Raw genomic sequence first — 144,179 nt, forward strand, 5'->3', positions numbered from 1 at the left:
GAAAATGCATCATCAGGTAATTGCATCGTCATTGTGAATATCAGAACTACTCACCCGCTCTATATGGAGTACACCACCATATAGACCCACGATTGACCAGTGTCATGATGTGGTGTGTGACTGTATTCTGAAGGTCAAGCCAGCTGGGTTTCCTGACAGGCTGAGACTTATGACCTGAGCACCTGGAATTAGGTATTTGCCATTTACTGAGTTGGAAAAGCCCAGGGGGAGAAGCAAGTCTGGGGAGAAAGATTGGGTGTTTGTTTGGGGGTGTGTTAAACTTGATGTGCAGTATTTGAAAGACCCCTACTGGACATCCAAATGGAAAACATAATAGGCAGCTGGGTTGTTGAGTTTGGAGATCAGAGGAAAAAGGCAAGCTGCAAACAGAATTGCAAAATCACCAGTTTACATGTGGCATTGAAACCCGAAGCTGCCTTGGAACCGCAGTGCATTTCTGGTTTGGGTGGGGATGGTCTGGGCCTGTAGACCTGGGTCCATAGGAGCATGGGAAGCTCTCTCTGCATCAAGCCCTGCACCATCACCTGTGAAACACTGCCTGCACCCCCAGAGTGAGCCAGCACAACTGCTCATAGCAAATAAAGGGACTGCCTGTGATCCTAGCTGCAGATACAGTTCCATTGAGTTTCTAAGACATACAAATAGCAGATCAAAGAGGAAATGGTGATGTGAATTATGCAACAGACCAAGAATTCAGGAGTCAAGGGTATGTCAAAAGATCATTGCAGGAACACAGAAAAGCATCCCAAATGAGCAATACAATTAAAAAGAGAAAATATGGCCACAGGACCTCAATAAACCTGATTATTTGCTTGGAAGACAGAAAAAGAAAAAAGAAAAGCTGCCTCCAATGTATAAAAAAGGACCAGCTGGAAGAGGGCTAGCTCTTCTCCCGATATAATATAAATAAATAAATAACAGGGCAGTGAGCAGATACATGAAGAGCACGCTCAGGGCTCCCGTAGGACTGAGGGTTTTCTTAGCACAGGTCTTTCAGTGCTGACATTGGGCGTCCCAAGCAAACCAGGATGGTTGCCATCCTAGGTTCATGGAAAACTTCCTGGAACTGGGCAATTCAGCAATAGAACAGAAAGCAACCTACTTAGCTATTTAATTTTAGTCTTCAGATGTAATTAAAACCTCTAGGAGAAAATCCAGTTCTCATCTGCTTAATTCTTTAATTTCTGGAGGGGTTTCAGATCTCACTTAACAAACTGTAGTTTCTGACAGGACTGCTCGATGCAGTCTGGTGGTCTGAAGGCAAGATGGAAAGCAGTGAATGGGCCAAAAGGATGTCACCCGTGGTGACTCAGAATAGGTTGCAGTGGCCTTTGAGGCTATAGGACTATCTCTGAAGGCAGACAGAGCCAAGTACTGCCCGTGTGAGCACATTCTCTGTAACCACACGGGGTGAACTGAGATGCCTGGCTCTCCCCACTACACACCGCCATCCTGAGCAGTCTGTGCTTCCCAATGGCTGCTGATCCCACTCTGCTAAGCCACTGTATGAGTTGTTGCCTCTGCCTGGAATTGGCTCTCGCTCTCTCTCTGTCTCTCTCCCACCCTCTCCCCCTCTCTCCCTCATACACAAACACACTCACACTCGACAATGTGGTGCCATTGCCTATCTTTCCCAATCAGCTAAGAGAGCTGTTGTTTTGTTCCCCCTGGAAGTTCCACAATCCAGGTGTAACCACTGTTGGGTATTGAGTAAACATATAATAATTTCAACCTTACTTCTTTAGGTATTCTTTGTTATAATCATCTTTCCAAAATAATACTCATTTTATAGGGAAGAAAACAAATTCCAGGCAGGTTAAGTCCAGACAGGTCTTCCAGCTGGATGTGGCAGAGCCAGGATGAAAATCTGGTTTTTGTTTATTTGCGGTTTGTTCTGGAAACTTCACAATATTCTCCATCAAACTACACTGGTCTGTGGTTGGCAAAAATTGTTAGGCAACAATTTTAATTGTCCTTTTCCTTGACCTTAGACTCTAACATCCTCTAGAGTGTGCCTAACAAAGGAACAGTTGCAAAAATTAGTATCAGGACCTTGTGGGCTGTTCCCCCAAAGTCAGTGAGCTCAGCCTGAAAAGAATACAGTCACCTTTATCATGGATGGCAAACTCAGATAGGAATACAAAGCCAAAGGCAGACAGCATAACACACGTGAACTTTTGCCATTTTGTATTTTATTGTGGAACTGAGTTTTTTTCTCCTTTACATCAAATATCCTCAATGGAAGAGGGGATATTGCACACAAATATCATAAAAGCACTACATATTACTCTCACTGGAAACTAATTTTCTACATTAGATATGACTGGATAGGATAGAAGTGATGCAGGATTATAAGACAATACCATACACAGCTGCAGACTGACACAAACACCATTCAGAACGAGAGAGAGGAGTGTGAAGTGCTTCTCGGCCTGGCTTGGCTCAGGACGGCTTCTTTCCAGGGCTTGAAAGTGTGACTGAGCTGCAGCTGTCCAAAGGGCAGCTTCTTCTCCATGGCCCCTCTTTTGGGGAGCTCCAAACAAGTGCAGAGAAGCTGGGTTTATTTTCCCTTCCTTTTCAGTTTTTGATGCTGCCTTTTAAATTAACTTCATAAAGTCACAGTTTTTTTTGTTTTTTAATATAGTGAACAGTGTTAATACCAGGTGAATAACCTAACTGCTGTCAAAGAAATGCTCATCTCTAGACTGCTGATGATGTGTTGTTCAGTTGGTTAAGGATAAAAGCTTACAGTTCCTTTCAAATGGAAACAGGATCTTTTCTCCTAAATCAGAAGCACAAAAAAAGTCATTATCCTAACTCACAGTATCATTACTGAGCAGGAATCTCCTGTGACAGATGACTAAAGAGAGGCAAGGAAAGCAATTCCAGAAGTGGAGCAGCTCCTGAGAGCTGAAATTTGGTAACAGAGGGAAAATGAAAGGTGGTGACATTTCCATTAGCAAATAATTAAATCTTATTAAATGAGGATTGAAAGCTCCTAAACTTTGTAAGCTATTGCAGACACTTAAAACATTCATATACACTGGGGAAACCATTCACTATGATATGTAACGATAAGAAAAAATTTTGTCTTTTGAATTCCATGGAAAATGGTGTTGGAGGAGGGAGAGGGAAGGGTCGGTCAGTCATTGTATCCAGTCCCACCACAAGACTGAGAAAGCATGCACAGGGGTTGGGGTTTTGAGAAAGGGGAGAGAATTGGTTAAAATTGAAAACGGAGGGTCGTCTCTAACGTTTAGTCTCTGTAGAATTTTAAGAATACTACCAAAAAGGTCATGATCATGAGTGCTATCTCAATAGAATCTCATCATTTAAACTGAGTGGAAATTCCGTCCACTCAAATATTCAAATCTATACAATCGGATTAAGAAATCAGTATGAACAAAGCTTTTAAGAAGCCTGTGTCGATTTTCAGCTCAACCATGAAGGTACATGGTACTTTGTGATGGCTGATACTAAACTAATTGTGTATTTATGGGACTAGCAAAATTAGGTTAGTCACACAGGTAGGAAAGGTGTCTGGAAGGACAGGAGCAACCTGTAATGCAAATATTGGTTTTTCCGGTATACTCAGGCTCTGTAGCCATCATTGAGAACAATGGATGGAGTACGGTACCGATAGATTTTTGTAGGAAAAAGCCAGCTAACCAGTGACAATTTTTAAAATATTTTTTCCATTAAATCTCATAGCAGAAAAAAAAAGTGGGATAGAGTAGTTGTAGCCAAAGACTGGCTATTGATTCTCCTAAAATGCCTGCATTTTTTAAAGCAAAATATACATGTTAAATTAATTTGGGAAATTGGAAAATAACTTCATCTTCTGTCAAAGAAAGATCAACCAGAGGTCTGGATTTGGCAAGAAGGCTAGAAATTTTCTTCCCATGCATTGGCCAACTCAACAGCTAACCATTAAATAACTACCTTGAGTTTCAGTTTGTCTCATAAAGGAAGTTTGAAGTAGATGAGTTTATAGTCAAGGAAATCCATTTTCATCACAATGACTTCTATTATGTATACAATTTTTGTACCTTTAATGTGCTATTTTTAAGGACTTGGAAGAAATAAGGTAATAAATAAAAAAAATGCATTCCAAGAGAAGCCTAACAAAAATAGAATATTGATTTAAAAAAATTAAACATTTGGAAAAGGTAATTCACAGCATTAAGTAGACTGCATAGGACCCCAAAGAAGGGACCCTGAAGAAGCATTGTTTAAACCCTCATAGTAGATAGCAGTGCAAAACATACACTTAACAGACGAAAATAAACTAAAATGTTAATATTGAAATAAATAACACAGGAAATAAAGTGAGGTCATTGTTCACTACTCCGTAGCTCTTAGAGTCTGCAGGAAACGTAACGTGACAGAGCACAGCACAGTTGTCACTGAGCCATATCTGAACACTGGGTACATTGATCTGCCACTTGAGACTGGCCCTCAGTTTTAATTGTGATCTGGCTTCCCAGGTTCATGGTTCAATGATGACACTGATTGACACTATGTTTGAACTCTACAGAATGAATGCAGGAGTTGGGAAGTTGGGAATTCATTTGTTTTCAGTCTATGGTTTTTTTTTTTTTTTTTTTTCCAGAAAAGAAAATCCCAAAGCAAATTTGTACAAGGGTTCTTTTGAACTTGGCTCTTTTACCTCATGGTTGAAGGTACTGAAAGAAGAATGTAGGATACCAGTGGGTGATGTACTTGTAAAGGCCCTGAAAGGTACCCTACCACCATGCCATTCTCAAGTACCACATACATAGATTTTTATGGGATGGGAATCAAAGGGTGGGAGGTTTCATTATTCCTGGTAGTTACAGGTTTTTAATAAATATTATTACTTCAGTATCAACTTCAATCTTGCCAGAACTTCAAAAACTTCAATTTTTGTCTTACGAAACACTTTAAAAAAAAAAAAACAAAAAAAACTTCCACTTGAAATTTTTCTTTGCATTTTCCTGTAAATGAAAACATTTGTTAAAAAGTTCATCTATGAAAAGTTCTCACATATTTAAAAAAAATTCTTCTGTACACTTGTTCCCATAATTATGTTGAAATTAATGGAAAATTTAAAAAGCCAATGTAAGACAAAGGAAGGTAAATACTGTACACTTGCTGAGAACCTCTTCCACCATAAGATTCACTGTTTTCCCAGTTCTGATCACAGAAGCCATTTCACTCTTGAACTTGCAGTTGTAAAGAAGCTATGAAAGGCGCAACTTGTTTGGCTGAGGGGCCACAAGTGCATCCAAGTGGTATTCAACACGCATGACTCAGCATCAAACTGTTGGACCAATCAGATCAGCTTCTGGTTACCCCCTCGCACACACGCCTTTAACCTGAGTGCCTACAATCCTACATGGATGTTTTATAAACTTGCTGTCTCACATTAAAAAATAAGTGCATCAAGTATCTTTGTACATTCAAGTCACTTCCTAAGGCAAAATGTCTACCGTATTGTACTCCCAACTGCTTTGGTATTTGCTTCAGTTAATTGGGTGGACTTGGGTGTTGTTGCATGCAGGTTAATTGACGCAGTATGGACTAAGTGGGTGGACAAATGCTGGGAGCATGCCTTAGATCAGTCTACTCATGTCTTTAAAGAGTCTGAGAGTTCTGAATGGGGCTCAAACCATTTGCATGTCCAGTCTACACTCACTACCGTATGTCAGTGTGCAGCCTTCGAACTGAAAGAGCTTTTAATTAAGGCGTGAACGTCTCACATGCCCTCAGCACAAGTTCTGTTCTTTTTGTTCTAGCCAACTTGCTTTAGAAAATTAAGACCCTTTGGGATGACTCAGACTACAAAAATGGAAAACTTTGCCCATGTAGACTACAGAATATCTACTGACTGAGAAAATACAGACCTAATTGTTAGTTTGTCTTCTCTTTACCCCACCCTGCTCTATCTTTTTCTCTCTGGGATTCTCACCAGAATTCCCTACCATTCCATCTCCTTCTCTTGCATTCTTTTTCTTTCTCATTCTTTCTCTCTCTTTCCTGCATTCTCTTTGTATGCTCAATCCCTCACTCCCTTTCTCCCTCCCCCCTCCTCTCTCTTGCTCTCTTTCTCCCTCTTTCTCTCTCTCTCCCTAACACAAATGCCTCTACCTAGCAGAAATCAGTTGGGTTTGCTAGTGCATGGTTTCCAAATGTTCAGCAGAGATGAATGGGGGTAGTAATTTTGCAGTAACTTGAACCCTACTGTGGGAATACTGTTACTTCCCTTAGCAATCAGCAAAAAACTGAGAAATATTAGTGACTTGCATCACATGACACAGTATAGCATTTGGCAGGTAATTGTTTAGCGACTTAATTAGATGAATTGATGTTTTAGAAAAGGTAGTTTCAAATTCAAGAATTTCTGGAAACAAAGTTCAAATCCTGTAGGGTGGCTGGCCGTGGTTTTTACAGTTCTATCTTGCATGCAGGGAAGGATTCGTCTTGCATAACCACTGTGCTGCTGCTTGCTAAAACCATGATGTTGAGGTCTTGCTGCTTCTCGTGGGTCTCCTGGTACCATTCCCTCATCACTTCTGAGTCATGAGTTGGGATCAAAGTCACCTGCAAGGAGAGAGAAAATAACTGCTTAAGGGCAGACAGAAACCACAAGTAAAAATAGAACAACCAAAACAAAGGTAGTAGTTGGACCACCAAAAGAAGGGGAGCAAAAGAAAAGTTTTCCTATTTTCCCCAGGAAGTGCGAAGGGTTTTTCAACCTACAACAAAAATTCAGGAAGCTGAATAAAGCTGTTAAAGATAACTTTTTTTCTGAGGGAAAGTTGGCAACTTTCCAAAAGCAAATGAGTGACTTGCCAATTAATTCATCCAACGTCACTATCTGCTTTTTCAGTCTTTTGGTGTTACAAGACGAAATGCCTTAGTTAAGGTGAAATTTCTCGAAAAAGCCCACCTACCGTGTGTAGCTTTAAGCTTTGTATCTTTAATTCGCCTGTGTGGTTGGGTTGGGGGAGTGAGGTACTTGGCTAATGGTTTGAAGAGGAGAAATTCCATCGAATATTCATTCAGAGGTCACTGGGTACCTCTCATTCCATATGATTCTATGTAATTCTGTGTAATATTATGCAAACACAGTTTGCTAGGTCATTCCATGCAGAAACCCAAGTTAGATAAGCAAAGCTCATAGATGACTCACTGGGGTGGGGGTGGGGAGGTAGTTAGGCATGGGGTTTGGGGATGGGAGGGATCCTATAGATTCTTCTACTATAGAATTTCACCTAACAGCTAATTTTCTCAATGGCCAAGTTCCTAGCTACAAGATTCAGCAGCTCTGCCATGGAAATAGAACCACTTTGATTCACACACAAAATACTCAGTGTATTGGGAAGAAAGGTAATTCATCTTGGCCCATTTTGCATATTAACGAATTAAGCCTAAAGTGGCTTTCCCATCTGCCATGGTCAGTGGTCCCGTCAATACTACTACTTTGCTATCTCTGTATGTTAAACCAACTTGTCCTTAGGACATTTCATATGTGACAGACTCAGGACGCAGCTCATGTAAGATTCACAATCATAAAAGCGCCTCTTTAAGCATGGTTCCTTCCCTCTGCCTCTGGACCCAGCTCAACTGCAGCACAGACACAGTCCTTGGAGTTCTTACCTGCATATTGCTGCCCCACTGAGCCTTCCCTTCCAACAAGGCGTCCAGGACAGCCCGGCTGGGCTCCTCGGCAGCAGGGTCATTCCCACTCACCACATAGTAGGATGACCGCACTCTCTTGAAAAATTCAACATCAACGTTCTTACTATTGCTGTGATTGGGAATATAGCACAGGTCCAAATATACTGGGAGGCCTGGAGGCACAGCTGAGGACTTGGCTGTCTTGGTAGTTCCTGGTCCTTTGGTTTTAAAAAGAAGATAGAGCAAGGGTCACAGCAATGTGAAGAAACCCATATGTCCAATACACCTTTCCCACTCAGCAGGACCCATGTCCTGCAAAGAGGTGACACCCTTTCCATCTGCCTGATATCTTGTAGTGGGCATCAAACACTAGCAATGTGAGAAAATATACTATGCTATTTATCAACTCAATAGGGGAACTGATGAATGGGATAGCTTCCCTTTATGGATAACCATCAGAAAGTCAGAAGAGTTTAGCAGGACACATTGTCTCAAGCCTGTAATCCTAGCTACTCAGGAGGCAGGGACCAGGAAGATCTTAGTTTAACGCCATTGGGGAAGGAAGTAGGGGGAGAGTTAGGGTGACCCCATCTCAACCAATAAAAGTGGGATGTGGTGGCATACCTATCATCCCAACTACATGGGAGGCTGAAACCTGAAATCAGGAAGACCATGGCCCAGGGTGGCCCAGACATAAAGTGAGACTTTATCTCAAAAATAACTAAAGCAGGCTAGACACCAGTGGCTCATGCCTGTAATCCCCTAGCTACTTGGGAGGCAGAGATTGAGGAGGACCACAGTTGAAGCCAGCCTGGGCAAATAGTTCATGAGATCCTATTTCAAAAAGATCCAACACAAAAAAGGGCTGGTGGAGTGAATCAAGTGTCAGAATGCCTGTCTAGTAAGCATGAGGCCCTGAGTTCAAACCCCAGGACCACCGTTCCCCCCAAAAAAACTAAAACAAAAAGGGATGGGGGCATGGCTCAAATTTTGGAGGGGCTGCCTAGCAAGCACTAGGCCCTGAGTTCAGTATCTCTAGTACCATTAAAAAAGAAAAGAAAAGAAGAGAAAGAAGAGTTTCAAGGCCTTCCTAAAAGAAGGAACTAAATAGAATATACCTCTCCGCCCCTCAAGAGCTGTATCTAACAAACATTTACATTTTAAATATCAAAAGGAAGCATTTTTATTTGGCAATCCAGTTAAGTGGCTTTTACAATCACTCTTTAGGGTCTCATTTGATACCAATTCTGTCCACAGCTGAATAGTACAGCTGAACATATGACCTAGTAAACGGTTCAGATCCTAACCCCAGATATCTCCAGAGCACGCTGCACCTCCACCTCATTCAATAGCCTGATTCCCTCCTTAGCACAGTGCTCTGCAAAGCCAGTCATCTCTCCTTAGAGAGGGTTGAACACCAACCTTTGACAAAGAAAAGCCCAGAAAGACTAGGCTTTTGCTCACCAATCAGGACATACCAGACTGGGGAAAGGGGCATCCTGTAGCCAAAATTCCCAGCCTAAAGCAGAAAGGCCCAGGAAACAAAGACCTATATGAACCCAAAGCTTCCTGGCATTGTTTAGTGAGCTGGCTTGCCGATGTGTTCAGTGTTCAGTGTTCAAGGTAGGAGATTCAGAGTTTTTGAAACAATAGTAGCAGCACTCTAGGGCAATGATCTTTCACCCTATTGCATAATTAACAGTCACCTCAGATGCTTACTGGTGACAAAGCCTCATTCTCCAGGATCTCACTTAACTGGATTAGGGCCGGGATCTGGACCTTACTGTCTTCTAAAAGCATCCTGGTGCTAATGAGCAGCTGGTTTGAGACCACTGCTAAAAAGCCATTTAAAAATGCCAGCTAGATTCTAAATTCTTAGCCCTCTTTCCTTTCTCCATGGAAGTTTAAAACTTCACCCTAGAGTCAAAACCACCAGTAAATTCCATAAATTGTCCAGTTTTACTTTTGGTGGGGTGGCTGGGGAGTGGCAAGAATCAGCCAAACTGATACTTGGATAAACTAACTCATTTTATAAATAGATTGATAGGCCATAGAGTGAAACTGAGCTGAAAGCCCTCAAAATATCTGTTTGGGCACCTCCTAAAGAATTCTCAATTACAGTAGGACTTTGACTTTCAAATTAATTCAATTCAATTATTCAATTCAATAATTATTGAATTATTGAATTCAATTATTTGAATTAATTAATTCAAATAATTAACCATGTCTGCAATTTTCCCTTGAATATTAAATCACTACTATGGACATTATTCACTGGGTTGTTTTTTCTGCCATTGTAGAAATTTTTTTTTTTAATTTTATTATTCACATGTGCATACAAGGTTTGGGTCATTTCTCCCCCAATTAACTTGTAGAAATCTAAAAGCATCTTCAAGGTAAATTTTTTTAAAAAGAATTTTTGGGACAGTTTCACTGTATAACCTAGACTGGCCTGAAACTCATGAGACTCCTGTCTCAGCCTCCCAAGTGCTGGAACTATAGGCACGTACCATTACACCCAGCCAAAATAAATTAAAATGAACTCATCTCGTCTTTATTACTTTGCCTTTAAATGTTCAAAAAAAAAATTTTTTTTAAATCAGGCCAGATGCTGGTGACTCACACCTGTAATCCTAGCTACTCAGGAGGCAAAGACCAGGAGGATCTCGGTTCGATAGTTTGTGAGACTATATCTTGAAAAAACCCACCACAAAAAAGGGTTGGTGGAGTGGCTCAAGGTAGAGGCCCTGAGTTCAAGGCCCAGTACCACATAAATTGATAAATTTGGTAGCACAGTTTTTATCTGTTTGAGTGGATTTGATGAACTTTCAGGCCAAGGGGTTAGCCATCTGGTGCTTTTACATTCGTTCTAAGCATAAACAAATTCAGTTTGCTTTCTGTATGGATGTATATGAACACTAAGTCTGATGAAAACTGAGTCCTAAAATTGATGCTCCATATAAAGTAAACATCTGTAACCAATACATCCTAAAATGTGCTGATTTTGAGAGCCCAAAATGTTCACCTCTCAGATTTTCCTTAATAAGTCAAAGAAGGGCTGGCAGCTTGGCTCAAAGCGCTGAGTTCAAACCCTAGTACTGTAAAATCAATCGATCAAAGACACAGTTAAATTCTTTTTTGCTTTATGTGTTTGGATCAATTCATAGTACTTTGTGAATTGCGATCTAAAACCCCTGGAAAATTGTATAACACAAAGAGAATGTGTTAATGTAAATTCCTGTGAATGACTAATGATTTGAAGCAACAAAATGAAGATGTGCTGCCAGAAACCAATTCCATCCAAAGCCCACCTTGCTGCTAAAAAGCAGGCAAATCTGAGAGCCAGGGGCAAATCAGGAATGATCAGAAGAAGCTGGGGATATCTGTTCCTAAGGAGAATTTCAACCTGAAATAACCTTCAGGGAGTATGGATATGGCAGAACAATCACAAGTTCAAGGCCAGTCTGTGCTACACAGCAATGCCTTGTTTCAAAAGAAAACTAGCAAGAGCAGCCAATGCTTTCCTCTCATTGGTATTGGGTACTCACTGGTCAACTGGAATTATGGTGCTCCTTAGCTTGTAAGAAAACATTACCAGGCTGGGGGTGAGGCTCAAGTGGTAGAGAACCTGCTTAGTGGGCACAAAGCATTAAGTTAAAAACCCAGTATCATACACACACAAAAAAGTTACCTTCAGTGGGGATGTATATACAAACTGGTCACTTACATTTTATATTTTCTGTTTTCAGCTGTGTTTTTTTGCAGCTGAAACACATGGGGGACTGAACCCATGGCCATGTGCACACTAGGCAAACGCGCTATCATTTAGCTACATCTTCAGTCACCTGGTGAGTTTTGTTGTGTGTGTGTGTGTGTGTGTGTGTGTGTGGTACTGGGGCTTGAACTCAGGCCCTACACCTTGAGCCACTCTATAGCTCTTTTGTTTTTTGTAAAGGATGTTTTCAAACTATTTGCCCAGGCTGGCTTCAAACCTCGATCTTACCTCCTGAGTAGCTCGGATTACAGGCATGAACCACTGGGGCCCGGCCACCTGGTGAGTTTTTTAATTGAAAAAAAAAATCTTATAATTTCATTTTGAATTTTCTTATTAAAGAAAAAAAAGGACCGTAAATCTTAGAGTTCTGATCGTGCCAGAAATGGCATGGAACCTCTGGTTCTTCCTCGACCTTTGGGAACTCCTGGACTGGGTCACCCCCAAGCCTGCAGCCAGAGCACCTTGCACACATCCTTAGTTCTGAAGGTTTTCATCAGGACTGTAGTTGCTCTGTTCCTCAGCTGACGAATCCTAGCTGCTCTGAGCCGTATGCCAAGCTAAGCCCAAACCTGAGGGCTCCCTGGGCTAAGATACGAACCTTTAGACAAGAGACAGTAGTGGGAAGGTAAAGCAATAGTCTGTGCTCTCTGATCGTCCCAGTACAAGGCTGAATGAGGAAACAGAAAGGCTGCAGATGAAAGCACTGTCACGGCCTACATCAGGACGCCAGCGTTCTCAACCCACCTGCAGCTGCGGTCTTCACCGATTTGGAGGTGGAGGCATTGGCAGCGTTTTTGGTCTCCTTGTCTTTCTCTTCCCCACGTGTGGCTTTGACCTCAGGAGTAGTGGTGGTTTTCGTCGCTTTTTCCACAGAGTCTTTCTTCTTAGGAGAAGCCACTCTGGACACCTTATCCGAGGATTCCTTCAAGGCTCCTGGTTTGGGGGAAGCTGCCAAGGGCTTGGGCTTCCCATCAGCCTTTTTGACGGGTGAAGAGGATTTGGTCTTTGTTCCTGGCTTCTTGGTCTTGGTCTTCTCTTTTAGGTCTTTCTTCAGAGCTTTGCCCAGGTTCTGCTCAATGGCCAAGGCCTCTGGGTCTACCATGGACACATCAGGGTGGCGGGGAGAAGGGCTTCGGTCCTGCAGGGGGGCTGGAGGAGGATCCATGTGTTTGTACGTGACAGTTTTGTCTGTGGGGATGGTTTCCGACTCATCTTCCGAGTCGATATTGGCATCAGCTGTGATGGAAGGACACTCTTCCGTCTCCGGGGGGACATCAGAATCAGTCTGGGATGGAGCTGACTCGCTAACTGAGGTGGGAGGGGTTTCATCACACTGTCGCCCCTGTTGCTTTTCTCCTGGAGGTGGTGGGGCTCCCCCTGACTGAGTGAGGGGCTTCTCTGACTCCTCAATGGGATCTTCACTGGCAAACCACTCCAGAGGATTGGGATTGATGAAGGAGGGAGACAGCTCTGTCTTGGGATGCTTGTATTCACAGGAGGACACGAGGCACAAATCCACATCTTGGCGGGCCTCCGAGGGGGACTTCTTTTCTGTAGTGTAGCATCGATCTGAGGTCTCGTAGGAGTATGTAGATGCCTGGGGGGTTTTCGTGATTTTCTCCGTGGTCTCGTAACAGTATGCGGCAGACTCAGGGCTTCGTGTCGTTTTTGTAGATGTTTCATAGGAGTAACTTTCAGATTCAGGGAAGCTGCTAAGTTTCTCTGTGGTCTCGTACGAGTAGCTGGAGTCCCCGAATGTGTGGGCTGCATCCTCAGAGTCATCATAGCCATTGCTGATGTCATCCAGGAGCTTTCTGGATCTCTCAGTCTTTTCGTAGCTGTAGCCACCCACTTCTGGGGTCCTAGTTGTCTTCTCAGTTACCTCATAAGAGTACCCACCCTCTTCGGGGGTCCGCGTGGTCTTCTCAGTAATTTCACAGGCATAGCCACCATCTTCAGGGGTCTTGGTGGTTTTCTCAACAGTCTCATACAAGTAGCCACTGTCACATGGGGACTTTATGGTTTGCTCTGTCTTCTCATAGTAATAGCTACCCATATCTGGGGTCCGTGTGGATTTCTCATAAGACTCATAGTCATAATCTTCTTCATCTGGAGACCTAGTGGTCTTCTCAGACTTTTGATAAGCATAGCTAAAGTCACCGGGTGTCTTCCCTCCACTGTCCTCCAAGCCAGAAGCCGTCATATCTCTATTCAAGGCCAGATGATGCTGCATTGTATCAAATAACATGGAGGCACGGAAGCCATAGGGCTCTGCGGATGTCGCATCTCCAGGTGGAGAAGAGGAGGTGTGGCAAGCTGCGGCACTCTCCTTCACTGCAGAGGTAGAATCTGAAAATTCGGGTGAGTATAAAGGAGAGGACTCTCGGGGAGTGAGAGGAGAGATATCAGATTTGGGAGACAGCTTCTCTCCTTCCAGACTCTGTACCTTTTCAGAGGCAAGTGAGGCATACAAGGACATGTCCCTGGGAGGGGCGACATCGGACAGAGTGTCTTCTTGAAGAGGAGAAGCTATCTGAGAAGGAGTATGAGCAGAAGAGGTGGATGGGGAGGCCTCCACCTGAGACACTGAGATGAACTCTGACAGGTCGTTATCCTGGGTGTAGGACGGCTCCTCCGTGGGCGGTATCTTATGTGACAAACTGGAGTCCTGCATGTCAGAAGGACTGTAGTCCACTTCGGTTGGCCCATTTTCTGTGATATGGAGGACACCTGCACCCACGGTGGAGTGATCTGGAGACTGCCGACTAAAGTCCATAGCGAGGGAGTGCTCAGGAGATTCCTGGCCAAATTCAATAGACATGGAGGACTGCTCAGATCGGTGGTCTTGAACGGGCGTCCTGGATTTGGCTGTCTTAGGAGAGAAGTCTGGAGGAGAAATTGACATCGGTCTTGGGCACTCTTCTTTAGATGGAGACATTTCCGTTTCCTGGAAGGTGGTAGGGGTTTGCACAACAGACACGGAAAGGGAGTCATCTACTTCTGTGGAGTGTGGAGAGCCAACCTCAGCATGCAGAGACGGGGACACATCGTCTGTTGTTGGCTCAGGAAACGAGCTGGTAGCCACAGAGGCTGTGGAGACTGAGGCCACCCCTTCCATGTGGGAGTGTGTGTCTTCTGCTATGCCCTCGTCCACGGGTGTGGCTGACTTGTCCGAGACGGTGCCTTCAGAAATGGACATCTTGGTATCTTCCTTGAAAGAGCCAAACTGACTGACATCTATTTGTGTGGGAGAAACATCTCCTCCCAATTTCCTTTCATCCAAGGCCAGTGCTGGTTGGGCACCCATGGCTTCCATGTCATCACTTTTCTTTTCTGGACCAAAGTCCTCCTTTATTGGTATAAAGTCTGTGCTTTTCCCTTCCCGTTCATCTTGGTAAAGGCCAGTGGAAGTCATTTCAGAAATTGGACTTATTTGATCTGGAGAGCTTGGTTTTCCATCCTTTCCTTCAAAGGGGCTTTCTGTACATCTTTCAGGAGCTGTGCCATCGGCACTTAGAAAACTTTCATATGCAGACTCAGATCCAAATAGAGGAGGACTGCGTAAAGGTGACAGGACCTTTTCAATGGGAGACTCTGAGTCAGGTACAGGCTCATCCATGGGGCTGATGGAAGCCCTTTCGCTCTCATCTTTGGCATCACCAAATTCAAAACTCACTGGAACTGCCTGTGGTTTTCCAGTGACTTCTGTAGGGAGGTGACTGGATTTCTCCTCAGTGGGAGATTGGTAGTAAGGTGTGTGGCCAGCACTGCCAGTCACAGACTGAGATGGTGACACGACTTCTAGAGTCTTCTCTTCAGGACTGGCACAGTGTTCTTCAACTACTTCTTGGGTTACCTCAGGAGACACAGAGACTGCTTCTGCTTCTGTGGAAACTTTGATCTCATTGGGTGTCAGAGAGAAGTTCACACTACGTTCACCCAGGGGGGTCTTCTCGATGGGTGATGGTGGAGACGGACTCAGGGAGGGGCTCTTGGCTGGGCTAAGTCTTTCATCTGAAACTGGAGAGACGGTACCTTTGATGTCCAACATAGCACTGGCTTTTTCTGCTTTCTCTTCAGAGCAATAAGCATCCCGGAGAGCAGATTTGCTGAATTTGTCTTCCTCCATGGATGAAGGTGGTGATATTGTAGAGGCTGTGGCACTGTAATCCTTGCCTTCAGTGGCGTCTGTTTTTGACCCGTCGGATAATCCGTTGAATGAGGCGACAACAGGTTTGGAGAATTCCTGAGAATACAGGGAAGACTCATATTTGGTGATGTTCACGAACTCCTGAGATGGGGACTCTGTCTCTTCGTTGTTGGTCTCGTCACTCATCACGTCTCGAGGAGTAGACATCTCATCCATGGGCGTGGGCTCACTGGAAATCTCAATGGTAGACTGAGTGTAGCCCGAGGTGGCAGTGAATTCCTCTGGCTGGTCTTCTCGGTTTTCCTCATCAGAAGCGGTGGCCTCACTCTCAGAGCCTCCAGGTAAAGTCTCGTCATGAATTGAAGACGCAGGTTCACGGCCAGGAGACTGGGCTCCGGGTTGCTTGGGTGGCATGGTAGGAAACCCGTACTGATCCTCAGTGCCACCAGCCTCTGCGGCTTTGTCAACCACAGCCCTCACATAATCTTCAGCTTCGGCCTTTTCAGGCTCGTATTCTTCCTCTCTGGCATCTTCAGCTTTGTCCTCTTCACCCTCCTCCTCAGACTGCTCAGCCTCCCCTTTCTCTACTCCCTCTTCCATGTCTTCTTCTGCTCTGTCGTCAGCACTGGCCACAGACTCTCTCTTCTCCTTGATGTGCACGTCTGCCTCCGCCTTTCCACTCTCTTCATCCTCAGTGGGGCTGAGCTTGGAGGTGCTCTCGCACACATTTTCCTCTCCATCCTCTTCTGGCTCCTCAGCCTCCTCTGTCTCTGCCTTCTCTTCATAGTCCCCAGTCTCTGAGGATTCTTCAAAACCTGCTCCTTCGTCTTCAAATTTTTCAATGTCATCCACCGCCTGCTTCTCCACTGGCTCCAGCTCCTCGGGAGTTTGCTCACATTCGCCCTCCCCTTCGGTGGTTGTGATCCCCTCATCAGGAGACTCAGCAGGACCTTTGATGACTTCTGTCTCCTTCTGGATGACATAGGCTTCCACTGACTCAGTTTCCTTCAGCTTCTCTTCATCGTCAACGAGCTCCAGCTGAGGCTTGATGTCCTTTGCGACATCAATCTCTTCAGCCTTCAGCTCCTCAAAGTCCTTGGTTAGGTCCTCAGGAGATGACATCAGGGACCTCTCGGCTTCGAGTTCTTTGGCAGGGCCAGCAGCCACTATGCCAGCCACTGCTGCTGTGGCTGCCACAGTGCCAATGGCTGCGGCAGCAGCAGCCTCCGTGGGCTTACTTTCCTTCTTAACCACTTTAATTTTCCCCTTTTCCTTGGGCTTCCCGGCAGTAACAGACTCCTTCTTCACGGGCTCTTCCTTCTTAGGAACTTTTGGCTTTAAAGCAGCTGGTTTTTTTGTGTCAGATAGAGGAGTTGATGTTTTCTTGGTGTCCTTGGAGAGTTTTTTGACTTCTTTTTTGGGTTCCTTTTCTTCCTTTTTCACTTCCTTCTTTTCTTCCTTCTTAATTTCCTTCTTGGCTTCTTTCATTGGTGTTTCCTTCTTGACCTCTTTCTTGAATTCTTTTTTCTCTTCTTTCTTGATTTCCTTTTTGACTTCCTTTTTCACTTCTTCCTTTTTTGGTTTTTCCTCCTTCTTGACAGGTGTTTTCTCCTCTTTTTTGGCCACTTCTTTCTTGGGCTTCTCCTTCTCCTCTTTCTTTTCTTCGACTTTTGCCTTTGTTTCTTTCTTCACCACCTTCTCTTTGGTGATTTTGGGTTTGACGTCTGTGGCTGGCTTCTCAGGCACCTCGACTTTGGCTGGAGGCTGCTCTTCTTTGCTGGGCACCTCCTTTTCCGTCACTGGAGGTTTGGTCTCTGTTTTTACTGGCTTGTCTTTTTTCACTATGACTTTTTCTTTGCTTTCAACTTTGGGGGGCTTTTCCACCAGATTAGCTTTGCTGACATCAGGGGCTTCTTCCTTTGAATCCTTTCGCACTGATTTGCTGGGCAGTGGTTTGGCAGCTGGCTTCAGACTTTCTCGGCTGTCAGCCCTCTGCTTCAGTTTCACTTGTTTCACGGTGGGTGTGGGCACCTGGCCAGTGAGATCCTTTTGGGTGGCCAGTGGCTGCTTCAGGAAGTCTAAATGTTTGAGCTTTTCCAGTCCTTCCAGGATGTTGTACTGGGTGCTGTTTCCAGGAAACAGAACTCGAATGATTTTCTCAGCAGGGTTGGCTGGATGCCACACGATCAAGGACGAGACTGAGGTTAAGTAGGGAATTGGGATATCTACTTCTTGACCATTGGGCAAGATTAGTTCAGCTTTGTCTTTGTTGGTGCCAGTCCACTGCTGCATAAAATACTGCATTTCTTTGCTGTTCTTGACCGGGTTAAGCACATACATCTCAAGTTTACCCACTCCCATTTTTTGGAAAAGAATGACAGGATCGATGGTATTGCCTACACTTCTAAACAGAGGCTCTGGTTTCATGGACAATTTGGTGAGATATTGCAGAGTGAAGCAAGCTTCTTCTATGCCTCTCTTCATCTTGATGTTAGGTTCTGGATTTTTCAGATTTTCAGGTACGTTGAGAAAAACAACTCCCAAGTCAGGGGAGATGAGGTTTTTCATCCAGTCACTGTTGGTGGTGGAGCCCTGGGACTGCTCCTCCTCCAGCTCTGCGATCTTCCGCTGAAGCACGCTGTTGATGCCAGGTAAATTGTCGTCCCCAATGTGGGTGAGCAGGATGGAGTCCACTCGGTCCAAGTGCCGGATCAGCTTCCAGAAGCAGGATTTTCTTTCTGATCCTCCATTGATGAGCATGTTGAATCCGTTCACTGCAAACAGGGCAGAATCACCTCTGCCTCCTGGAAAAATGTAACAGCAGGGTTTGGACAGCTTTAGAAATCCACCTGAGGTGGGGGGTTCCAGGATGTCAAAGGGAGACGGGACTTCCACGGATTCTGAGAGATACTCAGTAAACTCAGAGAGTCCTTCCATTTCTGGCAAGATAGAAGCTGAGTTGAGTTTAATATTGATGAAGTCTTGGAGGTTGTGTCGATCAAGATTGGAATTCTTCCAGTCCCCTTCTTCGGGACAGAATAGGGTTAGGCTGGCTTTGTTGGCAGGATGGGTGGTACTCAGTAACTCCCCAATCTAGGTTTAAAAGGAAGAAATAAAGCAAGAGAAGGTTTAAGTGGCCCATCACCTCCATCTCTTACAAGTTGTTACAGGATCAGTGAGTGCATGTGGGCTAGTTTCATAAATGCACTTGTTTATATGAACTGATTAAATCTTGACATATGTACATACAGGAAGGTGAACAGCCTCTGTCCTGAGCCCCCTGTTACTCTCTTCACCCACTACCAGCACCCCTCCTTCTGACCTCTCTTCCATATATCCTTGCCCAGCAAGGGAACTCCAGTAGTCCCAAACTAGTGACCACCTGGGTGACGGGTGCTTGGGCTGCAGCAGTTATGAAATAACTTAAATATTCCCCCTGTGTATTTGCCATGCAAAAGTGCCCTTTAAAAAAACATTAAACTATCACAGGGGAAAGCTATGTGAGTCAATTCACCACTGATATAAAACTTTTGCTTTTAACCCATAGGGCTTGACCAAAAAAAAAAAAAAACCCTGAAGGACACATGAATAGAATTTAGATAATAGTGCTTTTCTTGCTATCTTCTTTTAGAATTCAGTAGACACAAAAGAAATAAGTTTGATAGGCTGCCCCCCCACACACACTCTAGGAGACAGGAAGCTATGAATTACCCGTACAAAAAATTACTGGTTTTTGGCCTCAGTACCATGTTTTAACACTAGTTAAAACATGAGTGGTTTACTCAGCAGGTCCTCCGCAAATACAAATGCTTTTATTAAAGCCACAATGATTAAAATGGATGAATAATTATACAAGTCAGTGGCCAGATCATTCCCCATTTGCTCAAGCTTATATCCAAGGTGAGACACTCTACTTTCTCCCTACTCCCATTGGACAAGGTGGATACAAGTGGCTAAGGCCACATTTGGCCCAAGCATTTTTCATTACACTATTTAGTACTCCCCAAGGAAGGGAATGTGGAATTGAGACCAAAACGGAGACTATGGTGTAATGAAAACACTATTTTCTTTCTTGAGCCACACTGCCAGTCCATTTTGCTCTAGTTATTTTGGAGATGGGGGTCTCATGAACTATTTGTCCTGGCTGGTCTCAAACCTTGATCCTCCCAATTTCAGCCTCCCAAGTAGCTAGGATTGCAGATGTGAGCCACCAGTGCCCACCTTTCTCTGTCCCTTAACCTCTAGACATCAACATTCTGAGGCCACTACTGTGTGTGCATATGTGTGTGTGTGTGCATGCGCATGCACGTATGTGCGTAAGGTTATTGTATAGAATCTGAATTTCTTATATTACATTGAAGTAAAAAAAAAAAAAAAGACATTTTTGCTTGGTTAGCCTATTAGTCCCAAGCATAACATTTTATGTGAAGGGTCACGAAAATAGCAAAAGAACAAAACTTTTCTATTTTCCTCTCATTTAATTTTATAATCTCCTATAAGAATCAATTCCTATTTTGGAAGCTAAGAAAGCTGAAAAAGCAAATGGTAGCCATCTTTGGGAGGAATCTTTGCTCAGATAGTTTGCTGGCCAAAGCACACATGAGCACCAAATGTGGTTCCTTGTCCGTTAATTAACACAGACCCTTACTGCCATCACTCTAACACAATGAGGATTCTCTTGATCCTGATTTCCACACGAAGCACAGGCAAACTATTCATGTTTTACAAGACATTTTAGGGGGCAAACTCAGGACTACTCAAACTGCTGAATCTTTAGTAGTGAACATTTAAAACTAAGTTTAGTTCATTTCAGTGTTAGAGTTGAAATTCCACTATAGCTGAGAAACGGGGCAGGCGGTCAACAGCATAATTTAGATGTGGGTGGGTGGGGTATTTGATTATTAGCTCTATTTGTATGAAAATATATAATCACCAAGTTCAAAGAGAAAGTAAAAACACTTGAGGAATATTACCCTACTTTCCATCTTTTCACCTCTACGCAGGGAGTTTCAATGAAATATAGAAAGTGATTCAAAACCAAAACAAAGTTGCACAGAATTCTGCAGAGGTCAGGGGGCATGAAAAACAGCCAAGAGAGGTCAGTGAATGGACAGCCATGGTGGGCAAGGCAGAGCAGAAAAGAAAGCCATTGCTGTTGAACAAGTTTCTTTTTTCAGAGTGGGAAACTCTGGTCCTTCTGGAAAAATGGCAGCATACTGTATATGATGAAACGAGAGACCAGTGCTGGAGAGAGCCAGGAAAGGAGGCAGGTAGGATGGGGCAAGGAGGAGCAGGAACAAACACAATATCCTTGGAGCCACACAACATAATCAACATAGCCTGACTCTGGCCCTGTAAATCAACAAAGACCCTAGACAGCACCTGCCTCAAGGGCAATGTCTGTGTCTTAGTGCCCAGCCCACCGTCGCACTGAATCGATGCTTGTTAGTGAATAGCTGAGATCAGTAGGGAAGATCCGGCAAGGTCAGCCGTGGCAAAGAAACCCGTGACTAGTTCTTAGAAACTGAGGCTTCTTTAAATGGATTGGGAAACCATCATAAAGGTAAATAGTAAGCATATAGGTAGCAGAAGCACATCTTCTATACAGTCCTATCTCAGTTATCTTGTTTTCCTAACACATAACCAGACTTAGTACATTTGGTGAAACTGTAGTAAATTTGGCCCGTTCAAGACATGCTGTCTTCCTGGAGTGGACACATGCCATGAGCTTGCCTATCAAACACAAGCGCTGTTACCATGGTTCTTACAAAGATGAATGGCAGACAGGAGTAGGAGCAATACTGCTTTGGGGCAAAGATCATCTCTTTTGTTAATTACCTTTCCTGATTAAATGCAGGCATACGGGAAGAGGAAGGAAGATAAAGGAAATAAATGGCTTTTCTGCAGATGACATTAATGAAACAAGATTTGAATTTCTAAGCCATGGCCTTCTAACTCCATTTCCTTTTTTGATTAGGTTACTTGCTTGGCTGATGAGGAAATACCGTAGACAGTGTATCCCTGGGCTTTAGCAGGACATTTAATAGGATCTAGGACCAGTATGATAGCAGAATTAGATGAATTTATAGACAGCCATAGAAATTGTGCTACTTACTGTTATCCTAAAGGGAGGTCTGAAATGGGCTACCTCAGGGTTCACTTCCACCCTGTTGAATGTTCACTTGGATAAAAATGTGCTGGTCAAATGTGTGAATGGCATGAGAATGAGGGATATAACAGCACGTGGGATGGCATAACTAAGGTACTTATGATGGCTACGTCAGTTCTAACAGGATGGCTTTCTAAAGGGATCAATGTAAGGTCTGATAAACCAGCCGAGTAAAGTATGGGATTGAGAGATGTGGCTTAACCACAATATCCACAGGGAAAAAAACTCAAGGATTTTAGTTGACAGTCATGGATTTATTAAGAAGCAAAAGAAGCTTAAACTTCAAGGTCCCTCACTGGCTTGATCCTCTACAAAAGCCCTAAATTTAATAGTATATTAATAATGGTGTTTTCCTTAATGGGAGCCCCCGTGTTGTGTGAATTGCAGAGCTCCTCGAAACCTGCACCCCTCCTCTGACATTTAATCATACACTGTGATGGCCAAAAGTTATTTTTACATTCACTTAATACACGACCGTGCTGAAAACTATTGACTCTCACAATCCTACTCTGGATGACTGGAATACTGTGTCCAGTTTAAGTCATGATGTTCTATAGGTTTTTTTCTTCTTTTCTTTTCTTTCCCTAAGGCCTTGGATACACTAGGCGAGTACTCTAACATTGAGCTATATCCCCAGCCTATGTCAAAACATTTTAGAGAAACTAGACCAAATCCCCGAAGTTTCCCTTGCTGGCTCTTCTTTGGTCTTAATCTCTAGATTCTAGACCTAGGTCCCTTTCTCTTAAAGCATTTGTGTCTCTAGATCACATGTATCTTCTGGGCTGTAAATTCCTCTAAGCTGATCATGGTAGTATGTGAATGTAATCAGGCACTCAGCAGGTGGAGGCAGGGGGAAGCAGGGGGATCTCAGGTTTGAGGCCAGCCTGGGCTACATAGCAAATTCAGTCCAGTCTAGACCACATAATGAGACTCTGTCTCAAAAAAGAAAAAAAAAAGGACTATGGGGTGTGGCTCAAGTGATAAAGCATCTGCCTAGCAGGCAGAAAGCCCTGAATTTAATTCCTAGTACCACCAATAAATAAATAAACAAATAAATACCTTGAATACATAAGTGGATTATAAATTCCTATCTCCAAGCCAAATCTGAGTTCTCCAGGTCTGAACTCAAAATCCAGCAGTCTGAGAACTCAGACTGCTGAACTCTTGCATTTTCCCCATCCCCACCCCACCTGCCCTTCTTGACAAGACAGTGACCAGGGCATATAAGGAACTTTTAGTATGTTATAAAGAACTATGAGTAAAAATAAAGATGGTTAATCTGGGGTGGAGGTGGTTAGGGGTATCTAAGACATGGTAAATGGAAAACAGACTTCATTCCTTTATTTATAGATATAATGAGCTGGGTGTGATGGTGGACACCTGCAATCCTAACCCTTACGAGGCTGAGACAGGAGGTTGAGTTAGAGGCTCTAGCCTGGGCCATATAGTGAGACCCCTGTTTCAAAAAAAAAAAAAAAGTACAATAAACAAACAAATGATACAATGAGACAAATAAGGAAGAACCTTCTGAGATAGGCTTAAAAATGCCCCCAGGAGAGAATGATTTCACTGTCCCAAGATTTCAAGAGGGATAGGTCAGCCAGATGACAGCTGAATTTAAGTGCTGGTTTTATGTTGAACTTCAATGATTATGACTCCAAACACCTGAAGCTCAAAGTGCACTGAGAGTTCTTCTCAGTCCATTTATTTTTTAGCTATTCTTGCCAGGAAAAAACAGTGTATCATTTTTGTTTTTCTAAAATTATGTTTCTGATTTCTCTGAAGTTGACTAATATGTTTCAAGGACTGAATAAAATGTGCATACCTGGATGTCAAATGACCTCCAAGGCCCCTTTGTTATTGTTCCATTCTGTACTCTACTCTTCTCCAAGGCAACAATAGGCAATCATAGCTCCAAAGACACAACCACTGCTCTAGTGTAATCATTTTCTGTGCCATCCTTTCTACAGTGTCCATGGGGTGAAAGAAATTTGCTCTGGTGGAGACAGGAGTGAAAGCGAATTCTACCCCGTGTCCTCTTCCCTTGCCTGCCCCCCTGCCTAGATGCCTCTGATCTGCTCTGTTAAAGAGAAAACTTTAACAGAGCCTTTTCCACATGTGAGCATTACTTTCTCCAGGGTATCAGGATGGGGGTTAGGAGGGCAGCAGAGGAGAATACGACATAGTCTCTGGCCTCAGTAATGCCTGCCTGGGTGAAAGAAGATGGGTGCCCCTCCCTTCAAACCCTGGGGAGTCTGCCCTTTCACAGAACTCAAGTTCAGGTAAAGCTGTTTCTTTTTCTTCTGTAATGATAAAATCTGACACATGCACAGTCCATTGTACAAGAGGTCCACTTACATGGTCTGTAAAAATGGTTTAAGTAGCAATATTCATAATACTGTTCTTATTTTAAAAAGGGGGTTATTACTCGGGGTCCAGATGGATGAAATGTGATACCTCCTTATGTAAAATCTTGGCAATGGTAAATGCTTTTCTTTACATATTTCCTTTGTTTGGTTTTATGGCAAAAAACCAAACCAATGACATGGGTAAAAAGCAACCACTAGAAAGGAACTGCAGAATTGCACAGGAATGCTGGAAGGCGCCCATGTGCATATAAATGAGCCAAGGGCTCGGGGCTGAACTGAGCTTACAAGCAGACCACTTGACTGCTCACTGTGTCATTGGGCCACTTCCAGGCCTCTGTGGCTCTCTTGCTCCCTGGGACAAGATGTGGATAGCCTGTGTGACATCTGAGTTACCAGACAAATGCCAACTGCTCTGGATATGACAGGAACTTGAGGATACAATCTTGCAAAAGATTTTGACATTATGGCGACACTAATTTCAGAGCAGTGGGCGGAGTTGAGATGTCAATGCAATGAGCAGTGGTTACTGAGTCTTTAACAACATCTGGGTTAAACTATGAAAGAGACATGGAGCCTGACTCAGCTTTGGAGAAGACAAGAGCACAAGCACTGGAGAAAGGTTAAAACTTTCACTTTAAAGCAGTAAAGCCAGGCCAGCTGTAAGTGAGCCCTGAGGCCTTGGGTAAGGAGGCACTGGATGGCCTGCGATGGAAGTAAGAGAAATCAGAAAGAATTAGGAAAACCGGGTACAAGTACTGACAGAGACCAAGGCAGCGACCAAAAGCCCAAGAGACCTTTGGAGTATTCTCTCAGCAAACAGGAAGCCTGGATTTTCTCTGGGACACTGTCATTACATTTCTCCATCATTTTTGTCACCTATAAATATTGACTGTTCCACGCCTCCCCTTCCCCTCTTATCTCAAGCACATCAATTGCCAATGAGTGCTACAGGTTGTTTAGCAACAAGCCATAGGCCCTCTGTGTTTGGGGTCACACAGTTTTGCTTATTTCAAAGGGGCTGTAACATTCCCTTCTGTCTTTCCAAGAGCAGCCTGCGGCTAAACAATAATGAAGCTACTGGAACCCACCTCTTGGTCGGTGAAAATCTCTATGAAGTTCTGGAAGGAGAAAGAGCCGGACTGGAGAATGAGCTCTCCGGTGTTTTCAAAGCACTGCCCGGTGAGCACAAGCAGCTTGTGTCGGGCGGCGTCGGTGATCATCAAGCGCACCTGTAACACAGCAGGCGCAGCCGTGAACGTGGGCAGCGCTCCGCCCACCCAGGACCACCAGCAGAGTCCAAGTTCTTCCCCAGGCCTGGAGGCAGGAAGGGTTGGACGGAGCCCTGCCTGTAGGAACCGTCCACAAAATTGATGCATGTGGCCATTCGTTCCCCCAGGGAACACCATTTTCAAAGTTTTGCTTCAACCAACACAGTCATGGTGGTTGACTGCTCTCCCTAGTTTCCTCCTCTTTTCAAAGCAGTCTTCCCAGCTGGCAAGTATTTTGTTTCACAGCTGTTGAGAAGTATCTATGAGCAGCACACAGGCCAGGAAAGTCTGAGTTACCATAGACAGCCCAGGTCCTCCAACTATCTCCTCAGGAAGTACAGATTTCCAAGTGGGGTCCCAAGTTAACCCCTCCTATCCAGGATTCTCTACTTTCCAAGCCACAGAGCAAGCACTGCTGTTCCATGCACGGTCTCCAGAGGGATCAGCAAGGTGCCTGACATTGAACTTAGAGAAAAAACTACCCCTAAATGGCAATCTGTGAACTGAATTGCAAATGGTTTGCACTAAAGAACTCTCTATGAACTCTAAGTGAAGGGAGCCAGCTGGCCTTCCCCAGAAACACCACTCTAAGCACCCAAGGTATTGGGTTCTGGCCCAATTCGTGAATGCTGGGCCCAAGCTATATGCCATACATCATGCTAGACACTGGGGAGTACACAAACAGGCTGCTGGGGCCACAAACATGGCTCAAGTGATTGATAGAGTGCTTGCCTTGCAAGTGCAAGTCCCTGGGTTTGATTCTCAGTACCACTAAGAAAAAGTAAACCACTCACAACCCCTTGCCCAAGAACCCCAGTCTACTCAGAAATACACATACCCAAGCAACTACTTCAGCCCCATCTGATCCACAGGCAAGCCTGATTTCTCTTAAAAAAAAAAACAACTATATTTCTTATTTTCTCTTTTTCGTTTCTCACAGCTGTTTCAGGCAGTCTGCCCAGACACATACTAATCCTCCAGCTTTTTTTAAGCTATAATTACTTCCTGATTTTGTCAGTCACAGAGAGACTGGCATCTAATACTTATGCAACCTCATGACTTAATGGGTTGTCAAAGAGGTTTTGCTAATCTGAAACAGTATTGAATCAAAACAGGCTACCATCACAGTAGCCAAAAAGTACCCAATTATCCATCAACTGAGGGGTGAGTAAACAAATGTGGTATATCCATATGATGGACTATTATACAGTCGTGAAAAGGAATGCTACAATATGGCTGAACCTTGAAACAATTTTGCTAAGTAAAATAAGCCATACAAAAAGGATACATGTTGTTTGATTTCACCTATGTAAAATGTCTGAATAGGCAAATCTAGACAGAAAATAGATTAGGGGTTGCCAACAGCAAAGGGGAATGGGGCATGACTGTTAATAGTTTTGGGGGAGTTGACCAGTGATAGGCATATGCTGGAATTAGACAGTGGCTGCAAAAATTTGTAAGTATACTAATAATCAATGAATTGCACACTTTAAAGATGAATTTTATGATACATAGATTATGTCCCAATTTTAAAAAAGAAACCAGGATATAATCAGAAATGCTCAAAGTGTGGGCAAAAGACACTGCAGATAACATTTGGCTACTTTAATGTTCAAGAAGGCAACTCAGTCTCCCAGGTGCTAAACTATGACCCCAGAAGCAGGAAATGGAGCTATGCCAGCTCCGTCCGTGGCCTGGGTAACCAGGGATTCCTGACTTTAGTCAAATTCTTATGTTGCAGTGGGCGCTGACATTCCCAGTTATTATCTGTAGCAACAATTTCATTAGGTAATAATAATAATAAAGTAGCAGAAACCAACATTGATATTTCATTCCATACTCAGTTGTGAGTCATATCAAACCATGACATTAAGTAGGACATTAAATGTAGGGACAGTTATGAAAGCCATCTCACAGAGGTGTAAACTGAAACAGATAGTAAAGAATTTGCAGAGCTGGAGTTCGGACCAGGTCAGGTGTCCTGGAACCAGACAGAGTCCATGCTGGACCACCGTGTTAGCTAGCCTTCCTTTCACCTGTGGCAAGGGCTGAGCAGGATTTCTCTGCCCCGGGGAATTCCATACAAGATGCTGTTCTTCTCCAAGTTCCATCCCTGGAAGTCCCAGCCTGAGGGTCTGCAGTCTATGACCTCTGCTACTTCCCTGCCACACTCTACCCTGCCAGCACACATCCCATGGGTGCCCAAAATTCTACACTCCCTCTCCTCGGCAAAATATCCGTGTTCCAGCTACATGTTCCATGGTGTCCTTATTGGTAGGGACAATGTAAGGTGGTGTCAATTCAGAGAACCAGCCACTGACTTGGGGTTAAGGAAGATCCCTGGACGCTGGCCTTCTCACTCCTGTGTCACTCTCTGCCCCCCACCTGTCCAACCCATCTGGGTTTCTGTTCAGTGAGTGAGAGCCCCACCCAAGACCCCACAGAACCAAATGCTCACCTCAGTGCTGACCGCTTCATCCGAAGGGTTGATGAGGACCACTGTTTCTAAGACGTCACTTCGGTGATGAAGGATCTTTTGTCCTGCAGGCACAAAAACACACAAAGAGGAGCCCTTTTAGCTTTCAGGGATAAAAGCTGCCCTCCCTTTTTTGGGAGGGCAGAGGAATTGCTGCCTGCAATGTGGCATGGAGCAGCAGGTTTCTCTGCATGGTGTTGGGGGACACAAGGGGTACAACTGAAGAAGGGGATACATACACGGCAGGTTTGTCCCTGAGCTGGGACTGTGTGGCCTGGGACTCTCTCTGCAGGCTCTCACACTCTCTGGTTTTCATGGTTGATCGCCAGGCAGCCTCTAATGGCGGTTTTCATCTGAGACAAGGCATGAGCGCCAGGAAAACTCAACGGGCTCTTGACATTTCCTTTCTCATGGTAATTGGGGATGTTTCTCCCTATCAGCCTTTCTTCTGGTGAGAACTGCACCAAGATTAATTAGGAGCCTTATTGTGAAATGAATGACGTCCAGAAACCCAGGCTTAACAATTAGCCCAACAGCCAGAATGGCTGTCTGGGGCAGGCTGACGGTCTGTTGGGGTATTCATTAATTAATTCACTTGCTCACAGAAAAGTGGAGTAACGATGGACAAATAAAAAGCGGAGGACAAGCCTCCCACTGCACAGGGAGGCTAAACTGCCCCCCAGGACAAGCAAAGATGGGGGCCAACAGCAAAGCAAGATGTCATGGGGACGGAGGGCTGAAGCAGTGCAGGCTCTTGGACTTCCCACACCTCGTAGGTTTACACAGTTCAACCTCCATCCAAGGTGGATGGAGGCCTGTGGATGGCCTTCTACAAATACTCCCCTCCCTCAACCAGGAGATGAAGTCACACAGCGAACATGACCAGAGTTGGTGATACACATGCTACCAGCTGAAAAGGGACAGAGGAGAAGGGTGTTCCCTCAGAAAAGGAGGAGGAGGACAGGTGGTTTGGAGGGACAACAAGAACACATCAGCAGCTTGGAAGCTCAGTAACAGGAAGAGATGGAATAGAGTCTAGGAGACAAGTGCCAACACAGAGGAGACCAATGACCTAAAGTAACCGTTTTCCAGACAAATAGCTCAGTGGTTCTTCAAACAGCTGAAGTAGAAATAGAATTATATATGACCCTGAGGGCTGGAGGCATGACTCAAGCGGTAGGTAGAGCACTTGCCTGGCAAGCATAAGACCCTGAGTTCAAATCCCTGTACCACCACCACCACCCAAAAAAAAGAAAAAAATCATATACAAGCTGACCATTTCATCTTTAGGTGCAATTGGAAGTAAGGACTAGAACAAATATTTGTATGCCAATGTTAAGTACAGCATAATTCACAACTGCCAAAAAGTGAAGCAAGAGAAATGGCCCTCTCTAGATGATTGGCTAAAATGTCATATACCCATACAGTGGAATACTAGTCAGGTGCAATGCTACGACAAGGATGAACAGGCAAATGCACAGAGTCAGATTCACAGAGTAGATCAGTGGTTACTGGGGCTAGGGGAGGGGACATGGGAGTCACTGCTTCCTGGGTACACTTTCTGTTTGGGTGATGAAAACATTTTGAAAATAGAGGTGATGATGGTGCAGTTAATGTAAGAATGTGTCAACTGTAATTAACATCACTGAATACATTTAAAACAGTTAAAATGGCGAACTTTGTTTTATATAAATGTTATCACAATGTTATCATTGTGATATGACAATAATCACCGAATAGTACACTTCACATGGGTACATGGCATGGTATGCAAATTATATCTCAATAATGTGATTAGAAATGAAAGAACACAGTGCAGAATCACAGCTTAGTTAGGGTTTTTTGGTTTTTTTCTTCTATATCATCACGGACCAGAAATACCATAGCAATAGCAACACGTTGACATTCTTACCCCCATAGCCATCCTCCTGCCATTCTCCTCCCCATCACACTTTTCCTAACAGCTAGTATTCACCGGTAAACCCTTGTCAGACATAGAAACATCCAAACTAGCTGGTAACAGTGCCAGGCACTGTTCTAAGACTTCGCCTACAGATTTCATTTAATCTCCAAGGAGCTCTCTGACATAGGCACTGTGATTATCCCGTTACTGGCCAGGACAGTGAGTCAACAGAAGAGAATTATGTAGCCAAGGTCACACAACTACTAAGTCATCAAGCAAGGATGTGGACTCAGGTTGCATGGTCCTTTCAGGTCACTGCCCTATGGTACTCGTTACTGGAACTAGAATCTGGAAAAATAGACAAGGCGCATCTGCCAAAAAAATGCCAAAAAAAGCTAGGGAATAGGAAAAGGAATAAAATCAGAGACGTGCTTAAAGAAACAGGAATCAGAAAGCATCAGAGGAAGAATACTCGTCAAAAAAAACCCCAAAAAAACTAATAAACAACAACAAAAAAGGCAAAGGGGGTGGGGCAGGACACCTACTTAAAAGTAAAATTAAGCGGAAGTATGCAATGCCTTATTCCAAATGCCTAAACATGAAGAAACCACATCAGAACAATGTCACACAGCATGAGCAGGCAAAGAGCTGAGGCATATGAAAAACAAAGTGCTTTCATGATGAATGTTGAATTTTGTAATTTGTTGGAAATTACTTTTCAGCTCTTTCGTTGGTTTGTTTTTGAAAATTATGTGCTTTTAAAACTAAATCAAAAGGAAATCAAATCGAATAATGAATGATAAAATGAAAACCAGCAAAACACTTTAAATCCATCCTCCATCAAGTGGCCTTAAGTCCTTCCATCAGTGGCTTCCTTGGAACAAAGACTTCAGGACCTTTGAAGGCATGAAACTGAGACAAAATTAGACCAAAGCTTCAGACCAAGGAGAAGTGGATGGGGGCATGTCTGTCATCATTGATGGTACTCTGCAGGAAATTGTAAAAGCAAAGTGGAACAAGGCTAGAAGTGGCTCCCTCTCCAAGAGTCAGTAATGGGATCAAAGCCCCTTTCTCTAAGTGTCTCTAGTGTCCTAGACCCCACCCTGCTGACCGCACCCTGCAAAATACCCATCCAAGCAACACCAGCCAGCAGCCAATTCCTGCCCACCCGGCACCCTCTCCCAGGCTACAGGCCACCCCCTGGCAGGGGCTTCTTACCATGCACTGGAAGGTCCCTTCCTTTTGACTTCATCACTTGGAAGCAAAACAAATGCCATGTGACACTACTGGTTACCTCTATTCCTCCCAAGCTGATTTTCAGACAGGTTAGCCCAGGAATTCAACTGATGATGTTCTTTTTGTCCATCTTTGGAAGTACTGAGAGAAATGACACGGACGTGGGTGCCCCAAGATGTCATGGCCACTCCTTCAACAACAGCCTTTTGATATGATTGGTTTGAATGAAGGAGGGAAAAAAACTTTCAGGGGAGAGCGAGAAGCTCTGGGATCTTGTGGAGGCTGGACCTTCCTGGCATCTGGCAAAGCCACAGCCTGGCTGAGGGGCTTGCCGCCCCCTTCATCCCCAGCATCCCGTGGGTGCCAGCTCTCCCAGCAGGCGGCTGTCTGCTCACAGAGTTGCATTTTTGGAGAATGTTTCACACTGGGAAGCAGGCCAGGCATTCTGAAGGAGAAGCCACCACCCTTGCCTGCAAAGGTCTCACTCTGTTGCTTCAGAAAAGAAGTTCCCAGGAAAGAAAGACTCAGGGCTTCAGCCTCTGTCCCCACCATTCTAGCCTGCACTCTTGAGTGACCTCTGGCAGGAGAACCAGGAGGCAGCCCTGTCTTTAGGGTTGGCCTGAGGGGTGCAAAAGCAGAACCTGGAGGAGTGACTGTGTGACCTAAGGCTTCTGTAAGGAAAGGTCTGGGTGTGTGGGGGGGTTTCCCCACAAAGCTCTGTGTGATTACAAGCCTTGACCTGGTGTGGCGGGAGCAGCCAAGAAGGCTGCTGAGTGACAGGAAGGGTCTGCTCCACCTCATAGCACCAGGGTCCTTGCACACAATGGGGCTTTTGTCTGTGCTCTCCCATTGTGGAACTCAAAGAGAAGCCGTATTTTTCAGTTATCTCAAAGATAAACTGAATCTATGTGTCCTTTAAAGTTGGGCTGCTTATGGTAGTTTGTGTTTTACTACATCCAGGAGATTTTGAAATCTTTTAGAGCAAGAACTATTTTCTGTTTATAAATTTTTAAGATGCTTATGGGGTTTCTTCTTCGTAGTTTGAGATTTGTCTAAACATGCATGTGCGTACACACACACACACACACACAGGCTCTCACCTTGGTTTCAGAAGTTGACCTATGGCTGAATTCAGATACACAACCATCGAGGCACAGCTACCACCAAAGCCCCACACAACTCAGAACTGTCTCTTACATACATGGCCGACCCTTCTCTCCCACACACCACCCCCCGGAACACAGTAGCTGGGAGACTGTTAACATCTCAACTGGGGCCAGGGCACCCCCACACCACTCAGCACAGGCAGCAGGAGGGGGGCCAGCTCCAAAGCAGCAAGGGTGCTGGGAGCTGAAGCAAAACCCTTGATAAAAACAGTAACTAGTTACTGCAAAAACCTTTGAAATTGTCCTTAAGAGAACAGCAACCATTTCCCTCATCGCCTTTTATTACCATTGTGACAAGCAACTATGTCCCTCCTCTTCAAAGATGGAACTGGGAATATGTTATCATCCGTGTCAAAAGGGACTGAGTTAGTATGTTTAATGGTATGAACCTTGAGATTGGGCATAATCCTGGCTTATCCTGGTGGGCCCAGTCTAATCACACGAGTCTGTAAAAGTGGTGGACCTTCCCAGGCGGGGTCAGAGGGAAGGACGGGAGAGTCAGGGTGTGAGAGGGACTTCACCCACCATTGCTGGTTTTGAAGGGGAGAAATAGGACACTAATACAAGGATTCAGGTGTCTTATAGAAACTGGGAATGGGCCTCTGCTGACACCAGCACGGAAACAGGGACCTCACTCCTACAGTCACAAGAAACTGAATTCTCCCAACAGCTCAGCTGAGCAAAGAAGCAGCTCTTTCCCTGGAGCCTCTAGAAAGGAGAGCAGTCATTTCTGGGTGAGACTTCAGCTGGACTCAGCTGCACAGAACTGTGATAACAAATCGTGTTGTGTGGGACACTAAGTGTGGTAACTTGGTGTGGCAAAAATAGGAAATCAATACATCATCCAAATAATTTTGGTCTTATCTGATTTGCTTGCTTACTGTCAGGGAGCGGGGCCTTGTGTATTTCCCCGCCATCTCATCTCAACTTTATAGAACCATTCCTGGCATGAAACTTTATTGTTGCTACAGAATACATGTATACAGAATGTGTGCATGTTTCTATATGATATCAGACAGTACACATTATTTGATGACTTGCCTTTTTCACTTAATTATATGTTTTAAACATCTTTCCATGTCCGTTCTTACAGATACAAATCATTCTTTTAAACCTCTGGACCATCTATGATCCAGGATTTGGATGTATAATTTTATTAACTACTCCCTTATTGATGGGCATCTAAACCACCTTCAGTTTGCTTTTTTTTTTTTAAAGGACAGTAACCATATTAATTCCTTTTCCATTAATGATCATTCAGGACTGAATTTTTTATTTTTGCAACTTCCTTTTCCTGAAAAATCAATCGTTTGCAAGCACAATTTAGAAATGGTCATTAAAAAATAAAGTCTTCAATTTCTACTCTGTATGAAGGGAGAAGATGAGGAGGGTCCTGCATCATTGATAACCAGGACTTGGGGGTAGAGGCAGCAAGATGAAATGCTCTCCTGCCCCTTCCTCTGTCCCCATCCCGTCAGTTCCTACCCCTGCCTGTCTTTTCCTATTAACTCCTCCATTCCCTGGCCAATTGAAAACCAGGGTGGATTCTTTTGGGAAAAGGCATTTGACATTGGATTCAATATTAGGAAAATTCCCACTGGGAAGACACAGAAATCTTAGAAAAGGTGAAGAAGATTGTAGGGTTACAAGGGAAATATGAGGGATAACGGAGACCTGCAATGATGTAGCTAAAAGTAAGGTCTGCTAGGTAAGGAAAAGGCGATGAGCACAAAACACCTGATGTTAAAGTCAGGGAGGAAGGAAGGACAGTGGGAGTTCTTCAGCATGGTGGATGTTTGGAGGGAAAACCTCTCACCTCAAACCCATGGGCACAAAAATCTCCCCAGGTAAAACTTAGCTAAATGGGTAAAATGAAGGAATGACAGGTGCACTGTGCAGGGACTGAGATTACAAACAAGTCTTCCGGCAGCTTTGAATAACAGCTTTCTGTCTGAAATAATCATAACCAGGACTCCTTTCTGCAGGAATGCACATAAGATGGAAAACGCACGTGTGGTCAGTTTGAAGAGAAATGGAGCTGTGCGGAGGATTTAATGGCGAGCACAGACCAGGCCCTAGCCTGGCAGGAAGATGTCCCTCAGCTTCCTTGGGGAGGGGGAGGGGGTCAGCCAGAGGCCACACAAGTCTTGTTCAAGAGCCTGAGGTGGTTCTCTTCGTCTCTGTCCCACCTCAGTATTTCTGAGCAAGAAAATCAGAGTGTGGTGAGCACAGGTTATCTGGCAACCCGGCAACAGAGCTTCTGAGAGGCCACAATGAGAGACTCTTTCCCAGGTGTCCGGGGTTAGGGCTCACAGGAGGCATCGAGGAGACGGCTGAGGACCCAGCCTAACACAAGCCTTCCTCTTGCTCTTGGAGCAAGAGGTCACCTCAGCCCCGAGGGACAGACAACATGACCACAAGGCAAGGCAGACAACTAAGTCCATTTACCTCTGCTACTGAGGCACTAGAAAAAAGCAAAAGTGCTGGAGGACTTGGTATCTCCAACTGTTACTAGGAAATCACACAAATCCCTCTTCAGGGAGGCAAAGTTCCTAACCCTGAAGAGAGTCTGATCTCTCAAGGGCTCTCACACATCAAATCAACCTGTCATCATCCTTTCCCAATTACCTGCAGTTCACCTTTCAAACCATGTTTCAAATGCGTTTTCCATTTTATGTGCATTCCTGCAGAAACGAGACCTGGAAAAGAACCTTGTCTAGGCTAGTGTCTCAGAGGTGACAAGACCACAGGTAAAAGTCGGCAGAAGGGTAATCAGATAGGCACACCGACTTTCCAGGCACTTCTGGGCACGCTCATGCAGGAGCACCTTCTATGTGGGAGGTGCCATCCTACCTGAATCAAAAAACAGCTCAGTAGGAGGTTGATACATAGAAGCAGTTAGTGATAACATCCAATCCTTTGATCACCAGAAAGTCTATCCTGAGAATACACAATGAAACCTTACACCCAAAGAGTTCTTTAGGCAAGGTGACTCATACCTGCAAATCCTAGCTACCTGGAAGGCAGAGATAGGAGGACCATGGTTTGAGGCCAGCCCAAGCCCAAGCACAAGCTGGAGACTCTATCTGAAAACAAACTAAAAGTACAAGGAGGGCTGGTGGCTGCTCAGTGGTAGAGCACTTGCCTAGCAAGCATGAGGCCCTGAGGTCAATCCCAGTACTGGGTGGTGGGGTGTTTTAGGGTTTTCTAAGCAATTGCAGGTAGGGCCTATTTTAAGCCTCAGAGTGCTCCTATCAAGCACCGATGCAAAGATTGTTCTCTCCTCTTCATGGGCCACAGATCTGAGTTCTAATGGCTTATCCAAGACCTCAAAGATAGTGCAGACAAGCAGGATTGGGAGTCATATTGTGTTCCTATTATGGCTAAGGTCAAGGCTGTGACACTAACTCTCCTCCTGTTCTTGATCCACTCCCATCCAAAGTAAAGCCTTTCACTTTTTGATGCCAAGACTCCCCCTTGTAAGAGGTAAACAGTGAGCTTGGGTTGGCTGATTGTCAGCTGACGGTCAGCCAACGCTTGCTGAATCCCCAATCCCCGGAGAAGAAAAACTCAGACTCCCTTACAGCAGGGCACCCTGTCCACCCCCGTATGCCCCAAGGCCAATTCCTTCTTTGTTTCTGCTAAACAATCAGCCAAGTTCTCTCCCACCTCTCCCCTGATATTCCTGGAAATGGCATTTCTCTTCTGATAAAAATGAGGTTTTGTTTCTACATGGGTTTCATCTCTGATGCAGGTTCACGAGGGGAGGTGGGGGAGCACACTTAGTGTAGAGCAGTGTTTGACCTGTCAGGGGCGCCAGCCCCAGTCATTAACAACAGAGCAGCATGCATCCCACACTTCAGTGCTTACAGCATCGTCCTTCCCTCTGAGCCCACCCCAAGTCTCTAAACTGGCTTCCTCAGGCTGAGATGAGCTGGGGACACTTAAGTGTCCTGTGCCTAAACAGAAACGCTGCAGACAAAGGAAAATCCTCCGCCTGCTCATGCACAAGAAAGGGGTCCCCCTTCCTCTTCCTCTAAGATGTGAGGTGCAAGGCACTTCCTATGAATAAGGTGGGTACTTCTACCTGGCAGTGGATATCCAAACAAACACCAGCACCACCTTCCACTTGTGATACCCTGGACGGTTTATAAGCCACATGGTTTTTATGGGCATGTTACCTCAGTTGCACATTACAGAGATGAATGATTCAAATTTTTCTAATTTTACAGATGGGAAAACAGGCTGGCAGGGCAGGCTGTTGAAAAGTTGCTGGCTGCCTTGATCACAGAGATACTATGAGCTGTTGAACTAGTCTTCAATCCAGGGCGGTATTGCTTTAAGAGTTTACAAGGCCCAAATCCTTACATTTTAGAAATAAAATTTATTTTGGATGTATTTTCTTTACAATTTTATAACAGCCTTTGAGATATAGATTGGATCTTATTTTTATTTTGAGGAACGCCTGCCATGTGTCAGAGACTTTGCCAAGTATTAAGTTGAACCAGGAGATTACCAATATCAGCTACTTTTACCCCTGCACACAGCAGTCTCATGTGGCTTGACAATCAGATGTAATTTTTTTTCTTTTTCTTTTCTTTTTTTGGTGGTAGCGGGGATTGAACCCAGGGCTTTGTGTGTGGCAGGCAATCACTCTAACACTTGAGTCATATTCAAGCTTTTTTGTTTTGTATTTTGTTGCTGAGATAGGGTCTCAATAACTTGCCCAAACTTCTGATCCTCCTGTCCCCACTTCCACGGTAGCTGAGATTCTAGCCATATGTCACCATGCCGAATTTAGGCCTAATTTCCTTGAAAATAGAGTAGATTTCAGAGAATGTTTTTTAAATCTTAAGTCTTCTGTATTTGAGAGATTCTGTAATCCCTTTTTGTTAAGATAATGGTATTTACTTATAGAAGACATAGTTTATTTCAGGCCAAATGAGTGCTACCGAGGGTAAACATGAATGGAATGCTACCCCTACCCTGAAGAGAGCAGTTTAAAAAGGGAGACGCAGTGTTTTGACTGTTTTTAATTAGGGAAATGTGCATCTGAAATCGTGCCTGGTATACAGCAGGAGTTCAATCAATATTTGATAAAGGAATGAATAATAAAAATGGCTATGCCATATTGGATACCTGCTCTGGGTCCAACACTGACCTAAGCTCTTTCTGTCTGTTACTCATTTAATGTGCACGTTAATGCTATCGGGAAGATTTCCTCCTGGTTTACAGATGAGGAAAATGAAGCCCACAGTCGTGAAGCAACCACAGCCCAGGGGTTTGGCTAGTCACTCGTGGGGATGGATGGGAACCAGTGGTCGGTTTGTAGAGCCCAGAGTCATACCTGAGATTATTTTGTTTTATTATTTCATTTAATTTTACTGAGACAGGGTCTCACTACATAGCTCAGGCTTGCCTCAACCTTACTGTGTAATGGAGGCTGGACTGGAACTCAAAATCCTCCTGCCTCATCCTCCCAAGTGCTGGAATTACAGGCATGCACCACCATGGCTGGCTTTGAGATGACATTTTAAAGGGGAGGAAGATGGACAGATGTCTTTGAGTTTGGTGTGAGGCACTCTAAGTCTAAGGCCCTATCTGCCACCCAGTGAGTCTGTCCAGCAAGCAGGCAGGTATGTGGGTATGACGCTCAGGAGACAGATTGGGCCTCAAGCAAGCCTGTCTTTAGTTGATGTGCCTGGAGCACAAAAACAGCCTCTTGCTGAGGAAACGCCCCTAAGGCCAAGACAGGTAAGAAAAAGCTGCTATCTGGGATGGAGAAAAAAGGAGAGAGATGTAATAACACCCCGCCTTCTCTGCTCACCCCCACCCCCACCCCAAGTGACCTGTAACTACAGTGCTGCTCAAACTGAAACCACCTCTGCACAGAAGCGGTCGAGGCAGAGCACTGAACAGTTTGGTGAGAATGCTACCCAGTCTTCAAGGTCAATTCCAAACACTCTTGGTCTGCCCGTCATAACTGCTAAGATATGTCACCTGGGCCCCCTCCCGGCATGGCCTTACTTCCTGTTGGAGGCTTGGGACACACCCACACAGAGAAGGCAAAAGACTGCTCTTGGAATCAATTTCCCAGACACCTGTGGAACTTAGGAAAAGGCAGCTTCTGGGCCAGTGGAGTGGCTCAAGCAGTGCCGCCAATACACAAACAAACAAATAAATAAAAATAAAGGGCAGATTCCCATAGCCTGCCCTCTCATGTTCTGATTCGGGGGGCTGGGGTGGGGCCTGGGACTTCCCATTTCTGCCATCTCCCCGGTGATTCTAATGAGTCTGTGGTTCCCCTCTGAAAAACAAGAGGCTGGCATGGTGGCTTCACACTATGCAGGGGCCTAGGCAGGAAGATCTCCACCTGAAATGGGTCCAGAGCAAAAACTTGAGATGCTACCCGAAAAATAACTAAAGTAAAAAGGACTGGGGGGCCATAGCTCAAGTGGTAGAGCACCTGCCTCGCAAACACAAGGACCTGAGTTCAAACTCTGACACAACCAAAAGAAGAAGAAGAAGAAGAAAAAAAGACAGCGTGAGGATGAATACTCTCCTGATCAATAACAGCACAAAAAGTAGCCTTGTTTGAAATCATCTTCGCCTTGTTTTTATGTATTGCTACCCAAATGCCTGGACAGACTGCTAGAATTATTGCCCTTAGGAGCAAATGTGATCATTAGTAACTCGATCAAATTTTCCTGGTAAGTATTGATTCTTGGGATCATTTGACAGGTTTATCTGACATTTCATTTGTCACCAAACTCCTGCCATTGAGCAAATCCAGGGAAACAACTGATCTTTTGCCCTCATCTGCTCCTGTCAGAACCAAATCATCACCCCCAAAGCCAGCTGCCTTTAAGACAAAACTGCATTAGTCTTTTTTGGTAGCCCAGGCTAACGTTGGCTAGGCCAGGGAGAAATATTACACTTTTTTTTCCCGGTGAAGGCTGAAGGGGCCAAAACTACTGGCAGTGGTGACATCAGGCTGGACATAGCAACCAGCCTGGTGACCCAATAGTATCAGACTTCTTAAGGTCATGAGTCTGACTTAAAAGGGTAAGACTGAAAAAAACCTGAGATCTGCTCCCAGTTGAGCGGGGCCTCAGGGGCCACCACGGGTAACAGGTAAGGTATAGGTGGAACCTCAGGTCCTGTACTCCAGGTAAAATGAATCCATCTGGTCTTCTCTCCTATGCATTTCACAGGGAGCCTAAGCCCAACCCAAGGGGCCTGTGATTTCTGTTTTCTGTTTGAATTGTGTGGATTTATATACTGCATCATTCAACAGCAGAGGCAGGACGGTTAACTTGTCTATGCGTACTGACTCAGAAACTGGATTCCACCCTACACTCTGCCTGTGCTGTTCAGTCAGGCTAGATGCTTAGCTGCCCAGAAAAGCACACCAGTTCTCACTGGCCTTGGCCTTCCTTCTTCCAAGGATAAAGGGTGACAGTTGCACCTGGGCAGAGCACTGGTTCCTCTCAACTTTCCTGCTCTTTGCCCTCGGTTACACACCCCGTCTGGGGAACCAAACCAAGGCCTTCCGGGAGCCTGGGTCTCACTTTTCTTAAATGGCTTGAGTGAATCTCAAGTATAATCCGTCCATTTTTTAACTCCCTTCTCTTTAAACCCAAGGCCCATGGGCAGTCTCAAGGTCCCTGCTGCACTGCAGCCCCAGAAAAGCCACAGTCTGTGCTCATGTTTTCCTCCTTGGCACTGTCCTTTTTCTTATTCTAAGCGGAGAGGTAAGTCTTTCTCCACCTGCATCTTAGCCCTGTGTACTCTGTATGTTGGTTTAGGCAAGAGCAGACGTGTAGCATTTCTGAAGACTCGATTAGCTCCACGAATAGAAAGCCTTGCATGGGTATTTTAGCCCTCCTTACTAAATATTAAAGAGGGCTATGCAATGAAGTCTTGACAATCAACTGCTCTGACCGTGTCTTCAGAGTCTGTCACAGGGAACACTGAGCAGACCATAAAGTAGTTCCAGCTCCTCTCAGTGGACACAGAGATAGGAAAATCTGAGAGAATAACTTTCTCCAACTAAGCCCTTCAGCTGTCCTCCCTCATCTAAATTCCACCTGGCATCTCAGCAGTAAAATACTTATTAAAAGGTAAAGGGGAGTGATTGCATAGATGCTGTGGAGCATCTCACAAAGAGCTGATCTTCTTGCCTTCCTACCATTGTTTTCAGAGAGGATAAAGAGATAAGTTATCCAGCTTACTGCTGGCTCAGGCCTATGACGAAGCCTGTTTGATGGGCAGGATGTAAGCCCTTGGCTTTTAAGTCAGCTTCTGAGTCTTTTCATAGCATTCAGTTTCAATGAGTCAAATTAAAAGTTTACATGAAATAAACAGGTTTACAATGCTGTTATGTTAATCACACATTCATGCATACATTTTTTTAACCCCAGGGGGATAATCTGCATGAAGGTTGTTTAAAGGGTGTTTTTGATGATATACCATTTATTGTGCCATAAATTAAGACATCACACCTACTTAAATCTGACCCATTACTTACCAGTCCGGCTCACAGGTTATTTCCTCTGGAATATTTACCTCTCTATTTGCTTCAATTCCCAAGCTTTTCTCTTTATCCAAAATTCTGATACTGGTTAACCATCTGCATTTTGTAACTCAACAAGAGGAAGTGCTTACATATTTATACTAGTTAACAAAATACTTTCATGTACATTATCTCATTTGAACTTCCTTAGAAAGAGGTAATTCCTATGTAAGTCTTAGAGTCTAGATCAGAGTCTTCTACATATAGGCCTTTGCAAAACAGGACAACTGAAAATATGGACATCCAGAGTTAAAAACACCCACTCAATTTCTGAGTGACATTCACCCCAATAGTAGATTGCCTTCAGAAGTGAGCTGACCAGGTTTTTCATCCTGGAAAACCCACTGTCCAATATGAAAGGACAACAATGTCTAGCTCTTTTTACCTGATTCTGCCTGACAAAAATGTCCAGACATGTCAGGAGATGTTTGTGTTTGTCTGGTTTTCTCACAAGCACATTGAATTTTACCATCCTTACAGAATTAAAATCAAGTATCATTAAGAAGACTTCATTTTGATTGGATTGTATATTCAACTAAAAGGTCTTCAAAAGGTCACTCTTAGTGGAGTGCCGTAGCATGTCAAGAAACTCCATGCTTGCTAAAATTTACTTCTCCCCGGTTTGTAGCCAAGTCTTTTGTCAACTAAGACATGTCTTGCGCAGAAAAGTAGTAGGAAAGACCAGCTCGCTCTTATTAATAGTTGCTGAAAGCCATAACCACTCTGATTCTCATCTTAATTGCTAACTTTTTAGTCTTTTGGTGGGTGTAGTTTTTGCTTTTAGTTAAAAAAAAAAAAATCCAATTAACAAATTTCCAACAGTGAGACAGATGTGTGCAGAGCAGCCTCCTGCATGGAAAGCCAGGCCCTCTGCTCCCTCATGTCCATAAGGCTTGTGTGCAACAGGAAGGAACTGAGAGCAGAGGATAGGCCATTTTGTAAATCTGGATTCCCTGTTCCCTTTGTTCCTTCTCTGTCTCTCTCTCTCTCTCTTATAATTTCTGCATTGCCTCTTTGGTTTCAAAGCTTTCCAACTGAGCATTTCCTGTGAAAACAACAACAAAAAGGGAACTATAGCAATTAGCATACATTGTGTGGCTACGCCAAGCTCGCATACTCGCAAACATGTCTCACAAACAGGACGAGCCAGCCCTGTTTTGTCTTGTTTCCTGGAGAACCCCGCCCTGCTCACAACCTGCCATTTGCCAACTGGAGATGGCCGCCCCTTCCCTTCCCAGCCACTGCACAGCCCAGCCCCCCTTCATTGTTCAAGTACTTAATGAGTTTTTAATTCAGTTTTGACTCTGGAACCCAGCCAGCTACTGCTGCCTGGGGCTTGCATTTCCCTTTATACATCATCAGAGAATTGTCAGAGACAAGTTGAAAGACTATTGGCTTTCTAGGGGAGGATTTCCTGGGCTCCCATTATCCAATGGCCTTGCTGGAGGGTGGAAGTTGGGGGGCATGAGGGAGACACCTCTACAAGCCCAGAGGCTTTGTAGGGTGTGAACACTGCTTGGATATCTCAGTGGGCCTTTGGCCAGTGGGAAGGGGGAGCACTACACTGCACAGAATATTCTTTGGACCAAAATCATTCTCAATTTTATAAAAATGTAACAGGATCCTGGATACTTTCCACCAGGATTGCTATGGCCAGTCTTCTCAGGTGCTGAAAGGGCTCTGCGTGCTACCCTTATCTCCCTGGATTTGTGTGGATCCTGAAGTCAGTGACCCTTGTAGAGATCCTGTGTAAGCCACAAACCTATTACTCTAGGAGACAATGTTGAGAAAGCTCTCTGAGGCTCAATGTGCTGGGAGAAACCTCATATATGATGCAGTTTTCCCTACATTTGCCAAACCATAGTTAGGAAGTTACAGTCTCAAATGTCAGGGCCTAGGACTGCAGCCAGAAGGCTTGGGTTTAAGTCCTCTTGCCAGCTTTGGGATCTGGGGCAAGTGCCTATGTGCCCTGTCTATGAAATAGTGACGATAACAATATCAACTGCTGACAGCTGTCGGGAAGATAGAACATGATGGGACATCAGAGCTATTGACATGTTGGCTAGTATCAGGATTTCTCCCTCCCAGTCTAGCTGGGTTACTATTAGGCTGCAGCAATGTCTAGCACAGCACTTAGCACCTCTCCCAACGTGTGCATGTTCTGGTGGCAATGTGCAGGATGGTGTAAGATGTCTGATAAGTTTATAATTTAGTAGCAATGCATATTTTGACACATATGTACGTGCTGTGGCTATATGACATAGCTTTTCCATCCAGGGTGGTGGTTGAGTCCTGTTCGATGCATGGTTACATTCAATCCTCTTGAGTGGATGAGAGAATTGAACCCAAAAGGTCAGGTGACTTTCTTAAGGTCCCATCCTCACTTTGGCCAACAGTAGGACTGTGGTTGTTGTTCATACTTCTTCCTCCTGGCCACACACTCCTTCGGCAACATCAAATGCCATAAGCAACATCTCTATGCTATCAGCATTATAACAACTGACACTATATGTATGTTTTATGTAGGTATATGTGTAACAGGATTGTAATCCTGTGTATTTCAGATGCTAGATCTGGGGACTTAACCTAAAGTGTCTGACTTAAATATCCATTCAGCCATTCAACAAATATATACTAAGAACATCCTGTCCTCCAGTCCTGGGAATATAGTGATCACCAAGACTTATGTTATAAATGGGGCAGAAGAGAAAAAAAAATAAGAAAAATGTCAGTTAGTGATTGTCAGAGGATTAAAACACGTTCATGTGAAAGAGGCAGATTAGTGACTATTTTTTGATGACCAAGGGGTCAGGGCAGGTTACACCAAGAAACTCACTAAAAGTTACCTGACAAAATCACATTTTATTTCTAAAGAGGAGGCTTTAGTGGCTTCTGCATTTTGGTTTAAGCCAATCGAGGTTGCCACACTATTCAAAAACCACCAGTAGGGTAGTGTTTGGTCTACAATGTACATCCCAATTGTCAAAAGGTGGAAAGAGAACTTTAAGAAACAAAACAAGGGGCCTGTAATCCCAGCTACATGAGAGGCAGAAATAGGAGGATCATACCTGAAAAATAAACTAAAGAATAAAGGGCTGGGGAGGTGGAGATCTCTCAAGTGGCAGAGTGCCTGCCTAGCAAGCACAAGACCCTGAATTCAACCTCAGTTCCAGGAAAAGAAAAAAAGAAAAGAGGAAGAAAGGAAGAGACAAAGAAAGAAAGAAACTTCCAGTGGGGGGGGGGGGTGGGGGAAAGGGGGGAGAAATGACCCAAACATTGTATGTACATATGAATAAAAGAAAAAAGAAAAAAAAAAAAAGAAACTTCCAGGAAAATTATTAGGTAATAAGGGAAATTAGTTAATAGGCAAAACTCCCTAATAAGTAAATAATAGAATATTTTTGGACAAAATACCCCTTTAAACAAAGCACTCAGGAAAGCAATGGTTGGCCTAACAGGCTAAGAAACTCTGCCATTTAAGAGCACAATACTTACCCTGGATAAAGGAAGACCCTGTGGGTGCAGACAAAGGTAGAAATGAGGTCCCACCCTGCTTGGAATGGAAGTCTTAAATTACAGAAGGCAAGTGAACTGGCGCCCTGGCCACCCCAAGTGTGATTTTCATCGTCCTTCACTTCTCTCTTGTTGGGGCATGAACTTTAGGAGTCAGACAAAAAGCTGGCACGCAGCAGAGATGAGGCAGCAGTGCCTCCAAGGGAATGTTTCTATCCAGCTCATCACCATTGCGTTTCAGACCACAAGACACAAAGAACAGGCAAATCAGTGCATTCAGCAAAAACAAACCAGCACTGTTGTTCAGCTTGAGATGCCGAGAGATCCTAAGCCATCACACACACACACACACACACACACACACACACACACACACACACACACAGTGAATTTCAGACCATCGATAGTGTGGCCTTTGTCACAGCCCTACCCTGGATTAACACTGGCCTTGGCTTCATTGTGAAGCCTCCTGCCTTCTTGTCTACAGGTGCACACCTGTCCAATCCATTCTACAAACTACAGTCAGGGAGATCTTTTCATGTATCAGTTCACTTACAGTTAGGAGCTCAGACTCTGGAAACGGACTTCAAAGGTTCAAATTCCAGCTCTGCCATTTACAGGCATCGTTAACTCGAGGAAAGTTACTTGACTTCTTAATAATGCTATCTCCTCATCTGTAAAATGGGACCAGTATCTGCCTCACAGAGTTGCTGTGAGGAATACATAGTTATCAGGTGGTGTGCAAAGGGAATAGTGGTTTAAAAAAGTATTAGCGCTGGGTAGGTGTTAGGTGCAACCACTGCGCTTCATGATGGTTCTCAACATCGCCCTGCCACCCTTCTCCTTAGATACGTCCCAGGTGTCTCCTGTAAGCTAAGCTCACGAGACCACGCATTCCCTTTTAGAGGAAATCTATTCCCTCTCTCCCCTGTGAGATGGAAAACCACTGACACTTCCCCAGATTTGCTTTCCTACCTGGTCTTTCTGGGTTCTTGCACCTTGTTCTTTCTAGAACATTCATCTCCTATTTACTTGGCTGTTCCTACTTGTCCTTCAGGGTGTGCAGAGATCGCCCCCTTTTGGGAGCACCCGGGGCTCACTCCCATGCACACAATCATCACGCCTTCCTCTGCTCTGTCTCAGGATGGCAAGTCTGGCACTTTCTGACAGGTGGATTTTGGAGATAAATGTGAGAGGAACCCTTCCTAATCAAGATTATGGGTCAAGGTTTTGAAAATATTCATTAAATAAGTGGATATAGACGAGTTTAAAGAGGTTTGCAAATGAGCAGATAGGAAGAGAGACTTAGATTCAATGTTATAGTCGGTATTATATACAGCTACATAAATATATCCCATGCAAGCTATGATTCTACCTACTTGTAAATGCCTGAGAACAAATTGTTAAAAATAGATACCTGATTTAATCTAGATGTCAAACGCATTACTAGATTTTGCCACAAATGGTGGGTTTTTAAATTTGATTGACAATGTGTTTTATAATCCAGTCACACTGCCAGAGACAGGTGAATGGAGTTGGATTGCTTATGTGGGAACAAAGTCCCAGAACTGCTGTCCTACTCATCAGCAGGTCCAGAATGAAGGTCTTAGTCCTACCGACTCTCAGAAGCACAGGGGTACCTGCTGTAATGTCAGATTGCTAGGCCCTGACCTAGAGCTACCCAATCAGAATCTCTCAGGGGTTACAAAGCTGGGGTGAGGATTATGATCACTGGGCAGCCTTTGTTCTAGAAATTGCTCTGTGCTGGGTGGAAGGCCAACCTCCCTAAAAGCTTCCTAAGGACCCTTTCGATTCTAAGCTTTAAATTTGTCCCTAATCAAATTAAGGATGTTACCTAACAGCACAGTGACCAGTAGGATCGACAACATGCAACCATCATTTGGAGCTTTCAAAAATTAGAAAATAAGAAAGAGGTGCCTTCAAGAACGAAAGGAAAGATCAAGAGCAGGAGGAAGCCAGGAGAGGGGCAAGTCAAAGAAGGAGGGAAAGGAGCTGGAGGGTAGTATGAGAACAAGGGCACACAACTGGGCAGGGGGCCTTGTTTCATTTCATATTGTGTAATTCAACCTGGCAAATACTGACAGAGCCACCCTCAGCACTACAGAGTGGAGGTAGCCCCTGCCTCCTGGCACAAACACATTCTAGCAGGGGAGATAAATTGCTGAAGGACAGAAGATGACCATGGAGGTGAGGAAGGCTTAAGAAGCCTCTTCAAATAAGATGGCATCTAGCCAGGACTTAAAGCATCATGGGTAAAGAGAGGCCAGGAGACATCCAGCAAGGAAGTTACAAGCCCAGGAATGCACATCCTCTGGGATGGAGTGAAGCAGTCCCAGTAGAAATCCCATAGCCTATAACTCTGGGCTATAGAAATGTGGCTTTGGATGGATCCATTGCAAACCTCTGTTTTTACAAAGATAGTAAGGTTCAGAGAGGCTAAGTGACTTGTCCAAAGTCACACAAGATAATGGCAGAGCCAAAGTCAAGAGTGGGTACCCAGATGCCCATCCCAATAGCAACTACTGCAGATGCTGAAGTTGCTCCTATAGGACCTGGGGACCTTACAGTACTGTGATCTGGACACACCTGCCCTCTCTCACACAGTACATGAGAGCATCCTATCAAATGATAGCATCTCAAGCAGCACAAAAGGTGTCTTTGGTTCTTACTCTAGATGTTGCTCAGATCCTTACTGGAAGGCACAGGTGGGCCGCAGGAGGACAGGTTAAACTCAACTCTTAGGTTACTGATTTGGATCAGTGATGGTAAAATCATGGACTCTCATCCACTTGGCTAAACTGCTGGCCTAGAGCGAAGCACACATCCTCCCTTCTTTCAGAAAAGAAGACTAGAAAACACAACCACCTTACTTATAAAACTGTTTCAAGTGGAGGCAGGACATCAACACACAATGCCCAGCAGATGTCTTATTTTGCTTTCTATTCCTTGTGGCAAACTCCAGATGGAGGACAAATTGAGAACCCTCACCCGCCACATGGGAAGGCTTCCAGCCAGGTGGCAAAATCACTCATAAGCACCCCTCCTTGTTTCATAATTAATATTCTACCCATGGGCATTCGTAAAACGTAAAGGATTTGAAGTGGAAGAGGAAGGGTTTTTTAATGACAATGGTTCTGTATTCACAAAGACCCTCCTGTGCTGGGTCGCTCATGGTGCGTGTAGACAGCTGTGCCCTGGGACTGCAGCGGTGGTAGAATGTATGCAAGAAGCAAAATGATGTGAAATCTCACATTTCTTTAGGAATATTTCAAAAGCACTACCGTAAAGCGATGCACATAATGCAGGGAGGAGGTGGTGAGCTCCTTGTGTAAGGAGCTACTTCCTCTTGGTTTTGTGTTAACATTTTTAGCAGATCTTTTTCTTAAAACCGTTTTATTTCATCTCTCCTCCAAGAAGTAAGAGAACAAGAAGTTGCCACCCCCCCCCATCCTTTCATGGCCCTTACATCAAAGACTTTTCAAGTAAGTCACATTGAAACAGCTTGGGAAGAGATGAAAAAGTCTTTAAATTGTCATTTAACAATGGCTTTGGCAGGAAAAAAAAATCTGCCACTATTTTGGTTCTTGCCTTTCTCCCTAGCGAGGACACTCATCTTGTCATTCACACGGGCTGTCCTGAGTTGCATGCTGCAGCCCTGATCACAGCATATTAGCTCTTAGGCATCACTGAGTCATCCCCAGCCATGGTGCCTCCTGCAGCGTGATGCCTCACCACGAAGGCCCTTTTCACTCTCTGCTGAGAGTCACTTAGCACTACTTCATCGTAAGACACCAAACTGGCTGTCAATTCTAGCTTTTCCAACATTTATTTTTTTCTGCACGCCATCAACAGAGACTAAGTGTGTGTTGAGGGTGCAAAATCCCCATTCCCCAAGGGGAGAAAAGGGCAGAGAAGTCACAAGAACCACCATGGGGATAAAGGAGGTGGCGGGGGGGAAAGGGGGAGAAATGACACAAACATTGTATGCACATATGAAAATAATAATAAAAAAAGAAAAAAAAAAAAGAACCACCATGGCTCTTCACTAACTTCAATTTTCCCTGCCTGTACAGCTGCAGGAATCCTGGCTGAGAGGAGCAAGACGCCTTCTTAGCTCAAAATAGTCTCACAGAGAGAAGTGTTTTTAGTTTCTACATTCCTTCATGGTAAATGCCAGCACTAGTACTAGTTAGTATTGGTAAGACCCCTACCAGCTATGTTTCCTGGCAGTTTAGTGTGCATCCTGTGTGCATATCGCATTAGTTCTAAGCCTCGACAAGAGCTGTAGGATCAACTTCATTGCACACATAGGAAAACTGGGGTACAGAACAGAGTGGCCTAAATTCCAATAGCTGGTGAGTACCAAAGCTGGGACTGAAACCCAGGTACACCTGGCATTGAAGTTCACCACTCCTTGTCCCCTCGGTGCCATGCCTGGCTGACTCAGGGGTGGCTGGCTCTTTTCTGTTCCCTGGCCTAGTTTTTTTTGTTATGTTTTGGTTTTTGGTGGTATTTGGGGTTTGAATTTAGGGCCTCCTGCTTGCTAGACAAGTGTTCTATCCCTTGAGCCATGTCCTCATCCTAGCCCTTTTTGCTTTATTTCTCAGATAGGTCTTGTGCTTTTGGCCAGGACCAGCCTCAGACTGTAATCCTCCTACTGCTGCCTCCTACATAGCTGAGATTAGATGGCAACCACCACACCTGGCTTGTTCTTTGAGATAGAATCTCGCCAACGATTTTGCCCTGGCTCGCCTCAAACCTTGATCCTCCTATCTTGACCTACCAAGTAGCTGGGATTATAGGCTCTGACCTGGGGTTATCGAAGACGAATATCTCAAAACCTTAGGGGAAACCCAACAGGTTCTCCAAGGGCCACTAGGTCTCAGCACTCACGTGATGTAAATGGTATATTCTGGAGCTAAGCAATGGAATGGGACTATGCTCCAGGGTCTTCCTGGCCTACGAAAAAACTCCAAATTCCTTTGGGCCTAAGGATAGACCCACTCATCAACCCAAGTAATACTGTGAGACTCAGGACCAATGAGCAGTTACTGATTTCCATGGTCAGGCTGGCTTGCTCTGGAAGATCCACAGAGACTAAGATTCTGCAGTTCGCGCAGAGGACTGACCCTGGAGTGGAAAGGGTGGGAGTCCCACTGTTTGCCTCTTCTCTTCTTTCACAGGATTAAGAGATTTCCCACAAGACTTCGATGTGTCTATGTATCTGTGTTAAGGAATAGGTTGCTCTACAACAGGCTTAAAATGATATAGACTAACATGATTACATCTTAAGGCTATCAAATTGATATAAAGAGAAATAGCAATGGAACAATCACAGGGACATTTATGAATACTTCCTACCTAAAAGCAGTGCAAAAAATAAGGTTTATTTCCAACAGTGTAATCAGCCAGGCTATTCCCAGCCTACACTCATTTTCTAGACAATAGTTACAGTTGTTTAAATAACTTCAGCTATTTCTAGCTGGCAAAATAAGCACAGGCTCACAGAAAAATATAACTTGTAGTAAAAGACCAAATACTACTATTGCTCTTGATTAAAGATCTTACTCACTTTCCAAAGCCTTTTCAAAAATAGCTGGGAAGTAGCTACAGGAAGTCTTTTGTTTGTTTATTTGTTTCGGGAGGTTTTTTTTTTTTTAATTTTCCAACATACAACTAAAAACCACCCTTTGTTCCCTGTCCCAATCCACAATAACAAATCCTTTTTTCCTTACTTCTCTATTCTCACTTGTACTTAAAGTGAAAAATAGAAATACAAAGGAGGGAAGAAGATAAAGAGCTGAAATTTTTCCCTTAAAAAGCACATGTTTACCCTTCTTCATAAAAACTAAAACAGTTGTAATATTTTGGTTATAGAAGAGATTGGATAAGGTGATAGACAAGGAGCTAGGTGGGTATAATTCTGATGAAGCCCCTCTACCAGTGAAAAGCACTTTTTTGTATGGATTGAGGCTGCATGGGTGTTGTCCCCTCCCACCACCACCAGCGTCACCACACACCGCCCCTCAAGTTAAATCAACCATGAATAAGGCTGGGTCTCATGCTAGTCATCCTGAAAAATTATCCCCTTAAAATTGGACTCAGATTCAAATGTGACTTTAATATGAAACTCTTTCATTGCTGCAGGGCCCTGAAATCCCTATCAACCTTCACAAACGTTCCTTTCTTAATTTCCATCATTTGATGCCTTGCAGGCTTCCTCTGAAACCCATCAATGCCAACTTTTGAGGAGCATTAAGAGAACTGGAAGGCACTTCCTTCTCCAGGGTGTAAGTTAAATCACTGGCATAGTGGTGTTTACCAACAACACAGCACCAGATGGTCAGCTTAAACACACAATTGGATACCCAGCCAAGCAAAAAGGTGGCACAGTGTTCACCACTTGCCCGTCCACCTACTGGTGCTCTCCGATGTGACAACATATCCTGTCTGCCTCCTCCGTTGCTTCCACACACTGGGCATTTGTTCTCTCTGAAGAAAACCCAAAGAATCTGCAGAGGATTCCTAAGAAATAAGTCCAAAAGAAGGCATAACCCAAAGTAATATATTGTTTTTACCCAATTCCTACACTCTTCTTCACAGAATGATTGCCTCTCTGCATTTTTTTTTTTTTTGAGGTATTAGTGGTTGAACTTAGGGCCTCATGCTTGCTAGTCAGGTGCTTGACCACTTGAGCCACATCTCAGCCCTTTTTGCTTTTTTTTCAGATAATCTAAAGTTTATGTCCAGGCCAGCCTGGATTTCCCTACACATTTCCCACCCAGTTAAGATGACAGGCACATAACACCACATGCCCAGCTTGCTGACTGAGATGGGGTCTCACTAACTCTCTACCCTGACTGGCCTGGCACCACTATCCTATTGTTCTCTACATCTTGAGTAGTGGGGATTATAGATGTGAGCCATCACACTTGGTGCCTCTACAATCTTTTATCAAGGACTGATTTTTTTTTTCAGTCCTGATTGCATAAGGGTCCTTCTCTCCTAATTGCAGTAAGCTTTGGAGACTGACAGATTTCAATTCAAATCCCAGTGCTCCAACTTGCTAGCTATGACTTTGGGCCAGTTATTTGATCTCTCTGGCTCTCAGGTTTCTCACTGGTCAATGGGATTAACAGTACCCATACTTTATAAAGCTGCATGAGAACTGGGTGAGGTCTCTTTCACAAGGAGCCTGGCACATGGTGCTCAAAGTACTGTAGCTACAATGACTGTAGTATTTGGAATTGGATGTATTGTCCCCATCCCTAACTTCCTGCAGAAATCAAAGTACACATTCAAATCAAAGTACATTTCTATAAAACCCTCTTGGAGCCATATCCCTTTCTCCCTCTCAGAGAGGTCCAGGATGTCCCCAGTGGGCTCACTCACATGTGTTCTAACCCTCACCATTTACTCCTGAACTGCTCTGCCAGGCAAGGGTCCTGGAACAAAAACACCAGCTTTTCATTATCTTGGTCTTACCTGTCACGTTCCTTATTCATTTCTATTGGGCAGGAGTTTTGGGTCTTAGTAGGAAATCACCAAAATTCTACTTTACCAGTCAACACATTGGTGTTCCTCTCTGGATTAGTCACCCAAGAATCATGTAACTCCAATACCACTGAGAAACTCCCTCATCCAGCCATGTGAGTTTCCTTGTGTCTCCTGGCTGCTTTTCTCTAACTGTTTTTTTACTACCTAAACAGTTGTGTGAAGTGAGGGCAAGATTTAAGGCTCATTTAGGTTTGCATCATTTAGAGGTTCCCACTACCCCTTACTAATTCATCTGATCATAAGGACTATCAAATACCAGAGGAGAAAGGTTAAGGAGTGCAAGCATTTAGTAACTGCCCAAAAATATCAGCATTCAAACAGCTTTGCATGTCACATTTCCTTCAGTGTCATCATCCCCATCTTCCAGAAGCAACTACTGGAAGGTGTGGAACTGCTTTTAGAGACAAACTCCATCAGGGGAGGGCCATAAGTCTTGTCAGGAAATTATGGGCTGGCTAGTCATTTGTCTACACTTTCAAGAAATGCAATAAATAACTCCTTTTATGTTCTGCTGCCCACCTGCCCCAGAGAGACCTGCATCCACCGCTGTAATCGAAGGTGCCCTCTTCAGTCAGCCCTTGACTGGCTGTCCTCGGAATCCCATCTCCATCTTGTCCTTTGGCTCCCACTGTCTGTGCCCACAGCTGCAGCTGTTGACCTGTATTTTACTGCTATTTGCATTTCAAATAAGTTCATAAAAAGCAACAGGCTAAATAATAAATTGGAGATTTGTGTTTAAAACAGCAATGACAAAGGCTTTTGATTAACCCACAATACGACAGAAAAGCAACTCAATAATACCACTGCTGTACTTCATAAACACACAGCCACTCAGCTGACTGCCTCCGGGTTTTCACAACTGTTACCGTCTGGATCCAAACTGAGTGAAAACAACATCTTTGGGTAGGAAAAGTAGGTCAAGACAGAGATAAATGTGCTGATTTTCATACAGTTACAATTAAAGTGTGTCCATCATTTATCCATCTTTCTAGCACACATTTATAAAGTACTGAGTGATAGTCACGGGGTCCCAGGCCAGGTGGACATAATCTATTTACTGCCATGTACAAAAAGCCTACAACTTGGTAGGGAAAGCCCAAAGTTCTCAGATCTAACTCCTGACTTCCAGGGTCCCCTGGGTCTCAGTTTTCTCATCTGCAAAATGGTTAGGGCACACAGGCAGGAGTTTGGACTGGCTTTTTGAAAGTCCCTTTCTGCTGTGACAGTCAATGGTAACACCAGGGTACCATGGCCTTGCTGGGCGTGCTGGTGATTGTCAGTGAAAGTACGGCATCCATGTAGAACACAGAAATGCATAGTAATTGGAAGCCAGAGCCAGAAGAACCATGTTGGAGTCCCTAGATCTTCCCAGTCCTAGCTTCCTGGCACACAGATGTGAATAATGATACATCTTAGCTACAAGGTTAACCTGAGGTCTAATGAGGTGACCTGTGAGAACCACGCTGTGTAAGTGTGAGTCATCACTTTTAGGATCAGAAACCACCTGTTCATCCTTCTACTGTACCTAGACATCTCTACCCATTTTGTGTGTTTCCTGCTCAGTTAGGCCACGAGAGCCACACCACTGTATTTTCCTTTTCTTTTTTTAAGAGGATGAGATTTTGAAATTTCTTCCCTCCATCTATCATCCTTATTCCATTGGTCCACAATCAAATGCTTCAGTTACTCAGCTGAAATCCTGTTTTCTCTTGGGTGGGGGAACTAAAGAAATCGGTACACAAGGAAGTGAGGCTGAAGAGCAGGGCGTGATTGGAGTTGGAGCAGGAGCGGAAGTCAGGACTGCCCCTGCCAGGCTGGCTGAGGCTCCCTTGGTACCTTAAGAAGCAGAAGGAGCCAAACTGATGGTGGAGGCAACAGCCAAACTGATGGCAGAGGCCTAAAGAAAATCAGTGTTTCAGAAGAGAGGTGGTGGAAGGCAGACAGGGCCAGAGGCATACCCAAATGAAAACCCTTCAACCACCTCAGGAACTTTCCCTCAGAGTTTCTATGAAAGCAACTCAAAAGTATGGTGGGAAGGGGGATGGGGGAAGACCGCACCTGAAAATGAAGTGATTTACGAAATGTTTCCAGAGCAGCCCACTGGTGGCCCTCAGGATGTCACCATTGTCACAACTGCTGATATTGGGGACACAGTGTGGAGAGGCCCCGTGTGGGTTTGTGTGTGCCTGACATATGATTGCATAACTTCTCAGTGAAGGACATCACCTCTGTACAGACAAACATGCTGTCCTATTTACTAAGAGATTTTCATTTAATCCACTACATACTTTTGTTGTTAGTATAACTACCAGAAACTTCCAGGGGCAGGAACACACAACACCACAGCTCCATTTTCATGCCAACACACTCTCCCTAAATCACATTCACAACCACTGCTTTTAAGTCAGTTCAGCACTCAATAGCCACCTATGGCTCCCCAGTTCCCTCAGGATTAAATCCAAACTCCTAAGCCCTTTCACCAGCTAGGAAACTCCAAAGAGGAACAAAATGTGAAAAACATGAAACTGCTCTTGAGGAGTTTACAAATAGTCTGTGAAGTCAGATGCTGCATATAAAATATTTAGAAAACCATATATGCTACTATATAAGCCAGTGCTGAGCCAGATAAAGCACTCACGGCATAAGGACTTAGTAAGAGTCACTTCTAATTCGTGAGAATGTTCACCTTTCCTTTAGCAGGTTATATTTCATTAAAATCTCCAATGCACTGTTCAACTTAGGTCTAGAACAGCCGAGGCCTTGTCACACCGATGAAATTCAAAAACTTGCAGTATACCTATGTGATAGTTAGTGGAAATGTCAACTTGACAGGATTAAGGCCACCCGAAAACTGGTACAGCATTACTGCTTCTGGAAGTGTCTGAAAGGATATTTCCTGGTGTGTGAGTCAGGGGACTGAGTGGGGATGACCCATCCTCGGCATGGGCAGCACCATCCAATCAGCTGGCGACCTCAATACAGTAAAAACAGAGTAGGCAAATTGGTGTCTGTCTATCCTGGAGCTGGGACACCCTTCTGCCTTTGGGCATCAGAACTCCAGGCTCTCTGGCCTTTTGGTTTTCAGGATTTTCATTCAAATTCTCAGGCCTTTGACCTCACACTGAGAGTGACTCTCTATCAACATTCCCAGTTCTAAGGCCTTTGAACTGAGCTTGGACTGAACCACACAACCAATACCCCAGCAGCTCCAGACAACCTGTCATGGGACTTTTCAGTCTCTGTAATAGTATGAGCCCATTTCCCTAACAAATTCCCTCTAACTCACACACACACACACACACACACACACACACACACCCTACATGTCTGTGCACGTCCCCTATTGCTTCTTTCTAGGGAGTCCTGGCTAATACAATATGGATTTCTGGGGGCCATGGATGCCTTCCATGGAGGACAATCTCAAGGAGCACAGTGAGTGGCAGGAATGGTTGGGAGGCGTGTTTGCAGCCTAAAGCAGAACAAGGAAGAAAGTTCCATGCTGCCTGCAATTCCCAGACAGAGTGAGGAACAGAGGCCCTAGTGAACAAGCAACAGCTTCCAAGTCCGGCCTCCAAGAGTGGCACAAGTGCCGGGCTGAGAGGCCTGGTTCCACAAGCACCTCACCATCTGGTTGGGGACCTGTTTGTTTACTGAGGAAATCCTGGCTGGCAAAGTTCATATGAACTCAGTCGGTCAGGGTGCTGGGCAGCACAGAATGATGAACTCCTTGTCTCTCCTTGCCCATGACCATCTGGATTGGCCACATTAACTCCGAGTTGTCAAATCTTCCCTTGCACTATGGAGACAATCGCCTCTGTCTGTTTACAAATAGATGAAGTTGTTAACAGCACACTGGGAAGAGACCAAAACAGAACACGCAATTGGTCCAAAAATATGTCAACCTAACCCTCACTTGGAGGTAAGTCCTTCAGTGTGGGAGGCATTATACATAGGGCACTGAGTGGATTCACTTCAATCCTGTTCCTTCTGGTCAGGAAAACACTCCCTGCCAGTGTTTCTAGAAATGTGACGGTGTCTTCTATATTTCCTTGTGACAGACATGACAGGGACCTGGGCACAGGAGACAAGTAATAACTTGCATGGATCCTGGTGCAAGTATAAGCAGAATATAAAAGTAAGAATAATTACACACTAACATTATTTTGTTTTGTTTTTGCTTTTGTTGAATATATGAAAGATTTGCAGGACACATTAGTGAACTACAAGTTCCAATCTGCAGGTTTTAGTCAGAAATTGTGTTCTGTTTTTTTAAGTTTTGTTTTTAATTGAGAAATTGTACTTTGAAGGTCATCTTGTAACCTAAGGAGAAAAGTTGTGGGGTTTATTTGTTTGGTTTTTGGAGTATTTAGTTTTAACACAGGTCTCATTTTGCAGCCCGGACTGGTCTCAAGCTTGTGATCCTTCTGCCTCAGCTTCCTGAGTGCTGGGATTATCATTGTGCACCACCATGCACAGCAGAAAAGACTTTTTCTTTTTTAATAGCCACCCTTAAAGCACAGGCTTTGAGCAATGTACTGCCCAGAAGGTCCTATAGCTGAGAGTTACAATTGTTCCTGTCATTTTCATTTCATTTGATATTCAAAACCCAGTGGCCTCTAAAGAAAGGGAAATGGATCCTCCCTCTCTCTTGACTAAAGGCCAACAAAAGGAAACCCAGAAATTAAAGAGAAGGACAGAGACTAAATCTGACAAGTGCGGGAGTGCATATCCCTGAGTACCTATCCACCACCACCACCATGGCCACCTATCACTGGGCTGCGTGTGGCCTAACCAGGCAGAACTCACTCCCAAGCCATCACTATAAAACAAACAAACAAAAGCCACCAAAATGACTCTAGGCCTCAATTTGCTTGTCTTTTACTTTTGAGTAAGATCATAAAAGAAGATTGATACCTCCAGGACTAGCAAAATAACATTGCCTCTAACAGTTTCAGAATTTGGCCAGTTAAAAGAACTCATTCATACCTTCACATGGTGGGCTTCAGCGAGTGATTCCTGTCAAGTCAAACGTGGTCCCTGCTAACCTGAGAAACAGAGTTTCTAGTGGGACAATGAGGTGGGCTTGGCACATCTACACTCCCTCCCCAGCTCTCTGTGGGAAATCTGGTCAGGCGAGCAACACAGCCTGTTGCTAGGTAACAGAGCACAGCTAGCATGGTGCCTCACGTTTGAAATGGAAAGGAGAGACAGATGAATCTTTCTATCATAAAGATCCAGCAAACACAGATCTAAGGTAAACACCAGGTAGCTCAGCAAACTCTTGACTCTAGTCTGGTTAGAACTCATAGAAGCAGATGCCAGACATCTCCACAGTGTAATTTTCTGACTCCATTTTGTTTTCTTATATTCACTCCTGGGATGCTAGACAAGCTATCTCCTCAGACTTTAGACAACCTTGGTTTCCTCATGGATCCTGGTGGAACCAAGTTACTGCTTCCTGTTCCAGCAAACTCAGTGAGTGAGTGGTCAGGAGCCACACCACAGCCATATTGCCTCCCAAGTTAAAGCATACAATGCTCTCCTCACACCAAACAGTATTTCTAAAGCAAAGCTGTTTTGTTTTTTGGGTTTTTGAAAACTGGGTTTGGGGTTAATGTATAAGAAATGCTTAAAATAGCATGGAATTTTCCAAATGCTTCTCTTTATTGTTCAGTTTTTCCTTTACAAACCTACTGCTGCCTAATATATGGGCAGGGTGGGGAGGGGTGGGAACAAGGTCAGAACCATGGGCTATGTAGAAGAAGGAACCCTATTTCAAGAGGCGAGGAACCCATTGCTTTACTGTGTTACTAGCTCCAAGCCCAAAGGAAAAACTCCAAGTTTTTATTTACTCAAAACAGATTCACAGATAGGATCAGCACACATACGCTGTCCTGATTCGTACCTTCAGAAGAACTGCTGTAGACTCTGCCTGGGATCCTGCAGCGTTACAAGGAGAAATGCTACCTGGAGAAATCTAGATAATATGTGCACCTGAATTAACAGCACTCCAGTAATGTTAATGTCTTAGTTTTGATCACAAGTAGCAAGGACATGTCAATTGTTAACCATCTCTGCAACTGTTCTGTAAATGTAAAATTAGTCAAAAACAATGTTGTTAAGAGTCACCCTGAAATGTCAGAAGGGATTAAATACACAATCGTGTCATAGTGGGTATTTGCTATCCAAAGAATAAAGTAGAGACTTGAAAATACCAGAGCAAGACCCTGGGTTTCATTCCGGCTCAGCGCTGCTAGCTTGAGAGCACACTCTAGTTCAGCCTTACAGAAATGATTTTTCTTTTAAAACCTTTAAAAATTATGAAAATTGGGCTGGCGGTGTGGCTCCAGGGTAGAATGTCTGCCTAGCAAGCACAAGGCCTTGAATTCAAACACTACCGCCAAAAAAAAATTATGAAAATTAACACGACTCTTTTGTGGATGATGTAAATGCCACAAAGGAAGCAGCAGCTCCCACAGGTCTGTAACCACATGACTCAGAAACAATCTTCATTGTTCATTTTGTATCATGGTTTTTTCTTTCCAGAACATTTCCACACAGGCACTTCTTTTTTTAAAAAAAATGCTAAAATACATTAATAATAGTTAACATCACACAGTTAATTCAGCTAGTTCTCTGTGATACATCTCTAGATTGAGTGCTTAAGGATTTGATCTGATTCAGTCGAAGACTGAGACCTGCTGTACTGACACTGAGCAAAGCCTACAGCTTGCCTAATGTTCTTCATTGCCAACCAATCACCAGTCACCCACACATCTCTACCTTTAAAAAATGTGTCATTTCATACACGCTGCCTAATTTTACAGTTTACAATTTAGTTAAAATTCAAAAATAAATTAATATGCATCTGTATTTCCTGTGTATCCCTTAGTGATTCATAAGTCTACAGGTAGCTTTTGGCTTTTGTTAGAGTTGGAAGTACCCAGCTACAACAATAATTTCACGTGAGGGCAGCAGAGAACATCAGGCAGACAAAGCAACCAAATGAGATATATATATATAGATTGCTTTTTTTTTTTGGCAGTACTGGGGTTTGAACTCAGAGCCTTGCATTTGCTAGGCAAGCACTCTATTGCTTAGCCATGCCCCCAGCCCTCAGAGGCAGATTTTACATAGTGGAGGGCATACTGGAAACACAATTTTTTGGTCCTGTCGTTTTCACTTAATGTTCTATGATAAACAATTCCCCCACAGTAATCCAAAGCTTTATAAACACAGCACTCAACAGCTGCCCACAAGCTCCACCGATCATCTAGGCCACAAGTTACCTACCGTAGGAAATGCTGCACAGTTAGGATGGGTTGAAGTTACAGTGCTAGGTTATTACCAGAGAGCTTAAGGAAGAAAGTCAGTCCTGCATCCAGCTCTCTTTAAAGTTAAGTTACTCCTCACTGATAAACAGGCAGAACAGGCTGTCCTGTGATGTTTGGGCCCATTTTGGCTTATAACCATAAGTGACACCACCCAAGAAAAACTTAAACCAAATGCAAACTAAGAGTTTTTGAGTAATAATGGTTTAATAGTAAATGAATCCTGAATCAGTAATTAGTACATAATAAAAACAAAAATAGCAGACATACAGACCTAGAAAGTAATGGTGGTATCTTAAATGAGCCAGTCTGCCTACACCACACACCAAGACAACAAATTTCATTTTTGTAAAAGCCAAATGGAATAAATATCAGTCCAATTTCAAAAAAGAAAAGAAAGTTGAAAAGTTAGGTATATAAAAAAATGTAGAAATGGCCTAGGCCCAGCACTTATTCTAAAAATGAGATCTTATGTGAGACACACATTTACACACACACACACACACACACACACACACAAGCCAAACTCAAAAATAAATGCAGGGCTGGTGGAGTGGCTCAAGTAGTAGAGCGCCTGCCTAGCAAAAATAAATGCAGTCCTGCTAAGGATTTTTCTCCCATGATGCACTCAAGTGACATTGATATTTAGGAAGAAAACTGAAGCACAAAAAAGTCAGCTTTGAGGGATAAATTTAAGTTCTTGTTTGAATTGCATTGTTCCCATACTTCTCTTCTGGAATAGGATGTATCTGGAACCATAGAACAAAAGAAAGCCTTCCTTTTACTCCTATCTCCTATCCTTCCCTCACTCCAATTTCTGTTCCAACCCATCATCCCGGTGTCTCCATGGTTCTGAATAAAAGTCCAGAGGAGTGACAGAAGAGGTCAGAGGCATACCCTCTGAGCAGACAGACAGTCCAGAGGGCTCCCTGGAGACTTCCAAAAATCTGGTTGGAAAATCAAGCTGTCCAATCTTAGGAGTCTGGACCAGAACCTCACTAACGAACTAACAATCCTTCCAACAGTCAATGAGTCACCCAACACTTGCTGTTAAATCCAGGGCTCATCAGACATATGCTGAAAGCGTGCGGCAAAACAAACGTCTATTTTGAAAAAAGGGCAGTCTGAGATTTTACTTACCACCCCTCCACGGTTTCAACAGGCTCACCTACCATATTCTTCCAAGAGGGAATCAATCATTTTGGTTAGAAACAGAACGTTTATTTTGGAGTCAGTTTGAAGGAACAGTGATACAAAAGACCTCAAAAGTGGCCTACATTTTCTGAAGAGCAAAAATAGTGCTGGAATTCAATCAAAACCAAGAAAAAAAAAGTCTTTACTGAACATCTACTGTGTGCCAGGTAGCAAATAAGACAGTCTCTGCCCTCATGTGGGGTGAGATGGTAAGCAGATCACACACATGGAGACAAGATGTGGGGTGCAGTGAGAATGCTTAAAAAGAGGGGAACCTAAATTAATCAGGTGTTAGAGAAGCCTGGGTCTAGAGAATGAACAGGAATTCCCAGCTAAGTTAAACTGAAAGGGGGGTAGGGGAGTTCAGTAAGTTCAAAGAAAAAGGCCAGGCTACACAGTCCTAAATGCTTCAATTTGGAGACTGAAGGATGGACAAAGAGGCTGCTACCTCCTAACTCCCCTTGGCACATATGTGCTGCTCCTAGGGAAGTTTCTCGTATTTGGAAGAGCCTTATGGATCAAGGAGCGTCTTCCTCCATCACTCTACACGCTCCCCTTCCATCTCCCATTTGCTTTCCTTGCCTGAACGTCTCGTGGTGTGTGCAGCGGACTGGATCAGTGACTCACAGCCTGAGGAGAGTAAGAATCAGCTGGTGAGCTTGTTCCAAACTCAAATCCTGGTTACCATGCTACTTCACCATATAGACTCGGTATCCTTATATTCCTGACAGGCACCTCCTGCCCTGCCAAGTGATTCTGATGAATGAATGTCTGAGCTATTCTGGTCTTTCTGCAATTAATTTGAAAAGAAGAACATTCAAAACTAGTGAGATAACATTGAGGGCAGGTGGCTTCCATGGACACTATTAGCAAATACCTCCCTGTGTGTGCCCTCTGCAGGGTTCAGCTGTTCTCCATGAACAGAGGAGCTGAGGGCCTGTCCCCTAAGTCCCCAGAAGACAGAAAGGAAAGAAAACTTCAAGAAGCCCTGGAAAGCATCAGAGTGAAATGGAAAATTCTGTGAAATAAAGCTGCAAAAGAGGCTAACTAAACTGGATATGTTTTATGAAGTATTTTACGCAATAATACCATTTTTAAGATCCTCATATCCCTCATAACCATCCCAGAACTTAATTTAATTAATATGGATCCTTTGTTATAAACTGAGTAACAACTTTATAATCAATTGGCCTGATATTTAGGGAAACTTACCACTTCTCTAATTTGTGTGATTTTTCCATCCCCTATAAGTAGACGTTTTGGAAAGCACTCCATCCTGACCTCCACTCTGCAGAGACGTCTTTGAATTCTCACATTAACTTTTCTGTGAGTCCAGGAAGAGGCTTTGTTTTTCTGTCTATAAATCTGTCAGGGCAGACAGCAAACTGGATCCCCTCTGGTGCATTTTGTAGTTAGCAGGTTTCCCCAATAATAGCGACCAGTCCATAGAATCATCACCAATTTTCTTCCTTGATATATCTTCCAAGTCCCCCCTCCCAGCTGGCCACCAGACCACACCACTGGTCTTCTGTTCGCAGCAGGAGAGGATGGGCGTCCTCATGAAGACCCTTGACTTCAAGCCAATCAATCATTCAGCGGGGTGTGCACAGCCAGGAGTGTCCTCTGCCAGCCTCGCCCCCAGGGTTCCCAGTGCCCCCTCTCTCTTTGTAATCAATCAGAATGACACACTCAGTAATTCATGTTACACGGCACATAGTGAGCATACAGTAAAAATTAGTGAGGCTTATTAGTAGGTCTTATCAAGAATGAAGAGCAAAGCTGGGCATGGTGGTACATACCTATAATCTCAGCACTTGAGAGGCTGAGGCAGGCTGAGACAGGATTTCAAGTTCAAAGCCAGCCTAGGCTATACAGCAAGACCCTGTCCAAAATAAGGAAGGAAGGAACAGAGGGAGGAAGAGAGGAAGGAGGGAGGGAGGAAGGGAGGGAGGGAGGAAGGAAGGAAGGAAGGGAGCAGGGGAGGGAGGGAGGGCAAGGCAGGCTGGCCTCACAGAGCCAAGAGTAACAAACCCAGACTGAAATGCTACCAGATCTGTCTGAGAAAGAGAGGGCCTTTTCCATGGAATACGATTCACCCACAGAAATCCCTGGAAAGGTGGCCTGCCTAAAATTATTTTTAGACTTAACGACAAAAACAATCTAGTCCAAATTAGATGAGCTGGGTGACTGTGAGATCCAGCCCTGAGGGCATTGTTTGAATTCTCGATTCTGGTTTCACACTGGGCTGAAATAAATTGATTTAAATGAGTTAATGAAAAATTCAATCTCCTTCTTTGCAACTGACATCACACAGATCACATAGCTTCCTCATATAGCTCAGCTGGACAAAAGAGAGTGTAATACGTAGGTAGCTCTTCCCAGTCACTCCCAGTGAGTCCCTTGTTGAGCCTATCTCTACCTGACCTCAGCTGTTCAATGAAGACTCCTCTCAAACTGCCCCACACTCCAGGGTCTGACCTGAGTCCTGAAGGAAGCATAATGGATCTGGGTGTAGTTCGCTACTGGCTGGACTCAGGTGGGATATCATGCATAACAAACGGATGACATTTCTAAAAGAGTAAGGATGACTATCATCCAAGATCTAGGGCAAGCCCCGCCATGGGACCACCGGGCGTCTGGTAATTAGTGAGTGGGTGATTTAGGACGACTCAATTTCCTGCCATCACTGCCTGTGGCCTGCAGGAAATCCACCCAGCACTTCGCTGTTCCTTGGAGGAGATGCTTTGAGTCTGAATGGAATATTGTCAGGTGAAATTAGGCCACTTCTGAGTTGTGCAACATTCCCCTTCAAAATCTTGCTGATTATGGAAACACTCAATAATTATACTGATTTGTGCATTATACTCCATCAGAATGACAAAGCATTCACACTGGCACTTTGCTAATGGAAAACAGCAAGATTTTAAGGCCACCATCCATCAAGACAGAAAAAGAACTCATTCAGAGCCATGACAGGTGCATGACAATGGAGACAGAGGTTTTGTGTGTGTGTGTGTGTGTGTGTGTGTGTGTGTGTGTGTGTATGTGTGTGTGTTGTTTTTTAAAGTATGTGGGCTGCTGGCAAAGATTATAGTCATTTGAGTTTAACATCATCCTCTTTCTTTGTGTTCCTCCAAAGTTCTGTTTTCTTTCAGCAGAGAAATACAAAGGTTGATGCAAGAGATTCCAAATCCCCAAGAGGATTTTTCTATAATTTTATACAGGGTTGGGGACATTTCCCACCAAGTTTCAATCACTTGCTTGAGAGGTCAATGCCCTCCCCATCAACAGATCAGGGGTAAGTCTGCACAAAGATAGTTCTTGAAAAATCCACTAAAAACTGAACTAAGACAGTGCTGGACAGTGCCCCCACAGCTGTACAAGAGCCTGACTTTCACCAAGACAGAGTGTAATTCATGGGCGTGCCAGAGATAGGCAGGGACGGGCCCTCCAGAATTGCACACAAGCGCCAACAGTCTCCTGCAGCTCAGATGGCCAAGAGAAAAGAGGGACGTGTGTATTGATCAGAAGAAGGAATGTATTCTAGCCCCTCTCCAGGCAGCTTCTCCTCCCACTTTCTTTTCTCCCCCTCTCTGGTGGTACTGGGGATTGAACTCAGGGCCTCATACTTGCTAGGCAAGCACACTACCACTTGAGCCATGTCCCCAGTCCTTCTGCTTTTAGTCTATTTTTCAGGTGGGCCTTGGTCTGAGATCTTGGTCCTCAGCAGATCTTCCTACTAAGGTAGGACCTGAGATCATCTGAGTAGCTAGGACCATGGGTGTGCACCAGCAATGCCCAGCTTGCTTTTGAGATGGGGTTCTCACTAATTTTTTTTGCCTATGCTGGCCTTGAACCACAATCCTCCTGTCTTCACCTCCTGAGTAGCTGGGATTACAGACATATGCCACCACACCCAGCCCTCTCCTACAATGTTTCTAGTTAGGGCCCTGACCACCTCTTGGAAGTACTACTTGGCTAATTTACCCCCAGCAACCTGAAGCACAGTCTGAAAGACCCAAGCAGAACACTTCATATGTCAGAAGTTCTTTATCCAGCAGCTTCAACTGAAAGAAATTCAGCCTAGAATCCAGTTAAAAACAAAACAGGGAAGAGGTGTGGAGAAGCCTTGCAGCAGGCAAAATGGATAGCAGTAAGTCAAGCAATTTAAGCTCAAGGACTTCAAGCAAGGGAGACCCCTCAAAAATTACCACCAAGACTCATCTCTCTCTCTCTCTCTCTCTCTCTCTCTCTCTCTCTCTCTCTCTCCTGTTGTTAGGTCTAATGAGCATAGCTCCAGGTTTTGTGATCTACAGAGATTTAAGAGAACAAAAATAGAAGGAAAGTGTACTAAATTGAAGGGATTTCCCCCCAAAATTTGCATCCACCTAGACTGTCAGAATGTAACCTCATTTGGGAACAGGGTCTTTATGGCTGTAACTAGTTAAAGTGAATAAGGTCCTATGGGATCAGGGTAACCCCAAATCCAAAGGGTGACATCCTTCTAAGAAGAGAAAACAGGCAGATGCATAGGGAGAATATGCCATGTGACCCTGAAGGCAGCTGTTGGGGTGACTCTACTGTTTAAGGGACACTGAGGACTGACTGCAACCACCAGACTGTGGGAGAGAGGCATGGAATAGTCTCTCTCAGCCTCCAGAAGGCACCAGCCTCACCAACACTTTTCAGACTTCTGGCCTCCTGAACACGAGAAAAGAAATTTTCATTGGTAGAAGTCACCAGGTTTGTGACAAACTTATTACGGCAGCTTGAGGAAACTTAAGAAATAAGTCCACTGAAAGTTTAGAAAGAAACTTCCACAGCATGGCACCAAGGGAGGAGGCCAAGAGGGACCTATTTTTTTTAAAAGACATCTGAATTCAAGACCAGAGATGGGACCATTTTGTCTGGTGGCAAACTGGTAGATCCTGTTCAAGAAGACATCACAGTGTTAGCACGTCATCATTCATAACTGATGACCTTGAGTTATTTGTCAACGGGCTGGATTCTGCTCAGCATGTTCCAACAAGGCCTTGCACTGCCTCACTCCCCAGCCCTAATAAGGAAATGTACTTGTTTGCCACTTGGATTGCACTGAGCATTCTCTCTTATGTCTGGCACCACAACATAGCAGTATGTTCTTTTGTTACAGGATTCTCAGGACTAAAATTTCCCATTTTCTTTTCTGGGAACCCTGATCAAATCATACAGCTTATCTATGGAACATGTAAAGACTTTTCTATACTCAGTCAATCACTAGTCTTTCTACTGCAACTGCACACAAGCACGTGCACAGACACACACATCTTAAGAACATGAAAGAATCATTAGTGAGAACTCTAACACAGACATCAATGCAAACAAACTTTTCACTATGCACTTCATAACCAGAAAATCCTATTCCTGACAGGTGAAATATGAAGTTGGACTTAATCACTTAACCCTCAAATCACTTAGAAACCTCACCTCTTCCCTGTTACAACATAGAAAATTAAAACTGCACCTGAAAATGTTTAAATATTAACTACGGCCCACATAAAATTACCCATAATGGTTCTGTATTATTCTTTGATTTTTGTTTTTTCTTTTTTGAGACAGAGTCTTACTATGCAGTCCAGGCTGGTCTCTAACTCATGATCCTTCTGCCTTCACTTCCCAAGTGCTGGGATTACAGGTATGCCCCATCACACCTGGCTCTCTCTCCCTTTATTTCTACATCATGTGCCAAAGTCAGCTGACGTTTTCTTTTTTTAAATTGAAACTTATGCTAAGGAATTTCTCTTGTTCCAAAGAAGAACATCCACCACCACTCCCCCCACGCACCTGCCTCTGGGGGAAATCCTCTTTTTCTTTATTTAGTGCTTCCTTATTTAGTCCTAAATCATCTCGAACACCTCTGAAAAAGACAATTACATAATTTTAAAATTATCTTCTTAAGGTTTCACTTCATGTTCATTTCCACCTAAGTATTTCTCAGTGAGTTCCAATATCCTGGTCTAGAAACATCCCATATAGCTTCTTCACCATTTCCTGGTGAGCAAGGCGGTTTCAGGACATCACTGTGCTAGGCCACATGGATGGAGTTTTGCAGCAGCCCTCCCTACTCCTGCCTAATGAAAGGAGGTAGCAACACAGGCCCTCCCCAGTGGAGGAGCAGCCTGGCATCACAGTGTGTCTGCACAGTAGGAACAGAGCTCCACACCGCAGAGGGACCTTAAATCACTCCCCTTCACTGGGCTTTCAAAGCTTCAATTTACCTTCTGCCCAGCCACCTCAACATGGGGGAGGGTGGGGATCACTGAGGTCACAGGGTAGGTACAGGAGGGGCAGCACAGCCCCACTGCTGCCACTCGCCCTTCCAGGCAGTGGAGCTGGGCACCGATCCAAAGCTGGGAGGGCCACCAGACTGTTGCTGGGTAGGGCTCCCCAGGTTGTCTTTGCTTTGCCCTGTCAGCACTTTAGAATTTGGGGCCAGGGGTTGAGTTCCAGAAATAATAAAAGCCACCCATTTGCAGAAACATGCATCAGGACTTTGCAGTTCCACAGCTTCTCTGCACAGCCTTGCGGCACAGGCAGGCAGGCAGTGTCTCTGACTGAGGGTTCCTTCGTCCTAGGGATCAAGACACAGGGAAAGGGCAGCCAGAAGCAGTGGGATGGGTGGATGTGCCATGGCCTCACAGTAATCCAGAATCAGGGTGGAAAGGACTAGAAGGAGTGTTTTCTCTTTCAACCAAGCCTCTTAGTAACAGGATACCACTGCCTTAGGCTTTTCTTTCTTTTCTCTTTTTTTAAACCATGATCGTCTTACAAACCAAACACAAAATAGTCTCAGAACCTTTCCATATAAGGCATTTCCAGACACACTGATTATAGCTGTTTTTTGGGCCCAAAGGAGAGAGTCACTCTAGGGCCCTGTCAGGTTTTCTAAGTGGAGTGGGACTGAGCTGGAGGCTCACACAAGACAGGGCCTAACCTTTCTGATTCCCTACAGGCCATAAGATGAAAGATCACTCTCTGCCTACCAGTCCCTGGGCCCAGGGACTGGGTGAATCTGCTACCTAGGACAAGGGCTCTCATCTGGTTCCAGCTGGGCTCGGAGGCCATTAAACATCTGCTGAAGAAGTTAAAAGCTTGTAGCTAGCAAGTCCTGTTCAACCACTTACATCCTGACCACTGCTCAGTCCCACTGGCCATGCTCACAGGGGACCACACAACCACAGCCACCAACAGAACAAAGGCAGGAGAGAGGAAAAATGGAAGGAAACAGGAAAGCTGCAGCAGGGCAGGAGCTGGGAACAGTGTGAGAAGGGACAATGCGGAGGTGAAATGGCCTATGGTGGGAGTGAAGCTCTGTGAAGGATGCCACTGGTGCTCCAGAAGATCCAGACAGATGCCAGAAAAAGCATGCAATGTTGTCAGAACGTGGTGGGCTGGAGGGCACCTGAGGACGCTGAGTGGTCCAGCAGCCATGCAGGAAATGGACAGCACATACCACCTCACCATCCAAGGGCTGTTCTCTGGAGCTCTTTTACTGACAGATGACCCTTTCATCAACAACATTGATACAGCAAGATTGGGACTGACCCAAAAGGGGCAAAATCCAAAATGGACCCGAGAAACAAAAGCAGACCCCTAGATCTCAGCCCTTATTTTTCCATGGTGTTTAAAGTTAGTGGTGATTTTATTCCTCTGCACAGGCATAATATGACTGCTTTCATAAGCAAAATTTAAAATCTTTTCAAAGGCATTTTCCTTATTCGAAAATATTAGATATGTGCATCTCTCTCTGTCCCTCTGTCTCTCTCCCTCTCTCTCGGTGGTACTGGGGTTGGAACCCAGGGCCTCACATGCCATGCAAGTGCTCTGCCACTGAGCTACATCCCCTGCCCCTCACATTGCTCTTTCAACATATTCCCCTATATCGTTTTTGTCTTTGTTTGTCACAATGAGTTTAACAGAGAAAGGACTTATTTTCCTTTTCTGCTTCTCTGCAAAGAAATCTGTAAGTGATATTTAGTGGTTCTCAGGACATCTAGTAGTTTTTCTCTTTCAAAACTTCTATAGCACTGCTCTTTAAAATGAGTTACAGGATTAGGGATGTGATTCAGTGGTAGGGTATTTGCCGAGCATGCACAAGGCCCTGGGTTTGACTCCTAGCACTGCAAAGACAAACAGATAAATAAACACATGAGTTACAATACTTTGGCATGGCATAAAATCAAATTAGTGAGTCAAAACTAGTATTTTAATAGGCTAGCATAAAATAGACTACAAATTATCATATTACAATAAGGATATTATTTTGTTAAACTTAGGTTCCAATTTTATATGTAAGCATGGGTCACAATACAGTTTCTACACTGTGGTCAAGGTAAAAAGTAGTTCACAACACATTCCTATGGAATGTACCTCTGAACAAAAGTTTGTCTTTAAGGTTAAAAAATAAAATTCCCTGAATTGGGCCCCTCTTATGGATCAGGTACAAAGGATGAAGATGTACTGGCTCTAAATTCCCAATTTGAAAACCACCTGTACCACTGATGGGATAAAAATTAGCCTGATGATAATTATAAACTTGAACTTTATATAAGAGAAGTATATTGTTTAAAGTATGTACCAGGTTTGTCCATATTCTGCGACACATTTTTGCTTCCGTTTTATGATCCCCAAGAGGGAATTAAATAGCCTTTCTTATCTTCCATTGCAGCCCTTTCCAAGGTCTTATGTCATGCTGATTTATTTTTCAAAAATGACTGGGGACCAGATGACTCCAGACATAGTCGATCCAACAGTGTGATCCAGACAAAGCCTCTGTCGGCCTCTGCACTGGCCAGACACATCCAGACTCACCCCTCACCTTACAGGGCTAGAAAATGTCTCCGATTGCCAAATTCCAAGGCAGAATAAACATCCAACACTGGAAGAAAATGCAGAGTCCACAGAGCTTGGTGACCTGCCCAAGGTCAAGTACAAAATATAAAACTGCAGACCAGCCAGAACAGGAACCCAGGCTTCCCAGTCTCCATCCCACCGTGATGCACAAGAATACAGACTCAGTATGGAGGCACCCACTGACCCCAAGGTTACCAGAGCTGGCATCTTAGATAAGTCTGGCTTTTTTCTCTTGTGACTGTTTTCTATATCTGCTCTAACCTCCTTAACTCATGCTGACATCTGTGGCTTTTTTGTGCCATGTCATTCATTATTCCACTCCATACTAGTTTGAGGTTTCTGAGGTTAGTATCTTAAGAGCTTTCTAACCTCTGACTCAAATGAGCTCTATTTTCCCCAGACACAGAACTTACTGTTGAATCTCATTTCCATGAGAAACACAAAAGTGACAGTGATTCATGTCTCAAATGCCAGGCTTATCATTTTTTGAAAATGCTTATATTGTTTCTTAACTGCACAAAATGTAAAAGGCACAGGAAGATGAGGCTGAAAATTAAAATAACCTATTCACCTATTGCTCAGTGATAACCCAATATTAAAATCTGGGAATGTTTTGTCTGTGAAAACACAAGGATTATTTTGGTCCTAATTGTGATGAAAAACACCCTCACAAATCACACCCCCTTCACTCAACATGATACATCAGTGAGGATTTCATGAATATATAATTTATAATATAGGCTGATATTAAGTTCCATCAATTAATCATTGTTAATTACACCTGATCTAAAGGAGCTTTTTTCCTAGTTTATCATATATAAATAATGTGACACTAAGCATTTTTACGTAATTTTTGTGCTTATCTTTGCTTATTTCCATACAATAAATTCCTGGTGGGGAATTACTGAGTTAAAGTGTGTATGCATTTGTAAGATGCTTGATAAATATTGAAAAATTCCATTCTGGAAAGGTTGTTTATACCCAAACAGGGAAATATGAAGGTGCCTATCATATCTGCTTTCCCAATTATGAGTAATCCATATTTTTAAAGCCTTGCAATGAACAGGTAACAATCTGTATCTTCTTATTCTCACTCATATGCCTTCATTTATAGAGATTGCACATTTTTCCCAAGCTCAGGAGCCATTTAGTGTGTGTGTGTCTCTCTCTACCAGTTTCTCATGTGTGTCAACTGATGTTCATATCCTGTTCCCATTTTCCTACTGAAATGCTAAAGTTTTACTTATTTATTTTTAAGAACTCTTTATATAATAAGGATATTAAATTTGGGGCACATATTTTGGGTATTGCTTTTAATTGGATAACAATATAAAGCAGTAAGAAGCATTGGTTTTTACATTGTTACCAGCATAGCCACAAGTTATGCCACCTGCTGGTAAAAAACAGAATAGTTGTAACTCTTCCTGTTTCTAAGAAGGATATTAGTACTTTTTCCATATGAATTATTTTTAAATGTTGAAAACAAAGGATGAACAGTTGATTGGAGCTATTTATGACACTTCATACACTTGGATCCTATGACTATGAATCTTTGACCACATTTAAATATTTTTAAGGTTACTTTTCTCCACCTACATTGGTGGGAAAAAAAAGCTGTGACTCATAAACCAAGTTCAATTTTGAATCATCTCAAATTCACTTCAGGTGCCAATTTTGGACATAGGTATGTGTATCATTTAATAAATCATAATAATTAAAAATCAAAAATTAACAGATAAATAGGGAAAGATGCTTTTACTATTTATTTATTTTTACAAAGAGATATATATATCTCCAAAACATAGTTTCTCCAATATAGTTTAAAAACAATATTTGCTTGATTTTGTCAGGTAAGTTTGGGGAAGTCATTGCCATTTAATTCTGGATGAAGATGGGTCTTACCAGTTAAAGATAGTAAGTTTTTCATGGAAGAAATGATTAAATTTATGACATACATGAAACAATAGCTATGGAGTATGTTTACTGCTTATACACACCACTGGGAATGGATCTAGGAAAAACTCTACAGAAACTGACGCTATCGAGATGTCAACTGCTAACTAATATGGCCAGCAGGTCATGGATTGCACTCACGCCCATGAAAGTCAATGGCCAAGAACCAGCTCCATCGCCAAGTGGTCTGATATTGCCAGGGAGATAAAAATGGAATAGCTACTATATTTATAAGAATTGGGACTGATTTCGGGGGAGCACTGAATTATTACTCAACCCCAAGAGTTCTGATGTAAACAAACCCCCCCAGTCACTCCAATAAGCCAGTCAATAAGCCAGAAACATGACCCTCAGAGGAGAACTTGATCCTTTGTATAGAGGATGCAAAAATCTGAATCTCTTCACAACTTGAAATGACCAAATATAAAATACTCAAAACCAAGTACATACATTTTTTTTTTTTTTAGCTGTACCAAAGGCAAATTTTAGTTTGGAAGAAAATTAAATTGCAAATGCATGAAAAGCAAATGTTTAATATATCAAATACACTGTTATTTGATGTACTCAATGTCAACATTTGAGTGCACACATTTTTAAGTTTTGCCAAAAACGGCATGCATAATACCTCTGTATAATAGTATTTTAAATAACAGGACGATGAGAATGCCTTTATACTGTATTTTCACAAACTGTTCTGAGGACAGAAAATTCATGTTCAGTTGCTTTTCCTTTGCTTTAAAATAAACTACCAGTAATTCTAAACCAGGCTAAAATGTATTATTCCTGGATCATACTTGCAAAAATGTTTTACAATGATTCCTTGGTCTCTATAAAAACTATCAAAGAGCAAAGGAGAGACTAGAGTTATTTCCAAATTCTATGACTGGCTTCCAATAATCCCTTTTCGAGTAATTTGACTGGCAAAGATCAGATGTTAAAGATCAGATTTAATTCTTTGGTATAAGCACGAAACTGTTGCTGATAGCTTTCCATGGCTCCATAAACCAACTAACCCAAGGAACATGAGTGACAATGAAGTCTACAACACAATGCAAGGTAGGCAGGAGTGACAATGTTTTGTTTTTATAGGAAGTCAACACTAAGTGCATACATTTTAATAAAAGTAAATTTGGGGGTTGGAGTGTAGTTCAGGGTAGAACCCTGGCATACATGAAGCCCTGGTTCCATTCTCCACATTACAAAAAAAGAATTTGGTATTAGCCTTGGAAAAACAAAATCAGCAACTTTCAGGCAAGATTTTTCCTTAGGTTGGCTTGGACTCAGTAGGCAAAATTGGTAATTGTTATTTATAAAAGGAAAGATGCAAAACAATTCAAGGTCATCACCTAACTGGAGGGAAAAAGAGTAGCTGGCCAACAATTGAATAAAGAGAATAAAAACATTAGGTTGGGTCTGATTTGGGACAGAATCTGTCAGGGGAGGAAAATTATTATGAAAAGCAGCTGAGAATGTCTCCCTTTTCCCACCATTTAAGCTAGGATGTCCTGCAGGGGGGAGAGGCAGACTTGAAATCATCCCAGAGAACCAAACAAATAGATGAGCCTTGGATGATGGCCATGCTTCGAGCTTGGAGAGGACACACTGAGAACTGGGAAAATGACCCAAACGTCCCTTCATCATCCTGGAGAAGAGAATCTGGCCATCTCCAGATACCAATTTCAGCTTTCAAAGAAAAGTGCAGACTTCCCGTTTGTGATGACCTTCCTGTGGAGTACGCTTACTGCACGTGGTAAGTGATTGGACAGCTGCCCTGAATCCCAAACCGGAGTACGAGGAAACAATAGCAATATCTCATTAATTCAGAACTCAGACACAACCTAGATGAATGCTTATGTCCACAGGCAGGTTTGGTGCAACACCTGGCTCTTTACCAAAGAATGTGGTGCTCAGCACGTGACAGTGCCTTTCCCTTCTGCTCAGTCCACGCAAAGCACGACAGATGATCTGGATGGCCTAATCTTTACAGAACTCACAAAGAGAGCTTGGCACATCCCAGTGTCCTTCCAAGCAAAAGACCAACACTGACTTCACAAAACTACAATTGAAGACTTTGGGTCAAACCTAACCATGTTATACACCAAAACTCAGTGTGATTCAGAATCTTCTTTCTAATTTACCATCCTTATAGACAACAATAGGCTAGGTAACCAGACCTGAAAAGTCACTGGAGGAAAGAGGAAGAGCTTACAAACTGCCTTTCCAGGAAAGGAAGAATGAAAATGGTAAGGTCCCATGTGATCTAGAGGCACAATATCTCCAGAGGGAAGGCTTGATTTGGGCTGGATTCCTCTTTCCACACCGATGCAAAGAAAATAAACGCTAAGACGACTGAGGTGTCTAAATGTAGAGAACTGAGTAACATGATAAAGATTTGTAAAAATCCAAGAAAAATCCCTGGAGACATTTTTTTTTTCTTCCAAGGCTTTGGGAAAATCAAAACAGATTGAAATTCTAAATCCGGTTGGCCTTGATCTCATAACTCCTAGGTTCACTCTGCAGGGACAGAATCTACACTTGGCCAGAGGGTGTTCCCTTACCTGATTCTGCAATTCGCTGACAGAAATGAGGGAGAAAAAGGAAAACAGAGAATTCTGCCTTTATTGTAATAGGGTGTCCTCAGAACACTAGCCTGTTTTCTGAAAGGAAATTATTTTTGGAGGTAAAAACAATAATAGTCACCAAACACAACCCTATGAGGTGTAGGCATGACCACTAGTTAACACCATTGAACAGATAAGCAAACTGAGAATCAGAAGAACTCTGTAAATTACCCAAGGTCACACAGAGCAGTAAAAGCCAGAGCTAGTATCTGAACCTAACTTTTCTGACTCAGAGTTATTGTTAAAATTGCTCCAAAGGAGGAAACGACTCCTTTTCCCCCCAGTCGGATAAGGAATTTCTGCCTATGTTAACTTTTGTTGGAGGAGTTGGAAATGATTGATAAACTCAAATCTGGGCTCAAAGCATCTGTGACCTCAGGCTCCAATGGATTTTTTTCGTATAAGAAGGGAACTAAGAGCTTTACCTTGAAATCTAACAAATGAGACTTGAAGACACACTTGATCAATGCCATCATGAAAAAGTGAAACATTTCAGACACTGATGGATCAGCTGCTTGCGTTCCCTTTCTACCCAGCAGTGACCGGGTCTGGACCTTCCTTTTTCAGGGGCATTTTTTGTGGTCTTTGAGAAGAATGATATTCTGCTTTTGTAAGATAAGGAGGCAATTTCCCAGGCACGCTTTGTGTCCTAGACACTTTCACTAATTGAAAGAGCAGCACTACGTCGCATGTCTCCATTCACACAGCCAGCACACATCTGTTTCTATGTTTTCAAGTTCTACTTGCTTTTTTTTTTTTTCTTTTTCAAATTTCTCCTATGAAGTAAGACAATGGTTCCTGTTAACAAAATGAAGCAAAACCAAATTCTTCTTAGTGGAAATGAAAATGTCAGTAGGCCTTCTCTCTCCATGCTAATCCTCTGTTTGACATGCAGTGACATCATTCCGCAGGGCTGGGGACAAATGCAATGTGTGCTGTGATTACCCAGCTTAATATGCCCGGATAAGGGAGGAGGCTGTGAGGTGAGGCAAGTCCTTCCCATTGGGCCTTCCTGGGGAACACAATGGGACCCAGTAATGCATGCGTGGAGTCTTGCTGTGACAATACTAAAAGGAGCAGAAATCAAAGGACTACACTGGCCAGAAATTCAGCCTTGATTTTCTGATACAAACACAGCTCCAAGAGACCATTTAAGTAAAAATGCATTTATCTCATTCAACCAATCAAACCGTGGTGTCACAAAAGACAAGATGAGCATATACAAAACTATCACTCGCAAACATGTAAAAACTAAAGTTAAAGGAAAGCTGTAATTCAAAGTTTTTCTATGGTGACACTAAGAATGAATGTGGCACTGCTTTTGATGGGAGCTGGAGGTTACAGGAAGCATTTTTTTTTTTTTTAGTAGTTTTACCATGCCAAGAAGACAAAGATTTTAATAATTTTTGAAATGTGAAAGGTCCCGGTTAGATAAAGAGAAATGAAAATATTTTGTTCGTGGGAACTTCAAGTGTAAAGAGCTTATAATACCATAAAGAAACCATAAGCCAGAACCGATTATTGTCAAGCAACACGGTAGCATATTTTAGAGTGGCCAACGTGCAACTGATTTGAACATTGAGTCAAGATGAATCAGCTCTCTCAACTTTGCCAATATTTCTTATTCATTTCCTTAAACAGAAGGTCAAAAACATTAATCATGAATATTGATACTCTTTTTTAAAATGTAAAAAAAAAAGAAGATAACATATTTGGTAAACTATTGCCTTATAGTATAAAAACATCGGCACATTATTTGAAATAAGAATGCTATGCTATTTTTCATGGAACCATTTAAATTTAACAGAGGATTTTTAAAATAAATGACAGATGTAATTCCCTTTTAAAAATAGGGTTTTGAAGTGTCTCAATGATACCATATTGTATAAGCATTTTCACAAATGAAGATTGTATCAGATAATGATTACTTTGAGTCAGACAGAATTAGGGTTAGTGGGTTGACATGATGGCAAACCAAACATGTCCTATCCAAATATGGTCTTACCCCCAAATGTCCTTATTCAAATATGATTCCTCCTGATTCATCCAAGGAAGACTCAAAAACAGAAAACAAAACAAAACAAAACAGTCCATGTGATTTAAAGAGATGACCATGTACTAAAAGGGGGGTGGGGTGGGCAGAGAACTGTACCAAAAGCTACTGAAATACATGTTTTATTTCTAGTGCTGGGAACAGAACCATGCTAGGCAAGTTCTCCACCACTGACTTACATCCTCAGCCTGAAATATACTTATGTGTGTGTGTGTGTGTGTGTGTAATACTGGGGTTTGAAGTCAGGGCCTCATGCTTACTAGGCAGGAGCTCTACCAGTTGTGCCATGTCTCTAGCCCTTTTTGCGTTAGATATTTTTTAGATAGGGTCTCACATTTTCGCCCAGACAGACCTCAAACTGAGAATCTACCTATGCCTCCCATGAAGCTGAGGTGACAGGTACATACCACCACACCTGGCCCTGGAATATACATTTTAAAATGTTTCACCTCAGGAAAAAGTAAATATATCAATAATAGGTAACATTGTGGAACACTTAGCATGTTCCACTCCCATTTCCACATTTCACATGTCCTATAAGCCACCAAACATTCCTAACTTATCTAAGGCAGGGAGAACCTAAGCATGAGGTTAAGCTTGTATTTAAACCTGGACACTTCAGCTCCTGAGCCCCCTACCCTTACCTGGACTGGACTCAAAGAAGGTTGGAAAGGTTTGAGCTCACTGTGTAATATGAGTCCATAATTTCAGAGAATCAGGTGTATTCAGGGGGTACAGCTACCTCCTTCTCAGTGCTCTGCCCCTCCTCTAGCTCATCACCTTCAAAACTCAACAGAGCCTGGAGGAGAGGAAGTTGCTTTCCAGGGCAACCTGAGCTGAAGGCTGTTTCAGGGAAAGCACCTGTAAGCAGATGCAACATCTGGAGGAGCCCAGAGATTGGTGCACACTCTTTCACATTTGCACAAAGAACAGCAGCTTCCTCTAATTCTCCAGCAGGGGAAGAAGCTCTGTTAGTGTAAGCCAGACCATCTCTTTCCAGGCTAGCATCCTGACCCAGATCAATGCCTTCTGTGTCAGGAACACAGGGCAAGGAGAGGAGGGGGAGGAAGGATGTAGTTGAATCTGACACCTAGTGCTAGTCATGAGAGGGTAAAAATGTTGAGACCCAAGCAGGACAGTGACACTCCCTGAAGGGTTCTTACAACCCTATCTGTTGGCACATCTGAGCCTGGACATGTCCCTGAACAAGGAGAAAATAAACAGAATGCAAAATGGGACCTTTGATAAGAAAAAATGAGCACTGGCTTGAGAGACTTGACTTTCTCCTGGGAACAAGATAAAACTCTAGAACATGATATTTCGTGTTCACAAAAAAACGGCAAACACTGTCTCTATGAGATGGCAGAGAACAATAAAAACAGGGTGGACTGAAATACAGAGATGGGAAAAGAAGTTGCCAGTGGAAAGGAAAAAAGTCTTCAAGGAACACAAAATGTAACAGCAGAATGTAAATCTGCATCTGAAGCGTAGAAGGACAGACCCAGTACTGCAGAAGACTGACTCAGTGGTATACAGAGCAAATGTGAAAGTGCTCCAAGAACACACAGAAGATCAGAGAGAAGACAAAGACATAAGACCAACCTCCAGCTTAAGAATTAAGAAGAGAAGAAATGAAAAAGAACTTAACTATCTGAAAAAAACAGTCTGCAGACTGAAAAGATAGTCAGTTGCTGAGTCCCTGTAGTAGAATCAGACTCACCTATATGGTTCTCCTTGGATAATGGGAGTGTCTATTCAAATTCAGCATGTGCCAATGGACAGGGATGCAGGGACCCATTAGGGGGCCTCACTGTCCCTCTTGGTGCTGGAATTTTCACCCTCTCATAACTAGAACCTGAATGCCAGATTCAGATACATCCCTACTCTCCCTTGCCCACTGCTCTGTGGTCATGGCATAGCAGGCCTTTGTCTGGAGAGAGACGATAGCCAGGGAAGACATGGCCTTCACTTTCAGAGCATTTCAGAAAAAAAGTTAATGAAAAATACTGTGTCTCAACATTTCTTTGCAACATATTTTAATTTCAGATAGATTAGAGAGATTAACCAAAATTTAAGCAAAGTCTCCCACAAAAGTGACTCTGCAACTGAGTTATTAACATCTTCAAGTAAATAGAATAAGAATTCTTTTTTCATTAGATTTAATGGTGAAGTTATGCTTTTATTTTTCATTAAGGGACATTGGTTCCAAATACACAGGTTATTTGCTTCAGTCTTATTCTCCAGGTTACTCAAAAAGTCTTTATGCAAAAGTTTAGATTTTATATACTTCACCAAAATGGCCAAAGGACATCAATGAAAATGGGAAAAGAAGTAAATATTTCAATCAGAAGGTAAATGATGGATGAAGCTGCTAGAGATGTAAGGCAAGAAAACTGCATACTGTTGGCCTGAAAAAACAAACACCAGTGAAAGTTGACTAGCCTGAGAGCCTCAGCAGCTTGCAGGTAAGATCCCGTGAGCCTATCCAGGTGAGAAGAGGCTGGATGTAGCTCAGTGGTAGGGCACATGGCCCTGGATTCAATCCCTAGAACTGCAAACTGAACTGAGAACTATGGTTCTACTAAGGGGAACCAGGAATTATAATTTTGTTACAACCCAAAGACAGAGATTTGTGGGGTTTTCTTTGCAGCCCAGGATTTATGATTAATCCCATGTTTTGAAGAGGCCAGTAAAGATTCAAATCGGTCTCTTTTACTTGATTCTTGAGCTACAGCAGAATCGTGCAATCCTTACATGAATGATAATAATATCTTTATTGAAAAATCTTTCAATAATTTTGATTTTATTGTTCCTAAGACGTGCTACTGTAAGCTCAACATTGATCCATGAAGTTCAGGAAAACTCTGTATACTTTATAACACTAGCCTGAATTGCTAATGTTATATTTAAAAAGGAAATACAGTGTCTAATGTCTTAAACATAAAATACAAAGGATTTTCCTGAGCTCTAACGTTCCCTCACTTTTCCCCTTACCAGCTCAGTTTCCTCTTTTACATATTAGATAGCAGTACATGCTCTTCCCACCTACTTAGCACAGTTTATGATACATATTTAAGTGACTATTTGATTGTCTGTTTCCTTACCTTGACTGAGAGTTTTACAGGACTGTGTAGGCACTGCATCTCATTTATTTATTTTGCTTATTGTCATTAATGACAGTATTTGACAATATGCATTATGGAATGAACACAGTAAATGTACGTATTTTCAAGCTGGTGGAGTGGTTCAAGCAGCAAGAGCACCTGCTAGTAAGCATTGAGGCCCTGAGTTCAAATCCCAGTACCTCAAAAAGAAAAAAAAGTATATATATTTTAATTCTTGACTCAGCCAAGCAAGCTATTCTGTCCTATAAATGCCAAAGAACTTTATACAAACAACCTATCACAGATTTTACATTTGCCATGCTTGACTGATGTTATTGTCAACTTTGCACATAAACTGTTTAAAAAATATATCTGAACCACTTTTTCACTATGGGTTGATATTATACATTACAGAGTAGGAAATATAAAAGAAACCTTACAGACAAAGTTCAGAAAATGCTGAAGTTTATAAATGTTAAGTAATTTGTCTACAATAGCTCAAATCTATCTAGCAAAACTGGGATTAGAGTCAGATTTTCTGTTCTCCAACCCCAGCCCCCGAAGGGCTCTGTTTATTGCCCTCCAGAGCCTGGCTCTCTACCATTGCTCTTTGCCAAGTCTCTGAAAGTAAGTGACAGTTTATAAACAAACACTTTGCCACACCTTAATGTGTAATGGGAATCCATAACAAAGAAATTGTTTGCAACATAAATAATGAACTGCAAATTGTCAGATTTCATACGTAGCTTATTTTTCAAACCTCTAAGAGGTAGTTAAGAGTTTTTTAAGCCCATGACACCTCCACTAAGCCTGTGTTCCTGGCATTATCTTAAGGCTCTTTATCAAGGGACATTACGTTAAGGCCTCCTTATCTCTACGGTTAAGCACATTCCTTCTTTCTCATGAGTCAGTTCCAACTAGGAAAAGGCTATTTTTGAAAGTTAGAATCCTGGGATTAAAAAATATGTACCCCAACGATAAACTTTTTGGTTTCTCATTCAAAGTATGTTTTTGTTTATTTGGGATTTTTAATTCTTTTCTTCTTTTTAAATTGTAGGTTGGAACTGTTTTTGACAACTAGTTTCAAGTTTGTAATGAATCTGTCAAGCACAGAAAACCCATTTGCTGGTAAAAAATTCTAGCAGATAGGAATGTCAATCTGATGACAGAATCATATTTCTAGATGACCCAGGACTAAGTTAACTTGCCAGATTGTGTCATTTATATTTATATGGTGGAATGTTCCATGTATAAAATAAAACAAATATAAGGCAGTACAGTAATATGTATAACTAATACACAATGTAATGCTTCTTTAAAAAGCAAACACTGACCTCATATTAGATGTACTAAAATAACCCAACCCAACACTGTTTGTAGAAAAGAGGGCTGGGACTGGCGAGTAGGGAGTAAACGCTGAGAAAAAGGAGATGGAGAGAAGCAAAACAGGAGGGAAAGAGGTGATATTAGAAAGGGAAGTGTGTGAGTGATATGGGTGAGAAAACGAGTGAAGGAAAAGAGGTGAACCCATCTGGTGTAGGAGGCTGCTGCAATCTTACACTTGGACAGGAAACACTTTTCTTATACTCCACCCTTGACCTTAGCAATAGACATGCTGTGCTATGCATAAAAGTGTGTGCTACACTTTTGTACAACAGGCAGTGCAGTAGGTTTGCAACGTCACCAGAGTGAGTAATGCAGTTCACTATGATAGTAGGATGGCTATGACATCACCAGGCAACAGGAATTTTTCAGCTCCATTGTAATTATATGGATCCCCATAATATATCGGGAGTCACTGACTGAAGCATATAATTGTAATTTAAGAGCAAAGTAATAAACCCACACATGTACACATGCACCCATGCACCCACACACCTGCGCACACACACACACACACACACACACACACACACATGTAAGTGGCTATATAAGCTAGCTTATAACTTTGTGTATTCCTAAGATTTAAAGATATTTGGGACAATCTTAAAACACAAGCAGTAAGTCTTTAAAAATAATTTCACTTCTCATTTCTTTTATTCTGGATTGGAGATGGTGCAATGGAGATCGTTATTTATTTAAAACATTATGTTTTGGGCTGGGGGCGTGGCTGAAGTGGTAGAACACCTGCCTGGCAAACACAAGGCCCTGAGTTCAAATCCTGATATTTACCACAAGAAAAAAAAAACATCATGTTTTCATAGACAAGGAAGGAAAAGTGATTGGGACTTACCAGTGAGGTGTACCTGTCATACATACACAGAACAATGTAAACATACTATGCTAAGACATATTCTTCAAGCTCTTGAGATCATTTGCAGGTTAGCTAAAAGATTGCTGTGCTCTCTTTTTCCACACTCCCTTTTTCACTGTAGCAATTTTGAGTTCTTCTGCAATATCTGGAGCCAATAACTCTTTTTTCTGAAGCCTTATACTATACCTGGATAGCGACTGTTCAACACTGAAATACAATCCAGTTAGCGTTGAGATGACCATCTGTCAGCTACCTCAACCTAAGTGTTTTGCTTGCTAATGTTTCAGTAATAAGAACTTGTTACCCTCAGCACACACCCACATGTCTATGGTGTAATTACCTCTGGGGTTCATAATAAGGACCGTGAGGCACAGTGAAGAGGCCTTCCTCCTGAATCATCCAAGGAAGACTCAATTAGCTTGTTCTGAGTGTGGGTTCCAAGAGGGGAGCAAAGTGTGTTCTCCTCTTGGATGAGTGTCTTTCTTGGCCTGTGCTTCAAATAAATGCAGTATTTGCTTAAAGAGTGCAATGTCCCCATTGCTTCTCAGCCTTTTTAGGTTAAGATTGCCTGCAGGGTACAATATCTCTTAAAAAAAAAAAAAACTCTTTGAAAATATCGCTGTATTTTGGAGGGAGAAGGAGTAATGGATTTCCAAGTTCATGTTTTCTATACATTGTTTAAGCACATCTTAAACTATATATTTGATTTCGAAATGCTAAGTTAATCTAAGTAAGTCTGAGATTTGGGCTCTAAATATGGAAAATGAATAATTCCACCAGAAGTTACCGGAAACACTATTAACTGGAATCTTTGATTAGTTAGACCACTATACTTTTTATCCATAGAGATATTACCATTAATATGATTACACATAAATTACTCCTTTCAAGTTGTAGAATACTCTAAGGTTTGCTTAAACACATTAATATCAACCTAGGTTTTAATGAATTGAACATTTTTTGCACAGCATGATCAAATTAGAGACAGGACACACTGAAATCGTTACCTTAAAAGTATCAGATGTCAACAGTCAAACTTAAAATGCATTAGCATAAAAATCACTTTTCCTCTGCATAATCATGGTTTTCTGACAATGATCACCTGCCTCAAGTTGTACACTGTCAGTAATAATTTGATTTGAGCATTGCTTCCCAAGGGCATTCATCTTTGCATGTACTGACTTGTTAAATTACACTGGGCTAATTGCTGGTTCACATGACAAGATATGCATACTTGATCATACTCATTAAAACGCAGGCTATTCTCAATTATCTATAACAAACAATGTGCCTGGGACTTTTAACACACTCAACTTTCAAATAATCCTCAGAATTCATGAAGCCTCCTTCCAAAGATTTGTGAATAAGTAGCTAAATCATCTCAGGCTTTACTTAGCACCAAACGTCAACATGCAAGTTTTCATTGTAATGGGGAGAAAATGAAGCTATTTCCTAGTTGCCAGTGTGTATATAAAACATCCATGAACTTGACTTTTGAAATACCTTCCACACAGGTGTTTGGCACTACGCAGACATGATTAAGTTTTGGCTTGCTTGGTCTGTTTATATGGTAGACAGATGGGAAAAGCTAAGGGCCAAGAATCCCCAAACTGGGAATTAACCTGAGTATCTATGGATCTTCCCCTAGAAAAATCCTGGTAGTCGGGGCAGACAGATTTTCTAAATAAAACTCATTGACATTTTAAAACCTGCATTAAAAATCACTTTAAGCTAAATGGAGTAAAACAAGTTCCTGCCTACATTTTAGCGATGAGGCAATTTGGTAAAAAACTCAATAGACTCACGGAACACAAAACCTGGAAGGACCTCAGTGATCATTTAGCCCATCCTTTCCCAAACTGTGTTCTATAGAAACCTGGATCCATGGGAGGAGGTGGTGGTGGAAGTGACTGGTCAAAGGTTATGGTTAAATAAGTTTAAACAAGCTTATGCACACAAACTTTATGCCTCCACAAAAATAAGATCAAGTATGTCACTATTACCCAGCTTATTTCACCATGGAATTCTTTTCCGATGACTGACATCTATTAAGGTTTTACAGAAGAGAATATAAGATGTTCTGATCTAGTTAAGTCTCTCTTTTCAGGAAAGGAACCACTAGCAATTTTGCAAGGAGCTACATGATGTAGCCCAAAGCTTCTGCAGAAGCCAGGCTATTAGGACTCTGGAGAAAGGAGGGTCCCGGCAAGCAGCTCACAACTGTCACCCCCACTTCTCCTAATACAGAAAAGCCACATCAGGAGCTCTCCAAAGGTCCACTCTAGCCTGGGGCAGTAAACCAATGATTTCATATTTATTTCCATAAAACCTTCTATCTTCACAATCTCTCACTCGTGTCTTCCAAGTCTGCCAACAGACAATTCTCCAGCACTCAGTGGTGAAGACAATCTTGAAATTCAGCAATACATCCAGTTCAGCAGTTTTGTGCTCAGATTTCAATATTTATTCCATCTTTTCATCACTGAATTAAAGAGCTGAACTTTAAAACATAGCTTCAAACTACAGAATCCTTTAAATCATTTAGGATTCAAATTTCCCCGGTCACAAACAGAATTCAGTGCATTGGGATCTGCTATATGTATGCCCCTACTTGTATAGATAACATAGTTCAGTGCATATTTTTATGCACACATAATTTTTTAAATATTCCCAAAGAGAATTTACAAGACTTCCTTGCAAAATTCTATTTGCACATATTAAGGACTATCTTAGTCATCTTATTAATGAACTCAATTGTAAATAGCTCTCAGGTCAAAAATTTTTTTTTTTTTTTTTTTTTTTTTGTGGTTCTAGGGTTTGAGCTCAGGGCCTCGAGTTTGCTAGGTAGGCACTCCACCACCCCTCAGGCCAAGATTTATTTACAAGTTTTCTTATGGCCTGCAGCGCTAGGAACCAGACTGTACTTTGCTATAGAATGTAAATATTTAATGACAGATGAGTTTGTAATAGGAAACTTTCTAAAAAGATATACTATATAATGTGAAGAGATTCTCTCCAGTGGATTAGACTATAGAATAGTCTCCTTCCACTCTCTCTTGTGCATGCATGTGCTCACACACACACACACATACCTGCATTGTATTAAACGAACTACAAGGCACCTGAGCACCTTGTTGGGCCCCTGAGACTTCACATGTCTTCCTACTAAATTGCAACATCAAAAACTCTTAATATTACACTAGTGAAGTGCCTCAAGCTGTAGAGTGCCTGCCTAGCAAGCGAATGCCCTGAGTTCAAATCCCAGTGCCACAAAAAAAAAAGCCCTCTTAGTATTTGCACTGAGAAAAGAGCTCTAAATTAAAAAGCAGTGTCTATATCATCTCTAAATGAGCAACTAGTGCAATTTAAAAGGAGAGGAATCCCATCAAATAGCTTTCATAGCTTTCATTGGTCTTTCACAAGTCAAAACTGCCAGGTGAGAGTTTAAAACTGCAGAGGGACACTGCTTAAAATAGCTAAGTAGCTGTTCCCTAAGAGTATTGTTTACCCAGGCTGCAGAACGTACTCCATCTTTAATTGCATTGCTATCAGGTTAACTTCCCCAAATGTGACACTTCCATTGATTGACATTGCAGGAACCAAAGGCCATGTGGAGGTGGGATAGTGTCCTTGGAGCAGCAGTACAGAAGTGTGTTGCTGGCTCAGGGGAGCAGCTGGTCCCTCCTCACACTAGCCTGTCAGATGCCAGCAGGAATCTGCGAATCTGGACCAGATGCTCGACAGCAGTTTTACTGTAGCTCCACTGAAAATCTGTTTTCTCAAGAAAGGGCAGGCTCAACAGCAAAGGGCAGGTGTAGGGGACTTTCCTCTGTGGCAACAAAGGCAGTCCTTAGGATGTTCTAGTTTATCTTAGCCCTTGGGAGCAGGTGCGGCAATTGCTAGAGGCAACCTCGGTTTGAGTCTTTAAAATGAGGCATGTAGCACACGAGGCTTTGAGTGTCCATTTGTAATTCCATACTTTTATTTTCAAACCATGTGCGGATACTGACTTGTGCATTTTCTATGACATTTATGTCCTCAGTCCCAACGACAGGAAATTCTTTAACTTAGATTGGAAAAGCTTGTTAAAATAACATTAGTTTTTGTAATTATGCTCACATCCCAGCCCCCGTGGCTCTCTTCCCTAGGAGCACTTCTTACTTTCTCACATGTTCCAGGACCAAGGAAATGTGACTTCTCGTGTAGTAGAAATTACCCTTGGACTGCAGCGAGAATACAAAAGGGGGAAGCCCGGGTGGATGGTGTTTGGGGATACTTGATCGTTGCTTGGTAGCGTTTAATTAGTCCTGGGTTGCTGCTGGGGACAAGTGCTGGTACCTGGGTAACCTTTGTCATTGTGACTAAATCCATGGTTGAATAACCGAAAAGCAATGCTTATTATAATTTCCATGCTCATCCCCCACTCCCCCCATCTTCTTCAGGAATTTGAGTAAATCTCTTTCTCTTATACACACACACACACACACACACACACACGCACACATGCACACAAAGAGAGAGGGAGAGGGAGAGGGAGGAGAGTGTGTAAATTAAGAACTGTTAAACAGCACAATGTTTTTTAAAGCCCTTAATGACTCATTTTCCCAACTAAGCTATGAACAGTAGGGTACCCTATTCTTCCTATTCTTCCATATATCCCTTTACAGTCTCTCGCTTATTAATACACACTCAAAAATCTTACATACTTGACATTTTAAAGAGTAATCTATTAGTTTTTGCTTTATGCCTCACTTCTACCATTGAACGTCCCCTAGAAAGAAGACTCAAAAAAAGGCAGTGAAAAGCCTGATGGTTTGCTGTCTCATGCTTTTAAAAACTATTAAAAAACAAAAAACCTACAGGCACTTTGGTCTCTGAAAATGAAGACAAAAGCACTGCCGTTCAGCCAAGTCGCCATCCTTGGTTAGCTGTGTTGGCAGCTGTTTGGGACGCACTTAGCTGGGTTTAATGGAGGGGTTATTGACGTTCCCTAAAATGGCTCCTGAGCCCAGACAGCCAATCTGCTGCCACCTTCCTGCCTGTGCCTGTCTATATGGAGTGATTCCACAGTGCCTATTAGCAACCACTTGACAGCCATTACCTCCAGCTGACTAAATCATCCTTTCTACCCATAAAAAAAAAAAAGAGAGAGAGAGAGGAAAAAAAAAAAAGAGAGAGAGAGGAAAAAAAAAATTGAGATGAACAGGTCTTTCTAGGGTGATCTGAATGAGCCATCATTAACAACCCTAAGGAAGGAAAGTGCCTGAACACAGCAATGAAACACTGTTTTCCTTTTTGTTGACCACACCTGCTCCAAGGAAGAAAAAGAAATCACAGTGTGTGAGGGTATGAATATAAACAATTCCCCGAAATTCCCAAGCTAAGCAAGATGTAAATCTCACAGGAATTGCGCCTTGTACCACATCCACTACAAAATCCTCTGGATCAGCTCCTTGCAAGATTTGGACCTTTGGGTATTTCAAGAAGATGCAGACAGCGTGCTGTGGTGTGTGAATGGGAGCCCCAGGCAGGGGGAGGTAAGCCAGGGCTGAGGGTCAGGCAGCCCTCCCTGCCACTGGGACAGTCAGGTTTAGGGCAGGGGCAAGTGGGAGAAAGGCTAGGGATTTGCATTAAAATGAGTCTCTTTCCCAGGCAGGCAGCACAGACCTCAATGGATATTAAACAGAGGTCTGGTGACTTCAACAAAAATAAGGCTCTCTGATTTTCATTTTCTTCTAATCCCAGGATTCCTCCCATTGCCTGGTAAGGATGACGCAGTGAGAATAGATGAGTGAGCCATATGGGCATGGGGGCAGGTACCCTAACCTGTGCCTGTACGCCTGTGACAGAGAAAAAAAAGTAGCTGCTGCCCTCTGAAATCTCAGGTTCCCTGAATGTTAAATCAGCCCTCAAATGCAAATGGAGCATATATTTGTGTACTTTATTGTTTAAAGATTGGAAGTGGGCTGGAAAAGCATCCATTACTCCCTGTCATGAAGCATTTGATGAATTCTACGTACATACCATTAAGACATAATTCTACACAATGACTAAATGTACAAGTCTAGACAAAGAAAGATGACTAAAAATATTCCAAGACCCTCTTCTCAGTGCATTTGAGCATTTTCTTATTGCTCTACTGGCAAATATTAGTTGTCAAACCTCATTAATGTCAAAGGGAGGAGAGGATTGTATGACTGAAATTCAAAGGGCTGGTTTTAATTCTCTATCAAAAAACAATCTCTGGGAAAATATTTTTAGTTATCATTCAGCACAAATCTAAAAGATGCTCAACTGTGCTTTGTTTATCTTCTATGGATAGAACAGGCAAGGGTTCTTCAACAAAACCATCCGTATACACATTACAAAATCAATCACATTATATGAAGGCTTTTGTGACTGTCATCTACAAGCTATAAAACCTGTAACAAAGTGTAAATATGCCAAGGTCATACTGTTTATTCAGCTAAGAAAATAAGCCACTGGAAATCTCAGTGTCTTGAAACTGGACGTTTATAGTCACTGGTTGACTAGAGAGAGAAGAAGAGAAAATGGAGTGGTGGGATGGAGTGAGGAAGTTTCTGGGGATGGGTCATCACAGTGAGAAGGCAGGATGGGCCCACTACATATCAGCAGCCTTGCATGGTCACTGACAAGACCATTTTGCAAATGTCTATGACCCTGTTCTGGACCTACCTACCAGCCCACCAAAGCATTGCCTCTCCTTGGCGCCCATGTCCAAAGAACCTCACTAAACAGAATGTTGCTGCCCCCTACACATAGCCATTCTCTTCTGAGAGTACTAAAGGCAACTGTTTCTCTGAGGAATATCCTTAATACAAATTTAAAATTATCACAAGGAAGCCAGTCAAATATCTAGGTGAAACCCCATATTTCACCTAGGCAATGATAGTCACCAAATATACAAGTCAAATAGCTTTTAAATGGAGAGCTGAATTGAATATATATGTATATTTTATTTGCCATGTGATATGCACCATTTGTGTGTCATGTGATACACACTAATTCTTTTGATCTTCATGAAAACTCTATGGGGTAAAAATGATTATTTCCACTCAACAGACAAGAAAACCCAGACATCAATGGCTCAATAACTGTCCGAGATCATGCTGCAGGTCAATGGCAGAGCTCGGATTAAACTGGGATGTGGGGTTCCAAGATCTGTACTCTTCATTGTTATGCTTTGTTGCTGGTGAGGAACCGAGTTATCAAAATTTCTAACTATTTTAATGGGCAGATAAAAGTGGCAATGATGGGGGAAAAGAAATTGAAACAGATTTTCAGTCTGGTGTCCTTTGTCCTGGGAATGACTTTTATTCATTTGTTGTTTTGAAATGGTGGACAATAATCATGGGACCCTTCCAGTATTCCTAGGAGGTATCTTCCGCCATTTCTATATGTAGTGATAGCTAGGTCTATTGTTAAAAAAAAAAAAAAGTAGGAAAATGAACAACATTCTATAAACTTATGCTTCTCATGGTTAAGTCTTACTTGTATAGGGACACCTATAAAAAGGATTTTAACTCATATGGTATAATACATAAATAAAGACTCTATGACAGTATTTGAGTTCATAAAATATAAGGAGATATAAGACTTAATATAAGCCTTATTTTGAAAAAGCAGCTGCTATACTGTGAGTTGAATGAAAGCCTGAAGAATATTCTTGATGCACCTCACTTTTTCTCTCAGGACCACTGTGCCAATCTGTGCCAGACTCCAGTGCCCAGAAAGACTTCCCATCAAGACAAACCATTAGAGGGTTGCCCTGGCACATAGCAGGTACTTGCTGAGTGACTGTAGGCCAGCCTGTGCTGTGACAGATTTGAGACAGTAAGATGGACCTAGCTGACTATTCTAAGGACTATATGCTCTGCCATAGTTGGACAGGGCTGAAAGGAAACTGCCATCATTCCTGTCACCCTTGTGCTCCTTTCAGTCTAGCGAAAGGAAGTTTGATCTGAAAGCAAGTTCATACCCTTCACCTCCATCAAGATTTTATAAAGTATAAAAAGTTGCCACATTTCTTTGCTTCTGAATAAGAAAATTCAGCACAACTAACAATTGTGAATGAAAGTGCTACCTGCCAAAGCAGGACAGGTAAAAGAAAAGCCTGTTAGGGACTAATATTCTGAAGAATGGGGGACCCTCCACCTCCCCATTCACACTATGCCACACCTACCTTGTGTAGAGAATGCACCTATATTCCAGGTTTCGTGCTCAAAGAATATTTGTCCAAGATGACCAAGGGCACAAAACCAAGGGACAAGGGATGAACTAACACAATGGAACAAATCTACTTGTTCTATGGTCAGGGTCTGTTAGCTGCAATTTGAGGCTATCCCCAGTTTTTATAAGTGATCTTTGACTCTTAAAAATAACAAAAGGTATAATAATCAACAAGAATGTAAAACAGAGAAAACAACAACCTGAGTTCTAATCTACTGTGCCACAGAAGGCATTGAGTATTTTATTCTAACTCTGCTGGCCTGAAAAAAAATTCCCCAAACTGGCCAGGTAGTGTGATGCACATCTGCAATCTTAGCTACTCAAGAGGCAGAGGTAGCAGGATCACAGTCCAAGGCCAGCTTGGACAAAAGCACTAAGCAAAAGGACTGGGGGTGTGTCTCAAGTGGTAGAGCACTTTCAAAATGTCCCGAGTTTAATCCTCCAAAAAATGTCTGAAAACAAAGCTAAACTAAAACCAAAGCAAAACAAACAAATAAAGAACTCCTGTTTGAAGCCCAGATTTTATATAGGGTGCTGGATTTTATGCAGGCTTAACGTGGTTGTTAATGTCTCGTCTTCTCATAAGAATGCATGTAATGGGGCTGGTGGAGTGGCTCAAGTGGTAAAAGTGCCTGCCTAGCAAGTGTGAGGCCCTGGGTTCAAACCCTAGTATTGCAAAAAAAGAAAATGTGTATAATAAAGGTAACAACTGTGTTTGTTTTGCTCATCATTGTGCCCTCATCCTCTCCACGCCCCACAGTGCCTGGCACGTTGTAGGTGCCATTTCAGTATTTCTAAACTGACTGAAAGTTTGCAGCAAACTTAAGTTTAAATGAACAATTTTGTGCTTGAAAGTTACAATTCATTTGTATAACTGAGATGTACAGAGTTTTATTCTAACATTAAATTCAAAAGGAAGAACTGGGGGACAGTCTCATGGGTATAGCATGATTCATGAGGGCACTGATATTCTATATCGTGGTTTCAAATCTCAATACACACAGGATAACAAAATATGACCTAATCATCCAAAAACGCTGGAGCCTCTTTCCTGAGGTGCTATCACTGCCAACGGAATCAGGACTAATAGAACAAAAGCATGTTGACAGAAAAGTTTCTTTCTCTACTTTGCATAAAATTCAAGTGGTAGTCAAGAAATAAAATGCAATAAATACAGCTTCAATCTCAAACCTTTTGAGAAACATTTCCTAAGCTTTGAGTGTTTACGGGCCAGAAACTCTGCTTCAGAATACTCAAATGTGACCAGCTGGGAGAAATATGGGTCACAGCTCACAAGAGGAAGAAATGACAGGTCAACCCGCATCCATCGCCAGCATCAGAGCCATGGGGCAGGGCACACCCCCAGCAAGGCAGCTGGTTACAGGGATGCCTTCACATATGACAAATGTTTGTGTCCTTACCTTAGTTTTTCTACAGTATTCTTTTTCATCTCTGGAAGAAAGGCTGTTTTAACAGCAGTTTGAGCAAACTAAGAAAGATAAGTGATTACACAATGGCGGGCAATAAGGCAATAAATACACATGATGTTATGTATTTCATTTTGAAATGCCACACTGATCTCCTTTTTCTTTCTAGAGAAGGGAGTTATGGAATTCTGGGATTACCTAATTAGTATTCATAACTTCATTTGAGTAAAATTAACATTTTAATAGTTTGCAATCCCTTGAGCTTAAAGTACAATGAAATGACAAAAAAAAAATTACTCTGTAACTTAAAAACTTTCCCTAAGAATTCATAAAATACTTAACTCACATGATGATAACTTAGACTTGACTTTCTTAAATTGTGGCCACCAGGTAACATAGTTACAAATACAAAGGATCCTTTAGCATTAAGAGGAAAAGTTTTTTACGCCCAGGCAATCTCCTTGTCCCTTCAAATGCTAAACTGACTAATATGGAACAGAAGCCTCACCTGGAACATCAGGAGAGAATCTTGCAGAGTGTCGAGATACAAAAAGCTTGAGTTCTTGGTCCAAGTTGCATTCAATCAGGTTTGTGTCCCATGACCGGATTCCTAAGGAGGAAAAGGAAGACCGTTTATGGGTACCCAGTCAGTCATTTCAGAGCGGTTTAGAAAATACCACTGCAGCATTTCTCAGGTTTTCCAGGATGTGGGAAGTCTTTTTTCTGCAGAGCTTGGTAACTAGCAGTAGACGCCCACAAAATGGGAAGGCTGGGGAGGCCTCTCCACTTGGTCACAGAGAGGGACCACTAGCAGTGGGGACTGAACTTCTGCCCCTCATAAAGTGTAAGTGCAGCTTTGCTGAAAGAGTGAAAGAAAACAGTTATTAGGAAAATGACAGGTTGTCCTCCAGGAAGTGAATAGAAAGAACAGGAAGATGCCCAGCTCTTTGGCAGCTCAAAGCCACCAAACAATCTTTAGTTTTCTTGGGTCCCCTTGTAGGTGGCAATAAGTATAGAAGGCAGGTGGGGAAGGCACATGGGGATACACTGCAAGCCCAGGCCTTTGGTTTTCAACTGATCTTCTTGTGGTGTGCTTGGGTCATTTCTTTCCCTAATCCATCCTACTTTTGACCTTGGTTTTTTAATCCCTGGATACCAATCCAAAATGTGTGTGATCTTTGATAAGCAGATTGAATCGCAAGACTTGGGCCTGGCATCCTAATGGGACCCCCCCCCTTTTTTTTTTTAACCTGACCTGCTTTGGCAGGGAGCACTTTTATTCACAATTGTTACTTGTACTGAATTTTCTTATCCAGAAGCAAAGAAATGTGGCAACTTTTTAATACTTTATAAAATTTTGATGTAAATTCCTTTCAGTTTAAACTTTCTTTCACTAGACTGAAAAGAACATCAGGAGTGAGACTGATGGTGGTTTCTTACACTCATGCTCTACCTCCCCAGTCTCTTCCTTCCTCTTCCCTCTGCCTCCTCACCCCAAAGGGGACTCAGAGGAAACCCCAAGACCATTGGATAAGAAAGACCCAGAAAGCAAGCCAGGGAAAGATGAGGAACCCCAGAACTCTGGTGAATGTATGGGGTGTGAATTTCATATTTTCCCAACTAGATTCACAGTGGAGGCAATATACAGTGTCTATGATTGCAGCCTTGCATAGAGCATCCTCAATTGCCAGAAAATCTGGGAAACAAAAAGCACTTACTGTCTACCACCTAGAGACAGGGGCTTGAACCTCTGGGTTCACACTCTGCTAGTGTGCTCTCTCTAAATAAACAGCCAGGTATTTTATAATTCTAGTTGGTCATGTGCTTTCCATTCAGACTTGGCAGTGTGTTAAACACACCTCTAAATCCATATTTACCCCCATTTATGATTTATTCATGAATAAATCACAAATATAATACAAATCACATATATAATAATGTTATATATTACAAATGATCATGTGATATATATTATATATGTAGCAGTTTGCTACACATCTAAAATATCCTCAGATTATACACCAAAAATCTTTCCAGCCATGAGGTGTATTTTCAAATAGATGTATTGTCCATTAAATAAAAGCATTCTTCTCATGTGAACAATAAGAAGAATTCAGGTATGGAAGAGTTAACATTCCTAAGGAGAGGCTAAATTATAAGGGAGAATTTTATGGGTCTCCCTGGAAACATTAATGGCCTCAGTTTGTATTTGTGCTAATGGAGTATTTAAATTTTAACAAGAAAGGCATATTGAGATTTTGTGGGATCTTTTTAGTGCAGAAATGATAAATGGGTTCTTATTGTTTCCCAGAAAGCTTGACAGGTTGAGAGGTTTGAATTCATTAGAATATTTTACTTCAATGTATACACTATATACTAGCCTAGTGTGAAAAATTGCTGAGTTCCTGTCTGAGCTGCTTAACTGGTATTGTTGATTGAATTCTCCGTCGTCCAGGTCAGAGCTCTACTTTGTCTTCTAGCTTGTCAAGCTGGGTCAATAAGTTAATAATGAGACATATGTATTTAAATTGAATTCATACAATTTTTCTGTCTTTGTTCTAAGTCATGTCTAAAGTGCTACATTATTTGAATGACTTCATCTGGGGTGATATGTACACTTGCTCTTACGCTGTCATTTTTTTCCCCTTGACTTCAATTAACTTGTCATGGCACAAGCAATTAAATGTTTGCTGTATATTATATTTATAATTTAGCATTGAAAAAAATGCTAAATATTAAGAAATTTATTTAGCAATTTAAACTTAAACTAGTAAACAGCCGATTAAAAAAGTAAGTCCTCTTTTTCATATTCTTAAAGAAACTAAAATGAAATTCAGGGTTCTCTTTGTAAAAGAGAAATTTTCAGTCAAATTATTTCTTAACAATGCACAATCATTACTACCACTTATAAAATAAAGATTATAATGGATTTACTAGTTACTTTAGTTGGAAAGGAAAATTTTGGAACCAGTCTACTTTCTATACTGATTTTAGAAAATACTCAGCAATAATTACTTTGCACCTTCTTCTGGATAACATTAGTAAAGGGAGAATTGTTTCTCAATGAAGGCTCATTTGCATTTGGTACTTTTCTATATCTATCCTTTGTGCCTAACAGGAAGCCAACAGTGGGCCCTCCAGGGCTCATAAGACAGAAAATACCTTTGCTGGCCCCTTCCATGTTCCCCCTTCTCTGAATCTGTGACTGGTGGGGATCCCAAGGTGTTGGTACAGAGCTTCTGAAGAGGCTTCCCAAAGCAGGTCAACCTGACCTATAGTGGGAACAGAGAAGGCATGGCAAACTCCAGGGCCCTTTTCTGATTATCCTCTTCCCAATTCACCCCAGGACAAGATCTTCCTTGAGGCTTTGCATCTCCAGCAATCTGAGAGGACTGTGCCCTTACTGGCTTACCTAGAGGGTAACAACTCCAGCAGTGGGAATCAGTGAACCTCCACTGGTCCAAAGGGCAGATCTGGGTCCAAAGGGCATCTGGCACCCCTGGTTGCTCTAAGGTTATGGCCCAGCCCTGAGAAATGAGCACTACCATTGGGTCTATCCTTGGTGACCAGAAGGTAACAAAGGATTTTTTCTTCTCAGGTCTCTGACCCCATGTGGGTATCAGTGCACAAAGAAGAGGCCAATATGCACATTTACAGATGGAAACAGAAGAAAAGAAAGGAAAGGGTCATTTCAGAACATGTCAGGGTGAAAAAGGAGGAAGAGCCAGGTGTGCTTGGTGTCTAAAGACTATGTCAAGATTGGACAGCACTTTGCAGGATGATTGAATGAAACCAACAGTGAAAAAAAGTAAAAAATAAGCACTTCTCTTTTAAAGGAAATTGAAGAACGCACAATGGAATGACCACGCACTGCACACTGATGGCTCTTGGGTTCTATATGACAATTTAGTGAGTTCATTAGCGAGCCCATTTTCCTCTATGGACTTTAGTCATTCCCTTTGAGAAACAGGTTTTTGATCTTTTTTTTTTTTTTGCAAGTAACTAAATGGTTAACCTATAAGCATAAAATTCTATTTGTAAAACAATGCTAAAAAGTGACTTGAAACCAGTCACATAAATTAAAGAAATAATTAAAAAGGAAATGCTAAGTTAAGGAAGACGTTACTTTTCAAAGAAAAGACTTCCCATTTTTTTCCTAGATTTAACCTTCAATTTTCTTTTTTCCCTTTTATTTTTTAAGCCACTAACTTGATATTCATAATATATATTTACATATGTAAAGCAGATGATATCTTACATACTGAGTTCATCATTTCAAAGCATTGATAATAATTCAGGTCTTGGATAATGTCTTACAATTAAAAAAAGCAAACAAAAAGTGATTCATAATCATTTATTTACTAGTCTAAAAGTTAGGAGTTATTTCCAAAAGTAAACTCTTAGAGAAGCCCCAGTGAATCGTCAATTTAATGACCTCAAGTTTAGGGACTGGCTTGTGTTTCAGCTTGGCTCACAGAGCCCTTGGTAGATATACCAATTAAGCAATGTAAGCAGAAATCCATCTGCCTTTTGACTTTGAAAACTAGAAAGATGAACACAATAAATTTAAGGCTCTCTACCATGTCACTTAACTCCTATCACATATGGTTTGGGCTTTTTATTCCTTGTTAAAAGAAAATGTAAATGAATCTCTAAATTTATCTTGTGTTCTTAATTCTCTCACCATTTTACAGTGAACACATTCAATAATGTAACATCAGAATGCTACAATGTAATCAGCTGAATTTACATCTAAAAATCCAGAGCAGCTGATGTTCCACACAGCTCTCTTCTCAGGAGCAAATCTTGTTGATTCCCCACATTAACTAGAGGAACAGTTACACTCTAACAGTGATTGTAAACATCAAACTGATACTTAGTATTCCTTAAGTTTTCCCTCCTTTAAAAGAATAACATGAAAACTCACTTCACAAGGCTCTAGAATTCAGTCTGCAAGACATTGATGTATGTAGTCTAGATATTAAAATAAACCTGAGGAGCAGGTCCTCTGCTAAAAATTAGGGGCAAATTAGGAAGAGGCAAAGAAAGTGCCAAAGAATAGTCACTGGTGGTAGCCACAATGATTTGAAATAAGCCCTGTATAACTAAACCAATAAAGCTAGATCGGTGCAAGGAAACGCTATTGTTTCAAACTCAAGAAAAGAAATGACCAAACCTGACATTGTGTTTTTTTAATACAGTTGAAAAAATAAGAATCCTCTCTCTTCCTTGACTTCAAGAAGCATTTACAAAGGATCCACACTGGGATGTTCTAGGCCTGCTAGTTTACTCCAGCACCACTGTCTCTAATGATTTATGGATGATTTTCTAGGCTTTCCCAAGAGCCCTCAGTAATCAGGTGGCAAATATCCAAGTCACTTGGGTCTCCAACTCCACAGAGCTTCAGGATGGAAGGGGAAAGGCAAATAGGAAGAAAGTGTAACTGATCAGGAACTGCTTTCCCAACCTCCCTGCAATACCAAGTCAGAACTGGGTTCCCCTGGAGCAGCTCCATCTTGCTTCACACAACATGGCCCAAAGGCACCAGCAACAACAGCAGTGGCATCAGAGTGACCTCTGAAGAAAGCCCAGCTGGGACCTGCAATGTGCCATGCACAGAGAAACAGAGCTTGCCTGCCCTGTTGCTAAGTCATCTTGGACTGTCTGAGAAGCTGGGGGAGCTGCATTTTCACTTAGCCCTGGAAGGCCCTGCAAGGCGAGCTGCATCAGAAACCCAGGACCCAGGACAGCAATCTCCAGAGGCACAGCAGCATCTGTTACTGCCAGCGAGAAAATGGCTCTGCTCACTTACTTGGCTGATTCTTAATGAGACCAATAACAGCCATTTCCAACTTCCATGCAAAAACCTGACCAAATTAGGGAATTAAAAATCAGGAAAGGATAGTGATTGCAAAGTGAACATGGGGGGGTGGGGGTGAGAGGGGAGAAGGACGGGACAGGACAGCATGCCAGGGGATTCTGGGATTCCAGTAACATCTAGTTCTCAGCTGGACAACACAGGTATGTTCTATGTTCATTTTGTAAAAATTCATTGACATGCTCACCTATGATTTGGACCTTTTTCTCTCTATGCAGTGCTTAAATGGAATCTAAAATAATATGTAAATGTCATGGGGACAAATCTGAATTTTATCACTAAGTAGTAGTAGTATAAAAAGAAAGATAGGTTGAGAAGAATTAACTTAGAAGGTAACACACATGCACAGGAAATCAATGCGAGTCAACTCCCTGTATAGCTATCCTTATCTAAACTAGCAAAAACCCTTGGTCCTTTCTATTATTGCTTATACTCTCTCTTCAACAAAATTAGAGATAAGGGCAAAATAGTTTCTGCCTGGAAGCGAGGGTGAAGAGGGGGAGAGGGAGGGAGTGGGATGGTTAAGGGAGGGGGCGGGGGGAAGGGGGGAGAAAAGACCCAAACATTTTATGTACATATGAATAAAAAATTTTTTTAAAAGGGAGCACGTCACAGCAGTACTCAGCTGCACTATTTTCCTACAACAGAAGCGACTTGAAAAAAACCCCTGAGAAATGGGATGCTGAAAGGATCATCAGCTGACTAACAAAGCAGGAAGATAATTATGGTCGGAAGGTGATCGCTGAACCATCTCCCTGCATGGGGCGCTGCCCACAAGTGGATGACTGTACAAAGGCAAGCTCTGAAAACTGCTGTACTGAAATCTTCTGATGTTAGCCTGCTCTGCGCATCTTCTGATGTTAGCCTGCTCTGCGCATCATGACAGGGTCAGAAAAAAGGAGTGACACTGCAGTACTGGCACTCCTGACATGGGGAAGTGGTGTGACCTTGAGCCCATCCTTTTATCCTTCTGGCCTTTCTGGGCCCCCACCTCTGAAATGGGGGTGATGAACCCCCTCCTGGCACCTTGGGTGGTTATGAAAATTTTGTAGATAGAAAAGCACCTCCCAATGTTATTTCCCAGCAACGCTACTGACAAATGATTTTTTTTTTAATGCAAAGTCATTGATTCCCACAATAGCCACACCCAAAGTCAGTATATGTGAATTTTTTTCAAGGAGAAAAATGTGCAAATGAATTTAGAACGGATTGGATCAAAGGCCTATAGTTCGAAAATGAGGAGTTATTGAGATACTCAAATAAGGTGTTTCACTGTTGAAATCTCTTGAATTTTTTTCGAATGTAAAATCTTGTTTTCTGCTCACATTTTTGTTTTAAGCTGAAAGGAAAAAAAATCAATGCTTTAAAGTTAAACAAAAGAACTGGGTCTGCAACTCCAGTCCCCACCCTTCAGCCTTTTGTTCTGGGGACAAGTGGCCATTTCCAAATGCAGAAGCAGATGACAAGCGTCTGTTTTTTTCATCTAAAACAAGATTTTTCTTCCGTCATTTATAGACGTGAGGGGGAGCGGGGAAGGCGCGCTGCGTGAACGCCCTTTGTCCGCCTCGGGCTGCCGTAGAGACCGCAGTGCGGACTGCACCACGCCCACCAGCCGGTGTCTCCCGGCAGACACGTTTCAGCACCACCCCGAGAGAATAGAGCGCGGGCTGGGGCTGCCGAAGGATTCGGCGACCTCCGTCAGGGGCGAGGGGAGGGCGGGGACGCCGAGGGTAAAGGAAAAGGCCGAGATCAGAGGTGCCCACCCGGGAGCTCGGAGCGCAACAAAGCCGGGCAGAGGGAGAGGTGGGGCGCGCAGCCCCGCCAGCCCGAGGCTCCGGGGAGCGCACGCCCGCCAGCGGTGCCTGATGGGGGCGCCGCAGTGCGAGGGGGGGGGGCAGGTGCGGCGGCCGGGTGGGGACACTGCGGCAGCCGGGGTGGGGTTGAAGGGCTGGTCAGTCCGCACACCCAAGGCTGCGCCCGCGGGGACCCTCCCAGCCCCACCCAGGGTTCCCCGCGAACCGCTATTCCGCCTCTGCAGAGCGCGCTTCTGGTGCGCGCACCGAGCAAGGAGCTGGCCCTACCAGCCGAGTTCCCCCCACCCCCATTTAAGCTATCACTCCTGAGGATGGGACTTTTCAGAGAGGCCCCACCCTACAACTTGGGGTCCCATTGTCCTTTCTGAAAGCCTCAGCTAAGACCCCAGGGGCGGTAGCGAGGCGGGCTTCATCTGGGAACCAAGCGCAGGCGGTTCTCCATCCCTGCGTCCCGAGGGGTGGGGGGAGCGGGCGTGGCCCTAGGACAGCCTAGTCATTCTGAGAAAAGAAAGGATCGGGAAGTTTTAAGGCAGAAAAGGCGTTCTCGGGGGCTGAGGTGGCAATGGCGAGGATGTTTCCCAGACGGGCCCTGGCACTTGGTTATTTCAGGCCCAGGTCTGCGGGCAAGGGGGGTGGGGGGGGTAGGGAACAAGGCTTTTACTAAGGCAAGAAGGGTGCTAAAAGGAATGGTCGCATCAGGTTCCCAGCTCCCTTTGCATTCTGCGGTTGCGGCTTTATTATGGCGTTTGCTCCTCTGACACCTGCGTTTCAGTTAGCGGGAAAGGCGGTGGCCAACTCAGCGGTGGCTGCGGACCCAGCCTGGTGACTGATCCCTCAAGGTTATTAAAGATTCTCTCTCTCTCTCTCTCTCTAGGTCTTAAATCTAATCATTCGAATTATTCTCTGAAATAAGCCTAGAAAGGGGTCCAGATCGAGTGTGGGAGGAGAGGCGTGGGTGCGGGGCACGCCCGAGAACAAGGTGGCCGTCGCGCCCTGGGTGGGGTCGTGTTTGCGCGTCTCCCTGCGCGCGTCCCGGGGGGCGCGGGGCTGCTTACCCAGCTCGATGTTGCCGATGGCACGCCGCAGGTGCTCCTCGGTCACGGTCTCGCCGACCACCACCAGCAAGTAGAACTTGCTGTCTAGGAAGCGGTGCGACAGGCTGGGCGAGGTGGACGCCGCTGGGTTGGCGATGCTGCCGGATGGCTCCGGCTCGGTGGCTTCCACCACCACGGTCGCCATCCTGCCGGCTCGCTGTGCCTCGCCGAACTGTTCCTCTCCCGCCGCTCTTCTGCTCTGCGGCAGGAGAAAGGATTATCTCTGAAGGTGCTGTCTCCGCCCCGCCCCCTGCGTCCCCCCTCCTCCCGGCGCGCACGCCACCTCCCCTCCGCCCTCCGCGCGCGGGAGAGTGCGCGGCGGAGAGGAGCCGGGAGTGAGAGGCGGAGAGGCGGCGCCGTTTATATGCCGACTAGGCAGGGAGCCCGGGAGGAGGAGGAAGAGGAGGAGGAAAGGACCACCCGGCACATCCTCGCGCGGTGGCTGCCTCTGCTCCTGCAGCCACTGGCCCAGGGCTGATGTCATCTGCAGCAAATCATCTCGCCGGCGGCCCGGAAGCTGGAGGGACGAGGTGTGTGGACAATGGTCTGGGCAGGGCCACTAGCCGAGGCGCTGGGAGACCCAAAGGGCACCTGCCTTTGCCCCAAGGGCGAAGACAGTCTCAACCTATATCCCCCAACCCCGAATTCACGCACCCACTGCCCGCCCCAAACTCCCATGCCTAGATAGGAGAATGGGATGACTTTCCATTTTCACAGTGGGAATATGGCCCCACGTCTGAGGTTGCATAGTCAAGCCTCTGCTTGTGCCCCATGTATGATGAAGCCAGGGTCTGAGGAGCTGAGATAGCTACCGTAGACATGATGCCGATAGTACCACCACCCCATCCTAAATGACTGGAACCTGTCGTTTGACCTTGTGGGTTTAAGAAGACATGTTTATTTGATATTTGCCAATAGTAATATTCACCTTGCAAAACTTAAACGTACTTTTTTTTTTTTTGCTGATAATGGGGATTTGAACTCAGGGCTTTGCACTTGCTAGTCAGGTGCACTACCGTTTGAGCCTAGTCTCCAGCCCTAAACCTACTTTTGTTGGGCTTTGGACAGTGCTTTGAAAGGCCAGTGGTGAAAAAAACACTAGCTCTGTGGTACTCATAGGAAATGAGAGGATACAGATAAATTATCTTAAATGCAGATTTCTTTTCTTAATAATATGCTGAACCAGATAGTATCAGGCATAACAAAGAATAAAAAGAAGATACTGTCTCTATCCAGCAGGATTACACTGACTATAATGTTCTTTTCAGTTCCTCGGGGAATACACAGGCAAAATTATTGCCTGTGACAGTGATGTCTTTTAAAACACATGTAGCTTCCAGAGTTTTTATTGTCTTTGTCTATGTTTAGAACTCTTAAAATTGTTTTTAAAGGCAGCCTATTTGTCACAAATATACTGAATACAATTCTGTCCCAGTAAAGAAGGTGATGGTAGAGAGGAGCAAAATGTGCAAACATAGTATCATGAAGACTGAGGGATAAGAGTTTTAGGGAAAAAGAATGGATAGGGATTGTAGTCAATACACCTTTAATACTAGAAAGGATATTAGTTAAAAAAAATCTGAATATTCTAAGGTTTCCAAAATAACCCAGTGTCTTGGGTGTTAACTGCCATCACTCACTGCCTATGTACTCTTTGCCCCTATCTCTTTCCTAGAACCTGGGATAGGAGATGCAGCAGGCAGCAAAGGCTGCTGGCTCCATCCTATATGCTAGTCTGATCAGTGAGGACTAAAGACATTGTTGGGTCTGTGACAAGATCAGTGGACGTGTCCAGTCACCAGTGATCAGAGACTAAGAGTTTCTAAGTGAGGTGGTAACACATCATGTCTCAGTCAAGACATTCAGTTACTGTTAGAGAAGTGAGGCCAGCACTGAAGCCATCATCAGGGAGGTGCTATGGTGAAGAAAAATTTTCCAGAGGTCAGCCATTGGAGCCCAGTCTTACCCAGTGACTTTTCTCCATGTCTGAACCACCATTACTTCTATGTATGTAATAGTGTTTATGTTAGCTCCTTCATCACCGTGACAAATGCCTTAGAGAAACAGTTAAAGGGAGGAAAGATTTATTTTTTATTTATTTGGTTTCAGTCCATAGAGTGCTGACTCCGTTGCTTTGAGCCTGAGAGAAGACAGATTACCATGGCCGTGGCAGCATGTGCAGAGGAAACCACTCACCTAATGGCAGCCAGGAAGCAGAAAGACCATGCCTGTGCTAGGGGCTTCCTCCTTTTACTCCGTCATTCCATCTGGGCCCCCTTAGTTAATGCTCTCTGGAAACCCTCACAGTCACACCCAAAGACATGCTCATCTCCTGCGTGTCTTTCAGTCCAATCAGGTTGACAATCAAGATTAATCATCACAGTGTTCTTTTACTCAATTTATTTTTTACTTAAATCTATTTTGAAGTAAAATTCTATATTGCTGTATATATGGAAATACGAATACCACTAATTAATAAATAGAAGGGATCCCTTAAAAATACAGAGTGAAAATAAGGTAATGATTAAATTCTTGTTATTATTTGCTCAGGAGTAAACCTGAGGTATACCATGTCTTGGATGAAAACAGAGATTTAACAAGCATTAGCAATGGTAAAGATGTACTAGCACCTAAGTGCGTTGTTCCCCAGGTTATAGTAGAGGGTTGAATGAAAAATGCAACAGAGGAGCTGTCTCACTTTGATAGTTTGTACATGCCATGTTATTCTGTCACATGCTGTAATCATGAATCACCCAAGTCATTGCCCCATTGCCCACTGAAAAGCAGACATAATGGCAGAACACAAACTGGGAGTACACACTGCTACTTCACAGCTTTGTAACTTTGGGCTTTTGAATTTCAGTTCCCTTATTTATATAGTGAGAAGAATAAGATCTTTATAACTGTTTGAGCAATGTGTAGGAGAGGAGTAAATGATATAAATTTATATAAGTACCTAATCCAATGATTGGAACATAGTAATAAAGACATGGTTGAGTAAGTGGCCTATTTTTTTCCAGTTTCTTAGACAATGGAGTGAAAGCAGCCTTACAAAATGTGCAGGTGACACCTCCAACACCTCTGATTTTAAAAAATAGACTATTAATTTACATCTCAAAACTAGAAAAGTGGCCCCACCAAGGAAAAGGATACAGTTCTAAAGAGGAGGAAGCCAGAAAATTAACCAGTCAGAATGCCTGTTTTGTCAGCTACCCAGTGATGTAACCTGAATGGCTCAAAGCCACCTCAGAGAGGCATGCTCCAAACCCAAATCATCTTTACCCTCCAGACCTGATTCTCTCTCACTTTTCCTGTTTCAATGAATGGTAGCACCATCTATCCCATGATGCAACCAGAAACCTGATAGATAGATATCCTGGACCCTTCCATGACATGTAGCCTCACGTGCAATTTTACCCTTACCTTCTGGGTATCTCTTCAGCCCATCCACTTCTCCTCACTGTCATCACCCTAGTTCAAGCTACCATGGTTATGAGACGTAGTTCTTACAGGTTAGAAAATAGATTCTGAAGTAAACCCTGCCCACCCTCCTCACACCATGCTGGGACTTGAACCCAGGACCTCAAATTATGCTAGGCAAGCAATCTACCACTGAGCCATACTTCTAGCCTCTAATGCCATGACTTATTAGCTGTGCAAGGTGCTTAACCACTCTGTACCTTGGTTTCCTCATTGTGTAGTTGTGATGAATACCCACCTTCTGGAAAGGGGGATAGTTTTGCAATTTTTTATTTGTTTGTTGCTAGAGCTAGAACCCAGAGCCTTGCACATGTTAGGCAAACCCTCCATCACTGAGATATGGTCCCAGCCAAGGGGACGTGAAGTGACTGAAGTGTCTCATATCTAATAAGCACTTAATGTGGGTTAACTGTTTTTATCATTTCAATATAGAAAATTTCAAACATACAAAAGTTGAGAGAATAGGATTAAAGTATAATTATCTACAAATGATTTTTTATGGTTTGCTTATTCAAATCAAGAATAGGGAGCCAGGCACTGGAGACTCATGCCTGTAATCCTAGCCAGTCAGGAGGCAGAGATCAGGAGGATCATGGTTCAAAGCCAGCCCCAGGCAAAATAGTTCAAGGGACCCAATCTCAAAAAAACCCATCAGAAAAAAGGGCTGGGGGAGTGGCTCAAGGGGTAAGAGTACCTGTCTAACAAGCATGAGGCCCTGAGTTCAAACCCCAGTACTCCCTCCCCAAAAAAAGATCAGAATAGGGGTTGGAGGGTTGTGGCTTACAGTGGTAGAGCACCTGCTTAGCAAGGCCCTGAGTTCAAACTCCAGTACCGTAAAAACAAACAAAACCCCATAAGGTTCATAGATTTCAGTTGATTGATCAATCCCTAATCTGAGTATTCCTACTCTTTTTTTCTCCTTGCAGTTTTTCTTGGAACATTTGTACTGCAGAGTTTCACAAACTCTGAATTTTTCTGGTTGCACCCCTTTTGTGTTACTTAACCTGTTCTCTGTCTTCTGAGTTTTCTGTGTATTGATGGGAAAATCTAAAAGTGCAGATGCAGGTTTGACATTTCTTGCAAATATGCTTCAAGGTCATATTGTTGACCTTCATTCTATGATTTTAGTAGCTATTGGTGATCATTACCTAGACCAATTATTTTTTAAGGATTGGAAAATTACAATATTCTAATTTTATTATGTTTTGTTTATTTGACAGCTGGAAGACTTCGGTAAGGAGAAACCCCTTGATTGGTTAGCCTGAGGGACAATTCATACAGGAGAAGAAGGATAAACACATGATTCTTTCTCGTCCTTATTTTACTTCTCTGGGCAGTTTAAACCAACTCAGGGCCTAGGCAAGAGCTATACCCCTTGAGCCATGCCTCTAGCTCTCTCTATTTACTGGTTTTCAAAATAATTAACTCATCCCATAGCATTCTTCAAAAGTGGCTAATACTTTGATATCATTAAGAGTATAACTTATAGTTATTATTCATACTGATGGTCTAATTTTCCCATCTTTGGCCAGTGGTATCATTGGTCTTTCCTGCTTACCTCACACATATCTGGCCTCAGAACCAGGATTTATCCATTTCTCTAAAGAACCCAAGTTATGTAAGTAGGAAATGGTATTTAAAAACCATAATGTAGATATAAGGGTTGCTGCTAGCTTGGTCATTGTTTCTAGGTATTTTTTAATGAACATAAATAGGAAATAATTTTTTTCAAGGTGAAATACATTATGAGTTAAAACTGGTACTGCCATTTCAGGATCACACTGGAATTTTGTTTAACCTCTGTCATACGTCAAGATTGCCTTGGTCCTGTGCCTAGAATTCCAGGTCTCAAAGACACTAAGGATGATAGAATTAGAACAAATAAGTTGTCGTTTTCTTTGTCTCACAATATATACAAATTATACTCACAGTAGCTTTAGATAAAAGTACAATACATTTACCAACAATATGATTGCTAAAACAATTTAAATATTTTTGCAATTGGTTTTTTTCTTAGACTGTATCAATTAAGAAATCAAAACTCTCAGTTGCTAAAACGATCATTCTTTTTTTTAATTTTTATTGTTTTATTCATATGCGCATACAATGCTTGGGTCATTTCTCCCCCCCTGCCCCCACCCCCTCCCTTACCAACCACTCCACCGCCTCCCTCTCCCTCCAACCCCCTGAATACCCAGCAGAAACTATTTTGTTTGCCCTTATCTCTAATTTTGTTCAAGAGAGAGTATAAGCAATACTAGGAAGGAACAGGGTTTTTGCTGGTTGAGATAAGGATAGCTCTACAGGGAGTTGACTCACATTGATTTCCTGTGCATGTGTGTTAACTTCTAGGTTAATTCTTCTTGGTCTAACCTTTTCTCTAGTTCCTGGTTCCATTTTCCTATTGGCCTCAGTTGCTTTTAAGGTATCTGCTTTGGTTTCTCTGCGTTGAGGGCAACAAATGCTAGCCAATTTTTTAGGTGTCTACCTATCCTCACACCTCCCTTGTGTGCTCTCGCTTTTATCATGTGCTCAAAGTCCAATCCCCTTTTTGTGTTTGCCCTTGATCTAATGTCTGCATATAAGGGAGAACATATGATTTTTGGTCTTTTGGGCCAAGCTAACCTCACTCAGAATGATGTTCTCCAATTCCATCCATTTACCAGCAAATGATAACATTTCGTTCTTCTTCATGGCTGCATAAAATTCCGTTGTGTATAGATACCACATTTTCTTAATCCATTCGTCAGTGGTGGGGCATCTTGGCTGTTTCCATAACTTGGCTATTGTGAATAGTGCCGCAATAAACATGGGTGTACAGGTGCCTCTGGAGTAACCTGTGTCACAGTCTTTTGGGTATATCCCCAAGAGTGGTATTGCTGGATCATATGGTAGATCATTGTTTAGCTTTTTAAATAGCCTCCAAATTTTTTTCCAGAGTGGTTGAACTAGTTTACATTCCCACCAACAGTGTAAGAGGGTTCCTTTTTCCCCCGCATCCTCACCAACACCTGTTGGTGGTGGTGTTGCTAATGATGGCTATTCTAACGGGTGAGGTGGAATCTTAGTGTGGTTTTAATTTGCATTTCCTTTATTGCTAGAGATGGTGAGCATTTTTTCATGTGTTTTCTGGCCATTTGAATTTCTTCTTTTGAGAAAGTTCTGTTTAGTTCACTTGCCCATTTCTTTATTGGTTCATTAGTTTTGGGAGAATTTAGTTTTTTAAGTTCCCTATATATTCTGGTTATCAATCCTTTGTCTGATGTGTAGCTGGCAAATATTTTCTCCCACTCTGAGGGTGATCTCTTCAGTTTAGGGACCATTTCTTTTGTTGAGCAGAAGCTTTTTAGTTTTATAAAGTCCCATTTATCTATGCTATCTCTTAGTTGCTGTGCTGCTGGGGTTCCATTTGAGAAAGTTCTTACCTATACCTACTAACTCCAGAGTATTTCCTACTCTTTCCTGTATCAACTTTAGTTTGTGGTCTGATATTAAGATCCTTGATCCATTTTGAGTTAATATTGGTATAGGGTGATATACATGGATCTAGTTTCAGTTTTTTGCAGACTGCTAACCAGTTTTCCCAGCAGTTTTTGTTGAAGAGGCTGCTTTTTCTCCATCGTATGTATTTAGCACCTTTGTCAAAGACAAGTTGGTTATAGTTGTGTGGATTCATATCCGGGTCCTCTATTCTGTTCCACTGGTCTGCATGTCTGTTTTTGTGCCAGTACCATGCTGTAAAATATCATTCTTTTGTCTTATGCACAACACACACACAACATTCTCAGGAAACAACAAAATACTATAAATATCAATAGGATTACTGAAAGCAGTTTAGAATTTTATTTTGCAGTGTCCTTTGTCAATAGGCATTTCCCCAAAGCATACAGTTTTATGTTCTAATTCTTTTATATGATGATTCCATTAGCTCAATACAGATTGAGCTTCATTTGTTTCATTTTGTTCTTTTTGTTGTTTGTTTTTCTTTGGCAGTGCTGGGGTTTGAACTCAGGGCCTCAGGCTTGCTAGGCAGGCATTCTTACAGCCTGAGCCATGCCACCAGCCCATTTATTTCATTTTATTTTCAGCAGTTTTGAATTTACTTTAAAATTTAATTCTTCTTTGTAATTATGCAAAATATTCATATGGTTTCAAGGTAAAATCTACAAAACAATTTCTGTTCAGAGAATTTTAGCCTCTGTCCTTGCCCTCTTCAATGTGCTCTCTGTCTTTCCCTATAAAATTAACCCCTTTTACCATGGTGTAGCCTTTCATTAAAAACTGTACATCCAGGGCTAACGCTGGAGCTCAGTGTAGAACACATGCTTAGATGTGCTGGGTTCTGGATTCAATCTCTAGCACCATAGTGAAAAAAAGTATACCTTTTAAAAGTAAATAGCAGCATCTCTTTGCGTGTATCTATATGCATGTATGTAAACATTTCTCTCCACTACTTTTTTTTTTTTAACCTAACAGTACATTCTGGAGATAACTCTATAACAATGCATATTTATATTCTGCATTCCTTTTTATAACTGCATAGTAGCCCATTGTGTTTACTTACTATAACTTATTTAACTGGTCCATGGTTGGTGGACTTTTGAGTTATTATCAGTTTACTTTATATTATGAACAGTAGTTAGAGTTGTTGTTTTTCCCTGTACACGAGCAAGGGTCACCTAACTGGCAGCCACGTGTCAACTCTGACCCTCAGCCAGTCCAAGCTTTGTACTACTTACAGAATGATCTTTTCTGATCTGGTCGTGTTACTCCACTCTGTAAATGGCCCCACTGTCTTTAGAATAAAGAGAGAACTCCTCAGCATGGCCTACAAGGCCTCTAGTGATCTCCCAGCTTCATCTGCACCCCATCCCACTGGTCCTTATTTTCTAGCCTCAGCCACATTGACCTGTGTCAGGACAGCCTTCCTCCCCACCTGGGGCCTTTGACTTGCTCTTGCCCCAGCTGAGAACCTTACTGACCTCACTTAGTAATGTGTACTCATCCTTCAGATGGCATTTCGGCTGTCACTCCATAGGAAAGGCCGCTCTGACTTTCCTCACTAGGTCAGATAACCTATTTACATGCGCTCTGGGCTATAGGCCCCACTTCTTATTTGCTAATTCCCACTTTTTGTTGTGATTTTACATGTATATATGTGATTTTAAGAATGTTTTTGTCACTCTATGCTCTACAGGGCAAGGACCATGTCTATCACCTGTCCCACCACCACGTACACGCAACATGTACATGCACGCATACACACACATGCGCACGTACACACATGCATATATGCACAGGTATACACATACACATGTACATGTGTGCATACACACACGCACACACACATACACACATACATATGTACATACACACAAGCACACACATACACATACACACATATGCACGTACACACATGCGCACATACACAAATACACACTATACACGTACACAGAGACATACACATACACACGTGCACACACACTCAAATATACACAGATACACACACGTGTACACACAAGTACACACAAATACCCACACACATACACAACCAGACACACGCACACACATATACAAACACACACATACACACACATGAACACACACACATACACCCGTACACACCCGTACACAAACACACATACAAACATGTACACACGTGCACACACGTAGACAGATATGCACACATACATACACATATACATATGCCCACCCACACATCCAGTCACACATACACACACGTAAACACAAATACACATACACACCTACACACTCACACATACACACGTGTACACATGTAGACACATATCTGCACATGTACATACATGCACACACACATGTACACACATAGACACCCAGACACATGTACACACAGAGATACAAACGCACACATCCACACACAGACACACAAACACTGACATACACACATAGACCCACATACACATACATATGTATATACACACATACATACGTACACACATACACACTGGTACACACATACACACTCACACACATAGACACACATACATACACGTGGACACGTGTACACACACGTACACACATATACACATATGCACTCATACATACACACATATGCATAAACATATACACATACACACAACCACACACATACACACAACCACACAGTCATATACACACATACAGATATATACACACACATACACATATACACACATACACATGCACACACATATGCATACACACATACACACACATATACATAGTCATACACACACACATACACACACATCACACATACTGCTCATACCCACACACATACACATACATAGACATACAAACATAAACACACACGTACACATGCACACACTTATACACACACATACACACACCTGCACTCATACACATACACACACATACATACTCACACACATACACATGTACACAGAGACGTACACATGTATACACACATCCACATGTATACACACATACACACGTAGCACATACACTCACACACATGCACACACGTACACAGATACACATCCACACTCACACATACACACACCTGCACTCATACACGTACACACACATACACAGATACACATACACGTACGTACACGTACACAAACATACACACATACACACAGGTACACAAACATACACACATGTACACAGATACACACATGCGCACACCCACACATACGCACTTACACATACACACATACACACAAATACACACACGTACACACACCTGTACTCATACACATACACACATGTATACACGTACACATATGTACACACACACACATACAAACACACATACAGCACGGCTCACTTTAGTATTCCTGGCTAGAAGTTTTAAGTGTTATTATGTGAATTAATCCCCAGCAACTTCCTAAGCACATGATAGCATGCCTTTCAATTTTGATTGCTTAATATTTTAATTGATATCTCTTTTTCACATCTAATCTTAATCATTTGTATCCGTATCCTTTTTCTTGATCAGTATTGCTAAGGTTTATCAATTTTGTTAATCTTTACCAAAAACTACGTTTGGCATTATTTATACTTTTTTGTCATTTATCCATGTATGTATGTTGTCATTGAATGTGTTCTTATCTTCTTGTCTATACTATTTTCACTTCTCATTTCTCCTCCTTTTTCAGAGGAGAAGGAGCAGGAGGAGGAAAGATGTGTTGTGGTTCATGGTTGCAGAATTCTTAGTTCAAGGTCAGTTATAGTCTTGCTTTGGGCTTGAGGCAAGGCAAAAACATTGTGGTGGTGGGAGCATGCGGTTGAGGCTGCTCACCTCATAGCAGTCAGATTTTCTTGGAGTTTTATTTTATTTTCTATTTTAATCCCTTAAGAAATCTGGGTAAGGCCACAGTAGCTCACACCTGTAATCTCTTTAGATGGTAGAGGTGGAGATTGGGAGAATTGTGATTCAAGGCCATCCTAGGCAAAAAGTTAGGGAGACCCATTTCAGCTAATAGCTGGGCACGGTGGCACATGCCTGTCATCTCATCTACATGGGAAGCATAAATGGAAGGATTGCAGTACAGGCCAACCTGGCAAAAAAATGTGAGACCCTGTTTGAAAAACAGCTAAAGCAAATAGGGCTTAGGGGATGGCTCAAGTGGTAGAGCATCTTCCTAGCAAGCACGAGTATTGCTAGAAGAATATGAAGATGGAGAAAGAGGAAGAGGAGAAGAAGGCAGCTTGGGTAATGTTATATGTGTATGGAAATGTCACAAGGAATCACCTCACATTATGCAACTACTATGAGCTAATAAAAATGTGAAGGAAAAAAAGCTCAGTAATTGATTCTTGGTTTCCTTTTCTGATATGTCTCCATTATCACTTCGTAGTATTTTCTAATGTCATTGTGATTTCTTTTTCTTTTTGCCTAGAGTAATCATTATTATGATTTGAAAGATGAAAAACTGACATGTAGAAAAGCTAAATAATTCACTTGAAGTCCCAGAAACAGCAAGTTTAAAACTCTTGAAAAGAACCCATGTCAGACTTGAAAGTCCATGGCTTCCCCTCTATGATTACCCTAGGTTTTCTTACTATAATGAAATACTTGAGGCAGGATATTTATTAAGAAAATTGGTTTGTTTAGCTTACAGTTTGGAGGCTGAAAGTCCAAACAGCATAGCACCATTCTGACATGACCCCATAGCAGATGGTAGAGCAGGTAGAGCATCACATCTGGAAACATTGGGATCCCACAATCACTTGAGGCTATGCTCCCATTTTGCCTAAGGACCGCTTAGCAGTCCTCATGTCCTAAAGAATCTGCACCATGTCCTGCTGCCACAATGAGGACCAAGCTTCCAACCCACAAGGCCCTGGGAGACAAACCACATCAAACCATATCATGTAACAGGAATTGAAGCAAATTAAAGGAAACAAAGCAAGCAAAAGTGTTGGTTGTGGAGAAGAAGAAAAGAGAGAATTGGGTCGGTAAATCTTACATCAATGAACCTCCAATACCAAGTTGTGATTTAAGATTAAAGTGATTCTAGAATGTGATTTAGGGTAATGTGTTGTTTCATGGTTAAGAAATAGTCTTGATTTACCTAGCACTGATCAGTCTTTTCTTTTTAAACTCTAAACTAGCTGTACAAAAACTAACAGAGTCTTGGAAGAAACAAGAAATTCAGGAAATGATTTGTAAGATATGAGCTATTAGAGGTGATTTTAAAAGTATGGCCTGCATATCTTCCATGTGCAGCTATTCTCTGTGGCCATTTAGGTTAGTGATACAAAGGACAGTTCTGAAAATTCAGTGGTGACTTTCATAACTAAGGGAAAAGACCTTAACTTATTTCTACTTAATTATTCTTGACTCAGAAGTTGCCTCTTCTTCTAGTGGAGCACTGGAAAAAATGTCACGCTGGGAAGCTGATTGACTGCGATCAAATCCCTTTTTCTAGCTGCATGAACTGGGACCTTCCCACTACTATCCTTAACAACAAACAAAACAAAATAAAATGAAACCCTATAAATGGATAGAGCAAGAAATAGAAGTTTCTTGGGCGAAAAGAGAGGGCGAATATGGTTGATGTACTTCATATACTTGCATTAAAATAGAACAATGAAACCTACTGAAATCCTTTGAAGAAGAGGGGCAGAGGAGTGTGGGAGAATGATGGAGGGGGTGAATCAAACCAAGGTACATTGTAAACATATGGAAATGTCACATGAAACCCCCCTGTACAATTAATATATGCTAATAGAAATGTTTAAAATAAATAGATAAAATTTCTCATTCTGCATTCCTAATTCTATTCTCCTCTCTGGAGGAGACAATTGTTGCTCACCCAAACTCATATATATGCTTATATTATATAAAATAGTGCATATATAATGATTTATGACACTATGCCATATGTATATGAACATGTATGTGTATACATGTGTCCTGTGAATACACATATTCACATACATATGCTCCCATACACAACTTTCTCCCTCATACAAGGAACGCATATCTTGCATACTATTCTTAAAGTGACATTTTTCTTTTGAAACTCTTTTCAAATATATCAAGATCTACCTTGTTTTCTGAACTGCTACACAGCAACCCATACCTTAGATTTACCACAATTCATTCACACTTTCCCTATTGGTGACCCTTTAGGAGATCTTAAGTTTTTTAATATTATAAAGAATGCTACAATGACCATGCTTCTATGTGCACATGTGTGTTTGAGCACAGATGCCAAGAAGTAGGGTGGACGGACTGAAGGTGATATGATGCTAACATTTCCTGCCAAATTACTTTCCAAACAGAATTTAACTATTTATATTTCCCCTACATCATTGACTTTTCCCAAAAATCACAGTGTAAAACTTTTTAGTTTTTGCTCACCAAAGGGAGAAATATATTTATTATTTAAAAATTGAGGATCTTTTCAGTCACATTTTTCCTTTTTTTTAACTAACCACCTTTATCCTTAAAACTCATCCTTTATTTTTCCGTTGGACAGTTGATTTGATCTTTATTGGCTTGTAGAAACTCTTCACATAACCTAGATCATAAACCTCTGTCATCAACAAATGTTAAAAATGTCTTCTCTCAGTGTGTTAGGTCTTGTGTTTTGGTCCATTTGTGATGTCTTTAGCTATATAAAATATTTCATATATGGTTCAACCAATATTATTCCTTTATGAATTACTGGGAGTTGTCTTAGGGAGGACTTCTCACCTCAAATCTTAAAACTCTTTTAATAATTTTACAGATTTGTTCATTTGAGAGAGTGTCTAATTCAAGAGATCAATAAAGGATTATGGAGGAAGAAATATTTGAAATTTTCCTGGAAGAATAATTTTTTCCAGCAGGCAGCAATAGAACAATCTGTATGAGGGGCAAGCATGAGCAAAACACCCAGCAGGAGCACACTGAGCTTATTCTGGAAACGAGCTGGCAGTTTGCTCCTTACACAAATGGTAGCACACTGAATAAACTATCCTGCACCTGTCTGTAGCACTTAACAACACATCTTTAAGATGCCTCTGCAGGGATGCAGGGAAAAAGGAACCCTCTTACACTGTTGGTGGGAATGTAGATGAGTACAACCACTCTGGAAAAAAAATTTGGAGGCTACTTAAAAAACTAAACATTGATCTACCATATGATCCAGCAATACCACTCTTGGGGATATACCCAAAAGACTGTGACACAGGTTACTCCAGAAGCACCTGCACACACATGTTTATTGCGGCACTATTCACAATAGCCAAGTTATGGAAACAGCCAAGATACCCCACTACTGACAAATGGATCAAGAAAATGTGGTATCTATACACAATGGAATTTTATGCAGCCATGAAGAAGAACGAAATGTTATCATTTGCTGGTAAATGGATAGAATTGGAAAACGTCATTCTGAGTGAGGTTAGCCTGGCCCAAAAGACCAAAAATCATATGTTCTCCCTCATATGCGGACATTAGATCAAGGGCAAACACAACAATGGGACTGAACTTTGATCACAAGATACAAGCGAGAGCATACAAGGGAGATATGAGGATAGGTAAGACACCTAAAAAATTAACTAGCATTTGTTGCCCTCAATGCAGAGAAACTAAAGCAGATACCTTAAAAGCAACTGAGGACAATAGGAGAAGGGAACCAGGGACTAGAGAAAAGGTTAGATCAAGAAGAATTAACTTAGTTCAAGAAGAATTAACACATGCATAGGAAATCAATGCGAGTCAACTCCCTGTATAGCTATCCTTAACTCAACCAGCAAAAACCCTTGTTCCTTCCTATTATTGCTTATACTCTCTCTTCAACAAAATTAGAGATAAGGGCAAAATAGTTTCTGCTGGGTATTGAGGGGGGGGAGCGGGAGGGGGTGGAGTGGGTGGTAAGAGAGGGGGTGGATGGAGGGAGGAGAAATGACCCAAACATTGTATGCACATATGAATAAAAAAAAATAATAAGATGCCTCTGCAGTCATCAAAAAGGGTGTCCCTAGTGCTTCCAATCAATGCACAGGAGTCCTGTATATGTGAAAATCATAGTCATTGCTCCTCCCTTGATCACTTCCAATCTTTTGGTAATATAAACAGTGCTGCAGTATGTGTCAGTGCCCTAAATTAGAGACTCTCCCAGGATGGATTCCTAGCAAATTGCTGAGTCAAAGGTTGTATGTGTTTGTAATTTTGATAGATGTTGAAAATTTGCCTCCAATAGGTTTTGGAACAACATGTACTTCTGCAAGTAATATACAAGGCTGCTGACTCCTCATAATACAAGTATATTCAGACTTTTAAAAACTTTTTCCAATGTAAAAGGCAAAAGATATATATTTGTATGATATTAATTGCATTCTCTTATAATAAGTGAGACTGAGCCGGTTTTCAGTGTAAAGGCCACTTGCCTTTCCTTTTCAGTGAACTGTCTACTTGTAACTTTTGCCCATATTTCCATTGGATGGTTAGTGGTTTCTTATTGATTTATATACATTAGGGGAGTTAGCCTTTTTCTGTAGTATGATTTACAAATATTTTTCTCAAATGGGCATTTGTTTTGTTGCTTTTTTTTTTTTAACCTTATATATTGAACAACCTGCCATGGGAAGTATTTTCATGTAATTAAATTTAACTATTGTTTCACTTATGGCTTCTGGGTCCCATATTACACTCAGGTTTTAGGATGGCCTCTGACATTCTTAGATTATATTTAAAAATTCTCCCAGGGTTTTATCTTGTACTTTTAAAACTTCATTTTCTAGCTGGGTGTGGTGGTGCATGCCTGTAATCCCAGCACTCAGGAGGTCGTGGCAAAAGGATTGAGAGTTTGAGGGCTCATAGCAAGATCCTGTTTCCAAAAAAAAAAGCCTTCATTTTGAATTTTCCAGATGTAGACTGTGAGATATATAGATCCATTTATTTTTCCCCTAGCTCCTTAATGCTTTTTTCATACAAGGTTTTTCAATATTTCGTAATTACTTGGTGACTTATCTTTCTCCCTAATTGATTTTCAAATCTGTGACAGCAGAAACTTTGATTTTAAGCTTTAATTTCCTTACCCTGCCCTTTTATCCACTTCAAACCGCATCCCCATCCTCCTGCCCCAGCTTCCTCTAGTGCCCAGTAATTAGATGGCTCTTACTTCTGCATTTCTCCACTGCTAGGGAGGTGGGATTCTACCCAGGTTAGGATGAGACCTATCCAGGGAAGAGGAAAGGCTGAAAATGAGACTGAGATGCTCCCAGCCAGTGCCTTGTCATTAAGCTCTGGCTCTTCCCAAGCACAAGTGCCAAGTGAATCATTCTGATCCACACAGAGGATGATGACACAGCAAGGGGAAGAGAATTAGGGAGGCAATCACCAAGGCAGCTTGGAGATGGGCCTCTCAGCTAGCACTGCAGACAAGCAGCCACTGCCACAGCCCACTGCTAAACAGAAACAAACCAGCTTGCAGGGCTCATGGCCCACATGGTAGAAAGACGCAGGTGCAAGTGCAGGCTCCCTTCCCAGGCTACCAGCAGCCCCTGGGGACAGGTCTTCTTAGTGGGCAGCAGCTGCAGAATCCTCCCAGCTCACATTCAGGGAAGATAACACAGAGGTGCTCTGGGGTGTTGGGGGTGGGGCTGACTCAGGACTCTGGGGGAAACATCTGGATGTCACCAGGCCTAAGGAGAAGTGCCCATATGTCATGGGCTGAGCACTAACACCAATAACTGAGCACCAGCCATCTGTCCCACACGGTCCTAGGCTCCAGGACTGCACAGAGTTGGTTCCTGGCACTAGTAAGTCAGAAAAGTAACATATGCACATATAAATGTGGTGTACAGCAGCAGGGGCCAGGTGGCACAAAGGAGTGTGGAGGAAGAGGTGATTCCATCCAGCGGAGAGGACAGGAAAGATCAGAAGGAAGAAGCAGCACAAACGTCTCCAGCAGCCTGGGAGATGCTCTGCCTTGGACAGTGGAGGACCCAAAGGCCACTTTTGGAAGCTGTGAGGAAAAGAGCAGGGGGACGGTGTCAGTTGGAGAAGGGATGTGATGGTGGTGGCAGAGGAAAAGAGAGGGAGAAAGGTAGAGGGGAAGGGCGAACAGGAGAGAGGGGAAAGGGAGAAAGGTGATGATAAACTAAGATTTGAAAATGGAAGATGGCAGCCATGAGCCAAGGAATGTGGTGACCTCTAGAAGTTGGCAAAGTTAAGGCAAAGGATTCCTCCCTAGAAACTCCAGAAGGAACAAGTCCCTGCTGACACCCACATAGTGAGACTTCTGCCCTCCAGAACTGAAAAATAACAAATCTGTTGTTTTGCTGTAATTTGTTATAGTAACAATAGGAAAGCAATGCAGTGGGCAAGACACTTTGAGAAAGACCATTCCTTAGAACTGATAAGGAATTATCAACAGCTCCCACGTAGCCTGAGATTCTGGGTACCTGTGCCCTAGTCCTGCCCCACACTACAGAGTGGATCATGGGTAGAATCAGGTGGATCATGGGTAGAAGGCTTGGGACTGCTATGAAGCCACTGCCTTGGCGTTTCTTATCTTTACACTTCTCACATCAAGCAGTCAACTTCAGGGCATCCAACCTCTAAATAGAATGGAGCTGAGCAAAAGCACCTAAAAACTACTGGGGTTTAAAAGGTAATGTAAAAGTTGTCCTTTAGAGAACTGTGGGTGGAGCCTCTCCCATCTCATGGTCTGCAATACCTAACTTCCCATTAGATGGTATTTTGCCATTTCTGCTTAGAATTCCATAGTTGCTTACAGATGAGTTACTTCCAAGATGGACTCTTTCTGTGTGGGTGAACTTTTAAAAAGTGATAGGAAATAGGAAGTTATATACAGATGACCAGATGGAAGGTATTTACACATTCTTCAGTCAATGAATCTTATCAACAAGATGCTGTTTGAATTCCTGGAGATATAACAATGAGAAAAAGCAAATTTGGTCCCTAACCTCATAGAGCTTGCTCTGCAGAGAAAGAAGTGCAGATATGGGAAACCAAAAAAAGTAGAAAAATGGTATTTTACAGCAGTCTTCTCATCCCTCCCCCAACTTTGAGGTACAGTTGACAAGGCATGTGAGATGGTGACCAGCTCCTAGCAGTCCCGGGCACCAGGCACCTGTTTTGCCTTAACAGTGTCTCTGGATTCCCATACTCCCATTCTCCAGAACATAAAAGAGGCACAGGAAGGTCATTGTGACAATCAGTAACAGATGCTATTGCAACCTTAAGAAAGCAGGGTGAAGTTGTCATTCCTCAACCTTTTAAACTACATGCCCTCCTGTGGTAAATATAAAAACCGACTGCCTTTTAAGTATTTCAAGTTTCAAAAATCCATTAATCAGCACAACTGACAACAAACCAAAGCAAAACAAAGGGTAATTGTAAACGAAGTTTTGGGATTTGACTGGGAAAGGCATTTTACTTAAATGTTTATGGCAGGTGAAGTAGTGGAACCTGGCGTGGAAGTATGGTAGAGGTGCAGCTTAGTCATTTGGACTTGAGGTCACTGTGCATGACTTAGTTTATCCACTTTCCCCTACATTGCTACCAAAGAGATTATCCCAGTAAGGGATTACTGGTGGTAACAAAGTTAGACCAGTATTTGTGTATCTGATTTCTTACCATACCAAAAATTAATGATGAGATATTCAATCAGTATTTTGGTAGAAAAATGTCACACTATCTAAATATAAATACTCTTCAAAAACATTACTGACATTATATTACAATATGGTGCAGTGGTTCATCAAGTGAGCTTACACATTTTCCCACTTCAAAGCCCCATTCCATCACTTTTTAGCTTCTTCACCTCACTTTGTGTCAGTTTCCTCATTTGAAAAATATGGAAATGGCACATATACTTTATAGGTCGTAAAGTTCAGTCATTCGTGCATTTACTCATAGAGGTTGATTGTGTAAGCAGTGGCTGTCAGGCACTCGCATATTTAAATATCTAGTGTATTTTCAAATGTTTTGAAGGATACAGGTGGTATCCACAGTTCCATAGTAGATCTTAGGTTTTAGTTTTATTTGCTTTGACATATCTTTGCTGTCTTATTTTTGGTTTTGCTAATGCCTTAAAATAAAGTATATCTCTTTTGTGTCCATGTTATCTTGTCGTTCTTCCTATTATAGGGCTCATTGTAATAGGTTAGAATTACTTATTTATAGATTATAAAAATATCACACTGTCATCTACCCATTATTTTGTTCTTCAGAGTTCTCCAGAGTCATGAAATACATAGACAAACAAACAGATAATATGAAATATAGACTAAGAAAGCAACATGTATGCAGACTTATAAACATAAGTTAACAGATAATTATCATTGGCAAAAATATTCCCTGGGATACCTTACAAATGACACAAAAATGAAATAGGAACCATTTCCTGATCATATTTTTTCTGACTAGTATTACCTATCCTTGAGACCAGGGTCACTTTTTAACCCTTCACTGTACATATATGCTTATTTTATTGAAATGCTTATGTAATCAGTACAACCTAAAACTGCTGTTCAGCTCTAGTGAATAACTCATTTTCACAATTGAGCCATACTCTTTGCTCCAGACCCTTGCAGAAGGTCTTCCTTCTGTCTTTAACATCCATCCTCTCTTAACTTCTCATCTTTCAAGTTTCAGCTTAAAGATAATCTCCTCCAGAGAGCCTCTCCAAGGCTAAGCCCTCCTGTGTCCATGTTACCTTCTTCTTCCTGTTATAGTCCTTCTTGTTGTAGATGAGAATTACTTACTCATATTTCTGTCTCTGACTTTTCTTAGACAAGTGATTCTCAAACTTTGTGGTCTCACAACTTTTTGTATTCTTAAAAATTATTGAGGATCCTTGAAGAGCTTTTGTTTATGGGGATTATTATATTACTAGATTAAAATTAAATTTGATAAATTCTTAAAATTTTGTTTGTTGATTCATTGAATTATAACTACAATAAACCTCTGAGACCTTAACATCTAAGAGAATGTTTTTATGGAAATGACTAGGGTCTTTCTCAAACATAAGTTTCAGAAAGAAAAGTGGCATGATTTTAAATTTTTGCAATGTACCCCCATATCTGCTTCTATATTCAATATGTTGCAATACATTGTTTTGGGCTGAAGTATAAGAAAAACCTAGTTATTTATATATATATATATATATTTATATTTATATATATATAATATACGAATATATATAATATGAATAAATTATGGAGAAGCTGCAAGTTCAAATTTTCAAGAACTCTAAATTCTACTTAGCTGATATTTTATTATTGTCCACAAATCTATCTTTCCCATAATGTGACAGGTTTCCTTTGTTCCTATTTAAGAAAATGCCCACCCAATATCCAAGTTTGAGAAGCCAGTTTTCTATTATTCTTTCAAGAAAAATTTCAAGTAAAATTCCAACTAAGCGTGCTTTTCTTCATACTACACATTCAGCAAGTCACTTCATAGGTGCTTTCCATTTAGTTACCCAGAATATTAAAAACATATATACTGCAGGTTGAAATGTAATAATAATTAGTCATTTTTTCTACTTTGTCAAAGACATTCTTCAATGGAACTGTTTATGGATTTTAGGGTAGTGTTGAACAATATGACAAGTAGCATATCTGGTGCCACTTCCTTGAATCACACTAAGGGACAAGTTCTTTCATCCACCATCACTTTGCACCAGGAATGGAAATGTCATCTTAGTACCATTAGGAAAAGATCCACTGGAAGGACCACATGAGCCACCAGGGGTTCTCTGACCATACCTTGAAACCTGTGATTTCAACTTAAGTCTGAGAGCACGGTCTGTTGACTCAGGGTCTGTGTGTCCCCAACACCTGCCTAGCACAGTGCCTGGCACACAAAAATGCTCAATAAGGGATTATTGAATGAACAACTCAGAAGAGCTTGATTTTCTTTTTGGCAAGTCCTAGTTTTCTGGTAATTTTAGTGTATTTCTAAAATAGACTAAACATTACTTTTTTTTCTTACAGAGAGTGTTCTGAAGCTACTGGATCTTTCATTAATGATTCAGGGTCATTATTATAAACATTGTCCAGAATAGTGATGGTGTATTGGATGTCTTTCCTGTAATAGTCATGTGTCTGCTTCACATGGGGATTTTATTTGTTTGTTTCAGCTTACCTCTGTCATTGATGACTGGCTGTTAGCCATCACTTAATGATGATGCTAAGGTTAAGACCATAAAGATATAGCTCTAATCTCTCCCTCTCTATGTAGTTTGTAATCTGTAGCCTTGGAATAGTAAGCCAAATTGTCTTAACCAGATTTTGAGTTGCCCCTTGAATCAAATGCATGAACATTTACAGCAACGATTTTCCAAAATTCATTTAGTCAGTGATAGGTCTCTATTTTGTTTCTGGTCCTGAGCCATCATCTCCCAGCAACTTGATATTTCAGCTGAGTTTTGAGTAAGTGAAGTTTTGCTGTGTGAGTACAAAAAAAAAAAAATACACCGATTTATAATTCAAGTTAAATGAATCCATATGTTTGTTGCTACAGAGATGAAAGTGGATCTTATTTAGAAAATTTTTCAAATTGCCATAATTAAAACAAACTGAAATTATGGGACTGGGGAAAGAAGAGCTTATGTGGGCCCTTCAGGAGATCCTGCTTACACAGAACTGCAGCACTCACCGCTTGGTCTTTAGAACCTGAGTTTTGTAACTTGTGAACTCAGTTTCTGCTGTATTAACCTAATCACCTGGTTTGCAATACAATAACATTACCAATGAATGGTGCTTTAGCTCATTTTAAAGATCCATTTTAAAAACTAACGTCAACCTTTTTGGGTCAGTTCTGTTATAAATAGATTTTCAAAGAGAAGGTGGTTCTTATTTAAGAAATATCAAACTTCAAACCTGTGCTTGTGGAATGCTGATGTGACTTAGAGATGTATAGACAGCAAATAGCAATGAACTCTTTTTATTTTTTAAAGATAAAAGAATGTATTTACATCGCCACCATTAGTGGTCATATCACTTCTCCCATCTACCTTATTTAGTTCAGAAATACAGAAAGAAACTTAGCTGTCACTCATCTCTTTGCAGAGGCAAACCCAAGAATTGTCCAGGGTTCAGGTATGATTGAGGGAACCAGCCTAGGTAAGGCTGTGTTTAGAGTTTCACAAAACCCAAGAAGCAGCTGACATTGGCTTTCCCTTTCATACCTGAGACACTCTCAGTGGAGGAGTCCCCACTTCCTCCAGCCAGAGGTCTCAGGGCAAGCTAGTGAGTTGCAAGGTCCAGCTCCTTGCCTGTGGTCCCCAGTGAACCTGGGTAAACTTGGGAATGGAGGTGTCAGTATTGGGACATGCAGCCCGTAGGCTATTCACTGGTTATGTAAGGGTTTTAGACATTTACTAGTGATTTTGTTCTGCAGATTTTTTCAAATGCAGGAATGTGGCACTTTACACAGGGGAATGAATATCTTTCTTGACACTCTATGGAGATGTAGCTTGTCTGTTTGCTTCAGGTAGCTGGTTATAGCCAATTGGCTTGACTCACCAGTTTCTCCCCCACTCCTGGCACAGCTACCCTGAAAGAATAGGCACATCCCAAAACAATCTGCAGGCCTTTGTGTCCTCACCCCAAAGGACTTCACCATGCCTGGCTTAGGAAAACACCTTTATATGGGCATTCAGTAAGGTGAAGCTTTTTGAAAAAGTAACTTTTCTCACAGTTGGGGTTAGGGCTCCAGGTTTTGCTTATTCCTGCCTTACCTTCCTCATTGCTGTGAAACACTTGGTGACACCCCCCTCCCCAACATATGCTTTGGGAAGTTATTTGGCTATGGTAGGAAGTGAGTCTTTTTTTTTTTTTTAGTTTATTTATTCATCTATTCATATGTGTATACATTGCTTGGGCCATCTCTCCCCTCTGCTCCCCAGCCCCCTCTCTTTCCCCCTCAGCCCCCTCATTTCCAGACAGAACCTGTTCTGTCCTCTTCTCCAATTTTGTTGAAGAGAAGACATGAGCAATAATAAGAAAGACAGAGTGTTTTTGCTAGTTTAAGATAAGGATAGCTATACAGAGAGATCCCTAACATTGCTTCCATGCACAAGTGTATTACAACCCGAATTGATTCATCTCTACCAGACCTCTTCATTACTTCCCAGTCACCTTCCCATAGTGACCTCTGGTCATTTTAAGGTTACTATATATTAGGAGTGGGCACATCAAACCCTTTCAAATTTTGGGTTTCCTACCTTTCCCTATTCCTCCTGTTTGTGTCCTCCCCTTAGCGTGTGACCCACGTCCAATAATATTACTGCATTTGTTTTAGGTCTAAAGTCTGCATATGAGGGAGAACATACAATTTTTGGCCTTCTGAGTCTGGCTAACTTCACTTAAGATGATGTTCTCCAGTTCCATCCATTTACTTGCGAATGACAAGATTTCATTCTTCTTCATGGCTGAGTAAAATTCCATTGTGTATAAATACCACATTTTCTTAATCCATTCATCAGTAGTAGGGCATCTTGGCTGTTTCCATAACTTGGCTATTGTCAATAGTGCTGCAATAAACATGGGTGTTCAGATGCCTATGGAGTAACCTGTGTCACAGTCTTTTGGGTATATCCCTAGGAGTGGAATTGCTGGATCATATGGCAGATCTATGTTTTTTAGGAAGCCTCCATATTGTTTTCCAGAGTGGTTGTGCTAGTTTACATTCCCACTAGCAGTGTATGAGGGTTCCTTTTTTCCCCCATCCTCACCAACATTTGTTGTTGGTGGTGTTGCTAATGATGGCTATTCTAACAGGGGTGAGGTGGAATCTTAGTGTGGATTTGCATTTCCTTTATGGCCAGAGATGGTGAGCATTTTTTCATGTGTTTTTGGCCATTTGGATTTCTTCTTTTGAGAAAGTTCTGTTTAGTTCACTTGCCCATTTCTTTATTGGTTCATTAATTTTGGGAGAATTTAGTTTTTTGAGTTCCCTATATATTCTGGTTACCTCCTTTGTCTGATGTGTAGCTGGCAAATATTTTCTCCCACTCTGAGGGTGGTCTCCTCAGTTTAGAGACCATTTCTTTGTTGTGCAGTAGTCCCATTTGCCCATCAGAAATTGAGTCTTGATGGAAGATAGTATTTTCTTCCCCACACCTAAATCAGGTGGTGGAATCAGCAGAAGTGCTAGCCCCATGGGACACTGTCAGGTGCGCCCAGGAGCCCTGACCTTCTCTCTCTCTCTCTCTCTCTCTCTCTCTCTCTCCTACTTGAGTCACTCCACCAACCTCTAGCAAAGATATCTTAAAGAAAGACACTTAACCTGTGAAAATGACTCCTTTGGACACCTGTCTTAAAGGGCACATCCTTTGAAATCTACGGGCACAGTTGATAAAACAGTATAACAGCAAAAATGATAAAATATATGAGGTGTCAGAACTTATCCTGGTGTAAATCTGAGCCAACCCCTCAACCCTCTTTTTCTCCATAAATACCCCTGACATTAGAGCATCCATTGCACCTATTAGCAGATAGATGTGCCCACACTCATGGCTGGGTTGTGTACTATCCCTCTAGCCTTCCTTTGCTTTGCTTTACTAATAAACTTTCTTGGTCTCCACCTCGATGTATTCTAAAATACTTTCTTTGTGACAACATCACAAATGTGGTGCCTGAGGGCCAGGCAGAGGCTTCCACCCTTTTGGAGACCTCCTTCCTGGAGGTGCATTAACTGTAAGAGCATGCACATAGTCTCCTTTCCAACTATGCATCTGCTGTGTACTGTTTCAAGGTGCTAAGTTTGCTGTCACAGTTCAGTAGAGCCTGACCTATGAGATAAATTTTAAGCCACCTTAGATTTTTATGGATTCTTTATTTGGAGCTTCCATCAGACCCAACACTCATGGTAACTGCGATTTTCTCCCTGACATAACCCTGACTTTTCTGTCGATTTTTCTATATCCCCATCTTGACCTTCAGCATTTATTCTTACTTTTTAAGCATGCTTTTCTATAGTATAGGAATGTAATCCAAAGGATTTGCTATTTTGGGGAGACGGTCTGCTTCTATGGTTTATTTACAGTCTAAATAGAGATAGATTTTTTTTAAAGTCATGTGATTGAGACTAAATATTCTGTTTGTCCAAAATAGACTTACCTACTGCAAATTATTCTGTGTGCCTGAGACAAGATAAAAAGTTGTTCAGATGCCTTCTTGTCCTATTTGTGCATAAGCTTCAGGAGACCAGCAGGTCCAGAAAGAATATCTGGCTGATTTATTTTGTATCCCTTGAGCTTATGTACAATTTGATCCACAGAAAACTCATAATTAATGTTTGCTGCAGTTGTGAAAATATGCGCAAATTTAAAGACTGGTTCTTTCACTTGAAAAAATCCTGGCCTTGAATATTTTTGCATGATTTAGTGCTCTAGTGTCCCTATGAATTAAGAGTGGGCAGAAAAATTTTTTAGACGAGGTTAAGGAGATGACCAGAGGGTGTGGCTCACCCAAAGCTCAGGGTTAGCCAGACCTAATCTCTGCTTCTGCAGGGGCTTCCAGCATGTCTGATTTGTTGAATTTCAGATGCATATTCACTGTGGAAATAATTCACTGCAGAAACGTTAGAAGCTATAAATATACAAACTCTAATCAAGCCCAAAGGAATTAAAAACCTAACACGGAGTAAAACCCTCACTGCAAAGCCAATAGGTTCATTAGAAAATTTATAAGACGTTAGAAAAGATGATTAAATCTGACCTAATCATATGTTTGACATTTTTATAGAAATACTCCCTGTATGTGGCAAAGGAGTTCACCAGTTTTATTAACCCCATTATTCGGTATGTTGAATTTACAAAATCTACAAAGTGTATAATAGGAACATGACAAACCGAAGGGTCTAGGTGAGTCAAGAGGCATTGGGCCAATGCCACCTAGTAGAGATGTTTTTTAGAAGAGCAAGAAGAATGGGAGGGAGGAAGGAGGGAGGAAAAGAGGGTGGAAGCAAGGAAAGGAAGGGGAATAATTTGATTTGCTCCAGCCATGGAGTTACCTCTCTTCACCCACCCTATCTCCAACCTCCTACTTTAATAATGGGATTTGTCACTGTTCCTGGGACTCAGGTGGATGAGAGCATGGCTACAGCCTGTTCTGGCTGCTCTTCCCTTCTCCCCTCTTACTCTTAGTCTACTTCCACAGAAAGCAAAGAGGGCCTGGGTGATAGGAATGGGGGGCACCAGCTGGGGTCTGGTTCCTACTCCTTCCCAAGGCCTTTCCTGAAGTGTATTCTATAGAGCACTATCCTCAAAGGATCCCATAAAAGGAAGTTTTCAGAAATTAAAATATTGCATGTCAGGATGGAAGGCTACTATATGTTACATTTCCTTTTGGAGAAAAGAATCACAATGGCCAGTAATATATGAAAGATGTAAAAAGTCTCACAATAAAAAAATACATCATGATAGTTTAATTCAGGTTTTCAAAACTTAACTATTGGGAACCACCTGTTAGCATCCCATAAGATATTGGAAACTTGTGGGGGGAGGAGGCGCCACTTATACAGTGGTGATGAAGTGTGCTAAGATTCCCACATGCTCCCGTTTCTTTAAGCACCTCTATTTCATTGAAACTTAGTGCAATTCTCCATTACTTGAGCACTACTCTTCGACATTAACCCAGGGTGGCTGCTTGAGGTGTAGACAGATAGGAAAAGGCAGTTCCTGACTGTAGAGAGCTTATGATCCTGTGCTAAGGAACAGACAAGTGCTTGGGAAACAAATGCACCTCGAAGTACAAGGTGGGGGTTCTGACACAGCAGATGGCACAACCTAGTGTTGCATGCCAGGTTGAGCAATGGCTGAATTCTGTGGACAGTGGGTAACCACAAAGGGTTTTAGAGTAAGAAAGTGATCTAATGGCAGCCTTATTCTAGGAATGGAGGAAATCTCTGACAACTAAAACCAGGATGTGGCAGAAGAGGAAAAGGAGGAGGAGAGAGGTCAAATAGTCTATCGGAGGATGAGAAAAGGGGAACACAGTGAGACCCTAATTGAGGGGGAAGTAGAGAACACTGAGTCCATCAATGACTTCTTAGGGCCAAAGTCCAAATTCCTAGGCATGACTTAAAAGGTTCTTTATGCTCTGTTCCCTCCCCATCTGTGTGACTCAGTATCTCACTGTCCCTGTTCCCGTTACAAGTTCCTCTGAGCCCTGGAGAATGTCATGGCCTTTCTGCCCCGCAAGCCTTTGCATATGCTGCCCCCCTTTGCCTAAAATCATGATGGAGGCAAGGACAATGGTGATGCTGTCATTTGTAGAGTGCTGATGATAAGCCTGTCATGTTCCAAGTGTTTGCCTTACTAAGTCTTTTCTAGAAGAAACTCCATGTTTTTGAATGGAGACTGCTCTCCTTCCATGAGGGGTTGGTACCCTCACCATAAAGTACTGAATAGAGATGGCAAGCAATGGTTTTCTGGCCCATGCTGATGTTTCTGAAGCACACATCTAATTATAATTGACTTTTGTTAGAAAATTGTAAGACTGCTATTCTGTATTTTGGGGTGCATGTTTCAGTATTGTCTATTATTGGAAAAATTAAAAATATACTAACAATGACCAAGAAATGACTTCATCATGTTGTAAATACAGAAATGCAATGTTAACTGTTTTCTTCACCTCTGACTGTATCCACAACACATAAAACTATTCCTGGCACATAGTGAGAACATGATATAAATTTGTTAAGTGAACGAGTGAATAGACTAATGAAATGCCTGTACAAATATGTTGTGGTCCTCCCAGTCAGCCCCTTATTGCTTGGCTCTGTCTCTTTTTTCTCATCATTAAACTGCCAAGATTACAGTCACTCACTCACAATGTGGTCTTTCCTGCTGTGGTCTTCAATGCAGGTCACAGAGGACACAGTAGGACAACAGTCATGGTCCTGGAGCAATGCTGATGTCACTGCCTGCTGGTCTTGCCTGGTTGCTGGCCCTCTGTTATCCAGAGTGGACTGGGACAAGCAAGCACTCCCAAGGAAACTAGATGTCTCAGAGGTCCAGGCTCTGAGAATGAGGATGTGGGAGAGGGAGAAAGAGCAATGTTTGCCACAACTTGTCACCCATTCTTGCTGGTGAAAGTAATTCTAAAACCTAAGACTCTATTGAAAACTAGAACTTAGGAGTGACCACCTCCACTGCAATATTGTCCAGACACACTTTGTCCTGCTGTTTGTTATCAAAGCCCTGAAGGTCAGCTGTTTTTAGGTTTCATTTTCCTTTTAAGTGGTGGCAAGAGACATGAGCCAGCATGGCTAAATGAACTTGGGGTTTAAGACAGAGTGTTGCTATGTGGGTGAGAGACAGAACCAAGGCATGTAGACAAGAGAAGTTCTCTTGCCTATTTTATTAACTTCCTACAAAACCTTCCCGATACTGGATGTGCACCCTTCCAAGAATACAACTCAGTTTCACTCATACTTTACTTCTCAAAGTTAAGAAAAGCTGAAAAGACAGTTGTATCCCCAGGGACAGAGGGGAAGAAATGTGTCAATGACCAACTGGAAGTAAAACTTGGAAAAAGAGTAGGTAGTTCAAATAAATACTTTTTAAACATAATACTTCTTTACATGGGGAAAAATCTAAGTTTTAACATGGCACAAATAGTTCTCGTATGGTTGAAAATTGAGATCAGCAAATAGTCACTCTGAGAGAAAATAATTTTCATATATATACATATAAACATGTATAGATAGATAGATAATAGATAGATAGATCCTGACATGTATATTGCATGTGTATTTGTTTTACTATTTTAAAAAATGGAGTCATATTTATATGTTTTTGTGTGCCCAGAATGGATATAGACTTTGAGAATCTGAAGTTTACAAAATTTGGGGATCTTTAAGAAAATATTAAAAAATTATGACTATGGACATATGTCTAGTAATAGTGTATTACTTAGTAAGTCCTTCTCCTTATGCCCTCTTTAGTTTGCCCTTGTTTCTTTCCCACTTGATGATACATGATAAACATCCATAAATGACTTTGCCTTCAACAAGAGAATAGTTAAAATAGTCCCGTTCAATAAGCACACATTGAGCACCTAGTGTGTGTCTGGCGCTGGGACCACAATGAGAAAAAGTTGAGGCCCCACCTGAGCTCTCATCCGTAAAGGGATCGCAGCAAACAGGCAAAGTAGTGAAACAGAAGTGGGTCGGGGGATCCTGAATAAACCCTCCAGTTCATTGCTCTTATCACGCATTTTAGAGGTCCTATAGCCTAGGACCTAGTTAGCCCTAGTTAGCTCTGCTACCCGGGACACCTTTGCTATGTGGTCACTATGGAAATGATGGCTTAAGGTGTTTTTTAGGACCTTGGAGGCCACTTTTGTCTGTCTCACACCAGCTGAAGCCACCGATTTGCACTTGGTTCTACACAGGTGCTCTTTCCCACCTCAGCTCACACTAGCACTGCCATTGCTGAACAAGCATCCTGAGAGGGCCGCAAAGACTGGCTATACATGAGTGGAGCGCTGTACTGCCCTTTGTCTCCTCCAGTCACCTTGCCCACGCCTCAGGCCGCCATTTCTTTCTCCCAAGACCACCCCTAAACCCTATCCTCAGAGAGGTGGGTTTGAAATTTGGAGCTCCACCTTTTCAGGACTGGGGCCTCATGAATAAACTCTCTTTTGCAAAACCTGTCATTTCGGTGAATAACATACTGCGTGGCAGACAAAATGGGCTTTTGTTGGGTACCAGTGACCTCTGGACTAGCATCCTGGAATGACCTGTGCACGTGGCGCTCTGGGAGGAGCAGTGCTCACTAGGCTCCGGCTGAGACTGCCACACCAATTACTTCTAGTCAAGCTCTCCAAACTGGATTTCAGGAGGATGTGACTGCAATGTGTCTTGCAGTCACATTGTCTCCCCCACCCCCCAAGCACCTGTCCCCAGAGCCTTTGTTCTGACAATATGGCTGGTGGAGTGCAGTCCTGAGAGCCATCAAAAATAGACGTTATTTTGTCAGTGATATAAATAATATACCTCCAAAAATGGGGAGACTGGATTTGAAGACTATAATTAAATACAGTTCAAATGCTGTTTAAGGTTAATCACTATAGCTCCTGTTTGAGTCTTTAAAGCTCCAAATGAGAAGGCAATTAATCCATTTCTACGGCATTTCAAATGCATGCCATAAGGCGAAGGGAGCTTTACCCCAGGTTAGGTGCACAGAACAGATGTCAATGTGTTTTCTGTTTTTGTGTTAACTATAGTGCTTTAAAAGCAATGTTAGCACAACCCTTCCTTTAGCACATACAGATATACTTTCAGTGATTATAAAATGCTGTTTATTAAAGTTTTCATATTCATTTTTTAAATGCTATAAAAGTGGGTGAATCTTTCTTAGCAACCTCCCAGTGCCTTATGTGGTGGTGCGGGAGATTTTAGAGTCCCTGTTCTCAGCTGACACTATCACTGTTCAAAAGAAACAGTCAAGGGCGTGGTGGCACATGCCTGTCATCTCAGCTACACAGGAATTAAAAATAGGAGGATTGTGGTCCACGTAAGGCCATGCATAAATTCAAGACCTTGTTCAAAAAATAACTAGAGCAAAAGGGGCTGTGGGCATGGCTCAAGTGGTAGAACCTTGCCTAGCAAGTGTGGGGCCCTGAGTTTAAACCCCATTACTGCCAAACAAAAAAAGAACAAATACCTGGGAATTTTTCAATGTTCCCATATGTTGAGAACTTACCTCCTTTTTAAGTACTTCCAAGTATTTAAAAGTTCCAACTGATTCCCTTCCTATCTAAGTGACTAGATCTGATTTAAGTAGCCACACCACAGGACATTATTGCTGAACATTAGAGAACGTTGACACGGTAGAGTTCTATGTGGCCATGAAAAAAGAAGGTTCTTCATGTACTGATACTAAAAGATCTCTAAAATGCATTATAAAATAAAGCTGGGCTTGGGGGTACAAGCCTGTAATCCCAGCATTCTGGAGGCTGAGGCAGAAGGGTGCAGGTTCTACATTAGCCTGGGCAGCATAGAGAAACCCTGTCTCAGAAACAAAACAAAAGCGTAAGTTGTAAAATGAAAAAAAAAAAAAAAAAGCAAGATGCTGAACATAGTGGGCTATTTATGGGAGAAGTGGGGAAGATACGTATTTGCTTGTACGTGCGTAAGACATATCGGGAGAATACACAAGAAGCAAGGAAGCAGTGGCTGTAATATGGGAAGGTGAGAGAGTTTTCTGTATACCTTTTTGGAATTTGGACCCATGTGACTATTACTCATTTAAAAGTTAACGTATACTGAATCATCACCTAATAAAATCCTACATTTCTTATACTACAATTGAATAGGATCTCTGGCTTAAAAATGAGATGACTTCACATATTCTGTAATGTGTGCCCTTAGAAAAATAAACCATAGGGCAACATTCTGTCTCAATTTCCTCTTGCAAACACTGTTTGGTTTCTTCACACAATTAACAGGAAGAGAAACTAAGGGTATAGTGTCTTGATCCTTGAAAAGTTTACTTTGGTTTTCTGGATCATGCCTTTAGTTTTCTCAGGAGAGGGGAAGATTGTGACTGCAAGTTTTTCACAAAGCTGCTAGGAAGGTTCCAGTAAAAGAAGCTCAGCTGGGTCCCAAGTCAGCTTTCTGAATCCCACAATGATTGGCAGCCTCTTTGGAGACAACCCTGGGTCCCGGGCTAACCTTCACTGCCCAACTACAGGGGCGGAGCAGAGCTCCAGAAGTGACTTCCACCCACCAGGCTGAGGAGTGACAGAGCTTACCTGTGCCTGTGGCTGCTCAGCCCTCTGGGTAGAAACCCTTGCCTTCTGGAAGAAGTAAGTAAGGGGGACACAGTGCTGCAGCAGCTTTTGTGGCCCCAATCCTGACCAAAATGTTTCCAAAGTGGAAATCACACAGCAGAAGCAAAGGATAAACTCTAAAGTTAAACTGAGCTTTTTAATATTGAGAAACTCAAAGCAAGACTGCCACCATCTTCATTAGTCAAGAGAAGAGTCTCCTTGCGGGTGAAGCAGAGAGCGTTCTCGTTGCTCCTGTTCTGTGCTGTAGAGGTGATGGGAAAGTCTTGTCCTCACAGTATCGTATCCACCTAAAATAAATAGCAAAAGATGACAGTCAGTGGAAAACAAAAGACATTTCAGCTCATCAATAATTGGACAGGGATAAAAATAGGCAGAAGCCACAGCAAAATTATGCCCTTGAAGTTCTGTGCTTGTGGAAGAAGATGGATTCTTTGGCTGATAGCTGAAAGCTTCTCAGAGGAAGAAGCTGTTCTTCAAAGAGGCCCCCTAAAGCCTTGGGCTCTTCTTGGTGTCCTCATATTTCAGTGTATCTCAGCAATATTGAGGAGGCCAAATATGATGCCTCTTTTGGGTAATATACCCGCTTCCAGCATCCTCACAGGTAAACCCCAGATGTAGATGGAAACAAAGCTCAAGTCCTTAGTGATTCATTGCTTGTCATTTCTTTCAGTAAGGATTGAGGCATCAGCCCTGCAGAGCTGAAGCTGAGGGAGCTGAAGACCAGGCAGTTTATTGCTGAGGGTAAAAAGAAATGGAGGAAGACAGAAATGCTCCAATACTCTGCTTGACATAAGCATACAGGCGTCCACTTGCATCTCAGCCACCTACTTGAGCAAGTCACCCAATCTTTACACCTCAGACTACTCATCTGTAAGGGGACATTAACAGTTCGCTTCATGGGCTGTTTTGAGGATTTAATGAGACAGTGAATGCCTATAAGGCATATAGAGGACAGGAGGCACAGAGAAACTGCTAAAAAAAAAATTGGGAACGATTTCTGTTATCACTGTGAGAAGGCTGGGGAAGGCAGTGTTCCCAGCAGCGTTCCCCTTGGGGGAAGCCCAATGAATCACTGTGGACTTCAGCTTTGCTTCCATCTACATCCGCCATCATACTTTATTCCTCCAAGTGCTAGCCTGGAAAACAGAAGAGTCAGCAAGAGGATGACTGCTACTCCATCCCTTCTGGTAGGTTCTTGGGAAGGTTGTTCCTAGACAACTCCTGTGTCCCCAACCCCTCTGCATCCAGTTAACAGCTGCTTCCCTGTTTATTTACAGTTCCTGCTTTGCTGTCAACCAGGCTATTCCAGACTTGATTTGTATCCAACGCAACTGTAATCGACACAGTTATCATACCATAAAACCAAGGTCACATGAAGGTGAAGAGAAACTAAAGAATCTATTATATTCAATGAAGTAATATGAATAAATCATCTTGATAAAAAACACACCTATAGGAAAACACATAAACCCAAATAACACATCATATTTTTATGAGATTGTGAGACTTGCTTCTTGTCTTTTGAGACTTGATTCCTTTCCTGTAGGCACACTGGCCTTCCCTTACCTGAGGCAGGGGTCCTCCCTTGCTGTCTTCCATAACAACAGTGGGTTGAGCTGTCCTTAGAAAATATTTTGAAAAACAACATATTTCTATAATGAGACTATAGATGGACTTCAGGCCAAAAATTTCTTCATGGGCAGGAGGTTTCTGGAATCAGTTTTATGGGCTACACGATTCTTCCCCTGAGGAAAGTTTCTAGCAGTTTCTTCCCCTGAAAGATTGAAGAGCTATGTGTCAAAGATGGAACACAGTAATGTGGTGGAGGATGGGCAAACAAGACACTGACCCAGAATGGAAGAAGGTTTTGTTGAACTTTTTAACGACCCTCTAAAATAATTAGGCATCGATTTAAGGTTACCAGCTCTTCCAGAACTACTTTGTGTTTTGAGCACTGTGCCTTTCTTGGAGCCAACGTGAATGATGACCCACAGAAAACACCAAGCCCAGGTCCACAGAGCACAGAGAAACAGTGCTGGAGTAAATATAGAGGTCTGTGTTGCCTGGACGAGGAAGACAGACTGAACTTGCTTGAGCTGTTACCCAGATTGTCTGAACCACCTGTGGTAATCCAGTTGGCTCTGGAACCATTTCATTGGAGGTCTTTCACAGGACTAGTCCATGTTTTCCAGAATCCCTTCCAACTCCAATCATTCTAACAAGGTTGAGCCTCATCATTGCTGATAGGCCTGACTACTTTCTTTTTGTAGTCAGCAGTGATACAGAAAATAACATCTTATTTGAACAAACCTGTCATCATGTGCTGAGCACTTTCACATGTATTTGTGAAAGACTTTACAAGCATTTTATAGTCTCCACTGTTACTGCCCCTAAATATTTATATGTGCAGCCACAGTGGAGAGGTGTCGCAGGGCTTTGTGGTTTATTTAAAAAGCTGCTTTAAATTAATCCAGCAGAAGGCCAATATAACAGGATAAACATCCTAGTGCCTCTCTGGTCAGCCATGCCCAGGAAAGACAGCAGCTGCATAAATAAATAGCTCACACCAGCACTCACTCACTCCACCCACTCGGATGGGCATCCCATCGGAATGCTTTTGCATTTCAGCTTTACACAGCATTTTTACTTGAACATCTCAGCAAGGAGTTCACATTTGTGGGGTTCTTTTTTTTAAGGGCCAGGATCTTGTACAATCCGCCAGACTCCAGCCTTAAAGCTTATCTGGGGACTTTGAATAAAATGTGTTTAGTCCTGGGGTTAGCCAGATAGCTCTATCTTTCCAATGGTTGCTGATCAGTCATTATTTGCGGGCTTAGAAAGGATTTCCATTATGTTATAGCACTGTGGTCCAGAGCCTAAGGCTGCCCAGGGCAAGAGGAACACAGGATTCCTCTTTTCTTATGAAGATTACAGGTGAGAAAAATGACAAGCGGCAGTTTTAGCTGTATAGCTAGACATCTGACAGAATCTCTCTCTCTGCGTTTGCACACGTGTATGAGTATTTTGGAAAATGTAATATTCTTTAGAGACAGAATCCATGGCTATTACTTTTGGATGAATAACCTCAGTTAGTCATATTTGGCAAAAATCTAGCTAATTTTGACAAGAGGTGTTCCTAGAAATTTTCTACCAGAAAAAAAGAAATGTATCCATTCTCCTCCTTCCACTTTAGTAAGTGTATCTTGTTATTTCTTACCACATTTTTTTTGTGTATATGGTAGTGGATTTGAACCCAGGGCCTTGAACTTGCTAGGCAGCTGCTCTATCTACTAAGTCACATCCTCAGCCTTTTTTGCTACAGCTCTTAAAGGGCCACAGAAAACTTCAGGCTTGAGCAAAGAGCCATACCTCCCAGCACAATTTAGAGGACAGAGGTGGGCTGGGGATGTGGTTCAAGAGGTAGAGTGCCTGACTAGTAAGCACAAGGCCCTGAGTTCAAACCCCAGTACTGCCAAAGAAAGGGAAGGAAGAGAAGGAAAAGAAGGAAAGGAGGGAGGAAGGAAGGGAAGGAGGGAGAGAGAGACAGAGACAGAGAGAAAGAGAGAGAGAGAGAGAAAGGAAAGAAGGAAGGAAAGAAAGAAAGAAAGAAAGAAAGAAAGAAAGAAAGAAAGAAAGAAAGAAAGAAAGAAAGAAAGAAGGAAAAAGAAAGAGGCAGACGGGACATGGCATGCGTGGCACAGATCTGCTCCTCTACTCACTCTGCAGAAGAGCACACATGCATGGGCAGGTGGCAGGAGCACTACCAGGAAGTAGTGCTTCAAGTTGACTTAGATATAAGTCATTATTTATTAATTTTTTGGTGGGACCGGGGTTTGGACTCAAGGCTTAGCACTTACAATGCAGGTGCTCTACCACTTGAGCCGCACCTCCAGTCCATTTTGCTCTGGTTAATTTGGAGATGGGATCTCATGAACTACTTGTATGGGCTGACCTCAAACCAAGATCCTCCTAGCCTCCAAGTAGCTAGGATTACAGGTGTGAGTCACAAGAACCAGGCTATAAGTCATTACTAGTTGCAACAGTTTTGTGCTTTCATTCAAGGAAAATATGATTCCCCAACCCTGCCTGCAAAAACAAAGCAAAACAATATTTAATGGAGAAAAACTGAAACAATTCCCTCTAAAGTCAGGAATGAGACAAGGATGCCCACTATCTCCACTCCTACTCATCATAGTACTGGAATTCCTAGCCAGAGCAATTAGGCAAGAAGAAGGAATAAAAGGAATACAAATAGGTGAAGAAACTGTCAAAATATCCCTATTTGCAGATGACATGATCCTATACCTTAAAGACCAAAAAAACTCTACTCAGAAGCTTCTAGACATCATCAATAGCTACAGCAAGGTAGCAGGATATAAAATCAACATAGAAAAATCATTAGCATTTCTATACACTAACAATGAACAAACTGAAAAAGAATATATGAAAACAATTCCACTTACAATAGCCTCAAAAAAAATCAAATACCTAGGTATAAACCTAACAAAGGATGTGAACGACCTCTACAAGGGAAACTATAAACTTCTGAAGAAAGAGATTGAGGAAGACTCTAGAAAGTGGAGAGATCTCCCATGCTCATGGATTGGTAGAATCAACATAGTAAAAATGTCTATACTCCCAAAAGTAATCTACATGTTTAATGCAATTCCCATCAAAATTCCAATGACATTCATTAAAGAGATTGAAAAATCTACCATTAAGTTTATATGGAAACACAAGAGGCCACGAATAGCCAAGGCAATACTCAGTCAAAAGAACAATGCAGGAGGTATCACAATACCTGACTTCAAACTATATTGCAAAGCAACAGCAATAAAAACAGCATGGTACTGGCACAAAAACAGACATGAAGACCAGTGGAACAGAATAGAGGACTCAGATATGAAGCCACACAACTATAACCAACTTGTCTTTGACAAAGGAGCTAAAAACATACAATGGAGAAATAGCAGCCTCTTCAACAAAAACTGCTGGGAAAACTGGTTAGCAGTCTGCAAAAAACTGAAACTAGATCCATGTATATCACCCCATACTAAGATTAACTCAAAATGGATCAAGGATCTTAATATCAGACCACAAACTCTAAAGTTGATACAGGAAAGAGTAGGAAATACTCTGGAGATAGTAGGTATAGGTAAGAACTTTCTCAATGGAACCCCAGCAGCACAGCAACTAAGAAATAGCATAGATAAATGGGACCTCATAAAACTAAAAAGCTTCTGTTCATCAAAAGAAATGGTCTCCAAACTGAAGAGAAAACCCTCAGAGTGGGAGAAAATATTTGCCAGCTACACATCAGACAAAGGACTGATAACCAGAATATATAGGGAACTTAAAAAACTAAATTCTACCAAAACTAATGAACCAATAAAGAAATGGGCAAGTGAACTAAACAGAACTTTCTCAAAAGAAGAAATTCAAATGGCCAGAAAACACATGAAAAAATGCTCACCATCTCTAGCAATAAAGGAAATGCAAATTAAAACCACGCTAAGATTCCACCTCACCCCTGTTAGAATAGCCATCATCAGCAACACCACCAACAACAAGTGTTGGCGAGGATGCGGGGAAAAAGGAACCCTCTTACACTGTTGGTGGGAATGTAGACTAGTACAACCACTCTGAAAAAAAATTTGGAGGCTACTTAAAAAGCTAAACATTGATCTACCATTTGATCCAGCAATACCACTCTTGGGGATATACCCAAAAGACTGTGACAAAGGTTACTCCAGAGGCACCTGCACACCCATGTTTATTGCGGCACTATTCACAATAGCCAAGTTATGGAAACAGCCAAGACGCCCCAGCACTGATGAATGGATTAAGAAAATGTGGTATCTATACACAATGGAATTTTATGCAGCCATGAAGAAGAACGAAATGTTATCATTCGCTGGTAAATGGATGGAATTGGAGAACATCATTCTGAGTGAGGTTAGCCTGGCTCAAAAGACCAAAAATCGTATGTTCTCCCTCATATGTGGACATTAGATCAAGGGCAAACACAACAAGGGGATTGGACTATGAGCACATGATAAAAGCGAGAGCACACAAGGGAGGGGTGAGGATAGGTAAGACACCTAAAAAACTAGCTAGCATTTGTTGCCCTTAATGCAGAGAAACTAAAGCAGATACCTTAAAAGCAACTGAGGCCAATAGGAAAAGGGGACCAGGAACTAGAGAAAAGATTAGATCAAAAAGAATTAACCTAGAAGGTAACACCCACGCACAGGAAATCAATGTGAGTCAATGCCCTGTATAGCTATCCTTATCTCAACCAGCAAAATCTCTTGTTCCTTCCTATTATTGCTTATACTCTCTCTACAACAAAATTAGAAATAAGGGCAAAATAGTTTCTGCCCGGCATCGAGGGGGTGGGGGGGAGAGGGAGGGGGCAGAGTGGGTGGCAAGGGAGGGGGTGGGGGCAGGGGGGAGAAATGACCCAAGCACTGTATTCACATATAAATAATAAAACAATAAAAATTAAAAACAAAAAACAAAGCAAAACAAAATTCAAAACCTGGTGTTACAAAACATGTAAGAAAATCTTACATCCGCACTGTGGGTCATTTTACAAAGGAATTTGGCATTCGGCTTCCTTAGAGAGTCTGTCCCTAGTACATGGAAAACTATGTTCAATTGAAAAATGTTTCACACACACATAGTTGGAAGACATAGTGTGTTAAGTCCTTATGCCACATGTGCATGTTTTATATGTGCATGTGTATTATATATATGATAATAGATGCATTATTTTTATGTAAACACCGAATTATTCCAATTATTTAGCAATAGCATGTAGTTTACTTTCTCAGAAGTGACGGTGGGTGAATGAGGCAGGAGAGTGTCCCATGTTCAGTAAGACACTAGACAGACTCTATTCAACCTCTACCAGTGGTGACGCCCTGGGTGTCGTCGCCATGAGCATCAGTGCACTGCTGTTGATCTGATTCCAGCTCACTGACCCCAGCTGCTCCCTGCTATCAAGGAGAAGGTGCTGAGTAAGCAAAGGAAAGAAGGGACAGGCTGAGGGGACGGGCTCTTTTCTGTCCACATGGAGGGCTCATCCGACCCTCAACAGCAGCAAGAACTAAACTATACTGCACGCTGCCCATGGGAAGGTATGGAAAAATGAATGCTAGATACTGCCTTGGGGCTACAGTAGGGATCCACAGTGTCAGAACTTGGTCCTTCTATGCGCCCTGGGATCCCACACCAAGGCAGGGAATGTTCACATGCCTTTGTTCTCTCATGGCCAGAAGCTGAGCTAAGTGTGGGGGAAGGAAGGCTGCAGAGAGGGCAAGGTGGACATTCTAGAGACCTTGGTGGCAGTGGGTGTCCTACCAGTTCCCAAGTGCTGCCTTGGTTTCCACATCTTTCCAAAATGTTGTGACAAGATCGTAGCTGTACAGTGTTGATTGTGATGCCACACACAGAGCTACCATTCAAAAGCTGGTCACAGCTGCTGTTGTCATTTATCTCTGAGCTGCTGATACAGGGCCACATCCACAGTCGATGGGGACTCACAGAATGAAGAAAGAGCTTCTCAGATGCCCTGTTGATTTACCTCGGTCTCCAAGGGCTAGAGTGTCTGTTGTTTCTTTTATGTTTTTGTAGTGTTGGGAATTCGAATCCAGGACCTCCCACATGTTAAGCAAGCACTTTACCACTGAACTATACCCCAGCCAAGTCCCTGTATTTGTAATCTGCCATGTTAGAGTCCCCTGCTATGTCTCACAAATTAAAGGAAAAATGTTTTCAGCTGAGTATTTGCTGTTTGGGCAGCTCTACATACAACAGTATTAAGGGGAAACACATACAAGCATCTTCCCAAGCAACGAATTGGCTGTGGAAATGAACACAAACAGGCCCAGAAATACAATGCATTTTCCCACCTAAAATAAAACACTGATCTCCTAAGCTGCAAGCTCTGCATTGTGCAGTTGGTGAGAAGCCTAGAGACATCATCTAAAAATAGAATCAAGCTTTATTGGATGACTACTATCTGTATCCCATGTCAATATGAAAATTTTCTTCTCATTCAAATGGTTAAGTATGGAGAGAGCTTCAGATGGATGAGTTTCTCATCTTATGGACATGCAGGACCCATCTCAAGAGGTGCTTAGTGCTGTGATAGGTTAAGAATACATTCCTTTACATGGTCACAGCATACCAGGCATGGTGGCTCACATCTGTAATCCCAGCTACTCAGGAGACAAAGATCAGAGGATGAAGGTTTGAGACCATCCAGGCAAAAACTTAGTGGGACCCCATCTCAACATATAAACTAAGCATGGTGGCATGCATCTATAATCCCAGTTATGTGGGAGATGTACGTAGAAGGAATGTGGTCAGAGGCTGGTATGGGCAAAAACACAAGACCTTATCTGAAAAAATAACTAAAGCACAAAAGGGCTGGGGGCATAGCTCAAGTGGTAGAGCACTGTGAAGCCCTGAGTTCAAACCCCAGTATTGCAAAAAAAAAAAAAGAGTGACTTTTCTTTTTAAAAATGCAAAAAATCCAAGAGCTACAGTCCCAAGGACTGATGCATGCCTTGTTCTGTAACTGGCGGTGTGAGGCAGGTTCTTCGCAGGGTCTCCCTCATGGTGTCTGGTCTGTATCGGAGGTGGAAGAGGGGCTGCTCTTTCCCATCAGCTGGGCCTCTTGGTTCCAAGCCTTTCTTCCATCTCTCTCGTTCCTCAGAGCCCTCCCATCTACCCCATCTCTGGGTCCTGGCACCAGCCACACCTCCATTTCCCTGCAGCAGGAGAGGATTGGAGGGGGTGCGCCCCCATTACTCCTTTCACTGGGCATTGGACCCAGTGCTTCCCAAACAAGGATGTGTTCTGAGGCCCTGGTGTCAACTGGATGCACGATGGTATATTCCATCATCTTCTGACAAGGGCAGGAGCGGCTGTAGGAATAGAAGGGCAGCAGTGCCTGACCTCCCGCCCTGCACGGGCAGCACATGACTGCAGGACCACCCAGTGCTAACAGCACCCCCATTGTCTCAAGACCCTTTTTCCCTCCCTCCCTCCCTTCTTTTCCTTCCTCCCCTCCCCTTCCTTCCTTTTTTCTTGCAGTGAAAATGACAGTAAAGTTTATTAGGAAAGGAGTGCACTTTCAATAGACGGCAAGAGTCACCTCTAGAGTGAGAGCAAGAACAATGACTTCCAGACTTTCTAATTTACAGGCCTCTTTGCTTGTCTAAACTGACCTTGGAGGCCAGACTCCTCTTTCTAGAAGCTCCCGCCAACCTCAGCTCTATCAGAAACCTGAGTGAGGTCTCCGTGGCAGAAATGTTAATTTGCAGAATCCCAGCATTCAATTTGGGCAAGACCCAGTTGGAGTCCCACCCTTTTTGTGTGTGTGTGGAACTGGAGTTTGAACTCAAGAATTTGCCCTAGCAAAGCAGGCACTCTACCTCTTGAACCATGCCTGCATTTTACTCTGGTTATTTTGAAGATGGGAGTCTCATGAACTATTTGCTGGAGTTGGTCTCAAATGGAGATCCTCCCTATCTCTGCCTCCCAAGTAGCTAGGATTACAGGCATGAGTCACCAGAGCCTGGTTGGAGTCCCCATCTTCTGCTGATGACACTTACCATTTCCAGGTACAGAACGGAAACAGGCCTGAGGATGTATATCTGACTCCGATGTCTGAGTCCCCAAGTGCTGTTTCCTCTACCCTTGACCTCTGACCTCCCTCTGGCTCAACTGCACTGCCTTCCAGCTACTTGAGTTTTCCTGACTTAGTTGGGCCTCATCTACTCAGACCTCACCAAGAGTCCCAGTTCTGGCCTCTGGTCCAGTCCTATGGGTGTGGTACCCAGTTCTCTACTGTATTTGCTCTGCGTCTGGGTGAGAGGCTGTTCCAGCACAGTCACCTCTGTATAAACTTAGTGCAAGATTGCAGATGGCTGTTATTTTCTCCTAATCATATTCATTTTATTTAGTTATTTTTTGGGGGGAGAGGGCAGTGTCTCTGTGTAGCCCAAGCTGGCTTCTAACTCATGATCTTCCTGCCTCAACCTCCCAAATTCTCTGACTACAGGTATGTGACATCATGCTTGGCTAATCTTTTTTAACAATAGGCATGCAGTCTTATACCCTCTATCCTTTGTCTCTTAATTATATTTTGCTTTGTTTTTGCTGTGCTAGGGATCAGACCAGGGACTTGTGCTGTTTTCTTTAATTATACAAGAATTTAATGAGTTTTTCTTGTTATTTAAAATAATCAAACAACATTGAAGTATTTAGAGTAAAAAAGTAATCATTTCACTTTCACCAAATTCCAATTCAATTTCTCCTTTTCGGAATTTGTTACCACTTTGGTGTAGCATTCCAGAACTTTCCTATGCATTTACCTCTAAATATATGCAAACACCAACTATAAAATTTAGAAGAAATGGAGGTTAGAGAATTGCTATTTCTTGACAGCCATGGTCCGCCACCTTGGTTAGCCCCAATTTTGATCTTTGCTGAGATGCCTTCTGTCTGCTCATGGTGCTAGTCTGCTTTCCGAAGCCTCACTGCCCTTTTGGACCTGTTCTCCTCGTTCTTCCTGTATTCTCCTGCAAAGTCACTGCTCCTCTCTAAATGTCTACCTTGTCACGGCTCTCATTTTTCAGCAGTGTCAGCACACTTGATGGATCTCTCCCCGTTCGTGTCCCTAGCAGATTCCTTTCTGGGGACAGGAGTCAGAAGTGTTCAAATGTTAGACCATAGTGCATAGGCTGCTCCCTGTTGGTGTCTCAGAATTAAACCTCACAACAGACTTAAAACAATTTGCATTTCATCCTAGCCCTTCTCTAGGGTGACATCTTAATCTTGGCAAATGTAAGGGAAGACATTTTTACATTTTAAATTGTATAAACAATAAAACTACATGGTCAGTTTTTCAGCCCAAAGGTAGACATAATTCCCTTCGACACACAGCCAAACATCTGATATGTGGAAAAATCCAACTGAGAAGCAATAGCTGAAAATAGAATTCGGAGAAGCAGTGAGTCATGGCCTAAATGAACAAATACATTAAATGATATATTAAATAGAACAGAATGGCCAAGGGAACATTGAGGCTGGCTGAAGTAATTGTCCCCATCTCTGGATGGTAGACGTTAGAGGATCTCAGGGATATTGGGGATCACAAAACTTCTTTTTGCAACTTTATTGTGTTCTTGGACATCCCCCCTTAAAGACGTAATCTGTACCCCCTTCCAACACACATGCAAAGATGCATAAACACACACATACACACACACACACACACACACACACACACACACTTATTTTAGTCCTAAAATAAAGTTTGGTTCAAACTGAGCTGCTTCTTCCTTAAATGGCTATAAACTTACCTCTGACATAAACAGGCAGCTCTTGGGCTTAGCAGGACAGTGACATCTATGCTAATCCCTGATCAGCCAGGTGCTTGCCCCCTGGGTGACCTTGAGTTAAGACCAGCTGTCCTGCTCCTCCCCATTCTCCAGTTCCTTCCTGAGTCAGTAATGTTAGCTGGGCTCCTCTGGCCTGGGCTAACAAAAGAAAACATGGGAAAGCTGCTGGCATCAGGGAAGCCTTTGGTGACACAAGCATGATGACAAGAGATGGTGGGCTCTCACAGGACGCTCAAGATCCTTACTGGCTCCACCCCCATCCTAGAGTGGTTGTCAGGCACTTTACTGGCAGCCGGGAGGGTGGGGGGTGGACGGACGAGGGCACAGAGGTGACAGTTGATCTAGCCTGACTAGTGTCACCACCAAGTGTCACAGGGTATAACTTCTGTATTTGGAGTTTAAGACATCTCTCCTGCAGGTTTCCCACCTCCCTGGGTCACGTGCCTTCTCAAGATGGAGGTTCTTGTTTCCCAATGAAGCATTTGCTCATAGCCTCAACCACCCCTGCACCACCACTCCCTGCCTTTTGTGGTGTTGGGGACTGAATCCCAAGCCTCCTCCAGGCTAGGCAAGCCCTCTAACTCTTAAGCCACGCCCCCAGCCCTTTGGTTTTGTATTTTGTTTTTGAGACAGGGACTTGCTACCTCTGCCAGGGCTGGCTTGGAACCCGTGATCCTCCTGCCTCTGCCTCTTGAGTAGCTGGGATTGCAGGTGTACACCACCAGACCTAGCTGCCCATTTGGTTTTGCTTATTCTTTCATACATGCTTCTCTTCCCAAGCTGGAAGTTAACTCCTTACAGGTGAGAGTCATAGCTCCTGTTAATAGTAAAAATTAATGACCTTTTTTCAGCAATTCACGTACAATGTAACTCAGCCATTTAAGATATGCTTTTACCCCCCAATCCTTCCATCCCCTGCCCCATCGCCCTAGGTATTCCTGCTCTGGGCATTTCATGTAAACAGAATCCTACAATGCCTGACCTTTTGTGACTGGCCTCTTTCTCCTGTCATCATGTTCTCAAGCTCATCTGCACTGTAGCATCCATACTCCCTTCCTTCTCATAGCTAATTTTTTTTTTTTTTGTGGGACTGAGGTTTGAGCTCAGGACTTTGTGTCTTGCAAAGCAGGCACGCTACTGCTTGAGCCACACCTCCAGCCCATTTTGCTGTGATTATTTTGCAGATGGGGTCTCTTGAACCAATTGCCCAGGCTGGCCTCAAACAAGATTCTCATTTTAGCTAGGATTACAGGCATGAGCCACTGGACTGGGCTATGGCTGAATAAT

The 144,179-nt window shown here is 42.5% G+C and overlaps 1 protein-coding gene and 1 long non-coding RNA gene across 3 annotated transcripts; both read right to left on the minus strand.

Annotated features, from left to right (window-relative positions):
• Positions 1-2,193: 2,193 nt before the first annotated feature.
• Positions 2,194-99,964, minus strand: Map1b (microtubule associated protein 1B). 2 transcript variants are annotated; one of them, XM_020174677.2, is made up of 7 exons: positions 99,688-99,964; positions 91,449-91,550; positions 27,873-27,955; positions 25,235-25,375; positions 12,203-18,701; positions 7,663-7,901; positions 2,194-6,603 (listed from the first exon to the last, which is right to left on the minus strand). In XM_020174677.2, the coding sequence occupies exons 1-7, from the start codon at positions 99,869-99,871 to the stop codon at positions 6,448-6,450; spliced, it is 7,404 nt and encodes a 2,467-aa protein (XP_020030266.2). In that variant the 5' UTR covers positions 99,872-99,964; the 3' UTR covers positions 2,194-6,447. The 2 variants fall into 2 exon arrangements, with proteins under 2 accessions (XP_020030266.2, XP_073933427.1); XM_074077326.1 differs by lacking the exons at positions 91,449-91,550; positions 99,688-99,964 and adding an exon at positions 31,012-31,147.
• A 31,628-nt stretch (positions 99,965-131,592) lies between these two features.
• Positions 131,593-143,061, minus strand: LOC141423919 (uncharacterized). Its single transcript, XR_012448680.1, has 3 exons — positions 142,854-143,061; positions 133,042-133,249; positions 131,593-131,762 (listed from the first exon to the last, which is right to left on the minus strand). It is a non-coding gene; the product is annotated as an uncharacterized lncRNA (long non-coding RNA).
• Between the last annotated feature and the right edge of the window lie 1,118 nt (positions 143,062-144,179).

Source organism: Castor canadensis, chromosome 6 (assembly GCF_047511655.1).
Source record: "Castor canadensis chromosome 6, mCasCan1.hap1v2, whole genome shotgun sequence".
Classification (NCBI taxonomy): Eukaryota; Metazoa; Chordata; class Mammalia; order Rodentia; family Castoridae; genus Castor; species Castor canadensis.

Excerpts from the sequence above, each read along its gene's own strand:
- Map1b (XM_020174677.2), bottom strand. The coding sequence starts at position 99,871 with ATGGCGACCGTGGTGGTGGAAGCCACCGAGCCGGAGCCATCCGGCAGC. Across the intron at positions 91,551-99,687 it reads CATCGGCAACATCGAGCTGG|GAATCCGGTCATGGGACACA; the intron begins GTAAGCAGCCCC and ends TTTCCTCCTTAG. Across the intron at positions 7,902-12,202 it reads GGTGAAGACCGCAGCTGCAG|GACCAGGAACTACCAAGACA; the intron begins GTGGGTTGAGAA and ends TTAAAACCAAAG.